The sequence below is a fragment of the Anolis carolinensis genome, chromosome 6 (genome assembly GCF_035594765.1).
Source record: "Anolis carolinensis isolate JA03-04 chromosome 6, rAnoCar3.1.pri, whole genome shotgun sequence".
Lineage (NCBI taxonomy): Eukaryota > Metazoa > Chordata > Lepidosauria > Squamata > Dactyloidae > Anolis > Anolis carolinensis.
The window spans coordinates 92,394,704-92,538,882 of NC_085846.1; the positions used below are offsets into that span (position 1 = coordinate 92,394,704).

General features: G+C 40.2%; 1 protein-coding gene across 1 annotated transcript; it reads right to left on the reverse strand.

Annotated features, from left to right (window-relative positions):
- Positions 1 to 10,863: 10,863 nt before the first annotated feature.
- Positions 10,864 to 69,787, reverse strand: col1a2 (collagen type I alpha 2 chain). The gene is made up of 50 exons (XM_008112535.3): positions 69,429 to 69,787; positions 68,171 to 68,206; positions 64,019 to 64,093; positions 63,345 to 63,401; positions 58,610 to 58,654; positions 57,206 to 57,259; positions 56,677 to 56,730; positions 56,537 to 56,590; positions 55,075 to 55,128; positions 53,903 to 53,956; positions 52,515 to 52,559; positions 52,153 to 52,206; positions 52,002 to 52,046; positions 49,029 to 49,082; positions 47,728 to 47,826; positions 47,562 to 47,606; positions 47,353 to 47,451; positions 45,755 to 45,808; positions 45,543 to 45,650; positions 43,326 to 43,379; positions 43,102 to 43,200; positions 42,058 to 42,111; positions 41,035 to 41,133; positions 39,822 to 39,875; positions 39,332 to 39,385; positions 38,512 to 38,565; positions 38,021 to 38,074; positions 37,494 to 37,538; positions 35,994 to 36,092; positions 33,732 to 33,839; positions 32,351 to 32,404; positions 31,608 to 31,661; positions 29,275 to 29,328; positions 29,109 to 29,162; positions 28,925 to 29,032; positions 27,379 to 27,432; positions 27,229 to 27,282; positions 26,113 to 26,274; positions 23,538 to 23,645; positions 20,749 to 20,856; positions 19,990 to 20,043; positions 19,774 to 19,881; positions 18,865 to 18,918; positions 18,117 to 18,224; positions 17,053 to 17,106; positions 16,818 to 16,925; positions 15,837 to 16,083; positions 13,832 to 14,022; positions 13,055 to 13,297; positions 10,864 to 11,868 (listed from the first exon to the last, which is right to left on the reverse strand). The coding sequence occupies exons 1-50, from the start codon at positions 69,507 to 69,509 to the stop codon at positions 11,722 to 11,724; spliced, it is 4,065 nt and encodes a 1,354-aa protein (XP_008110742.3). The 5' UTR covers positions 69,510 to 69,787; the 3' UTR covers positions 10,864 to 11,721.
- Between the last annotated feature and the right edge of the window lie 74,392 nt (positions 69,788 to 144,179).

Below are 144,179 nucleotides of genomic sequence, written 5' to 3' on the forward strand. Positions count from 1 at the left end.
AAAAGGCATAAAATGAGCAAAACACGCCGTGGGCAATGCTAGCAAGACCCCAAACAACTTTTAAAAGGCACCAAATGGGCAAAACGGGCTCTCATCCACACCAGTTTTGCTTGCGAAGATGGCAGGACCAAGAGGAGGGCCTTCCTAGCCGATCTTAATGTTCTAACTGGCTCATAAAGAGAGATAGTTCAGACAGGTAGGCTGGACCAGAGCTGTTCTTGGATTTATAGGCCAAAGCCAGCATTTTGAATTGTGTTCGGTAGCAGACTGACAGCCAGTGGAGCTGAAGCCACATCCGACTTAACAAGCGACTGAGGCTCCTTCCACACAGCTGAATAAAATCCCACATTATCTGCTTTGAACTTGAATATATGGCAGTGTGGACTCAGATAACCCAGTTCAAAGCAGATACTGTGGGATTTTCTGCCTTGATATTCTGGGTTATGTGACTATGGAAGGGCTCTCAGTTAAGAACGGGGCAGAGGCAACAGGAAGTGAGAGAAATCTACCCTGGAAAGGGACATTCACACCTGGAGTTATCATTGGGGAAAGGTATCTCCACTAAAGATGTCCCCAATCCTTGTTTCCACAACAAACTATTTTTTTTTCAAAATGCAGTTATCCCAGGGACAAAAGTGAGGTGAAATCTGAACAGAGGCACAGACTTCAAAACAAACGCTACAGGGATGTTCACCCTTTGCTGTCCAAATCTAAATATATATATTTTTTCATTGTCAGTGACATGCATTTTAGACAGTTTTGCAGGTAGCCCCCAGGTTCCAAACAAGGTAGATTCTGTGGGTTTGTTCTTAAGTTGAATTTATATTTAAATCAGAACAGGTACATATCATCATTGGCGATCACTCGTGTCCAAGTAGGATGGCCTTCCAAGCTTAGGGTCTTGGCGGTGTGTCCATAGGTGGGGCTCTGGAGACCTATTCTTGACCTGTATGTTCTTCAGCCATAAGGACATTGGTTTCCAGATGGAAGGTGGTCCAGGTCAGGGTTGGCTTGACAAGCCTAACATCTTTCTGTTAAGCCTCAGGCTGCAAAATGTCAGCCTGCAAATTAATAATAATAAAACATTTTATTTCCTAACCACCTCTCCTTAGGGCTCAGGACTGGATACAACATAGTTAAAACATCTAGCTAAAACAAAGAACCATAAAAATACATTGTAGACTCAAGGCTTGTCTGCACTGGACCAAAAACCTGGATTTGCTACAAATGCACCACTGGTTATCTTCATAACACACATCGGCTTCCAATGAATATATCAGCTTTGAACCAACTGCCCCACTTCACGCAAAGTCAGGGGATATTTATTTATTTATTTACTTACAGTATTTATATTCCGTCCTTCACACCCCGAAGGGAACTCAGGGCGGAGTTCACAATGTACACATACATGGCAAATATTCAATGCCATTAGACATACGACACACACAGACAAAGACACAGAGGCTATTTAACATTCCCAGCTTCCGACTTTATGAGGTTATGCTCGATTTTGACAACAGGAGGAGTTGCTGCTACTTCATCATTCACTGTGACGCCAAGTCCTTGATGGAGTACTTCCTCATCTTATGGCACGCACGCTGCTGGACATTTTTATGGTGAGTTTTCTGAGTTTACTTGAAACTTTGGAGTATCCCAAGGTTTGGTGGAATTCTGGACACCTGAATCAGGATCCAGTTTGGCCCAATCTACTGTCCAGATCAGGGATCTTCAAACTTTTTAAAGTAGAGGGCCAGTTTACGGTCCCACAGACTGTTGAGGGACCAGAATATAGTTGGAGGGGAGTGAACAAATGTTACTTGTCATGCAAGAAAACCTAAAAGAACAATATGCAATATTTAAAATGAAGAACACTTTTAACCAACATAAACTTACCAGTATTTCAATGGGAAGTACGGCCCTGCCTTTGGCTGATGAGATAGTCAAGTTAATTTTGAATGTTGTTGTGTGCCTTCAAGTTGTTTCAGACTTAGGACAACCCTAAGTCTAAACTTTAGGGCGGGACCTGGGTAAATGACCTTGGAGGGACACATCTGGTCCCCAGGCCTTAGTTTGAGGACCCCTGGTGCAGATGGACACCACCATTACTTAATCAGAGCAGGGAAAAGAGATGGATTGTGCTTGTGTTACCAAATAAAGGATACTCATCTACACTGCAAGTTCTTGCCCCAGAAAATTTGGGATTGGCACTGGTGTAGAATAGAGTGTCATTCTAGTAAAAAAAAGTCTTTAAAATTGTAGTAGCTACTCAGATCCAGGCTTCAGTCCTAGATCTGAGACACATCAACATGAGCAGCACCTAAAAAGAAGAAATGAGTTTCCTGGATTTTCAAGCAATTGTATTGTTTAAGGCAAAGTGTATAGAAGATTTAAAAACATAACCCAGTTGAGCTTTTCTTCTTTTTTTAAAGAATATTTCACTTGTACATAGAGATACATTGGGGTTTTTTTGGAAGTTGGCTAGTAAAGTTTTTTGCTTCTACTAATGCACAGTTCCCGGAGCCTAAATTAAACTGTACTTATATTTGAGGATGTAGCTGCTTTTCTTTAGGATGCTCCCTGTTCTTCGTGTTCTCTTTTCTATTCCCGGAGCTCTTGCAATTCACTGAAAAACCCACAGATGTCTCACTTAAATCAATAAAACTGATCAGTGAACACCCATACACTGAGAAGCTAGACAACTATTCCTTTGTATAAATCAAGATCCACATATCTCATGATTTCCGCTGTGAGATTTAAGTTGGTGAAAGTCAACAGCTCCTTAGTCTTTGCATTCTGCTTTTTTAAAAATCCAGCATCAGAGCTGGGAGTCATGTGACAATTTGGGCATTCTTGGAATTCAGTCCCAATTAGTCTTGACCTGTGCAACAGATGGCAAGGAATTACTTAAGTTGCGATCCAACAACATCTGGACAGCAGTTAATTTACCAGCTTTGTGGAGCCTGTTTTCATTAATAAAATTTGGGGATGGGGAGACATAATAAGTACGAAACTGCTTTTTCTCTGTGGTTGGTGTGTCTAGAGACTTATTTGGAACCTTCTAGAGCCAAGTAACTTTTGGTAGGAACCATGTCTACTTTCCCTATCTCTTCAGTATGCCAAGCTACTCCTTTTAGGGGTTTTGTTTTTAGTCCACCCGCTCAGAATGCACGGAGGTTCGGACCAGCGGGGTTTTACTGTATATCTTAAAAAATACATTTCAGCCCGAGACCATCATTGGAAATATCTGAGTTTTGCCAAGCCACATTCCAGTCTCAAGTGTCTAGCAACTGTTGCTAAAATGTTCAAGATAAGCCTCACCCTGTAGTAGCCCTTCTTTGCACCAGAGGATTCATAATTTCTTTTAAGTGGAATTCACAGCATTTAAAAGTTCTGAGCTCATAGGAGAGCTTCTACTGTCCATTGCTATAGCTCCTTCTGTCCTGGCAAGACCAACAAATGTGAAGGTGTGTGCGTGTGTTGTAAATGTTTGAATTGTTGAATTGTTGATACAGCCTTTTCTAGCTCCATAAAACAATGACCCAGGGGGATATTTTGAATTATGTTCTACTTCTGGTTAAACAATATAATTATAAGTATAAGTATGGATCTATGCCCAACATTCAATTTGTTAAATTGCAGTTCTTTGGAGGAACGTAAGTACGAACAATAGGGGAAATGAGAAATATACACTGGTTGGCATAGTATAAAAATAAAGTAAATTAAAGAAAACAGAGACCATTGTTCCCAAGGAATTTAGAATATAAATTCAGACTCACTAGGAGAAAAAGAAGAGAAGAAAGAGACAGAAAAGCATCATAGCAGGGGGAAAGGATAACGGAAAAGACTGAAAATCTAAATGAAAGCAAAAGCAGTTACACAGATTTACAGTATGAATGAACCTAGTTTTGTCTATGTACAGCATCAGTTGTTGCTACTGTCAAGGTAGTGGCTGGTTGATCAAGCTGTTAAGGACTGACTCCAATGCCAGCTTCAACCCATTGCATTAAACATGAAGAAAACAGAAAAATTTGATGGCAGAAGCTTTTGTACAATACTGTCAATTTCGTCAAATGCATGAACTAATATGATATAATTGCATGGGTAAGGATGAAGTTGAATCCTGTATGTGAGAGAGAACCTCATCACCAAATTGCCTCCAAGATGATGGTCTGTAACCAAATTAGGATTAGCCCTACACTGTTGGATCACTTGGTTCCTAGATCCAGCAGGATTTAGGACTCTAGTGATCAGTATTATCTCTACACTTCTATTCTTGAAATACAGTAGAGTCTCACTTATCCAACATAAACGGGCCGGCAGAATGTTGGATAAGCGAATATGTTGGATAATAAGGAGGGATAAAGGAAAAGCCTATTAAACATCAAATTAGGTTATGATTTTACAAATTAAGCACCAAAACATCATGTTATACAACAAATATGACAGAAAAAGTAGTTCAATACGCAGTAATGCTATGTAGTAATTACTGTATTTACGAATTTAGCACCAAAATATCACAATATATTGAAAACACTAGCTGTGCCCGGCCACGCGTTGCTGTGGCGAAGTCTGGTGGTATGGGAAATAAAGTATTGAGGAATTGGTGGTAGTTAAGGTGAAGGGTAAAGGTTTTCCCCTGACATTAAGTCCAGTCATGTCTGACTCTGGAGGTTGGTGCTCATCTCCATTTCTAAGCCGAAGAGCCGGCGTTGTCCGTAGACTCCTCTAAGGTCATGTGGGATGACTACATGGAACGGTGTTACCTTCCCGCCGGAGCAGTACCTATTGATGCACTCACATTTGCATGTTTTCGAACTTCTGGGTTGGCAGAAGCTGGAGCTAACAGTGGGGGCTCTCTCCGCTCCCCCAATTCAAACCTGTGGCCTTTCAGTCCAGAAGTTCAGCAGCTCAGTGCTTTAACACGCTGTGCCATCAGGGGGTATTATTTCCTAAAGGTTGTGAATATACAATATTTCTGATTGGTTTTTTTTGTTTGTTGGAGGCAAGTATGAATGCTACAATTAGGAAAAATGATTAGGATGTAATGGCCTTGCAGCTTTAAAGCCTGGCTGTTTCCTCCCTGAGTGAATTTTTTGTTGGGAGGTGTTAGCTGGCCCTCATTGTTTCCTGTCTGGAATTCCCTTGTTTTCAGAGTGGTGTTGTTTGCGATATTTTATGTGCTTCTACTGTCTGTGGCCCTGAGAAAACAGGATTTGCCAGACTTTGATGATGGGAATACTTTGTTGGGAGGTGTTAGCTGGCCCTGATTGTTTCCTGTCTGGAATTCCCCTGTTTATTTACTGTCCTGGTTTTAGAGATTATATTGTTCTGCATTATTCTGTCCCAGTAATTATTTCATATTAAAGAAGAATCTCACTTATCCAACATTCGCTTATACAATGTTCTGGATTATCCAACGCAGTCTGCCTTTTCATAATCAATGCTTTTGTAGTCAGTGTTTTAAATTCATTGTAATATTTTAGTGGTAAATTTGTAAATACAGTACAGTAGAGTCTCACTTATCCAACATAAACGGGCCGGCAGAACGTTGGATAAGCGAATATGTTGGATAATGAGGAATTAAGGATAACCCTATTAAACATCAAATTAAGTTATGATTTTACAAATTAAGCACCAAAACATCATGTTAGACAACAAATTTGTCAGAAAAAGTAGTTCAGTACACAGTAATGCTATATAGTAATTACTGTATTTGTGAATTTAGCACCAAAATATCACGATATATTGAAAGCATTGACTACAAAAATGCGTTGGATAATCCAGAACGTTGGATAAGCGAGTGTTGGATAAGTGAGACTCTACTGTAAATACTACATTGCATTACTGCGCATAGAACTACTTTTTCTGTCAAATTTGTTGTATAATATGATGTTTTGGTGCTTAATTTGTATAACGATTACCTAATTTGATGTTTAATTGGCTTTTCCTGAATCCCTTCTTATTATCCAACATATTCAATTATCCTGCTGGCTTGTTTACGTTGGATAAGTGAGACTCTACTGTATATTTCTAATCTTATATTATCTGCTCAGAACTGGATTATCTGAGGCCCCTTCTTCACAGCTGTATAAAATGCACACTGAAGTGGATTATATGGCAGTGTGGAGTCTAGAGAATCCAGTGCAAAGCAGATAATATAAGATTATAAATGGGTTATATAGCTGTGTTGAAGGGCCTTGAGTCTACACTGCCATATAATCCAGTGCAAATTAGATAATCTGTGGAAGAAGTCTAAGTGAGGCCTAAATCGGCCTGTCCCCTAACTGAAACCTGGCTGTCCCTTGGTTGCTAGGCAACCAAGTGGGCAGAGATTAGCCCTCTAAACTGGCAGCAATTGGATAAAAAAAATTATTGCTCTCCCTCTAATTAGGACTTTATTTTTCTTTTCTTTTTGTTGTATCAACCTTGAGGCCTGGATGATGGGCTGTGTTGTCAAATTTTGAGGTTGGGGGGCCTGTACTTTTGTTGTTTTGTGAATTGCCATGATGCCATCACTCTTTTATATATATAGATTGACTACAAAATGTGTTGGATAATCCAGAACGTTGGATAAGTGAGACTCTACTGTAGTAATGTAGGAAATCAGAAGGTGCCTATACCAGAGTTAGAACAATCCATATGGAACCTTTCCTTCAAAGGTATTTAATCCTAGGAATCTAAGTCTAGAAAAGAATTATTTGTGAATAATTTACCAGATCTGATTGTGAGGGAGATAGATGGGCTAATGTTGTATTTCTGTGTATTGTCTTGGTAATCTTTATAATACAGTAGAGTCTCGCTTATCCAGCTTTCGCTTATCCAACGCAGTCTGCCTTCTGCCCAGATCCACAGCTGTTTCTCTAGGCAGCAAGGACTGAACGGTGCTTTTACAGTGCTAAATTCGTAAATACAGTGATTACTACATAACGTTACCATGTATTCAACTGCTTTTGTTGTCGATTTGTTGTGAGACATGATGTTTTGGTACTTAATTTGTAAAATCATAACGTAGTTTGACGTTTAATAGGCTTTTCCTTAATCCCTCCTTATTATCCAACGTTTTTGCTTATCCAACATTTTGCTGACCCATTTATTATGGATAAGTGAGACTCTACTGTATTATTATCCATGTAAAAAAGGTCCAAAAACTCAGAATGGTAGTTATCTCTAAATGTATTAACACAACATTGAGGGCAATAGGCAGGTTCCTTGATTTTCAGTTGTGTTTTCATTCAGAAATAAGGGAAGATGTGGCATTCTAGCTGTAGGACTGTACTTCTAGTTACAGTTGATGATGAGGAGAAATGGGAAGTTCAATCCAGGAGCATCTGAAGGGCCACACACTCCATAACACTGCTTTAACTCAACACTTCCTTTCCAAACCAAGAGGTGGAAGTCTGTAGCCATACATTCAGAACAGTGTACTTTAAATACTGTTCTGAGGTGAGAATTTACTTTGTCAGGGATTCCCCTCCCCAAGTTTCCATTAGACTTCACAGATCAAACATGGAAACAGACACAATTTCTGGGTTTGCAATTATTGATAAAAAAAATGTCCACATCAAACTGGTACAGAATGGATTTGAAGGTGGGAAAAGGTGAAGGAACATGGAAGCAGAATTGATATATTTGTCTATCCCTGATTCTGAGTGATCTATTTCCTTTGTCATTTTCCGTCCTATTTTGTCTTGGATTGGACTGGCTATTTCAGTCCAATCCAAAAAAGCAATTGCTGCATCCTGGAGCAATGAAATAACACGCATTAAAACATTCAACACAATCTAGAAAAGGAATTAAACAGATTTAAAGGGAGTAATAGGAGAGCAATAATTTTTCTGAAGATTTCTGTCAGATTGTGGTTTCCCCAAATGCCTTGTACTGCATTCAAGTATGTATAAATGGTAGGGTTTTCTGTCTTGGTTGTTAGAAATAGAATTATTATCCCTCTCCAAAAAAATAATTGGTTGCTTATTAAATGTTATTTCTTTTATACTGTTGTTCTAAAAGGCTCATTATTCATACCTCTTAGGTTTTCTCTATTTTGACAGCGGGCGATAGAGATTCATTAATGGATGCTGTACATCAGGGTGGCAAACAGTAGGCTAAGGATCACTCCCTCCCTTTCAGGCCTTACAACCACTGAGTATAAATCTGTTGTTTATTCATTCAGTCAATCAGTTCCGACTCTACGTGACCTCATGGACCAGCTCACGTCATTGCTCCCTGTTGGCCGTATAAATATGGTGTGTTATATCAAGAAACCAGAGAGCCACTGCTCTAGAAGTTGCCAGTTAGCTATACCTTCATCTCACACTTTGCTCTTAACCGGAAAAAAAATCCCACTCTGTGGTTTGCATAATGAACATTTATTCACCTTTCAACTTTTAAATTATTGACTTTGGGCAACTTCTTCCCTCCTGTCTTTGTCCTTCAATCCCCATTGTTAATGCTGAACTTGGTTTCTCATCATCATCCCTACAAGTTTGCATTTCTGTGGCTATTCACACTCTCTGCCTATTAAGATCTGTTCCTAGGCACTTCACTCCATGCATCTGAGGAAATATGAAAGCTTATGCTATTAACTTTATTCTTCCCACCTGTTCTGCCTCCATGGTTAACTAAATGAACCGGAAGGACCCATAGCACGAAGGACAGATTGGACACTGTGTTATGTAAAACAAAATATTTTATTAACAGACAAAATTGATCTCTTTTCCTCTTGTTGCCACTATGAAGTCTCTTGTGAGGAAAGAAATCTTTGAGTCTATGCAGTTCTGGATAGATATTGCCACAGAGTATAAAGTCTTGTTATGACTGGATTCTTTGTATCTTTGAGATGACTTCAATGCAATGTTGACATGGCTTTCTCTATTGCTGTAGTCTATGGCTTTTTAATCTAATTTGAATACAGTTCCAACGTGACGTGAATTTCTGTGATCCTTTTACTTCCTGCACTTCCTTCCAGTGCCTCACCAACTGACAAATTCTAACTGACAAAAAATAACTGCCATTTCAGGCTGGCAGGAGCCAAGGCTAAGCTCCACCCCTTTAGAATCTTAAAGAGACAGGGCAGCAGGTAATGTTTTGCCTCCTCATGGCATGACACCACCTCTAAGTTTCTATAAAATCCCTTTGCATATTTATTTCTTAATGCCATGACTCCAAACATCACACCCATGATGCCATTGTATTTTGCATTGTAAAAAACATGAACAAATAGTATTGATGTCTTTCAGTGAGCTGGCCTGCTAAATCCTGTTGGCAATTTCAGGTAAATCCTGTTGCTGGCAATTTTACCTCCACCCATTCAGTCAATAGAATTGACTACTACATTAACTCATAATTTTTGCAAATTGGACTTCCTTTACACATTATTTAACAAAGGAAAACTGTTAGCTGCTAAATCAAAAACAATTTTCTTAAAGCTGTCACTACTGAAATATTACAATTAGGTAATGAATTTTGCAAATTGTGGAAAAATGTATAATCCCAGCAAAGATATTTCTGTGAAAGCCACAAGGGGAACAACCATGTGACAGATTTAGCAGGTGCATGGATCACCTGGCTCTCTCGCTCTCTCTCTATGCCTTCAAGTTGCGACCCTATGAATTTTATAGTGTTTTGTTAGGCAAGGAGTACTCAGAAATGACTTCAACAGTCCCTCCTTCTGAAATTTAGCCTACAACTCCTGGGTATTCATGAGTGGTCTCTTATCGAAGTACTAAGCAGGTCTGACCCATATTAGCCTCTATGATCAGATGGGATTTGGTTCTGTTAGTGTATTTAGGCGTGATATGGTACCTCAAAATTGACTCGAACTTGTTTGTGAGTTAAACACTATCATGAAGTTTTGCCTTGATCAAAAACAATTGCGCACTCTGGAACAAATTTTCTGGTATCATTTAAAAACTAATCTATTCTAATGAATACATTTTTAGAGAAAAAAAACATTTAGTAGGGTTCTCCTTGACTGTACCAGAATATTTTCATAGTTAATGTCATGTTTAAATTGATACTTACCTTAAAAAACGATCTATAGAGAAAGTAAACTGACTCCCCCCCCCAATTATCTCCTTAACACACTAACTTTTGAAGAGCAGGTAACTTTTGAAATGGAATGCATTTGAAGTCTAATTGTGTGATTCTTACCTGTATTCCAAGGTACAGTCCAAAGACAACCGTATACAAAAAGAACAGTATCGTTTACTCTTTTTTGTGAAAATTTAGATGGATACTTAGATCTCTCACACAGTTCTTTAAAAATGGTGTGGCCTTTCTCAATTGTGTATGTGTGATTCCAGACACCTGGTTAAAGAGATAAATGCTAAAATATTTGCGAATTGATTTTAATTTTTAAAAGACCTGAACAAACTGATGGATTTAAATGGAAAATGCTTTCTATAGAAAAATAATAAAATATCAAAATCTTGTAAAAAGAAAATTGTTTTCCCAACTTATGACAATCCTAAAGCAAACCTACCACAGGGGCTGAAAGTGCATGACAGAGTTTATTTCTGTAGAAAACCTTCTTGAGCTTTAAATAGTCTCAATCACTGTCTAGAGACAATGGCAAAATAAGCTAACAGGTTGAATATGGTGGGTTGCATCAAGTATCATAGGATAGAGGATCCCCAACCCTGATAGACTGACACTTTAATAGTAACAAAGTAGACTTAGCATATTTTGTGATCAGATGAATCTGGAAAACCAAAGTGGAGGCATGGGGGTAGTGAGATGCAATGAAGCAACCCTGAATCTTGCAACTTTTTCATATTTTAATAGGCAAGAAGGAGAGTTGGAGAGTAAACAGGTGCACAAATATCCATTGATGCACTTAAGCAAGGAACTTTACTCATTCAGCGGTTTCTTTTGGAACATTGGACATGCTTTATTTCAATTTTCACAATTTATTTAAACATCTCACATATACAAAATAGGTACAATTTGTCTTGTTTTTTGAGAAACGATGATTCCTTTTCTGCCCATTGTAGAAGATGAGAATGAGATTTTAAAGTACGAACACCTGATGTTGAAGAAGATGAGGAAGATGGGAAGGGGCAGAGTGGCGAGGAAGGGCGGAGGATGAGAAATGATCCACATGCTTAGTCTGGTAGTGAGATGGTACAGCCTGACTTTATTCAGAGACAGACTCCAAACAAACAATACAACTTAATACAGAGAAGTGGTTTTATTTCTGTTTTTTAATGAAGCTAGCACCATAAAGTTCAAGTATTGGCAATATACTCTTTTCATAATGTATTAGCAACTTTCTCTTATGCATGGGACCAAAAAGCACCTCAGATCACGTATAAGAATGTGGATCACACAGCACTTGGCTTAGAAGTGTATGAGGTAGTTCAAACCTTTGGAAGTTGTGGTTTTAAACTTCCTCTGTGGAAGATATTCAAAGGCCACAAGTGGTGCAAACTTTCAGGATTTTTTATTTGGTTTTTTGCTTTTCATGTTTTTTGGTTTTTACACAAAGGCTGACATTTTCCACAACAAGGTGACAAAATTTTGGGAAAAACAACTTCCGATTCCTTTGGGGGGCTGTATTGAATTGCATTGTGTAACGTTCCAATAAATCCTCTTTCTCTTTCGCCCAGAGTTTAAGCAAGTAGATGAACAGAAGAAATGGAAGGAGTCAGCTTTCAGTATAAAAAAGAAATGGCAAAGAGAAAATATTTTTTTTTGTTTTGGTTTAAGTTAGTTTGAGTTCATTCATTTGAAACAGACTGGGCCAACGTCCAGACGGATTTCTTGGTCAGCACCACCAATGTCCAAAGGTGCAATGTCAAGGAAGGGCAAGCGAGATGGCTTATTTGTTCTGTATTCAATAACTGTTTTGCCCCATTCGTTGGACTTTTTCTGGAAGATAGTAACAATGAATAGTGTTAGAGCAGTCTTTTAAGGAACTGAATAACTGCTGTTACCAGAGCTCAGAGTCCCAACTCACCTAAGCTTGTCAAGGTTACTTTTTTTATTTCAGCCCCCCAGATCCCCAGCTAGCATAACCAGTGACCTAGTTGGTTGGAAAATTCTGACAGCTATAGTCCAAAAAGTAATTTTTTCAGGCTCTATAGCTTACATACTTGCACTTGTGCACATTTTGCATCTCCCAATCTGCCAGAGATCTCTGTCTGTAATTTGGTCCCACAAATTTCCTCATCCTTTCTGTAGCACCATTGCCAGGCTTTTAGGACAACTGTCACAATTACCACTCATGCTCTATTGACATTTTCATTTCAGTTTGGTTTATCTGAACATTTGTTCCTCAACTTAGATAAGAGTCAATTTTGGGAGAAGTCTAAAACATCTGGAGGGCCGCAGGTTGAAGAGGCCTGTTCTAGGGGCAGCTCAATTATCATCAAGTTTGGGGGTCAAGTTGAGAAGACTCTAGGCCAAGTAAAACCAGTTATCCGGAATAAATAAAAGTTGTCCCACTTAAGGACCTTTTAATAATGGTGATTTCCCAAGGCCTATATGCTTATTGTCCATGTGTAAACTCCAACTATAATTCTATACAAAGTAGGGATATACCTACATTGTAGAATTAATGCAGTTTGACACCACTGAAACTGCCATAGTTCAGTGCTATGGAATCCTAGCCTTTTTGGTTTGGTAAGGCACCAGCACTCTTTGGAAGAGAAGGTTAAAGGCCTTCAACTCCCATAATCCACAGAATTGAGCTACGGCATAGAATTGAGCTACGGTTAAAGTGATCAAACTTCATTAATTCTACAGTGTACATGCACTGTTAGACTAACCCAGTTCAAGTGGAATGGTGTTTATTTCTGAGTAGACAGTACAGTATTGTGCTGTTAATAAGGAATGGGAAACCTTTGGGCGTCCAGATGTTGATGGAACTACTATTTCCATCATACTTCACCACTGGCTAGAGTGATAGAAAATGGAGCTCAACAACAGCTGGAGGGTCACAAGTTAGCTTGTTGTAAATTAATCTACTGTAAATTATTCATGTTCTTTCAAAGTAATTATAGCTGCATAGGAGAATCACAGATAATTTAAACAAGAGTAAGGAACTGATACTTACAGAGCAGCCATCTTCAAGAACACTGTAAGTGAACCTGCTGTTCCCTTCAGCTCGAAGTTCAACATCATTGGATCCCTGCAGTACCACTGCCTTCTTAAGGTTGCCTGTCTCATCATCCATGTAAGCAACACTGTTCTTGCAATGATAAGTGATGTTCTGGGAAGCATGGTTAGCCAATAGCCGCATGAAGGCAAGTTGAGTGGCCATGTCCTTGGTAGTCACACCTTCCTCATTGTACTCAAACTAAAAACAGAAGAGAAAGAGGAATTGTCTAGTTAAAATCACATGAATAATTTATCCCAGTACGTCAAATTGACACATATTGGTATTTGAAGGTAATGTGAAGAATAATGGTTTTCTGAATAAATAATTCAGGTTGCGTTATACATAGCTGATACTTTAGGACAAAAATTGGATTTAAATTAATCTAGATATTGTCCTATTCAAAAGTAGCCTCATTCCATATTGATTTACTAAACATTCCACAATACAGAGCAACCAGGTGAAGTTCAGATTGCACCAGGCATGTGAATCGTTTCCTAAGGGAGACAGGGTAGATTTTTTTTAAATGGCTGAATCTCTCATACACCAGAACAGGTAATGCATGATCTTCTGTAGGGATACTGTATTCGTAGTGCAATAACGTAATATAGATTAAAAATAAAAACGCTTATTTTTACAAGGTATGTTGTGTGAATTTCAAAATCATTGAAAAAAAATATGACTATTAGGAGGTTTGAACTCTTTATGAGAACATCTGCATTTTTGAATATTCACCTGAGTACCACCATTGATAGTTTCTCCAAGCCATATGGGTTTCTTCTCAGCAGAGTTTTTGGTATTGTACCAGTTCTTAGATGGGATGCTTTCTGCATTGGCATAGATGCAGGTCTCAGCAGTGGCAAAGTCACAATACACTCTGATGGCATCCAAAGTGCAACCTTGGTTAGGATCAATCCAGTAGAATCCTGCAATTTCAGAAAGTCATAAGATTACCTGTAGCTTCATATCAAGCATTCACATTGCTTCAGTCATAGGAATAGAATTAATGTATATAATGGATAGTGTGATTTGAATAATTGGTTTTAAATTGGGTTTTTAATATCTTGGGTTTTAATGTATCTGTGTATTTTATTACATGTTTATCTATGGCATCAAATTGCTGCTGACTTTTAAGGCCACTCTGAGTCCCCTTTGGGGTGAGAAGGGCGGGATATACCATATATACTCGAGTATAAGCCAACCCGAATATAAGCCGAGGCACCTAATTTTATCACAAAAAAACTGGGAAAACATTGACTCCAGTATAAGCCGAGGGTGGCAAATTTCAGAAATAAAGATATCAATAAAATTACATTAATTGAGGCATCAGTAGGTTAAATGTTTTTGAATATTTACATCAAGCTCAAATTTAAGATCAGACTTCCAACTCTGATCCAATCATTATTCTCATCTTCTTCAATGTAAATGTGCATATGTATCCTTTTAATAATAGAGTAAAATAATACATGTAATAATAATAATAATAAATACAGGAAAATAATACATGTAATAATAGAGTAAAATAATAAATGCAATAATAATAATATCAGAGTGAACTAATAAATGTATTATTAATAATAATACAAATAGAGTAAAATAAATGTAATAGTAGCAACAATAATAGAGAAAAATAATAAATGTAATAATACCAATAATAATAGGGAAAAATAATAAATGTACCATATATTCTCGAGTATAAGCTGACCCAAATATAAGCCAACCAGGATCCTCACCCGAGTATAAGCCAAGGGGGTCTTTTTCAGTCTTAAAAAAAGGACTGAAAAACTAGGCTTATACTTGAGTATATACAGTAAATACTTTAAATAAATAAATAAATAAATACGTACATAAATAAAACTTAGAACTTATAAACTCCTGAGGGGAGGGGGGTCACTTTATATTAATAAGTTATTATAATTGTTTTCATCTTTTTGATTTAAATGGCAGAAAATGAAGACTGTTGGCACACAGTTTTGATGCATATGCATGCCAGAATATATACCCCTTAAGAGTATTTTTGGGTTGCTTGTTTTACCTGTTGGATTACATGTTATTCTGGTTATGTTCTAAAGTCTAGATAATTTCATGGAAATACTGAATTTATGCCATAATTGTTCATTTTGTACAATTAGGATTATCATCTATGCATCGTTCTGTTCATCAGTCCACACTCATTGTATTTTGATAACAAGCTAATGCTTATTGTTAGTTACTTTTGACACATAGTCCATTGTGGTAAAGTGACAAAGAACTGAGCTGTTGGAAATGAGAAAGAGGAAGTTGGTCAGGAGATTTTTTTGAATAAATTAATAAATCATTATTTGTTAGGTACCTGAAATATGACATGAGCTTATTTGTTAGTCACTGTCTTGCCATCTACATGTGCTAAGTTAGCAAAACATGTCAGAGAGTTTGTTATGTAGGTAAAAATGTCTGATCCACCATCTATTTCTTTCACTTACACATCTACAGAGCTGACAGAGAAGTGAAAAGACCAGCTGGTAAATTGTCTATTTGCTTCCTTGCTTTTATGGAGTCTCAATAGGAAAAAATGGAAGATGAGGGTGTGGTCTTACTCATTCCATCGTGGGATAACTGCTATAAAGAGATGTTTGCACATATAGAATACACACACATTAACCAGAATAAATAATTGGGAACAGCACAGGGCCAGCCACTATCTTGACAATTGAAGCAAATAATGAATGAAGCCTCAGCTAAGCATCTAGCAGCAACCTACCACTGGTCCAATCAGGGTGGCTGAGTCTTAAGTCACGGCAAGTGCGAGCTGGGTTCTTTCTGGAGCCTTCAGGGGTCAGGAGGGTCTCAATTTGGTTGTTCAGGGATTTCAGAGTGGCATCAACTTCATAGTCCTTGGGTCTAAGAGAAGGCTGATCTGCCCGGTAGTATTCCATGTCATAGCCAATTTCGTAGCCACCACCATTGACACCAGGTGGGCCAGGAAGACCAGGTGACCCTGGTGGGCCCTAAAAATGTTCAAAAGGGGGAGAAATGAATAAGCATGTGTGTAAATCATGTTCTGTGTCTATGTGAACATCTTAAACCCTGGTTCTATTTAAGTTCAAGATAACAAGGACTACTGCCATTCTAGGTAACTGCAGCAGATGTAGGATGCAATGAACATATTTTTCATGAAGAAACCACTAATCAGAGACTGATTTTTTAAAATAAAAAACCTGTCTCAAGATGATTATTTTCAGGAAGAACTTAGTAAGAAAACTGTATAGCCTTTACATGATGGCTAGCTCAAATTCTTTGCCTTGTTTTTGGAAATTTTGCTTACAATGGAATACCAATATCCTCAAGCTCTTTCAATGGCCTTTATGGTGAGCAAATGTTGGATAGAGCGGAAGCTAGATGGTAGGGCTGATATGACAAATATCACATCAAATATTTACAGTGCAATCTTATGCATATTTGCTCAGAACTAAGTGAATTGAACCGTATTTATTTTGTAACAGTAAGCACATTTAGGTTTGCAGCCATAATAAGATGAGATGTACTAAAATGAAATACATTAATGCTACAGTCCAGTGAATACGAGTTCAGAGGAATTTGCTCCTATGAACACATAAGCTTATGTTGGAGTAATTGCTGCTGTATCTAAGGTGGCATATTAATAATTGTGCATAAACAATCAATGTTCATGTTAAATTTAATTGTTTCAGTTCATACTGTCAAGATCCAAACTCATACTTACAGAAGGTCCTTGGCTACCCTGGGATCCACGAACACCAGCAGGCCCAACAGGTCCAGGCAAACCATTACGACCATCTTTCCCAGCAGGACCAGAAGGACCAGCAGGACCCTAAAACAGGAGTAGGGAAAATATTCACATCTCAGAACAGTTTAATTAAAGAAAAATACAGAATGGAACAGCAGGATAGTTCAATATCCCATACAAGCAGAAAGAGCAGAAATTTAAACAGACATACCCTTGGGCCAGCAGGTCCAGTAGCACCAGGTGAACCTTGATCACCATGATGACCCTATTGAAGTAAAAGAGAAACAATAAATTTGACTTTTACCCCCCTGCTTACTTGCAGAACAATTTTCCTTGTACAATTCATGAATGCTTGGGGAGAAGTGTTATGGAGAGCTTATTTTAACCAAAAAATGCTTTTCAAAACCCACTGGTTTTAGGAGGCCCCTGACCCAAGAAACAAGTAAAATGAGGACAAAGGTACATGACTGAGTACCCTTCCCAAATTAGTAAACAACTATATCTTGGAAGTTTTGGATGAACTTCTGATTTAGCTTTGAAGTGGTCTTGAGTTATCTGCAATATGTCTGTTTTTGAACATTTAATTATGAACATTATTGTGAACTAAAAAGCCGGGGTTGGGCTAGATGGCCCATGAGGTCTCTTCCAACTTTATGATTATATGATTCTATCTCAGAAAAGATAATCACCTGAGATTTTTTTTTTGGCACCACCAATCTCATTGGAAGAATAGCCTGATCCAATACAAAGCAGCTATGTTTTAAGGCTCCTGTATCATGTATCAGTAACCTTAGGAATACTAAAATGATTACAGAAGTACATTCCCCCTACACACACACACACAATTAGGGATATATCAACATGAGAGGGATCCCAAAAAGAATCCCAAAGTGGGATCTGATAATGGAATACTGATTGATAATTTGGACAGGTATGTCTGCAGAAAACTAATAGTGGTAAGATGGAAATAAACAGGGTATTCTGGAAGTGGCCAGAGATAGCTTGTTGTCTAGAGTTCTAAACTGGAGCATTTCACGTGGAGTTTAGTTCTAGGTCAATTTTTAGTTTATTTCCATGAAATGGAAATTTATGGAGGGATCTCCTTCCCAGGATCTAGCCCATTTTGGGACCTAGGATAGATTAAACGGTACTGACATTTCTTTCCATTGCCATGAATATTCTTGTTGCCTTGTTAATATATTTCTTTTTTTACTGGATTTATTTCTTGCCTTCCTTTTAAAAAAATGGGAGTCAAGATAGCAATAATACACTTACAGCAATACCAGGAAGCCCCTGAAGTCCATTGTGTCCTTTCAACCCAGGCAGACCTCTAGGTCCCTTGTCACCAACAGTACCTTTCTCACCACGAGGTCCTTGTGGGCCCTGTGCAAGGAACCAAAAGATAAGTTAAAAGGACAAGGTTTTCAGAAAACTCAGTCCCAGGATTAGTTTCAAGCTGTTCAGAAAACAGGTCTGTCTTTGTCTTATTGATTAAGAACTGAGACTCTAAGGGATAAGGACTGTTTGAGAATTATTATAATTTTGTTTATTTCTTGGTAAAATTCCTTTGATCACACGTCTTGCTAGCAGGTGTGGACCAAACAGTTTGCAGGCCTACGTACTTCTATGATTCTATGATTCTTTATGAACTTGCATTTTAAAATGATTGTGCCTGACTTTTGCTTTCTTTTATCTCTTTTTCCACAAATACTCACAAGGTAGTCTACCAACTATATGAGGAAAAGTAGTTGCATGAAGCATTTTACCAAAATCTCAATCCCATTACAATTTCACCCAAGGGAAAAGAACACCTGCCATATTCGACATAATTGCTTGATGTTTCATTCATTCCCATTAGTAATTTCAAAATCCCAGACCATCACTATTTCTAGAAGAGCCATCCTTAATAAAAGACAGCATTTACTTATTTTATATATTTATTCATTTCACACCTTGCTCTGCTCCCAGCACAGGACACAAAGACTTGACATAAGTACAGAAGTGAAACAGAAACTAGACTTACAGCAAGACCCCTTGCACCAGCAGGGCCAGTAGAACCAACAGGACCAACAGGACCCTGAAATAAGAGCATAGCAGAGACACTACTTAATGTGTGCAATGATGACATAACTGTCTTCCTTGTCCAAAAAAGGTAACAATCTGTGAGCAGCTGGATATGCTTGTGTTAACTTTCATGTGTTTCTTCATGCTGATCAAAGTAGAGCCTTTGTTTTTTTTCCCCTTACAGATACATGTGTCCACTGTTGGAAGCATGTGCATCATACAGTGGGGGCAGAGGCATGGATGCAATAGTTTGACTTTGAGCATTGCAGAGAAAAGCATTTTTTTTGAAAGCTCAAGGTGTTTACACATGCTGTGTGTGACATGAGACCCAAAGTAGAGTTTGGAAAAGTTGCACTTTCAGACCATAATTCCTGGAATCTTCCATTTGGCATTACCAACGGACATTCTGGGATCTATAGTCCAGAAGGGTAACATTTTCCAACTCTAAGTTCAAAGCCATTCATCATAGTGAAAGAATATACATGCATTTTTTTCCTTCAGGAGTCATTGGTTGCAAATTGGGTTTTTTCCCAATGAAATCAATCTGTGTGTACAAAGCCCAGGTCACTAGCAGGGATTGATATAATAGCTTTCTCATCAAGCAGCAGTCTCTACTAGTGACACATGAAGTGTTCTGGTATCATGCATTTCCACATCGACCAAAAAAGCAGTAAGATACAGAGAATTTTCTCCTTTCTGTTACACTGATTAGTATTAATCTTCCTCTCTCCTTCTTCCCAATCCAATAAACTTATAGGCTTCAGCATTGGTACAAAAAGCTGTGCCAAACATGAGCCTCCAAGCACTGTAATCTGACTCATAGTTTACATCTGCCTTATTTTTTATAGAATAGATGAAAGTCACATACAGGTTCACCACGGCTTCCAGTTTTGCCAACAGGACCGACAGCACCATGAGGACCAGGAGCACCAAGAGCACCATGGGAGCCAGTGTTGCCAGGAGCACCACGTTCACCCTGAAAAAGAGGGGTGTGAAAGATAAATGAATGACCAAAACAAGTAGAAAGGAATAGGCTTGTGATAGACATAATCCTTTCTGCTTGTAGAAGGGCGAACAGAATTACCTTGTATCCAGGAGCACCATCACGGCCTGGAGAACCATCACTACCTGGGTTTCCCTGCAAAAAAAAAAAATCAAAAAAATCAAAATGTTCTTAATATCACTGGAGCATGCAAAGAATGTGGCTATTGAATGTAAAACTTGCCCTACCCCAATCTCCCAACCAAGGAACAGGATAGAGCCCTTTATTAAAAGCAATCTATAGTTGCTTCTATTTCCCGTCTAATAGGTTCTGCTCCAAATTTCTGTCTTCTTAAGATGCTGAACCTCAATGTGTTCAGTATCTGACTTCTTGACTCCATCATGTATTGTGGATGACTATTGATTACTAGACCAATATGAAGCTATAGATATGGGATATGAAGAAAAGAGGAAACTAAGTCATCTAGGTGTTTTTGGACTTTAGCTCCCAGAATATCTGATGGTTGGTAAAGTGACTGAGGCTGTTGTGAGCGGGTCCTAAACACTTGGAGGGCCAGAGTTTGGGAATGACTGGTCTAAGTAGTTTGTTTTCAATCCATTTATATTAGCTTATTGTTTTACGTTTTATATTCTTTTAACTTGTTTAAGTTTATTGTACTTCTAGACTGCCCTAACATCCGATGATACAGAATAGGATATGAATACTGTAATTAATAACTAGACTACTTTAACAAGGGTGACAAACAGCCTTCATCTGCAGTATTTAAGTACTGTTTAGAAAGGATATATATTAAAATACATGCTTCCCCAATTCTTCAGACCACAAATTAGTATTACTTACATCACGTCCAGCTTCACCATGGGCACCATTCACACCAGGGTTACCAATGGGACCAGATGGGCCACGAGCACCAGGTGGACCAGCAATACCAACGGGTCCATGATCACCCTGAAAAACAACAAGAGTAGGGACATGTTTAATTGCTATCCATCTATTCATTTAACCAAGTAATCACTGCATCATATATATCCACATTTAGTTAATGCCTGTGGTCTTTGTCAGCATTCCATCAGGTGATGCTTTCCAATTGTTTTAGGTTATCTATAGCTTTCACCAAACATAGCTCCTGGAATATGCCTTTGGATTGTGTGGTTTTAACTAACTTAGCTTATGAATGATATGTTTAATTATTATTCGGGGTGAGAAGGGCGGGATATAAATGCCGTAAATAAATAAACATGTGACCAAGGACGGGAAGTGTAGCACAGATCTGGAAACCTGGTCTATGCAGCTCTTGACTGATGTGTAGACAGTATATTGCGAGATGACTATTGAATATGCTTTATCTTATAGGCAAGTATTTGCACTGCCATGACTAAAGCATAAGAGGTTGAACAGCAGCACACAGAATTTCCACTTGACAAGTAATGTCAAATTCCTAACTTTGTTTCAGAGGAGGTCCCTGCCAGCATAGCACGATCACTGCACAGAAGATATGGGGAAATAAGTACTAGCTCTAATAACACAGCCCAATAAATATGGTCATAAAGGGGCAAATCATAGGATCAAGTTGTTAGTTCAAAACACATGACTCCTAAGAAGTAGTCAGGAAATCAAATTAATTCTATAAACTCATTGCCTTATAATTCAGTAAAATGTCTTGTGATACCATCAACATTTCTAAATTTCTCCAGTTCACACTTAAGTCTAAAATATGATTTACAGAATGGTTAGAATTTGCTAGAATTCATTAGCATGGATACCTTTCAGCAAAAAAGAAGGTGTGCTGCCTCAGAAAAAATATTAGAATTGTGGGAAATATGTCACACATCACTGTTATTAGGCAAACTGATCGGTTTGATGTCTTTGAGAAGACAACAGGGAGAAAGGAGGAGAAGACAGCTTTCTGGAGCAAAGGTAAGATAGTTGGGCTTGTGGAGCAAAAACAACAACAACAAGGTTTAAAAAAGCAGAAAGGAAAGAAAAAGAAGAAAAAGAGAAAAGTGAGTCTTGAAAGGGAAGGAAGTGGGAGTTATTTGTTTGTTTAACCAGAAACCTAGAGTCTAAAGCAGCCTGGGCTCTTCAGAATATCTCACCCCCATAGCCCTGTGTGGAAGGAAAGAAAAGAAAGAAAGATACAAAGGTGTACAAACTATTGAAGAGGGCATAAGATGACATCTCATCCTCCAAGATAGCTTCTCCCATCCTAAAAGTTCCCAGATGGGTTGGAATGCTAACCATTCTCAGCCAACTATGTAATCCATTATATGCAAAATTTAACTTGGAGGGATGCAACTTTTAAAGGGCAAAACCAAATCTTTTCAAGGAGAGTAATAACATGTCAACAGTAACAACCTCCTTGACATTTTCTGTAAATCAGGTGACCCGAATAAACAGACATCACCTCTAAAACCTATTTTTGTAATTTAATGCTCTCTGAGGCCTCTTCTACACTGCCATATAATCCAGATTATCAAAGCAGGTAATCCATATTATCTGCTTTGATTATATAAGTCTACACTGCCATACAATTCAGTTCAAAACAGATAATTTGGATTTTATATGGCAGTGTAGAAGGGGCCTGTGTCCTTTAGGGAGCATTTTGCTCTCGTCTCTACTCATGTATCTACAATAGACTCTAAGACTTCTAACTTGTGCTTTAAACTGAGTAGAACAACCAAACAAGAGCCACACATAGCTTCACTGAAATTGAAACTCTGAAGTGTTTCCCTTTTACTTAAAATTCTCCACATTCTCTAGGGGGACCGAGGGGAACCTTTGGCACAAATCTGCCTCCCTAGACTATTTTACAAATGGGAGGCCTTTAAAGCAGGAAGTCAACTGGATTACGATAGTTTATCTGGAATCCCTTACCTACACTTGACATACTGGAAATGTATGGGTGAAAAAAAAGTGTGAGGTAGGGTTCCCAGAATGAAAACTGGAGGCGATGGTTATTTAACGGGATTTCAGCAGTGTTGTCTGTTTCCTGGTTGCGTAGCATTCCTCTCCAGTTTTTTACCTGGTGACCCTGGGTGGTGTGGGGTGCAGTGAAGATTGTATGTGGCCCTTGGGTCATTGCTGACCTTTGTCTAAAGCAAGTGAGCAGTTTGTGGTCCTCTAAATATTGTTGGATCTTAGCTGCCCAAACATCTGCCAGCATAGCCAACAGTGAGGCATGATATTACTAAAGCTAAATAATCCTTAGCTTTGTCATTGGCTCCATAGGAGACTGCTCATTAGGGATCTCAAATTTGCTTCCAAACTTCAAGTTTGTTAATGAAAACAAAACAGACCCTGATGTAAATCTAATAAATGAATGTTTCTGTATAAAAGTTTAAATGCAAAGGTACTTTAAAATTTACTTAGTTACTGGTCCCTGCATTTTAAAGGATGCATTTTGCTACTCTACACACAAGTAAACTTTTGGCTAGTGAGAAGGGAAATTTAGTTGTCTTACCAATCTTGTCTTCAGGTACTCCATTATTATATGCAAAATGCAACTGAGTCACTTTTCCCCATGGGAAACAGGCTGGATTTCAATACATGTTGGCCTTGGTATATGCCAGTTTAATTCAAGACAGACCTATTTGTCACATAGGTGAAGATTTAGAAAATGTTATACTTACAAGTGCTCCAGCAATGCCTGGAAGACCACGTTCTCCCCTTGAGCCAGGAAGACCAAGGATACCAGGAGCTCCAAGAAGACCTTGAGGACCTGGGGTACCAGGTGGACCCTACATACAGAACAGAACAGAAAACAAATCAACATTTTCAAACAACTGTTTACCCACACAAATTTGTGTTTCCTGACTCTTTTGACAACTCATCCTATATACTCGTGTATAAGTCTAGAAATTTTAGTTTTAAAAGCCTGGGTCGACTTATCCATGGAACAATTAGTATTACGCTTGTGCACGGATTCGGTTTTGTCAGTTCCCTTTGGCCAATCCAGTTGTGAAAATGTGGGATGGGATGGGTGGGTGGGGTGCGCATGTGCATTTGGGGACCTACTCTGAATGGCTAAGACTTAAAATAATATACTTCAAAACATAGTTTTTTGCCCCCAAACATGGCTAGATTTCCCACAATACATTTTGAAAATGTGGGTCATACAGGAGTGTTTTTCTAATAAGGGGACAATGCTTGCTTCCAGTATGTTTTGTGAGAACAAGAAATGCAAAATCTTTGGAAGAAGTTGCTTGCTGTTGTTTTTTTTATTGGTAAAGATGAAAGTGTAATAGTGGGGCACTGGGCTGTGTGATGTGGAAGTGCATCTTTGCTGCAAACTGAAAACAGCTACACACCCATTTTTGGGAGGCACATGAAAACGGATCCGGGGGTCTACCGAAATTCAGCCAGCAGAAATTGATCGAGATTCAGCCAAAATGCACAAGCCTAATGAGTATGGCACTTTAACCTATAAAAAAGGAACTATCCCCTTCTCTGAGTAGAGTGGCAAAAGGCACAAACTTAGTCCATCCTAGGAGAGCTGAAAAGAAACAGTGATTCTGCTGTGACACAGCCATTGGCTGTTTGAATGTCTGAATGGGGGAAATAGCAGCAGCAATCAGGGCTGCTGATCTCTGAGATAGCATTCATGCTTTCCCCTCTCCATGGAATGACCCTTGAATTAACCACAGGTCATATCAAAATCCACACTTTTGCCCCCAAAACCCTCCCCCTGACTATTACATGAGATTGAGTTATACATGAGTATATATAATAATCTCATCCTAAAGCACAGATCTGATATACATATTTTTAATATTTAGCCATTCTGAACACAAATCAGACATTTTGTACAGTCTTATGGTCTGCTTTTGGCTTCTATTTATGTAATTTAAGTTAGGGGTTGTATGGTAATGTCTTCTTCATTGTGGAGATCCTGTCAGACAGCAGCTGTGATGAAAGACTGTTTTGATCTGATAAGGAACATGAATGAATTTTTCTTGGGTTGTATTGCTGCATCCTGCTTAATATCTCATGTAGTCAATACATCATTTTAAAATGCATTTGTCCCTTCTGATACACTTTTCAATGTAAATTGGCGTGGTAACTGAGTGTATCATCAGGGCCCTGGACTTATTAGAGAAATTGGGGGTGCATACTTCTGCAAGAACAGGTCTAAATATAATTTCAGTAACAAACCAAATCAGGTATTATAAGGCACTGAAATGAGAAATAGTGACATTTTTCATTCCAGAAAACATTTCCCAGAATATGGTATCTGTTTCTAATAAGATGTAAAGGTCACTTGGCTGGTGAACCATGCAGGCCTTATGTATCAAATGCAGGAAAAAATGAGAAAATAAATTTACTAATGCATATTACCTGCTCCGTTTTTACTCCCATTAGCATCACATTAACAGGTTTCAATATGAATCTAGTGATACCTTTTGGTAATGGCAGCAATCCTCTCCACAAATTGTCTAAATGGGATTGGTGGCCTTGTGGCTGGGAATACAGAGTTAACTGCCAAGAAACTGCTAAGATTTAGCTAATACTTTTCTGAGATCAGTTTCCACATGCCTTAGCCCGAGGCCACAATACTTTCAAAGCCTTCAATTGCATTTTCTTTTCCATTTCTTTGCAAGAGTTTCTGGGTGTGATCAACTGGGGGTATCTACTATCCAGTTCAATGAGCAATGGCTTGTGTATCATATTTCAAAATGTTATGAGAAGAAATTCCAGCACTTCCAGAGTACTATGTAAAACTTTACACCAAAGATAGGGAATGTATGATTTGCAGCATCTTCCTCGTCTCCCCAACCCTAGCTCCCTCAACATTTTTTGGCCATGTTTCAGACTTTCTTTATCTCTTTTAGATCCAGGCAAGATATTATTTAACAAGAAGGTAAACCAGAGCCAGATAATCCTGCCTCTAGATGTTACTTCTGTGCCAGCACACCAGCAAAGAAGCATCTGGACTCCATTGCACCAGGTAAGCGTCAGGGCCGTGGTGTGATCAGGGACTATTGGTGGATTTTGCCTGTCAATAACCGGGGCCAAAGGTGATTGTCCTGCTTCTATGCTGGCTGCCATCTACATGTGATAAAGGGCAATATCTGTTCAAAGTAACCCATGTGCTCAGGATAGATTTTTCTAGTTTCTGTTGATTGATATCTGTGTTTACAAGAAATCAATGAAGAAAAGTGCCTAAAAAGTGACTTTCAGTAAAGAAGAATTGTCCTGAATACTCACAGCAGCACCAGATTCTCCACTTGGGCCTTTCTCTCCACGGAAACCAGGTGGTCCTACAATACCAGCCTCACCAGTACGGCCAACTGGTCCAGTGTCACCACGTGGGCCTCTAATACCTTCTTTGCCAGCTGGGCCAGGAGGTCCAGCAGGACCAGTGATACCCTAGGAACAAAATATCTGAGTAACTGCACAGTTAAACAGCTAATTCACCACATTATGGAATAAGAATGGAGAAATATAATGGTAGGGACATTAAAGTCTTTAAAGGTTGCCTTACTTTCATATACTTGCATTATTAATGGTCTCATCATCTAACACCCATGTTTATTTGACAGCAAGTTTCATTCTGTTCAATGAAAATTACTCAACAGGTATGCATGAGATTGCTATGATAATCAAGGACATATTGCCCACACATGTGGCTAGGCACTCTTCAACTGCTCTCTTCTTCACTTGAAAGCAGTGTCAGGAGGAGACAATTTGGAATAGGGAAGCAGTGAGTGCTTCTAACATTTCCACTGTTCACCACTCTCCACCAAATTTGTTACTCCTTCCTACCTATCCTTTACCATGTACTTTTCAAAGCTAAATATGTTTACAGTGAAATTTTCAGGTAAATAATATCAACTTGTTTCTTCTGCCCAAATTGGCTTCTGCCAATGTTGTCCTGTTCAAAGAAAGCCACTGGGTATTACTGCACACACATGTGCATGGAATTCATAGCTCTATTTTTCATTAAGTACAGAGTTTGATGAGACCAATTATTACTCTATGTCTACATTCTGTCCAACAGCCCTGGTTACAATAGCTGAATGTTTCAGGAGTATGCTGGTATTGGTGGGAAAGAACCTTCTCTGCCACTTCTGATTTAAACATTAGCCAACTGTTGCCAAAGTGCCAGGGAATGGCAGATACATAGAGTAGTCCTCTGCTAAGAGGAGTTCGTAGTTGAACATAGCTAGTACTTCTAACCTAGCCTTTCATACCCAATTGCCATAAAGACAAACTTCATAATCCCACAGACAATCTTGCTGTTTGAAGGATTACAGAAGTTGCACTCAAAGACATCTGGCGCCACCAGATCAGAGAAGACAGATTCACTCTGTAACCACTTACAGCAGGGCCAGGAGGTCCAGGTCTGCCAGCATTACCAGGGAAACCAGTAGCACCCTATTGGAAAGAAATTGAAGGAGAGTTTAGAACTCACAAGACATGTCCCCATATAAAGTACATGAAAAGGTAAACAGAAGAAACACCTAGACTTACAGGTGGACCAGAATCGCCACGAGCACCAGCAGCTCCAGAAGGACCCACGGGACCCTAAATGCAGGAAAAAGCATGGAAAAGTTAAGGTAAGGGTCTAGCTAGCTGGTAATCCATAATATATTGGTAGCAGGCTTAGCCCTGACTCTAAACATACTATTTCAAAGCACTGTTGAAGATAGGTTGCTTCTTGGAAAAAACTAATGGAATCAATGTTGAACAGGTGACAAAAAGATTCTAATCAGAAACAACTTTTGGCTGGAAGACATGATCTCTTCCATTGATTTGAATTATACAGGAATAGTGAACATGTTAAAGGCCTCATGTATACTACTATTTTCTTATATAAGAGTTATAACACTAATGAGGCCCCTCCCAGAATAGCCTTCTATTACATGACTAACTATTGCAACTTTTACAACAAAAGGAAATTCTTCTATGAAAAAGGTGAACCATATACTATCAGTTATATGGGGAAAGAGTGAAGTTAATGACATATAATTAAGTAACAATGTTCAATTGTTCAATTAATACTATTACACTGTTCAGAATATCACTCTTAATTCTATGATACTGATATTTGATTATCAGTACAAGAAAAAGTAATCTTCACATCACTATGTGTCACACCATATCTAGAAAGGAATACATTTAAACAAATCCTGACATCAATTCCTTACCATCACTACTGTCTATCTGCCCACTTATCTACTCATCTAAACATACAAATGTGCGCACGCATACACACACCTCTGTGAAGAAGGAGCTGGAGATCTGATGCTGACTATGTACAGTCAGCCCTCCACATTTGCTGAGTTTAGGGTTGCAGGACCCCACGCTATATTTATTTTCTCAAGAGAGCAGTTCTCTAGGAATCTCTAGGTCCTCCCTTTGTGTTTTTATGGTCAATGTTGACAGGAAATTGACCACAAAAGTTGTGTTGGAGGCTCTAGAGATTCTCAGAGACACCAAATTAATCAAATCTGTGAATAAATCCGGAAAAGTAAAAACCCACAAGTGTGGAGAGTTGCCTGATCCACACCATTTTGCCTTTTTAGCCAGGGATATATATCCTGTTTATGTGTGGGGGGGTGGGGGAGGCAGACCATTGAGATTATAAATGCACTGAATCTAGTTCTATAGATCTCAGAAATTTATTCCTGTATGACAAGGGTGTGGAAATGCAGCCTGGCCACTCAAGTCTCTCAAAGTCTCCAGACTCCCAATTTAAAAATAATTAACTATTTTCCAGCAAAAAAAAAAAAATCAAAATGGAGCAAAATTAGGTAAAATATTGCAGTAATCTTCCATTATTCCCAACAGCCAAAACGTTAGGTGAGGTGACATCGCTTTTGATTGACTCAAGAGCATTGGTTAAGTCTGCTAGGGTTGTGTGTGAAAAGTGGTTCTGTTCCCTTTTATTTTTGTGTAAGATAACAAGATAGTCAGCAAATATGTAACTTTGCAGCCCAGCAATAGATTTAAGGACAACGTGAAATCTATCCATCAAAAGATAAGAACAGTTTCAAATTTGATTCAATTTACTTACAGCAGGGCCAGCGTTACCAACAACACCGATAGCTCCTGAAGGGCCTACATCACCTTTAGGTCCTCGTTGTCCTCTTTCACCTTTAGCACCAGGTTGACCAGCAGCACCCTTAAAAAGTCAAGGGAGCAAATTCATTACAAATCCCAAGTATTAATAATTGGAACAAGTTCTTTTTGGTACTTACAGGAGGGCCAGCGAATCCGGGAGGGCCAGCAGGGCCAACCTCACCACGTTCACCCTAAAGTGGGGAGGAGAACCAAAAACACCCAGTGAGAAAGTAGATCATTAATCTAATTGCATGACTTTAAAAAACAACAACAACCACCACCACGAGTCATTTCGCTACTTACAGGGATACCACGAGGCCCAGCAGGTCCAGCTTGACCAGAGGGACCAGCTTCACCCTAAAACAGGCAAAAAATCAGTGTTACTAAAATACAGACCAGAGACATGCATTAGGAAGGAAAAACCTTCTCTGTCATTCCTGGAAAAAGTAATTTTCCTTTTTCTGGTCACAGTAAACCTCAGTTGAAATCAACTTTTAAAACTCTGTTGTTGGAGAATAGGGATTTGCTGCTCAAATCAAATACTGTTGTAAAACAAATACTGTTGGACAGGCCAGGCCCTTGGACATGACTAAAGTTGTCTTTTAGATCTCAGCAGCCAAAGAGATTCCCAGCATGGCTACAGATAATTTAAAACACAGGTATAAATACCAAACAAAACTGCACTGAAAACCTTCAAATTTACATTGAAAATGACACAAAGCAACGATAAGAGATGGGAAGAGAGAATGGGAAAAAACAGAGAAATGAGCCCTTTATGTAACATTAAGGGCTCATTTCTCTGTTTTTTCCCATTCTCTCTTCCCATCTCTTATCATTGCTTTGTGTCATTTTCAATGTAAATTTGAAGGTTTTCAGTGCAGTTTTGTTAATAACCACTTTCTGAGCAGAACCAATGTTTCCCATCTCTGTTCAGCTCTCTAGAACTCCATTCCCATAAATCCAGAATGGATTGCAGTTCTCATAATCCCTCACCATTGGCTATGCTGGCAAGGGCTGGGGAAACCATTTCCAGGGCCACTGTTGCCTTCCCTTGAACTAGAGAAATCATCTGTCCAGTTGTGGCTTGTCAGTTGTGAATGACCTCTCAAATAAACTAAACTGGCACTAAAATAGTTAATTCTGAGGTACCCAATTAAAAATGATTTTGTTCATCAAGGCAATCTAAGGATTGTTTAGTTTCCTTTACTGCTTGTCTACAGATGTTTTACTTATTTCACTGTACTGAAAGTTGATTGCTTCTAAACAAAAGTATTCGTAATGTGTGTGTTTCCCTAGATTTTATTCCAATAAGGAGAGAAATATTAGGCTAAACAATTTTTTTAAATGAACAGGAATTGGGCTAGGTTAGTTGCACTTAGTTTCCATGTGATATTGTAGCATGTTTTCAAGACATTCAATATAGTTTGCTTTTCAGTCACTCTCCCAAGAAACAGGACAGAATAGACATATAGGTGGAGCTAGAAATGGGCCGGGTTGTAGCACATCTGGTTAACTGCCAGCAGCAACAGATCACTGCTGACCAGAAGGTGGCAAGTTGGAAGACCGATTTGGATTGAGCACTTGACCATTAACCTAGCTTACTGTCCACCTAAGCAGTTTGAAAACAGCTGAGCTGTGAGTAGAGAAATTAGGCGCTGCTTAGCAGGGAGGTATTTTATGACACCATAAAAATGCCGGGGATCAAAGAACAAGAAGGAAAATTCTATGATCAAAAAGGGCTCATCGTCATAGTGGATGGAACAACAGCACCCCCCTGTGGCCGGAATTGAGCATAATCTCCAGGCACCGAAGCTGGAAATGCTAAAATACTTTTAATCTATCTGTCTGTCTGTCTTGTATGTCTAAAAACGGCATGTTTAACGTGTGTGTGTGCATTGTGATCCACCCCGAGTCCCCTTCAGGGTGGGAAGGTGGACTATAAATACTGTAAATAAATAAATAGAAATGTTATATATTTCTACCACACTAGAAGTAATTCATTTTTAGGATATAATACAAGGAAGGATAGAATTGTGAGTCTATGTATGTATGTATACATATAAATAAATAAATAAATGGTTTGTATAATTTCTTGGGATATTGATAAATGTAAATACCAAGCAACAACATTAATGTCTTCAAGTCCTTCTGCTTGTATATAATTGGGGTATTATTCAGCTTTGTAATTTTAGCAATTTGGACTGTTAGAAAGCCTTATCTCTGCAGTGAACCTATACCACTAATTTTAATGTAACATTAGTTACATTAGGTTAGTTCAGATCTATCTCCATGTTTTTATATGTTAAATACCATATATGCTGGCCTTCATTGTGTGCTCTAGAAAGCTCACTTTTCCCTTCCCACATGATAACATTCTGTAGACACAGAAAAGCCAGTTGCATTTTGCATATAAAATGCATCTTTCTCATTGTTGCTGCCATCCAGTTTTTTTTTACCAACTGCAACCTTAAGGCAAACCTATGGCAGAAGTTTCTTGGCAAGATTTGTTCAGAAGAGGTTTGCTATTGCCTTCCTTCGAGGCTGGGAGAACATGGCTCTAGCTCTATCATACATGAACATTTTCAACCTTGCTCTAGCACAGTCCCTAGCTGGCTTCTGAAAAGAGTGGTACTTACCCTTTCGCCAGCACTTCCAGCAGGTCCAGGAGCACCAACGGCACCAGGAGCACCCTGGAGATCAAGTAGAATCACACATTTGAATCCTGTTTTATCCTCCCAGATTCAGACTATGTAGAAGAATATTTGTAAATTATGGACACTGAATGAATTCCATAAATATGGAAAGTGCATTACTACTGTGTTTGAATGTATCCAGATAAACATCTATGTAACTAGATAAGTGACCTAGTATTGTAGATATAAAAAGGGAGTTTCATCCAAGAATTTGAATGATGAAACAATGTCATATTGTGTTAAAAATGCAAGTTAATTTAGATGAGTTGGGGGAAATTTATCCTTTTTGAACCTTTTCCAGACTTTTGGTGGTGGGGGCAGAGAAAATCAACCATTTTTTCTCATTTTTATTGAAAATAAAATGCACACGTGTGAATTTTCTCTCTAAGCTTATCAGTGCACCTGGTGAAAAGTCAGGAAATCTTAATATAATTAAATTCCATGTTCATGTTTGTACTTGGTTGCAAGCTACTATTACACAACTTTAAGTGACTACTTCAAAACAGAGGGAGGGTGCATTGTGGCCTAAATATAGTTACAACCACAAGAAAACGAATGGGACCTTCAAGAAAGCCCAGAAACCACACAACACCCCACTAAATCTAGTTATTTTGCCATCCCATGCTGATTCCTAAAAGGGACTGTATGTTGCTTCCTTGGAAATAAAGCAATCTAAGCATGCTTACACGGGCACCATCTCTTCCAGTTGTTCCAGCATCTCCTCTGAAGCCTTGTGGACCCTGAAAAGAAGGAAAAACAGAATTAATCTGATCATCAGTGTCTACATATTATAGATGGGGGAGGGGAGTGCTTTACATGGCAGTGGTTCCAACACCTTTTCAGTAATGAAAAATAGAACTACATACACCTCTATACAGTACATTACACAAGATCTGGGGCAGTAGATAGTATTTAGAATTTAGAGCAACATGTGTTTTGTTTTGTTTTTTAAATCCATCTGGCTGGTTTCAACAGAAAATGAATTTTGTGGCCACATATGGGATGTGACCCTTCAAGATTTTAGAGCAGAGAAGATTGGAAGGCTGCATTAATTCTCCAGGAAACCTTGAAGGGCCAAAAATATTCTAATTAAAAATCATTTTTAACCTGGGGCCACAAAATGGGTCTCAGGACCACATGTATTTGACTCCTGCACATTATCCACCCTCCTTTAGAAGAATGGAAGGACTTGGAATCTGGTGAAATCAAAGCTTCCTTTACTTCCCTTTGTACCACCAAAATTTCCCATTTGGGGGCATTATATTAGCTCATATTACATGGGAAGAACAGACAAGATAAGTGGTTAGACTAGATGAGCCATTACACATGAAGGTCATGTTCAATCTTCATTTTGTCTAAAGGAGTCTCTAATCACCATGAATACCTACCATATCTTCCCTTGTCTGAATATACCATATGGGATAGCAAGAAGGGCACCCTTGAATAGTTTTATACATAGCTGTAAATTTTCTAGTTTAATATAGTAAAGTATATGTAGCTTGGTTTATATCAGGCTGGACGTGCAGTCCTTGGTACAGCAGCTTTCACTTACCATCATTGCTTATACTGAATAGGGCATACGAGAACTGTAAGGGTCAACTAGGGGGAAAATAGTGTCATTTATGCTCCCTTGAGCTCACTGTTAGAAAGTTGGGTGTCCATGTAACCAATTAATTAGCAAAATAAAATACAACATAGACATACATATTTCTAAGCCTGAAGCCTGAATCTCCTGATCATCAACAACTTAAGCACAGAAAATTTTCCAAAGGGGAACAATGTTTGTGCAAATGTTTAGGATTTCAGGTTAGGAAAGAGTAACGTCTTGAGTAGAGGCCCCCAAATTTGTAAATAAGTTATACTAGCTTTGGTTCAGCTAGCACAGTATTGCCTGCATTGAACAGTACCAGCTCTCTGGGGTTTTAGAGAGAGGTTTTGACTTCTCCGCACCCCAAGAGTGCTAGTAATTGAACATGGGACCTTCTTTATGCCAAGTGTGTGGCCTATAGTTTTTCGCCCCCAAAGAAGCTCTTGTGTTACCCCCTGGGTTGTCTTTTTCTGCCTTACCTTTTCACCTTTGCCTCCTGGGACACCAGCAATGCCTCTCTCTCCAGGGATTCCACTGGGACCAGAGGGACCTGCGCCACCATTTAGACCAGCGTTACCGGGTTCGCCCTAGCAGAAGAAGGAAAGTTTAAACTATGTGAAAACAAGCAGCTTAATGCACTGAACTACTATACCATCAAGTGTAAGTTAATCTCCTGAAAGGCACAGCAACATATCTGAGTACAGCTGGATATCCTGCAGCGAGTATTTCTTAGCATTGTTCATTCAAATAACCCAATTCATTGAAATAACATGGCCAATCTTGATTTCAAATTAAATTGATAATCTGTAGGACTGTCTGTTGTTGTTGTTTCTGACCTACATTTGACTAAACAAACCTATCACAGGGTCTCCGGGGGCTGAGTTTGTCATTTGTCCAAGGCCACCTACTTGGTGCCCATGGCCAAGGGGGAAATCAAACCCTGATCTCCAGAGTCATAGTCCAAAGCTCAAATCACAGCACCATGCTGGCTCTTGGGTGTCTACCAGAAGCTCACAATTCTCACTGGTTATTCAAGTGGAGAATTACATGCCTCTATTGTTCAGAATGTGAACCACTGGTAATTATAAAGGATCCATTCAAATCTTGGCAGTGCCCATGAATGTCAGAAATCATGGGCCATACATTTTCCATGCTCAAAGCTTCCAGAGTCTGAAGCTTAATTGTCTATTAATAACACTACTGCTTTTGAAAAGAGGGGCACATTTCAGATTCATCAAGGATGCACCTACACAAAATAGGATACAGTAGAGTCTCACTTATCCAACCTTCACTTATCCAACGTTCTGTATTATCCAATGCAGTCTGCCTTTTAGTAGTCAATGTTTTTGTAGTCAATGTTTTCAATACATTGCAATGTTCTGGTGCTAAATTCGTAAATACAGTCATTACTACATAACGTTACCAACTATTCAACTGTTTTTTCTGTCGATTTGTTGTAAAACATGATGTTTTGATGCTTAATTTGTGAAATCATAATGTAATTTGACATTTAATATGCTTTTCGTTATTATCCAACATTTTTGCTTATCCAACGTTCTGCTGGTCTGTTTATGTTGGATAAGTGAGACTCTACTGTATATCCATGAACAATGCAGCACAGCATCCCTTTCTAGCAATTCTATTGGATCAGTATTTTGAGGCTACAGTCCATCTCAAACTCTATTTAAGAATCCTGTCCCTTTCTAGTTTTGGACTCTGCCTCATCTCTGCCCTACAGTAAAACAGGTCAGGCTCAGTGAGCATGCATGTATATATTAGGATATCTATACTACTAGCCAGATGCAAGCATATTCAAGTATTGGTCTCCTTGAACCATCAAACTCATTGTGTGATCAGCAACAAACTTCCAGCCTTAGCTACCAAAAGGGTTGTTGTGAAGATAAAGTAAGGGGAAAGGAGAGCAATATATGCTGCCTTGGGGAAAGCCATATAGTCTGGAAAACCATATAATTCCAGAATTCCTCACAGTTGGTTTCCAAAAAAGCAACTTCCCCACATTTCTGGAATAATAGGATATAAATGTAAAGCATGCATGCCTGATCAGGCTTTCAAGTCTCCCACATTAAAAATGAAGATGGAAATTATATCGTCTTCCAGATGTTGTTGAACTGAAGTTCCCAGGATTCTTCACCACTCTTGATGAAGGGTGATGGGACTTGCCCATCAGTAAGGCTTGCTCATCCCTGTTCCAGAGCAAACTTTAAATCTAGGATGGAAATCATGTGGCTCTCCAGATATTCTTGGACTGCAACTTACAGCATTCACACCATTGGCTATGCTGACCAGGATCAATGGGAGTTGCATTCAACAGCATCTGGAAGATTCATGATTCCGAGCTCCATTTCCATTCCACATACAGATCTTCTGTTTAAATAATTGAGATGAAGCAATGCATGTGGTCTATGGGCTCTCTGTGTCACAAACACAGCTTTTCAAAACGGAACCTCTAACAACGAAGAGAGAGTAGGTTAAAATCTCAAGCCAAAAAAAGACTTCTCAGTGTTTGCTGTAACATCTGGTTTATGCATTGTTTGGGCAGCTCCCACTTCCATTTCCCACATAATGAAAGCTCTGAAGGCAGACTGAAAAATATGCAATTTGAGCATGCACTGAGGATCTGGTGTTTCAAGAAGGAACACATGGAAGTTGTTGTCATCAGCAGTACATGCATGAAGTGCCCTCCTCAGGACTTCAGGGAAACTGCAGCCGTTGTGCCTTACCTTGTTGCCATCAGGTCCTGGGGGGCCAGATGGGCCACGGTTTCCAATGGGGCCTGAAGGACCAACTGCGCCACTTTCACCTGGAGCCCCACGCTCGCCCTACAGGAAACAACATTGTTGTAAATTTATTTGGGATCCAGAGAGAGCAATTTGTTACTATGAAGAAGAACAGTATTGAATACTATTGTGAGCTCACAAAAATTCATTGTTGATGAGTGGGTGTTTTTAGGATTAAGCAGAACTTGGAAAACAATACACGTTTGCAGGAGTTAGGGGTGCAGGACCTCCTTGAACATGGAAAAACCAAAATAAAAAACACTATTTCTTTTAACTGAGAGAAGACACATCTAAGACTCTCTGGGTCCTCCAGGACAACTGGACATTGACCTACAGAGAACATAGCAATCACACCCACAAAGGTTAAAAAACAAATGTGGAGGGCCTACTGTACTTATTCCTCAGATAATGTAAATAATGCTTACGAATAGTAGATTCTGAGAACTGTAGTTACATTTCCAAGCTGTCAATTTATGGATATGCCTAGTTCAACTTCAGGAATATTACATCCAATCAAAAATCCAAAAAACAAGCAAATATTACTTTGATCTGGCTGGAAGCGCAATATATCTTATAATAGTTTTACAACCCTGTACTAATGACAGCAACTCAGAAGTCCCATTGGATACAATGGACCTAACTGCTGAACAAGTATATATATGAGAGTAATACTAATCTGATTTTATCTCCCAGCTCAAAATTGTGTCCCTCCCAGTATGATCTGCTATGGATCATGGAGGAGAATATAAACTTATACATATAAATGCCTTCTGTATGTTGCTCATGTAGACTCATAAATATAGACTGTATGCTATGTGAATATGAAAATACCACAGGTTGATTCCAGGCTTAGCCAAAATAAACCCATTGAAATAAAAAGTATTTAAATTCATCAATTTAAGCTCCTGTTCTAGGAATGATTGAATGTAGATCCAACCCACTATATACCGTATTAGATAAAAAGCTTATTACTAATTATAGCAATGCCAGTGGCATGTCAATGTTTATGTTGTTCTCTATTGTAAAAATATTTAAACCGATAGTTCAGTTTACTAAACACAGAAGTGTGCAAGAGTCTGACTACTTGAAATAACTGCTTTCACTTTATTTTATTTCTCCCTTTTCTTCGTTTCCCTTTTCTTCAAAGAAGTCCACAGTAAATATAGATTCTGGGAAAGGGCCTTTTTCTTACTATAGCTCCTACAACTCACCAGCTGATATGAGCAATGGATGGTGTATTTTGAGAGCTTTACTATATAGACTAGTAACTTTGTCAACTTGCCTTTACTACTCTAGCATTGAATCCAACCCCATAAATTAAAACAGTCTAATTGTGTTGTAACAGCTAGCATGGTACCAAAACTTGAGTTTCAGTGACAATAATGGATCCAGGTTTTCCTGGGAATAAACCACAGAAAAATATAGAAAAAAATATAAACTTACTCTTGCGCCAGCAGGACCAGGAAGACCAAAATCACCATGGAGACCCTATTAAAAAAAGAGAAAGTAATCAATTTTAACTTAAATGAGTTTTCTTAACTGTTATTCAAGAGTCTTGATAGCTATTATCTATTGACATTTTTATCCAGTGAGATAAAAAGAGCATACCATTTTAAATGACAAAAGAGCATGTAAGCAACTATAGGGAACTAACAATTTGGGGGAATAAAATCAAGTTTTGCATATTTACATATGATAATCGTATATCATTTGTGTTCAGATATTAATATTTTCACCATAGAATCAAAACCATTCTCACAGGCTTCTTTACAATTATACTTACAGTAACTACTGCAACCTGCTGTTCACCTTGGCATGTTAAGACATATATGACAGAAAGGATCTGAAGGCTATCACATGTTAAGAAAGGTAATCTAGGCCTTCTCCCCTTGGCCATACAAGACATTTGTTAATTCCGTTTGTGTGGTTCTGAAGATCATATCTTATAAATAACTTAATTTATCACTTACTCTTTCACCTGGTTTGCCAGCTTCACCAACTGGGCCTGAGGGACCTGGAAGGCCCTACATGAGAAGAAAAGAGAGGTACTAAAAAACTAATTATGATAATGTTAAATATACTTTAGATGTGAATCTATTCTTCCTACAGAAAAGCATTACTAAACGTCTTGTTCTGGATGGCAGTCTAAAGAACAGGAAGTCAATTGTGCCTTAAAAGCTGAGTTCCAGGCATCTCCAAAATTATTCTGAAGCATGGAACTAAGTCCTAGGGCTGATCACTCCACCCTTTTGTTCTACGTGAAAACTTGTCTCACTTTTACTGAAGCATTCTAACTATTAAAGTGGATTTCCTGAAATGAAAGCAAAAGACTGTGCAAAACAGCTCAGTTCTGCTGCACAACAAGCTTCACATATCTTGGATATGTCTCAATTATTTTGCTTATTACCCCCAACATCCCAACCAAGAAAAGTTACATCTGGTTTAGTATATCTCCACTTACTTGGAAGCCAGGAGGACCAGCGGGACCAGTTTCACCTTTAGAGCCAGTATTGCCCTAACCAAAAAGAGAAGGGAAAAAAGCAAGCTCTGATTAAATATAAATACACATATATGGGCACACACTCAATTCAGGAAGTTTTTAAAAAAGTTATTTTTGCACATCTCAATAAATTGAGGTTATCAAGATATGGTGTGTGCTGCTCCCTCGCCATTTCTGCCTCAGTGCAGCTACAATGAGTTTCAAATCTTTCTCCCCTCCAATTAGCTTAAAATCTTAATTTTTTTTAACTATGCTAAACCTTCACTATGATTTGTAAGGAGCAAGGAAACTTCAAACCATGGGCTAGAAAACTGCAAAGTTTCATCAACAAATCATGGTTAAATTAATCACTGATTAAGGTTCACATGGAAGAAGCTTCTAGTCTTCTGGAAGCTTGCTAGAGAGGGTAGGGGAAGGAGGGGAGCAACTGAGTCGGTTCATTTCCCTCATGACTGGTGTTGGGGGGGGGGGGGGATAAACACTGTTTACTATGACACCAGCCATTAAATATGTCTGAGCTTTAACATTTACAGAGGAGGCCTTTCTCTCTGTCCCATCACTTTTTTTATGGGGCCATGAGGGAGGGCTTTCTTGGTTCCTAGATTATGAGATGCCCTTGCAAGAGACATTAGGGTAACTCTTTTCCTGTGGCCCTTCCATTACTAAGTGTAAATGGAGAAGATAGCCTTCAAATATTTCCATTGACATTTATGAGCAACCACTCCAGAGAATAGGGTTCTCTGATTGCATCAAGGATTAACAGGGCTGATCTTGTACTTACAATGACACCAGCTGGTCCTTGAGCTCCGTTGTTTCCATCAGGTCCAGGAGCACCCTAGAAGAACAGAGATTTAGCTAAGTAAACAACGAACATTCTTCCTCTTAATTTACAGAGGCTTCCTAGGCTGCTTTTACATCTCTTGGCCCTATCAGACTTCTTGGATCCTCAGGACTTCCTTTGGTCCTCAGTCCCATTCAGGTGAACTGCTTCTCCTGGAAGCTTTCAGAAGAGGTAATGCACTGCACTATTTATTGTTTTAAAAATCTATTTTTCAAACCCATACATTGATTTTTAGTCATTTCTGGTTTTCAGTAATTTCTGGAGAGGCACATATGTGAGTCACATGGAATTCGCAAAGTGCCTGGAGGGTTCCAGTAGTAGAAATGTGCCCCCCCAAGACCTTTTATAGTTGTCCATGCTTGCTTTACACTGACTTGCAGAACTCACTCTTAGATTTCCCTAATCCAGGACATAAAGAAATGGTACATACCCGATTTCCAGTAACACCAACATGGCCTCTGTCACCAGGTTTGCCAGGCTCACCCTGTGGTCGAAGAGAAAAAAAATTAAAATAAGATACCATATTAGAAAGAACCATAGCTTCACTAAGATTATTTCACTTTGATGGTTGTATTTTCTCATTACACTCTCAGATCAGGGCTGAAGTATCAGGTGGACCAGAATATAGAAGAGGTGTGTGTGTGTGTGGGTTTTTTGTTAACCAAAAGAAAAGGTAACTTTTCAAAGCTGTGGTTTGAATGTTTGCTAAGATCCAAACTTCTTCTGGGGGTAAAGGGCACCATCAATGTGGACCCCCCCCCCCAGATCAGCTGTTCATCCTACTTATGGCTGCCTCCTATTCGTTTACCTATCATCCTCTGGTCCCGAAGGGATGAGAAAATGAGTAACAAAGACTAAGGATGTATTTCTTCCTTAAGTTTCATTCTCAAAGGAAGCAACAAGTGATTCTAGCATTTTCCTTCCCATTGTGAGAAATGTTTTTGTAAAGATTATTCACTATGCAACTTATTCTGTGAAAAAATTTCCCTGTGGTTTTTATGTGCAGAAAAAACAGCATTTCTTGCACATATGAGAACATTTCTGCAACTAAACTGTTATGCTTTGCATAAAGGAAATCCATGTGTGAATTTTGTACATATTAAGTCTCAAATTCTATGGCATGCTTCCCCTGGAAGCTGGCCACAGAGATGTGTTGGAGGATTTTAAATGTCTGGAGAGGTCTTTTCTCTAAGCTTTTTCTACGCTCTCCAAAGTAATTCTATAATGTGCTTCTACATATCATAGAAAGACATGGGAGAACATAGAGAATCATACATTTCAATACAGTTCCTGCTACCCATGCTTCACATCTCCTGATAAGCCTAGGAACATATTTCCAGAATATATGAGGGATGGAATATAATGATAAAATAAATAGATAAACTAAGCAAAAGAAGCAGCAGATGCATGGGACTGAGAGCTATCTCCTGGTGCTTCGTAATGCCATCAGCATAGTACTGAACACAGCAAGGCAAAGTCATGGGTTCTTGACATTATATCAACACTATAAGGATGTCACTGGTGTTCTTTTCTGCCAAAAGCAAGAAACATGATGATACGAACACTGGTGCTATAACCAGCTCCCTGAGTAGCCACAAGCTGTAGCCATATATGGTGACACCACAAAGCTCCTTGGCACTTACATTGGGACCTTTTGGTCCTGGGAATCCGATGTTGCCAGGTTCACCTCTTGGACCAGCTGGGCCAACTGGGCCAGGACGACCATCAGGACCAGGCAGACCCTGGGGGATAAAGAACATAGCTTTTATTATAGGTACACAGCTTCTGTGCCCGAAAATAGTCCTTCTGTTGAGAGCAGCCTGACTTTTACAATCAGTAGCCGGATCTAAGTTATGCTCCACATTTGTGAGTTTCACTTGTATGGATTGGATTAAGAGTTGATTTGATCATTATGTTTTCACAGGCAGTTGACAATAGAGTTGCACCCAAGGACCTAGAGATTCCCAGCAAGATGTTCTCCCATGTGAAAACAAATTGTAATTTTTTTATTCACTGTTTTTTCACTTTCACAAGGGTCTTGCACCCTCAACCCCAGCAAATGTGAAAAGCTAACTGAACTTCAGTATCATTCCAAAGGTGTTGGAAATCAGGCAAAAGATGCTATCAAAAGCATGTGAAATTTGGAACTTTTAAAAACAGCAGTATATATACCTAGAATCTCACCACCTCAATAATGATCAGATTCATGTTGTTATAAGCTGTAGTTCTTTAATCATTGTGTCCTATTGACACAACAGCTGTATATATAGTTTGGCTGATAAACTTCCTGTTGAAGGGGATAAAGACCTAGCAGAGACCTGTCCAGAACTACGTATGTTAACTTCTTAACAAATGGACACCTCTTTGAAGCCTGAATCAAAAGTCAAATTTCAATAAGCAATGAGGGTTAGGGGGGAAGTGGAAGTAGGTGAGAGAAACTGGGACATTTTAAAAGTAGCTGAAAAAGTGGGACTAATCAGGCTTGTTCTACCAAAGTGAGACAATTGGAGGGCACATGATAAAACAAAATTCAAATGACAAACAACACAATATGGGGGTGGCATAGGGGTGAAACTGCTGTTGAAATTACTTATGCGAGTAAATGTGCAATGTAGAAGATACATTTTCTAAAAGCCTCCCCCTAAAAAAAAAGTAGAGATACTTACAACAGAGCCTTCCTTGCCGGCTGGGCCAGGGCTTCCAGATTGACCAGGGAGACCCTAAAAAAGCAAAGAAATTTACCTTAATATGATCTTTTGGTTTATTTGAAATTGGAATGTATACTCTCCCACTCTGCCTGTCACACACAAATATTCATGAATGGATGATAAAATGGTGTGGTATTGTTTAAAAAATGTCTATACTGACTGGGAAATGTCTCAATTACAAACGAGTGAAGTTGTCTCTCAAGTAATAGTAAAATTTTATGTCTGACTGTTCTTCAATCAGAGTTAATCCCAGGTAAGTGAGTATAGGATTCCAGCCTAAATGTATAGGATGGATTAAGATTCATATTTGTAAAATGGGAATATGAATGGACTACTCAGCATGGCTGTGAAAGCTAAGGAAAGCATAGAATTTAAACCAGTTCTTGTTGCTACAAATAAACGTTATTTAAAACCATCTACATGTACATTGTTGTAACCATTGTTTGTTGCTTTGAATACCACCCATGGGAGAAAGGCGGGATAATAATAATAATAATAATAATAATAATAATAATAATAATAATAATAATAATAATATATCCATTATCTGCAATTCCGAAATCTGAAATACTCCAAAATTGTCCAGAGACAGTGATACCTTGGCCTTCCGATAGTTTAATGTACACAAACTTGATTTCATGCAGAACATTATTTAAAAACATTGTTTAAAATGACCACCAGGCTCTGCATATAAGGTGTATATGAAACATGAATGGATTCTGTGATTTAATTTGGGTCCCATCTCCAAGACATCTAATTATGTACATGAATGCAAATACAGCTATTCCAAAATCCAAACCAATATGAAATCCAGTCTGGTCCCAAATATTTTGGATAAAGGATATTCCACCTGTATTTGATTCCTTTAAATGGGCAATTGAATTCACCTATATTGAAATATATACATATATGTTTTGAGTAGGCAGATCCATGTGTTTATTTGGATGTTGCTTATAAAGTGAAATCCTCGTCATCTCTACCATCACCATCACCCATACTTACTCTTGGGCCCATGAGACCTGGTTCACCAGGGCGACCTGCATCACCATTAGGACCTTTAGCACCTGCAGCACCAGTAGCACCACGGTTGCCAGCAAGGCCCTAGAGAGAACAAATCATGGTCAATAGGTGAAATTAGCTTTCTGGCTTTTCAGTTAAACAAAAAAAAGTCAACTTGATTAAGTTGTTCTTTGTATTGAAAACAAAAGCAGTAATAAGCAGCTTACTATAGCACCAGCTCTGCCGTCAGATCCAGGAAGACCACGAGATCCAGGAACACCCTATGAAAAAAAAGAAGACAAATATGTGGTTGGAAATGAGGGGAAAAATTCAGCCAGAAGGCAAAAATACAAAGCTTGTGACTAGGACTTAAAAAAGAATGCCTGGAATTTTCTGATGCAGTGAATGTCTTTTCATTCTATGAAGGTCTTGGAGAAAGGTCTGAAACCCGATCTTCCTTCCCCTTTTATTTTATAACTTATTTTTGAATTTATGTGACCCTAGGTATCTTGGAAGAAGACGGAAAAGTTTGGTCTTTACTGGATGCTAAAGAGCACATTTTAGGACAACAGAAAGCTCCTTGTGTAGTGGAAGGTAGCCACAACACGTAAAATAAGCCTTCACCATCATCCGTATCACCTATGCTGGTCTTGTGCCATTCCTAATATCAAAGATTGAGGTGGGCAGAAGCATCCCTCATAAAAGCCAACTTGATCAGGAGGAATTCAGTTGTGCTCTACATCTTAAGACCATCAAGACAGACCCATATTTTGAAGCACTTTGGTCAGGTTTATCTCTAAATCTTTATATTTCTTGATTTTAATGGAAGATGGAAAATTATCCAGATGAGAAACAAAATGGAGCACCCCTATATTTATTAAGGAGCTGCATTTCCATAACACTACCATAAATCTCATTTTAATTTTCACTCCAATTCAGGTAGGCCCAGTGAATAAATGGCAATTTGCTCAATCATCACTGATATAATTCACTAATTGGGACTTAAAAATGGATTTAGTAAATATTATACCTTTTATATCTCAAATTAGGTAATGTAGCACCTTATCTGAGTTATAATTGAACTTGTGATGTAATCATAACTTTTAGAAAATATTATAATCTGAGTTCTGTATCCATGGGACAAAAACAATGACTTGTCACACCAATATCTTATACGACAGGGCCAATTATTATATTTTTCCATTAACGCAAACATTCCCATGGATTATCTCTGTCCCTATATAAAACCTGGGAAAACAATGTATGAATACATTGCGCATGTGAATTCCACACAGTCAAAGACTGGTAGAACACAGTAGCTCTCCACAGAGGTCACAATAGTTTCTATTTTGACTCTCAGCAGTACAGAAATTTCCATGGAAGCTAAAGTCAAAAACAATACTGTTTGGATAATCTTTTTTCCAGATCTCTGTTAGACTCTAAGTTTACGCAAGCCTCTATTAAACATTCTGTTCTTTCTAAACAACTAAAATTACACCTGTCTTAAGAAATAAGCACTAGCCATTCAATTTACTAATTCTGTACAAAAGCTAACTTTGAAAGGTCTTTTAAAAATTGGGCATTAAGGCCTTGTGGATTTATTCTTATCATTGGTGTAATTTTGTTTTAGTAACCAGTGATATCAATAGAACAATATGATTTATCTGATTTCCTTTCAGGGAATATTTTGCTGAGTTGCTGTGGACAGGTGTTTCTTTAAGATTCAAGGAAATGTGTTTTGCCAAAAGAAGTTCATGGTCCTGCTAAGTATTGTATGGGCTACCATGGCTGGTAGTGGTCACTAGTGTCAATTGGGAGAGGTCTATCTCAGCCCTTAATTGGGGCCTATTAACAGAGATCTGTTACATGGGATACTCATAGGACTATACTGTATGCAACCAGCAGGAAGTGCTTCCATCAAAGAGTTAAATGGTCCACCACGCATCTTTTCTGGCATGGGACCAGAAAACCAGGCCCCTTCCATACAGCTGAATAAAAACTCACATTTTCTGCTTTGAATTGGAATATATGGCAATGTGTACTCAGTAACTCAGTTCAAAGCAGATAATGTGGGATTTTCTGCCTTAATATTCTGGGTTATATGACTGTGTAGAAGGGCCCACATTCAAGCATAGCTAAGGTTAAATTACTCTGCACAGAAAGTTGCTTTATTCCTATTAAGTCTATTTATCAATTGAGCCAAAGCTGTCTGATCCCAGAGCTAGTAACGTTCTAGGGTCTTGGATAAAGGTCATTATTAATTAAATAATTAGATTTATATTCCATTTTTTTTCCTGGATTGGTATTCGAAGTGCTTATTTTCCATTGCCACTTCCCACAACCTGCTAAACCCTTCTGCACTCAGTGTCTGCATTCTAGTCCTTCCTTGGAAATTCCCCTGATACTTTCCACTGTCTTATTTTTACAGCATGCACAGGACTTACTCTTAAACCTGCAGGTCCAGAGGGACCAGAAGATCCTGGTTCACCGGTGGAACCTCTCTTGCCTTCTTCTCCACTTGGACCAGGATTGCCAGCTGCGCCAGCAGAACCCTGTTTGGTTGTAAAGAGAGCAGAAGAGCCTTGAGTAACAGACCATATTGAGCAGGGAAAGTAAAACAATCCCGTATTGTTTTATAATGTGTTATCATACTTACAGGCTCACCCTTGTTACCAGTTTCACCCTTGGATCCAGCAGGGCCGGGCTCACCCTAAAGGGACACAGAATAAAAGATCTCAACATTGAATACTCTAGTACTCTTGTAAGCTACAGGTTCATAAAACAGAAAAGAATACCAGCAGCAGACAGTCCTGCTTAAAACCTCAGAAATCGTCCTAACTTAGACCAGTGCTAAGTTGGTAGTGGTAGTGGGAGCCTTAAAAAAATCAACACAACCCACTTCTCAAATTTCTCTCCCAAATTTTAGCCCCTCCAGTAGTATGTCTAAAATCAGTAGCTAAAAGGTCTGGAAGAAGCATTATTAGGATCTGTCCCCACCTTTATCATTTGAGCAGTGGTCTGGATTGTGTATTCACAGTATTGGGGCAAGGAAGAGATTGGGAGGAGAAATAAGACAGCCAAAATAGCATAATACAGTGGTTCTCAACCTGTGGGTCCCCAGGTGTTTTAGCCTACAACTTCCAGAAATCCCAGCCAGTTTACTAGCTGTTAGGATTTCTGGGAGTTGAAGGCCAAAACATCTGGGGACCTACAGGTTGAGAACCACTGGTGTAATAATACGATGAACTGGGATGTTCCTAGTTCAAACCTGGTTTTAGTCTAGGGTTTCTGAGAGTGCAAACTAGAGAACTCTCTCATATTTTTAAGGGTTGGGTAAAAGGGAAAGTTTTAACAGATGTTGTTTGTTGTTTAGTTTTCTGGCTAGCAACATCTGCTGAAAAATCTTTCTCCTTCCCACACAATAATTAAAGCTGCAGGAGCCCTTGGCATTCTTCAACGGCAACCCTTCTTTAGCCATGGCTACATTACATAGGTTCAATGTTCTTCCATATGCATAATAAATGCTGGCACACTGGATTCCTGTAAGAATTACTAATAAATAAATAGGATGAAGGAAGGGGAAGGAGAAAGCAATGAAGCAGCACCTTTAAAACTATCTGATTTTAATTTATGCTTTTGTGTTATAAACCCCTTTCTTTGAATGCAGTGCAAAGGTCACGATTTGCACCCTTCTGGCTCCTATTACATTCCATTCTGTAATGAAGCCAAATATGTGGGTTTATATCCATGAAAACCCATCCAGAAGTAAAAACCAGTTAGTCTAAAAAGTGCCACATTCTTTTTCACTATCCCTTTCTACTTCCTTTTTATGCTACAAGAAACTAACACAGAATCTTCTTTGACAAATAAATGATCCTTGATCACCAGACTGATTAGAGCTGATGGGAGTTGGAGTCTAACATCTGGAGGCCACAGATGCTTTAAAGAATGTTTGGAACACCAAAGGACAACTGTGAAATGCACATTAAATAAAAAGTACTGGTAACAGTGAATGTTTGCAATGAGACATTAACTGCCTAATGGTATTGAGCAAGAGAAGATCCTTAATAGTTTCACTATATTACTCACTGCTGAACATTAATAAAGTCACATGGATGCCCAAATATGGTGGCAAATCTTTATGCCAAGGTAATGCAGGGGAAGAAAGCATCACACTGTTTAAATTGTGCCATGTTGCCTCTGTGGAAGCAAGTGTTACAAAAGGAGACATGAATTTTAGGCATCATCACTTACAGTAAGTCCTCTAGTACCGGCAGCTCCAGCAGGTCCAGAAGGCCCAGGGATACCACGAGGACCTGGCAGACCAGGAGCACCAGCGACACCAGGAAGACCCTGTCCAAAAACAAAATAAAGGAGATGCATTACAACCTTATCATTATCTCTGAAGCACCAACAGAAGCATCATTTTTGAAATGACTTTAATTAGACCTGTGGATACTTACAGCTGCACCTTTAGCACCATTGATACCATTGGCACCAGGGTTACCCTAAAAAGACAAAGCAAGGGGAATTTTATTAAGCAGCCGCAATCCATTCATTACTGACCTCCCATGTCCTCCCAGCCAAAGAGCTTTCATTTAGCAACAGTAAAGACAAAGCTTAACTTACTGGGGGGCCAACGGGACCGGAAGCACCAGGGAGTCCAGCCTCACCACGAGGACCAGCGGGACCACTTGGGCCGGTGAGACCAGCAGAACCTACTTCACCCTGTTTGAGAGAGATATTGGATAGATATAAATAAATCTTCAAAAATGAAGTATATTGTTTATTCCAGCAAATGCATATCACTCTAATTGGTCTTTAAAGACAAACACAGAAATTGTCCTAATCCATACCACAAATAAACCAGCTAATATAATGACAATGTGTAGGGATTGTAAGCAAATTGCAGCAAGTAATTCAGCAAAATAGGTTTGTGTGAGATACATCAGCCCCAACACATATTTTAAAATAAATATACATTTGGACTTAAAGCCTTTGATATACTGCAGGTTGGTAATGCAGTCTGTAGGGAACAACATCCATTGTTAAATGATCTAATGCCAATGATATGTGTCTTCCAACTAAGAAGGCAAATTACCTCTCAAATCTGGCCCACAAACATATTGCTTTATTTTGCCAGCTGATTAAAACTTCAAATAATTCATGAAAAATAATGATCATAATAATTTAATTGGAACAACAAATACTTTCCATAGTATTTTCTTTACATGCTATATATATTCCTTTGTTGTAGTGGGGCAAAAATAATTTTGTGAACCTATTGTAAGGGAAGAAGAGTTATACTTCTGCAATATTTGTCCAATGCCCTGGTTATATTGTAATTGGCTTTTCAACCTTTCATTGGACTTGTTTAAGGAAAACAAAGCTACGTACAACTCTTTGTGCAGAAAATAATCATTTCTTAAAATGGAGAAGAGATAAAAACATTTACATGAGAAAAACCGCCCTGAGAGAAAGGAGGGATATAAATAAATATATAATAAATAATCATCTATTATGGTTTCCTTTGAAGGTACATGATGTTAGTATGGTATGGAAAGAGACAATAGAGCAGCAGATACAAGCCATTAACAATAAAATTTCATTTGAAAAGACTTCAATTTGGTTTGGATTTCAATTAAAAAATGATTTCACTCCGGGTTGTAGACTAGTACCACCTGCCTTGATCAATAGCTATCCAGGAGAATCTCAGACAAGACATTTAACTTGGTGAGACTCATCTCAGATTTTTCCTTCCTAAACATGTAATACATAATTCCTCTCTAAAGCATTTATTATATGAAAGGGTCAAACTATATTCTTCAAAAGGTACAGCTCTAACATTGATTTTCTTAAAACATTACAGATTTTTTTCCTGAGCATCTGTGCTACAGGTGTTTATTGTACTAGCAAACATATACATATACCTTGGCTCCAGGAGCACCTGGGAAACCTGGAGGTCCAGCAGAACCAATGGGACCCTGTTACAAAAAGAAGAAAAATGAGGCTGCAATAAACAGAAGGAATAGACCATGTACACTTGAATTCATCACCATAGTATGGTTCAGGCATCTTCTAAAAGATAACACATGTCATTGCTTGCAAACAATGAAAACGGAAAGGTGGAAAGTTCAAAAAGGGGAAACATATTCTGATGCTGTCCTAGATGACAAAACACCCAATGGATGATGGGGGTTAAACAGAAAGGCTGGATTACTGCTGAGATTTCTCTAACTGTACAAGGAAGAAGCCCTCACTGTGGTGATGCACTGTGAAATATTGCAGGTACTTCCATATGTTGACCATGTAGCCTAGTTTAAAAAAAATTATAACCCAAAAGTTCAATCTCCAAGATACTTAGATCTCCTGAAGCATTTCAGTTGGGAAGCCTGGTTGTTGGCCATTATCTATGTGGCGTCCATTACTGGAGGAATCCCACCCATTTCCATCCTGCCAATTTGCTGGGGCTCTTGAGTGGAAGAGGCATGCTTTCTCATAAGTAATAGTCACATCGGAAACATTAGCCTCAGTGGAAACTACTGGGAGCTAGTGATACTTTTGCAACTGCTTCTACCATCTCATCTACATCATAGCAGAGAAATAATTTGATACCCCCGATTAAGCCTGAAAAATGTGTAAGATTCTGTCACTGTATGTTTCTTTCCGTATGGGTGGTCCCATCCTCAACAACCCTTGGGGCTGAAAGATTTGAGCATCTTTGTACTGCACTTCCAATACTTGCAGGCTAAGGGCCAAGTCTAATTATACAGCTATGATACAAAAGCTTTTGCTATCACTTCTGCATGTTGGCTGTTTCATGCTCTGACCAAAAGGTAGACTCATATGATGTATGAGCCACTAAGTTCAGAATAAATCTAAGGGCAATGTATTGCTGCCTGAGGGGTATTGACCCCCACCCCTTTCTTTTTCAACTTCAAGAAGAAAGTAAAACCACAATGTTTATTAAGATCTTAATTGGTTGCAATCAATTTCTAATCTTCCAGGAGGCTCCACCATTTCAAGACAATGTGATTTAGGACAAAATGCTTTAGGGGGAAATTGTTTAGAACTGAATAGCTGACCACAACAAAATAGCCGTGAGACGAGTCCTACAGGATCATAAGGTTGCCAACTAGATGACACCTATAAAAAGCTCTCCAAAAACGCATGAGAGCGGCAATCTTGAAGCAGGATGGGGACTAGAATGGGAAACATCTCATAGTTTATGATACCAGCATAACGCAACCAAGCATATAGAATTACTTTATGATAGGATACAAGCAAGAAAGGTAACAAATGAACAAGACCCTAGGCTCAAAAATGATGTAGTAAAGGTAAATGGCATTCATCCCTAGCCATGGCACTCATCCCTAGAACTCACTCTTGGAAACAATGCAAAGTCTCTGCTTTAAGAGAAATGGAATAGGATGTCCATAAATTATAGTTCAGAACTGCTTCACACATGCCTAATGTTATACATTGATTTCACATCTCTTAAGAACATTGTACATAGTTTGTATTACGCTGCCTTTTTAAATGGCCACACACAAATGTACCTGTTGTGGCCATTTCAACATTTCAGATAGTCCAAAGTGTAAAAATAGTAAACTGGATAGAATTACTTGTTAAACACCAAAGTGGAAACATGCTTTGTGATGACAAAGTGAAATCCAGTTTGGGAGACGGAGGCTAATTCAATCAATAGGACATTGACTTAATATCTCGCCTGTAATACTCAATACTGCAATACTTTCAGCTAGGGATCAATTGCATCTTTTTAGTGTCACTGTTCAGTTCAACATGACATGTGGATCTATCTTCATTCCTTTTAAAATCTGAGGTTCAAGCATAGGTGCCATTATTTATGTAGACAAAAAGGGAACCATTCATACACAGGAAGAGTGTTTCTGAAGTCTCACTCTACAGGGAATATGCCCTCTCTCAGTCCATATATATATATATATACCAATGTGCATAGACAATTAACAGCAAATGGAAAATGGAAAACCAGATGCAGGGGAAGAATGGAGTGTGATGGATGTGGTGGGGCTAAGTGAGTACTCAGGGATGCAGGCTCCACTTGTAAAACAAAAAAGATATGTGTCCCACATGGTTGAGATTGCAAGGGAAGAATGTCTCTCACTAGGAATGCATTTGTATGGAGACTTCAGAGGTCATGGGTCTAGCCCAATGGTTCTCAACTTGTGCATCCCCAGGTGTTTTGGCCTACAACTCCTAGAAAGTTTACCAGTTGTTAAGACTTCTGGGAGTTGAAGGCCAAAACATTTGTGGACCCACAGGTTGAGAACTACTAGAGCCCTTCCCAAGTTGGTCAGGAGACAATGTGGACTGGGTCAGAATTTAAGCAGAAACAGTGAAGACTTGTCCCATGGACCTTATTTGATCCCTGTTGCTATTTTTCCTTTGATGACATCCTGATGAAATCCTATCTGGTTCTGAACAAAAAATGAGAGAAGCAATCAAACTTCATTTCGTGTTTTTGAATGATGGGGAGACAGATTCTCCAGATAGTTTAACAATGATAATTTCTTTTCTCCAGACCTTTAAATTGAGGTTTCTCTTCAACCAGGATACTAATAATATCAATGCCTTCTGTGCAGTTTTACTGTGATAGCTTGAGCTACATATGCTAAGGATGTTGATATACAGCTCTAGCATTTCAGCATTAACCTGCTAGATAAGAGTTGAACAGTCTGTGGGCATTCCCTAAGAATATTTTCTGTAGCTTCTTGGCAGCTCTTTGATATGTATTTGGGAAATATGTTTGGTTTTTGAAGATTCTTTGCTTTTCAACAGACAAACAAAGGAAACAGACAATGCAGAGAAGTCAAAGGAAAGCGATAGGACTATGAAGGACAGAATAGGAAAATCAGACTTACAGCAGGACCGCTGGGACCATTGCTTCCATCACTACCACGAGCACCCTAAAATACAAACAAATCCAAGTGACAATTTTAAATTCCTGGGATACAATAAAATAATTTTAAAATGCAAATTAAAGCCAAGTTGTATAGATAAGTAACCACTTACAACTGGACCAGGAGCACCAACTCTTCCTCTTTCACCAGGGAGACCACGAGCACCCTGAAAGCAAAGCATATATATGTTATTACATGATGTAACAGGTTGTATACACAAGAATGATTTGCATCATTTCTGCCTCTTCTCACACTTTTGAACAAGGTGCAATCCTAAGCAAATTTAAGCACACAAGCTAGATAGAATTCAATGAAAAGGAGTGAACACAGAATTCTTATAGCCTATGAAATAATAAGGTACAATTTCCATCAAGAATGATATGGAAGAAACCTATTTTACTAACTAGTAAGAACTAGCCAATCTTAAGAAATGACAGTTATTTTCATTCTAGTTGCAAGGAGGAAAATACTTACAGATTGTCCAGGGGTTCCATTTTCACCAGGGGCACCGGGTTCACCCTGCAAACAACACAGATGACCTATTCAGTATATGTTTTAAGTTATTCTTTCGCTGTATGATTTTTAGGAAAAGATCAGGCAAGTGGGATGGGTCCAGGCTTCGCTTTCTAATGTTTAAGCCATGAACAAAGCAATTACAGCAAATTAACCTCCTTAAAACATGCCTAGAGAGGTCCTCTTTACTAACTAGAAGAACAATCAAATGAGTATTGGCTGCAGCCCAGAGGAAGACAGTCATATTCTCAAGTCCCATTGAAAAGCATAATATAAGATTGTTGATATTAGTTTAACCTCCACACATTTCAATGGGAATTGTTATTTGGATTGAGATCAAAATGCTTTGCTAATTGAGGGCAACTACTGAATTAGTATGTAACAATAATTGGGCAGTGGTTCTGCTAATATATAAGGGCACTGCCTAAAGCATTCTTGCTGATTTTGTCCAGGGTAGTATAAACTACATGACCAAGTGTTAAAGTGTAAACAGAGCGTCAAGAAATCTTATTAAAATGTTAGAAATTGTTTGGAAAGGTCAACTGAGTGTCACGCATATTTAAAATGTGTTTGCCATTTCCATATGACTTTAAAACAAACAAAGCATGCTTTTGGTGCATTATACATTTGTCCTAAAGGTATGAGAACTCAGCATTTAACAGAAGATACTGATCCATATGTTTAGGGTGTGTATATTGATCTCTAACCTCCATTGAATGAATGATCCAGCTACTCATCTATAATGAAAATGGAGATGTACTCCAAATGCACTTTGAAGAGCAGATGTAGTTCTGGATCTGGGTGTACATGTTAATATCTACAAAATTTGCTCTTTTCCTTGTGTTGTGCTTGTTGCTTTTTAGCCTGGACACTAAATAGTGCAGACTAAAGAAAACTAACTGGTTGCTTAAGCTGACACCAGTCTGGAGCATTATGCTGGTCTGGCCCTAGAGTAACCACGATGGTGTCCAGATGCATCTAGCCAAACCTGCTGATCAAGACTACATTGGCCCAGATGGGTGGTCACCTTGTCCTTTATGCTGCTATGGTCACTGCCCACCAGCCATGGACCACCTGGCCATTGCTTTTCAGAACTGGACACAAGTATGACCAGAAAGAAGAGGATAGAGCTACTTTCAGGGCAGAACCTCATTGTGTTACATTCATAGCATATGCTGATTTCACTAAGGAAATCATTTTTTACTGTTCAAGGTCAGAAGGGCGGGATATAAATATGACAAATAAATAAATATATATAGCGACTAGGAAATCATAGTGCTGTTATGGAGTATGTATTCTTCCTAGAATAAACCACACAAGCTGTTTATAGTACAATCAGCCATTTTTACCTTAGTACCCTGAGCACCAGGTTCTCCTTTCCGGCCATCCAAACCATTGTGTCCCTATAATGAAGAAAGAAATATTTATTGTTAAAATCTTCCCATGTGGTCTCCTCAACTGACCCCATGACCATTGTGTGGCAAAGTATCCAGTCTATTCCAAACCCACAATGGCATGCAACGTGGCTTGGTGCTATTCAGCTTTAGACTTCATCTATCAGAGCTCTATCAGCCTAAAGGATTTCATGGCCTGATAATCTACTTTTCCTTTCATACAACTGTGCATATAAATGTACACAGCACATTAGAGTACAAGATATTATATTCCTGTCCCCAAGTAGTTTGCTAGCTACTGATTTCCACATAGAATGATGAAGCAAATACTCAGAAAGAATATGTGCTTGTTTAGAAAAATGCTTATATCCTGAACCAGTGGAAAGGAATCTCTTGTATTCCAGGTCTTAAGAGTCCTGGTCAATAGGGTCAGTTCTCACGGATGATGGAAGCTATTTTGTAAGACTGTGCCACGTGTAAACAAATAATACAATCTTTAATACCACCTGTGGCAAGTGAATTTTGGGTTCTGTCTGAGGACTCTTCCAAACAGGTCCAAATCGCAAAAGGAATCGGGATTTAAAATCCTGATTCCTTTCGCGATTTAGGCCACACATAGGGTCCAAATTCCAGGTTTTCCCTGGGAATGTGGCTATATGCCCTCCCAGGTTGAAGTTGACCTGGGAGGGCATGTAGCCAGCCCTCAGCTCCCCATTTCTCCTGTAAACTTGCTAGAGGGGCTGACTACATTCTCAGCCCAGATGGAGAAAGCTTCTGACCCGTCAAAATGACACAGCAGCAGCTTTGAAGAGGGGAGGAGAAAAATCCTCCCTCTCCTCTCGAAACCTCCAAAAAACTGGGATGACAATGGGAATTGGCCCCTGGGATTGCGCAAAGGCGGTCCTGAGAGTCAACCCCTACAGGCCCAACACCTGAAAAGATCCGGTTCTTGCAGTAAGGTCCAGATTTTTTCAGGTGTTTTTAAAATCCAGAATAAATTGGTTTACTCTGGATTAATCTGACGCATCGTTTGGACAAGGTGATGCATGCACAGTGCATGCCACTGAAACAACACCTTCTCAATAGCCATGTTTTTAATTGTATTCTTGTCTCAGAGAAATGCTCACCCTTATTCCTTTGAAGCCAGGCAGGCCAGGAGTTCCAGGAAAGCCACGAGCACCCTTGGAAAAAATAAGAGTTTATTGTCAAAATAATTCATATCTACATATTGTGGGACAAAGTAGATGTGCTCAATGACTCAGAAAGAGGTGTGTTCCTTAAACTAGTAATTTGCAGGTCATACTTTTAAACAGAGCATTTTTATGGACAAGGCTGGCTTCAGCTGAGAAGTTACAATGCAAATCTAAATTCTATATCAGCTGGAATATTCATCCACACTATACATGCTTTGCCTTTTGTTTTCTCTTTTTCATCAGTTACAAAGCAAGTCTTACAGAAGTGTTAAGCTTCTAAGGCTCGGATGCCATGCTTACTCAAGATAGAAGTAGCTTTGACTAACATTAATAGGACTACCTCTTATACTGGACTGCTTGTATTAAATACATAAATGCTGTAAACAGTCAATGGACTATTACTACCAGTATGCAAGCTAAAAAAATGTTCAATAAAAATAGATTTAAAAAAACAAGTTTTTGATCTCCTCAAGTTGAATGCTTTCCAAATGTGGCCACTGACCACAACAGCTCAGACTGATGGGAGCTGCAGCCCAGCCCAACTGCTGCAGAAATTGCTCCACACATCACCTGTACCTTTGGTTGGCAATGGGATGACACATGAATTAAATTATATGAAATGTTCCTGACTTATACAGAACCAGGCTATTTGTCTACCTTCTCAGTACTGTTTTCTCAAGCTCTGGAACACAAGTCCTGGCAGTGGTGCTCAACCTGTGGGTACCAGATGTTTTGGGCGTTCAACTCCCAGAAATCCTAACAGCTGGTAAACTGGATGGGATTTCTGGGAGTTGTAGGCCAAAGACATCTGGGGACCTCAGGTTGAGAACCACTGTGCTAGAGGGAGCAAGATTGCAACTCAAGTTAGTCCTAACTTGGCACAGACAACAAAGAGAGATGATTTTAAAAATATGGTAGACTGTAGCTGCCTATCCCTGGTGTCCGTTGATTTGCAGTAAGGGATGGAGGATCCCAAAACCTGCCCATAGAGGTCCTATAAAATGATGAAAAATGAGGGGGTGGTGAGTTTGCATTCTTTTTGTTTTGAGGCCCCTCATAATATGAAGCCTTATGCAATATCTTATTTAGTTTTTACATGAATCTAGCACTACTACCAGAGTCTACCAGGCAAGGAGTCTTTCTGTACCACTTGTTTTCACCTGGTGACAGCAACTATTAAACCTGGTATATTTCTCAACATGCTCTGTTCTTGAGTTATGATCCCTTTCTTGTCTTCATTGGGGGATTCTATTTCCTATTACCAATCAAAATATCCAAAATCTCTGACAAAGTAAACAGCAGTGTACTTGTAAAACATTACATAATGCTATTAAATAGAATGTAGCAGCTGCAACAAACAACAGTGTTACCCAATTACAGAAGAGAAGGCACTCACCTGAGGTCCAGAAACACCCCTCTCACCAGATCTTCCAGGTTTCCCAGGATGACCCTATCAAAACATTAGGACAGATTAAGATGATATTTTTATTCAACAGAAAATGAATTATGTATAACCCAGTTCAAATGAATACTTACATCTTCCCCAGGCTTTCCAGGAGGACCCATTGGACCACGAGCACCTTGAGGACCCTAAGGACAAAAAAAGTAGTAATTAGTTCAGAACTATGAATGTTAAAAGCTGCCAGATATACCAAGTTACATATGAACTAGTGACTTGACTAAACTCTTTTACTTGTACCAAGCTTTGGGGATCACTTATTTATGGTTTCCGGCTTTCATAAAAGCACAGGGTCTAGATATTCACCATGCAACCCATTTCATTCTTCCCTGCAATTTTATCCATACAAAAATCAATGCAAGAGAATTGGAGAATTTTAACAAGATCATTATCTACTCCACAGTCTCCTTAGAATTTGGGAAAAGGAAGGAGATACACAACCAAGCATTGATCACTACCCTCCACCCTGCTCTATTGCAAAAAAGTTACAGACCCAAGGATCTCCGAATCTTTAAATTTTGGAAGAAGTCTTCCATGTGTGTGGGTACTTCAGAATTCCAATCATTCACATTGTTAAAACAACAACAACAACATGGCTTTACATACCGTTTGACCAGGTTCACCAGGTTCACCAGCAGGTCCTTGGTAGCCAGGAGAACCCTAAAATGGGAAGGAGAAATTGTGAATCTATTTTGAATATTGTGTGAAAAATACTCTCCTGGTAAAAAGAGTGTCTGAGGAGGAAGGTAGGCCCGCCCTTCTCAGTAAATCAGCAAGAAAAATGGTTGAGCAATATGAGGATTTCATTTAGGAAGCCCTGGAACAGACTTTCTCAAACTGATGCTCCCCAGATATTTTGAACTACTCCCTCCACTTGTACTCAAACAATAGAACGGTTAAGAACGGGATATTTACACATATGGAGGACACCAAGTTGATGGGTTAGCCTGAAATGTTAGATGGCAATGAAACCAGATATTGGAGTCCTGCATTAATCCAGAGAGACTGAGAACTCTGGGAGCAGAAGTCCAAACTTCTGAAAGAGATGGTGTTTTCAGACAGCAGAGCATCCCTGTAAAAGACCTGCATGGCTAACCCAAAGCAGGAGACAAAACATAAGGATGGTGGGAACATGTCAAGATGAAAGATACGTATATACTGTGTGCTTTACACCTTTATAGCAGGAATATTAAGGGAGAAAAATTGGGAAGAGGATAACTCTTCCCAAAGATTTTCCCTTCCCCACTATGTCTAGAAGCTGTGAAAGACACAGCAAACTAGGTCATTAACTGATGATTGTACTGGGAAGGGTGTGTGTGACAACAGCAACCAGTATAGCAGAGCTTTCCAAACTGTATGTCGTGAAGTGTTTGTGTGTTGGCTGCAGGGTGTAGGTGTGCCACGCAAACATAATGAGAAATGATAAAAATCTTGGAAATACATGTTATTATCTTACAAATACTATTTTTTTAAAATGAAATATTTTCATGACATATGTTGTGTTCCTATACATTATGTTTTTACAATTTATGTATGTGTCTCTTATGCTTTCTGGTAAAACTGAATGATTGTATCACAAAATGATGCATATCTTAAAAGTGTGTCACCAACATGATATGTTTGGAAAGCTCTGCGGTATAGAATATCTCACAAGTGTGCTGATTTGGTTACAATTTAGCCCAGTAGTTCTCAACCTGTGGGTCCCCTGATGTTTTGGCCTTCAACTCCCAGAAATTCTAACAGCTAGTAAACTGACTGGGATTTCTGGGAGTTGTAGGTCAAAACACCTGAGGACCCATAGATTGAAAACCACTGATTAACCAATGTAAACTGATTTCTTGTATCTAATGCTTTTCACATATGTATTAACAAAGTGATTCCAAGTGATGAACCATGAGGCACGGTCAGGGATCCTGTTAGTTATAATCCAACAACAAGTTTGCAAACAACTAATCTAACAGAAGCCTCTACCAATAGATTCACATTAACTTGTGATCAGAATATACTTACAGGGGGACCAGTCAATCCAGGTGGGCCTCTGGGTCCCATTATACCCTGGAAAAAAGATACAAAAAGCAAGTTAATGGAATAGTCAGAATAGAAAAAACAGATTTTCAATATGACTTATTTTGTACTCAACCACAGTAAGATAAAGGTAATGAGTCACAGTGTCAACAGTATTAAAATTCCAGTTATTGTAAATTATATTAGTTGCCTTAAAAAACAACAAACATGAAATTCAAACCCAAGACTAGGGATTCTTCTTTTGCTACTGCAAGCAGATTATTAATCACTATGTACCACTAAATTCTTACACTGGCAAACTTTTTGTTGTTGTTTAAGGCTCCTAGTTAGTAAATGCATGAATTAGAATGTACATTTTTGACTTGTCAGAAGACAGAAAAAGAACCCTTGGGCTATTTTACTGTGCAATGCTGCTTTGTTGTGTTTTTTCAAATGTTCAGGTATTAAATAGACAAATTGTGAGTCCTCAGCTGCCAAACTGTGGTGATGGGTCCCAAAGTGCTCCAAGAAGCTAGGAAGTGCAGGTTGATAGCAAAAACATTCTGGAGCTCTTTCTGACCAACATTATAGGGTGAACCTGCCCTTCTCCTCTAGTATGTGATAAAAGAGCTGTAGAATGAGAGATAAAAGCACTGTAGACCACACCTCCTCTTTATCTTGTGATTTTTGCTTCCAACATTTTTGCAGAGTCTCTGAGGAACATCAGCATATAGAAGCATGTAGAAGCATGTGAAATGCTAGACTAGGACTGAAAAAATATATTGGGTTTTGACTGAAAATTAGTTTTGATTCAAAAAATCCAATCTCTACTCAAAACATTTAGGCAACTAGTCTAGATGTATGACTTTGACAACATATATTCTGGCAACTGGCTCTGAGGTTTTAAAAATCGAAATCAAATGGACTTTTCTCTCTCTTTTATGGCTCATTCACAATTACATTGATTTCATCTTTCTGGATACAAAATATAATATTCGAAAGAGATGCCCTAAAGAGGTCCATACTCACAACAAGATGTTGTCTAGTTGTTATGATAAAGCAGCTTACTTTATAACAGTTTCAAACCAAAAACTCATTATTTCATTTGGGTATTACAGCCATTTTGATATTTTCAGTTCAGTCTTCTGACCTGGCAACCACTAACTTGCCTAAATTACTACAGTACCATCCATGACCAATTGTGGTCTCCCAGTTGTTGCTGGACAAGTCCCATTATCCCTTATGGTTGGCTGCATTCTGTAGGGTTGGTAGGAGTTGCGGTCCAAAAATGTTTGGAGGGCCACAAGTTATCCCATGAATTTGGATGATGGAGAAAGGTAAAAAACTGCACCATGATCACTCCACTCTAGGTCTGTTCATGTAACATCTTAACAACAAGATTGCACAAACATAAGTCATAGGCCTACATCTCCAACAAATGTTGTGTCTCTTGACCAAACATTTCATACTGATTTTTGATCTATGGGATCTGCTTTTTTTTTTTGCTGCATCCCCTCCCTACCTCAGCTGTTGTTGGGATTGTGGAAATTATAGACTAAAAAGCCATCCAAAGCTGTTCTTTTTACCCTGTTGTTCAGTGTTATTAGATCATCTCCATACTTAACAGGCAAGAAGGGGGCTCTGGATATTAGGGGTAGAGCTATCCGTTTGCCCCTGCCCCAGTAGCATTCCCACCCAAGTCTCACAACATCCACATGCATTTTGGATTTTAAGACAAGGTAAATCAAGGAACTACATGGAAGGAAAGCTTCTTTATTCCTCTGCAGGCATCTTCAACCACAAAAAGCCTATCTGGGAGGTTATACTTTCTTCTGAGCAGTTTTGGAAAAGGTATAGGAAACTGCTGGGGGAGTAGGGAATTACTCTAAATCAGAGTTGCATCCTAACACAACATAAGGAATTTATTAAAAGTGAACTCTAGTAACAGCAGTCCCTGGTCTCCTCACTGGCTGTTTGTGGTGGTGGTGATGTCTCTATTTTCTGGAGATACTTTCTGCTTGCAAAGTAGGATAAGAGAAACTTTCTTTTCAAGAGGTTCCTTAAGTTAACTTAGGTAAAGATATAAATAATGGAATGCAGGTAAATAGACAGAATTAGAGGGCCCAAGTAGCTCTCCAGCAGAGCTCCCCTTCCTCAAGAAACCACTGGATCACAATATGGTTTTTGCTGTTGTTGATTTCAACAGCAAACAGATTTTGCTGCCTGAAGCTAAACCAAGATAGGTTTACATGAGGTAGAAAAGCGTTTATGATAAATCTTCATGATACTGAGTTCAAAGTAAGCCCTGCACCGATACTATACCAGACAATTGGTACTGTGTAGCTTATTGATCCATTGGGGGTATGCAAGCATATAATGAAAGCAGGGATGCTATACTACATCTTGGCATGGATGTGCTGGTTTTGACGTTTCTGATTTGAGGACACCATTTTCTTATTGCAAAAGGGGAATTTTCTGCATATAGAATCTTGATAAAAATGTGGGAGTTACATGAGGATAGACGGAGATGATAGGAAGTTATAGGTAGCCATTTTATAGTTTTATGCACAACAGTTGTATTTGAATAAGGACTGGAGGCAACAAAGGGATCATAATGCTGAGGCTAATCAAAATGCCAGAAGCTACAGGTGGCTCCTTTCTTAGACAATTACAGGTGTCACACTGTCAGCCTTCAAGTGGAAGCCCTGAAGATCAAGCTATCCTGAAGTGCATGTCTGACTCCAGTATTTGGAAAGCTTTGGCCATAGCAGCCTCTAATTTACTTTTGAATAAACATGAATAAGCTTGCACAATTAGATAATTTAGATAACAAAAACATGAATAATTATTTTAGAATGCATCTGAAATGCTTGGATATACACTGTGCAAAGTGGAAATGATAGCACTGTTAGTTAGCGGGCCATCTGATGATCTTAGCTCCTAGCAATTTCCCATCTTTGTGAGTCCTCTGGAACCAGGCTTACTTTGCTGCACTGTCAAGACCTTCTCAACAATTAATATGTCAGCTTCTCAGATCTGACCTTTCTGATGTTCTTTCAGTCATTTTAGTGACTTATTTACATATATTCTTGATTTGGTATTGGGGGCTTTTGGTGGTGGTGAGAGTATGGAGGGATGAGAGTGTTGTTTTGCATTGTGATATGTGCTGAGAAAGCATTTAATTTCATTGTACAATGTAAAATTACAATAATTCTATAACACAAAAAAAAGGAAAATCAACATTAGAAATGGCCCTGAGAGACACTTCCACATTCTCTAGGGCAGTGGTTCCCATCTTGGATCTCCAGACATTGTTGGACCAATGCTCCCAGAATCCCTGATCACTTGGTCTCCTAGGAGTTACATATCAACAACCTCTGGGGACCAAAGTGTGGAATCCACTGATCTAAAAGCAATGGGATAAAGTCTGACTCATTCACATCCCTTCTTTTTGAACTTTTGAAAGTCTGTCAGATGCAAATTATTCTAATCAAAAGACACATCATATAAACATTCCTTTCTGAGCATGGCCTGGAAGTGTGAGGAGCAGAAGCAGCCTGATCATATTATCTCAATGCTTCTATAGAACATCTAAGTTAGCTTCCATTTCTATTTTTTACATTTCAAGAATATAAGCAATGTATCAATTTATATTTTTATTAGTAAATCACATCGTATTCAGTCCGAAGCAAAACATACTTGCTGAAAAATCAGTTCTATCAAAATCATATATGAACATGATTAATTTTCCAGTCAAGGGATCAAGGAAATGAATAAAAATTTAAAGAGTGCTACAATTCTAGCCATATATATATATATTGAAACATGTTCCTGTGAACCTATACAATTCATGTAAATGAGCTCACATTGAAACAGAAATGGAAATAGGCAGACTTGAAAATTCTGTCCAAGTGATTTTAATTAATTTATCCACTATTATGCAACAAATTATAATTAACTTCAACTCTATTGAATAAATGGATAGTCAGCTTGATTGCCAGAAAACCAGGCAGCTAGCCAGTTGAATTAGTGATAATTGGTTCTGTATTGCCTGAATTTTACATCCCCTTCAAAAGAGTTACCAACTACCAATCATGCCGTGTTATAACCATGCATTCTTTGAACAAGTAATGGCTCTATTACTCATTAACAGTCTTTGGGTTACAACCTACAGGCCCAGTTCCAGGCATTTTACAGGCAGGTAAGACATACAGAAGAAGAAATAGATGACTAGGCTCAGAATTTTTCACCAGCCATAGCATGGCTAATTGGATAATTAGTTTCTGGTTCATCAAATCCAACTGGGGTTCCCTCAAGTCAGCACCTCTTGAGGTGTGAATAAGGGGATACTAGATGGCTGACACATCTAAAATCCACTCAAGTTCTGAGATGAGGTCTGTACATGATCCATAAATTGTAAATGTCTTCCCAGCATGGGATTTATCAACCCATGACAAGCAGACTATGGGAGGCCTGTGCGTTGCCAGATGTCTGGCTACAGTCGGTGTTGTCAGGGAATGCCTTTGAGGCTTAAGTCTAAGCTATCATTGGCAGAAAAAGCAAGGAGGCCAAGCACATCAGGACCACCTTATAGCCTTTGACATGATGACTATTAACTCCAAAGCCTTAAAGGAACTAACCACCTGGATTTACAAATTAGCATTATAGTGCTCTGTGGGGAAGCCATAGATCTTCCAAAGGAGTCTTGACCTGTTGGCCATGCAATGAAACTTTTACTTACCATAGGTCCGGGGCCAAGATCAGCTGATTTGGATCCGTCATATTGAGCACCAAAGTTCTGTAGGAGATAAAAAAAGGGAGACATTACTATTATCATATTTATTTCCTTTAGATTTTAATATTATTTCTATACCAAGTGATTCCTGATTGTGAAAATAAGTGTGTGTGAGTGATAATCTCATTACATAATGCTCATGAGCATGAAAGATACTTTATAAAACTGTAAAAAGTATGAATCAGATTCAATTCTGATCGGGAAAATGTCTCTTTGGTGCATGGAGGTAAAGTATGCAGTAGAAATCAAGAAAAAGTAGGTAGGTGTCCCTGCTTTTTCAACAATGCACTATTTTCTTTTTCAGTTATAACCAGAACCCATACTTTTTATTCAGGGTTTATTCTCTCAACCTACTTTGTCATGTTTCCACGCCCTTCTATGTACTTGTGTGTCCATGTGCAGAAGTGTCTTTTGGCAGCCAAAAAGCATTTACAAGCTAAAAATAGGATGAGCTCCATACTTTGATGAGTAAGTTTTCAACAATCCTATGGTCCCTCACCTAAGCCAGAGACACTTGTATTAAATGCCTTTTCCTTGAACGTTTATGATCTGTTTGACATTATATGCATCATCAAATACTACAATGCAGCTCCAATAAATTAAAACTTTGGATGCCTTACTCCGCTAAGACCGGGAGGACCAGGGGGGCCTGGTGGACCATCTTCACCATCTCTGCCTGGTTCACCTGCTGGACCCTATGGGGAAAAATGTATATCATGTTAAATGTATTTTAATAACCCAAGAGCAAAACAGAAGAGGAAACCTTAAAGCAAATGTCATTCATTTGCAATCCTTAAACAATCAAAAATATCTCCATATTTTACAGCAGCTATAAGTTGGAAGTATCTGAACTCAGTGGGCTTATAATATTGGAACTTTAGGAAACAATCCTATATACACTTTCCTAGAAGCAACTCCTGAATGCAATGGGGTTTGCTCCCAAACAGATTTGAGGAGGATTGCACTATTAGAAAACTTAATATCTGTAGGAAGACTGAATTCACAATTTGAGCATAACTGACACTGGGACATAATTACATTGAGTTGTTGCAATGTGTTATTAGAGGACTGGCTTATGTGAATGAATACGAAATTTAAAAATATGGTTACAATATACAGAAATATTTCCATCAGCACAGAACATTATTTTCATATACAGGGCTTTTCTCATAGGATAGCTCTTTAGATTGTGTGGCCTCCACATATTGTTAGACTGCATATCAGGCCTATCCAGCCTAACCAGTAATGAATAGTGATAGGGAAGACCAGATATTGTTGTTTATTTCTAAGTCTTTTCCAACTTACAGTAGCTCTAAGGGGATTTCTTGGCCAGATTGTTCAGAGAGGGTTTGCTATTGCTTCTTCTGAGGCTGATAGGATATGACAAGCCCAAGGCCATGCAGTGGGTTTCCACGGCTGAGTGAGCATTAAAACCCTGGTCTCCAGGGTCATAGTCCAATGCTCAAACCACTATACCACACTGGCTCTTTCCATACAGTGGCACTGGAACACTTATGAAGGTATTGAGTGAGAATATGATAAGTATTCCAACAGCTTTTAAACTTTTTTTTGATGTAAATACATGATCTGTTTCAATGTTTTCTCTATTAAACATCTATTTATGTTATTTATGATGGAAAAAAAGTAATCCAGGGTAATCTCTATCCCGGATATCTATTTTGTTTGTGGTTGGGAATACTAACATGGTTGAAACATCATTATTCTAACTTAACTAACCAACTAAAATAATAAGTAACTAATCTGGATATCTAAACATATGGATTTCTAAGGCCAATATCTATAAGTGGAGTTGTGGCATGATACACTGTAAAATCTGTTCATAATTTTTATGATGATATAAAACTTAACTAGGCAAAAAGTCACACTAATTTCTATTAATATAATTTCAAACTTTTTCAAGTAACTGAAGACTCTGTATATGAACATAAAGCAAGCCAATTTGGATATATAGTCTCATGCCACCTTGGGACAGGATAAATCAAAGGCTCTCTTTACTAAGCAGATTTGGGGACTACAGTATCTGTGTTCCAAATGACAATTAAAAGAATTGACATTAAAATTCAAAATATATTTCAGGGGCAGGATATGTGATATATATATATATATAGAGAGAGAGATCAGCCTCAATATGTATTCTAATGGATTTGCATAGGATGAATCAGAATCATTCCTAAAACACCTCTGGATGAGCTGACATTCATGCCCTATGGCAAGCAGATCTTATCAAAGGCCAATTTCCAGACTGATACATACTAATTTCAGAGACAATATGGGTATTTTCACACCTGTAACAGCTTAGTTTGCAATTTCACACTACGTTGAGAAGATAAGATGGGACTGGCAGACTTCCTAACAAAGCATGAGATTACTGTTGTTCATGATGGAATAACACCCAGGTTATTCAGAAGCACAAAGACATCTGGGTGACTCAGAATATATTTACATATTTAGCATTATTAAAATGAGCTAATATGTTATGCCCTTTGGTTTCTTACTTTGCTGGGATGAAATGGGGGCCTGCATACCAAGGATGCATCTATGCTATAGAATTAATGGAGCTTGACATCACTTGAGCTCCCATAACTCAATGCTATGGAATTAAGGTCTTTACAAGCTCTTTAGCCTGCTCTGCCAAAGTGTGCAGGTGCCTCACCAAACTACAACTCCCACAATTCCATGGCATCAAGCTAGGGCAGTTCAAGTGGTATCAAACTGCAATAATTCTACAGTGTAGATGCACTCCAAGACAGAAATTGCATCGTACCCTTCCAAAAGCATAATTGATGGTGTGTGTATGTCTAGTCTATGTAGATGTTCAAAAACAAGTGTTGGTGGTGGCGGCAAACTTAAAGAAGACTGCAATAATCTGGATAGTGAGCTGTGTTAGGGTTAGTGAGTTATAACCTGTGGCGGGTTACACACCATGTTAAATGTTAGTCATTGGTTCGCTATTGCCTACAGCTGAGAAAACGATCATCCAGAAGTAGGCCTGGAAAGTCCAATCATTTGCAACTATAGGGATGTATCACAGTTTATGTGGAGGCTAATCTATATTTGCCATTGCATTCATAATGGACAACGATAAGCATTTCTGGCTACTTTTCATGCATGCCAATGTTACACATGTCAGCATCTTTGCCTACAGACACAAAACGTATCTATATAAACATGTTAAAAATAGAGCTTGGGAAAGCTACGTTTTTGAATCGCGAGTACCAGAACCCACCAGCTAACATGGAGATTTAGGAACTATAGTAAAAAAATGTAATTTTACCAAGCTCTGGTAATGGACTCATCTGGTGACTGCCCTCCTGATGCTTTGGCAGAAACACCAAAGAATATTGACTCTCAGATCCATGTCTGAGCATAAGTCTCCTTCCTTGTTCTCTCCTCTTAACAACCAGAAGACACTATATACATCTCAAAAACAAACAATAAAAATCCAATCATTTGTGCCAGTGGATGGGTTAAATAATTTTCCTGCTGCTGATGAGATATTTTAGCTAAGAATTGTGAGAGAATCTTGTAGGGTTTTGCTGTACAATTAAGGTTGCATTGATGTGAATGGGCAAGCAATAGGTAAGAAGACACATAAGAACTCTTTAAAACAGTGGTTCTCAAATGTTGGTCCTACAGATGTTTTGGACCATCTCCCAGAACTCTTAACTATTGGACAAGTAGGCTGGGGCTTCTGAGAGTTAACGGCCAAAATATCTGGGGATCAATGTTTGGGCACCAGTGCTTTAAACTTGGATAGTGTATTGTAGTCTCTGACTCAGTGTGTTTGTTAACATCAGTATTCTCATAGAGATGCTAAACAACTATAAGAGCAGTCTCACACTCACAATTAGTAGGATGGTTTCACAAACTATCGGAAACTTAACATCCAATTGACACCAGACCTGCCATCTCATTGTGGGAAGCCACAGGCGTTACCTATGACTTTTAAACAAGGACTAACAAAGAAGCAATCCTCTTTTGGGGTTGTTTATAGGCTGTGATGTCATGATTTTGACCACTAGGTTTATTTAATTCATTCCCAGCCTTTCTTTCTAAACTTGATCTTCCACTAATGAGATTGCAATCTATAGCTCACTGGAATAAAACTGTTTTGAGAGTGATTGCATTCTGGGTTTTAAAGCTGAAGACCGTTAGCAGCAGTCAATCGCAGATACTTCAATGGGATTTGGGAATAATAAAAAAATACGACCCTTAGCCAATAACCTTCCAATCAGTTAAATGAGTGACTTCACATAATGCTATACAGGTATTCCTGTATAGCTTTATGTGAACTTTAATTTTTCAAATTGCACACATTTTCCCAGGTAAATGTGTATGATCAAGTATCTGTTTGAGAAGACAACATAGAGAGGACATTTGGATAACTGTAACTGAATAAGCTAGAATGCCTTCTCATATGGTCAATTTTGAAATTGTCCAGACTTCATTTAGTTCCAACTGGTTTTTCCGATCAATTTCAAGAGGACTGAAGCTCAACTAATGTCATTGGGATCCAACTCAATGACTTAGGAGGTATACGTTGCTTGTCTACATTTCCTTGGGAATATCTCACTGAAATAGAACGTTCTTATATCCAAGTAGACTAGGCGTGCATAGCTCTACGCTGTTAATAGTGTAGTTCAGATCTTTTCCATCTTCTATGTTGATCATATGATCAAACCCTTTCCTGTTTATCTAAGAAAGATTTCACCGTAATGAGAAAAAAACTGATATATATCATAGCTCTTTACCCTTTCTCCTCGTGGCCCTTTGTCTCCTCTGGGGCCCTGAAAAAGAAACACAAAAAATAGAAATTGTCACAAGTCTTTTAAACATAGGCATGTATAATGTTAAGAAGAACTCTCTGTTAATGGCAATTTGATAAATAGTACCATACAGGGCTGTAGCCAAGGGGGGAGGGGTTCAACCCCCCCCCCCGCACATTTTTCAAGTTTTTAAAAAAATTTGGTTTACTCATGAATTTTAACTGATTAACCAAATCCCCATGAGTGTCCACTGAAGTTTATCGAGGGAGCCTGATTTCTAAATTATGGTGAGTTATGGAATTACTCTTCATGAGTCACTAATAAAAGTCTCACCCCCCCCCCCCCCCATTTTTTTTCTGGCTATATCCCTAGTACCATATATATCATTGTTTTTGAAACTAATCAGTTATATATACGGTAGTTCAAGAACAGCTTGAATCTATATTGACTTTTATTTAAAATATTGCTTTAGCAAAAATAAATACAAATATACTATATTGATTAGTTGCACTTTAGGTACTGTATTCATTTAATGCACATTAGTCTCCAAATTGGTTTGAAAACCTATGTCTTGCAAATATTTTGAAAGTAGATGATTCACACTGTTCTGAGACATTCTTCAGAATGTCTTCTTTCTGAGAATTAATCTTCACATTTCGTATTTATTACTATTATCCATTTTTAATTTACTTTGTTCTATATCTTGCCCTCTCTCCCTCACCGAGGGACTCATTAGAGAACGCATGGGCAAACTTCGGCCCTTTGGTGTTTTGGACTTCAACTCCCACAATTCCTAATAGCCTACCAGCTGTTAGGAATTGTGGGAGTTGAAGTCCAAAACACCTGGAGGGGTGAAGTTTTCCCATGCCTGCATTAGAGCCTGCCTTCAGCCCACTTACACCTGAATCCTAAATAAATCTAAATACCCCACTGCTTTTGATTGCAAATCTTTTCATTTCAGGCTCCATCCCACTCACAATGACTTGAAAATAAGTCACATTAAGTTATTTTAAATGTTTCAATACATGAGGATAGAGCAGACTCCTGGCATGCATAGGGTTTTAGCTGTGTTCTTAAGTAAAATCGCCTGAAATTGATGGTATCAGGTTCAGGTACTGAGCTTTGATTCTTCCTTAAAAATGTTTTATTTTTATACAAATCTATCAGGAGCTTGTCTGGGAATCATAAAAGATCCCACGATCTCTCTCTAATGCTTATATGAGAATATCTTAAAATTGCTTACCCTTCGTCCTTTCCTTGCCTGGAAAAGAATGAATATTAAGTAAGAGAGAGAAAAAAAATCAAATTGTCCATGTATCATCATGAGAGTTAAAATTAATTAAGATATTAGCTTACCAATTAGCTTAAAATATAATTATCAAGCAGGAAAACTAACATTTGTTAGCATATGCTAATTCATGCAAATAAGAGATAATTTCAGAAGTCATACCTGAAGTCATTCATGCTTTTCAGGTGAAATGATGCTTGTAAAAATGCTGTCCTGTAAAATCTAGTTAGTAATATCCAAAATGGTTGCACATGCAGGGTAACCCTTGCAGCTCTGCTACAGCCTCTGAATCTTACATTCACCTATATAGGTAACAGGGTTTTTTAATAAGGACTGCCCATCAGGAAACTAGGGGTGGATACATTTTAGGGCAGCCCCCATCATACTTAATAAGCAATAGCTTGTCCATGCACTTTTTGGGAACTAGCATTAGCAATTGACAACTCTTAGAAGAAGCATAAAGTACTGTAGTCAGCCCACTGTATCTTGTACTTCGAAAATAATAATACTGACCTCATAAACATCTGGAAAAAAGCAAAGAAAAAAACAGACAATTAATTTAACATCACAGATGTTTTTCAATTAAAGAATTCATTTTTATTAAAATGCAATTATAGGCAATGCAAATATGAAATTATAACCTTTAAAGCTAATTAAAAATTATTACTACAGCATATTGATATCAGATCTGGAAAGGATTTCCCCCTTAACCTCAAGACACTAATGGATGCATCTAATAAAATGTGCATAAAATTCAAAGCCAGGACCTATAAAACGGCCTTTAATGGAACACTGCATATACATTGGGTACTTTCCCCCCATAAACTATATTCTTCATAGTCTTGAAATAGTACTAAAGTTATTTGTTTAACAAGAATTAGACTGTCTTGGTTGAGGTATTCTTTCTGTTATGAGAATCAGTTGAATAAAACTGCTGAAAAGTTGTATCCAGGGTTTTTGGAATTCAGGAGTTAGAAGATTCACTAGCAAAGCAAATCTTTCTTTTTCAGCATTTATTCTTCTAAACTCTAGATTAGAAAGTGATTGCACACTGAATTGTTCCAGGATGAAAAAAAACCTCTCAAAATATAAATAAACCAGGTCAAAAAAGATGGCATACTAGTTCTGTACACCAAGGGTTATGGGATTGTGTTCCCAAAATACTCCCAACCCCCATGTTTTGTGATGTGGCATGGAGGAGAGATCTACTGTTCAAAGAAAAAGATGTAAAAATATATCATTCAGCAGGCCCAGAGCAGCTCCTCATATTTCAGCTGTACTATTGTATAGGGCCACTGCAATCTAATCCATCCCACATGTTGGAAATTGGAGATTCCTGCAATGAGATCAAGGCAGCATACATGGCTTGACTTGAACATGAATTTCCCAAATCTCAACCCAGCACTTCACCACTGTTTCAATCTATCTTTAATAAGCCTATACAACAGTGTAAGGTGGTGATTTAGGTGTTGGAAAAGGACTCTAGGAGACAAAGACTGGGGTCCCTGCTTGGCTTTGGGAACCACCAGGTGACTTTGTGCAAGTCGTACTCTCTCAGTCATAGATGAAGACCCCCACTGAATAAATCTTGACCCTATGATAGAGTCACCATAAGTCAGACCTGACTCGAAAACATATCACAGCGACAAAACCATAATTGCTACAATTGTTTTGTGCTGAACTAGCAACAGGATTGCTAGTTCAGGATTTCTAGTTCAGGCAAAAACGCACTGCTTGTCACTTGAAGGCTGCAGAGGTTTTATTACAGTGCAATGGGATTTTTCAGTATGGTTACTCCAGCAATTTCTTTTCCTGCCCTCTTCTCTCTGAGATGCATTTCAGAGGGAAGAAAATAAGGTAAAGATGTTTTGTCTAAGAAGCAGAGCAAACAAGTGTTACTCCTGGGTTTTCGTTCTGCGTCAGGAAGAGCTTCGGGTTTGACAACTTCATGCAAAGATGAAGGAAATCAGCACATGAACATCAGCAATGTAGTCTGATGTAGGAGGTGTTTATGCAGTGTAATGTTGTGCATGTTTGTTCAGAAGTAAATAGGATTGCACTCAATGGGCCTTAATCTTGACTGAAAGCCAGTGAGAGCTGATGCTCCAAGCTTTAGTTTGAACTTTAAAAGAACTATCCAGGGTACTAAACCTATTTGGAGAGTTAGGTCCATTAAAGGTTAGACTAAAACAGTGACCCACCACTTCTCTGATAATGCAAGCCACCAGGACTATAGCCTAAATCCATACAATAGATAACCTTTTGTTAGAAAACCTATAACTCTCTTTAATTTCTCAAATGGATGATTATTACGATTATTGTTATTATTACCTGTAGGAAATTGAGTTGTGGAAATTGTTACTTTAGTGTGCTCATACTATCTTGAATGTACTTATAATTATCTGAAGCATTGGGGGAGTAAAAAAATTAAATTCTTTTTCCTTCCAAGATGATGGGAGTATGATCAGGCATTCTTTTTGCAAATATAATATTAGTAAACCAAATTTATTTAGGGGAGGGAAGTTTATTGGTTGGGGAAACTGCCATTTTTTCTCTGGCCACTAGAGGGATAAGTAGATCTGAATTATAACTACAGCTGTACAAGATAGGAACAAAACTTATGGTGTTGAATGTGATCGCAAAGAGTACAAAAGCACTCCTAAATTATTTTGGATTACAGCTCAGTAACTAATTGTATCAGCTTTTAAGCAAATGTTGGGCTTTCCAGGTTGCTTCATTCAACCCAGTTGTCTGCCAAATACAACGTGGCAGAGTAAACTCTTTCTTATGGGTGTCATTTGGTTTAGAAGATACGGCTTGCATGGATATGCTGCATAATCCAGTATGAACACTACTACTTCCACTTGTTCAGAGTACATAAAATTTAGGATACCTGCAATATGGAAGGCCTAAATATGCAAAAGGTGCCAGATCCCACCTGATCTTGGAAGCTAAGCAAACTCAGCTCTGGCTAGTATTTGGATGGGAGACTGTCAACGGGTGCCAGGTGCTGTAGGCTATATTTCAGGGCAAGGAACTGGCAAAACAATCTGAATATTTCTTGCCAAAGAAAACCCTATGAAATTAACACAGCCACCAAAAGTTGCCAACGGGCAACTTGAAAGCTGGCTTAGCTTAACCTACTTCACTAGGTCACTGTATAGGCAAAATCACTCTGATCTTACACTGGAGTATCAGAAAAATATACACATTTATTTTCCTGGATTAACGTGGCAACAGCTGTCTAATAACCATTTCAAATTCTGCCATTCACTCCTTATCTAAATATGTACGTGTATGAATATTTTTTCAGATATTATTTAGTTGACTATCCCACTGAGTGTTGAATGACAGATGAAAATCATTCTTAATGATCTTGGGAGGAAAAGTTTGGATGCCTTCCCTACCAAAAAGAAGTTGCTAAGGCATAATATAATGCGTTGGAAGACTCCTGGAATATCCATTAGTCATTGATTTGAAAGAACAAAACATGGACAACTTTTCAAGGGATTGTAATTGTATGCAAAGTGTCCGAAGGAAATAAAGATCATGTTGAACAAGTCATCTAGAGTCGGTTCCTCGCATATGCTCTCCCTACTCTCCTTGTGTCTTTGTGTAGTTAATGAGCCACTCAATGCTCCCAATAATAAGTACTGTTTGCAAGCTTTTGGCAAAAATTGGTCCATCTGGACTCCAGACATGCAAAATCCCCTGCATTGCTGCCAATTTCCCTCTAGGGGGAGCCTTGTGAGCATCTATAACTCTCCAATTCCAGACAAAGCTCAAGTACAACGCCCTAAGAAGGGACTATTCTTGAGGATTTCAATTGTTTTCTGAATTCTTTCCAGAATATGGAGCAATTTAAAACAAAAAAGGAATATGTTCAAACTTTTCCAAGGAGACTGCATTGGGATCTTTAGCACCTCAGAGTTTCTACATATCAGAGGCATTGCAATTGATTTTCCTACAATTTAAACACTATTTTTTTATTAAGGATATTTTTGTTGCTTTCTTCTTTCTTTTAAGGGGTAAAGTATGTGGGATAGTTATAGAGCTGGATAGGGTGACAGCTTGACTTCTTTCCAAGGTTCTATATAAGGAGCCAAGGAGAAAGAAAAAAGAGGGGGAGAGTTCACGAAAGTTTTGATTACGTCTAAATTCTTTGTTTAGTCTGATGGGAGTTGGAAAAGCTTTGCTCTCCAGAAGTGTAGGGCTAGAACTCGATCATCTCATCCCAACATAGTATTTTCCCAGGGCAAATGATTATTGGAAATTGCTTCTTAGTCTAATAGAAGCTGAAAAAGCTTTGCTTTTCAGAGGTGTAGGGCTAGAACTGGATAATCTCACCCCAATTTAGTATTTCTTCTGGACAAATAGTTATTGGAAGTTACTTTTTAGTCTAATAGAAGCTGAAAAAGCTTTGTTCCTAGAGGTGTATGTCTAGAACTCGATCATCTCACCCCAACATAGTATTTCCTCAGGGCAAATGGTTATTGGAAGTTGTTTTTTAGTCTAATAGAAGCTGAAAAAGCTTTGTTCCCAGTGGTGTATGTCTAGAACTCGATCATCTCACCCCAACATAGTGTTTCCACAGGGCAAATAGTTATTGGAAGTTACTTTTTAGTCTAATAGAAGCTGAAAAAGCTTTGTTCCTAGAGGTGTATGTCTAGAACTCGATCATCTCACCCCAACATAGTATTTCCTCAGGGCAAATGGTTATTGGAAGTTGTTTTTTAGTCTAATAGAAGCTGAAAAAGCTTTGTTCCCAGTGGTGTATGTCTAGAACTCGATCATCTCACCCCAACATAGTATTTCCTCAGGGCAAATAGTTATCGGAAGTCACTTTTTAGTCTAATAGAAGCTGAAAAAGCATTGCTTTCCAGAGTTGTAGAGCTTGCACTTGATCATCTCACCCCAACATAGGGCAAATGGTTATTGGAAATTGCTTCTTGGTCTAATAGAAGCTGAAAAAACTATGCTTTTCCAGAGGTGTATGTCTAGAATTCGATCATCTCACCCCAACATAGTATTTCCTCAGGGCAAATAGTTATTGGAAGTCACTTTTTAGTCTAATAGAAGCTGAAAAAGCGTTGCTTTCCAGAGGTGTAGAGCTTGAACTTGATCATCTCGTCTCAACATAGGGCAAATGGTTATTGGAAGTTGCTTTTTCGTCTGGAAAAGTCACTTTTGGAGAACATAAACTCCCTCTGCAGGGGATTCAGGGAGCTGTGATCCAAAAAAGTAACTTTCCCAACCTCTGTTAACGAAGCATGCCAATATATATACCCTTTGCTAGGTGTTATAAAAGTTGGAAAATCTCCAGAAATGGGCAAACTGTCTCTTCAGGTGTTTTGGACTTCAACTCCCACAATTCCTGGCCTTCCTTTTTCCCCTCAGCCGCTTAAGCGGCTGAGGGGAAAAAGGAAGGCCAGGAATTGTGGGAGTTGAAGTCCAAAACACCTGAAGAGACAGTTTGCCCATGCCTGGCTTAAAGGATGCCTATATTCCACGCAAGACCAAATCCCCACTTACTTGAACCCTCTTCTCCCAGGGAAATTCAGGGCAGGAGATGCCAGGTCCCTTCTTTCCCCTTTCTCCCCCAAACAATCTAAATGGCACTTACATTGACTGGTTGCTAGCCATGACGTTACTGCGAGCAGCAACAAAATCCGTGTATCCACAAAGCTGAGCATGTCTACTGCCTCGACATGCAGACTCCTTGTGTTTCAAGAGTTCCTTGGTGGAGAGCTTAGGACCTAAGGGACGCAGGCATACAGTCGGGGGGCGGCGTGAACTCCAAACCGAGCTGCCCGGGGATGCTAAAATAATAAAGCGCCCGACGGCTCTATTTATACGGCAGGAGGTTTCCCCGCTCAGGCAGAGCCGTCGAACGCGCCGCAGCCAATGGGAGCGCGGCAAGGAGAAGGATGCTGCTGGGGGCGGGCTCAGCGTCACGTGACCACCTGTCCCAGAGAGAGAGGGGAGCAAAGGGGGGGGGAGGAGGAGGAGGAGGAGGAGGAGACCTCAAATTGGTTCCATTCTTTTTGAGGACGTGGACACTTTGAGGCTGTATAAAGGAAAATCTGACTGGCTGTCTGGATTATTATTTTCTTCCCCTCCCTCCCCCCCCCTCCCCTTTGAGTTTTTGGTGGGTGGGTCTCACACCTTGATTTATATTGTTATTTTATTTTATTTGTTAAAGGTTTGCAAGCAGGCAGCAAGGGACCAGCCACTCTCCAAGCAGGAGCTGTCCATCAAGGTGAAAGAGATAGACCAGGCATGGACAAACTTTCAAACTTGGGGGTCTCATGGGGGGCCAGAGCAGTGTGGGTGGGCCAGAAGGGAGTTTTTTTTTTTTAAAATTTATTTATTATTTCAATCATTTCTATCCCTCCCTTCTCACCCGAAGGGACTCAGGGCGGCTCACAATCCGGCAGAATTCAATGCCAATATACAATACAAAGGATTAAAACATGGGCAATTAAAACAGTTAAACAGATTGGCAATATACAATATAAAGGTAAAGGTTTCCCCTGATGTTAAGTCCAGTCGTGACCGACTCTGGGGGTTGGTGCTCATCTCCATTTCTAAGCCAAAGAGTTGTCCATAGACACCTTCAAGGTCATGTGGCTGGCATGACTGCATGGAACTCCATTACCTTCCCACCGGAGCGGTACCTATTGATCTACTCACATTTGCATGTTTTCAAACTACTAGGTTGGCAGGAGCTGGGGCTAACAGCGGGCACTCACTCCGCTCCTGGGATTTGAACCTGGCACTTTTCGTCCACAAGTTCAGCAGCTCAGCACTTTAACACACTTCGCCACTGGGGATCCGAATCAATATACAATAAAAGGTAAAGGTTTTCCCCTGACGTTAAGTCCAGTCGTGACCGATTCTGGGGGTTGGTGCTCATCTCCATTTCTAAGCCAAAGAGCTGGCGTTGTCCGTAGACACCTCCAAGGTCATGTGACCGGCATGACTGCATGGAGCGCTGTTACCTTCCTGCCAGAGCGGTACCTATTGATCTACTCACATTGGCATGTTTTCGAACTGCTAGGTTGGCAGGAGCTGGGGCTAACAGCGGGTGCTCATTCGGCTCCCGGGATTTGAACCTGGGACCTTTCGGTCTGCAAGTTCAGCAGCTCAGCGCTTTAACACACTTTGCCATCGGGGATCCGAATCAATATACAATACAAAGGATTAAAACATGGGCAATTAAAACAGTTAAACAGATTAGCAATATAAAATAAAAAAGTTTAAAACAATACAATGCAAATTACTTAAACCATCCGCAAAACCTTGTGGATGAATTGGGTTCTCCCCAAGCTCACTCCCTGCCCTTTCCTCCCCTTCCCCTTCCCTTTTGGAGGCAGAATCATAGAATCATAGAGTTCGAAGAGACCTCACGGGCCATCCAGTCCAACCTCTGCCAAAAAGCAGGAAAACCACATTCAAAGCATCCCTGACAGATGGCCATCCAGCCTCCAAAGAAGGAGCCTCTACCACACTCCGGGGCAGAGAGTCCCATTGCTGGGACAGCTCTCACAGTGAGGAAGTTCTTCCTCATGTTCAGGTGGAATCTCCTTTCCTGTAGTTTGAAACCATTATTCCGCATCCTAGTCTCCAGGGCAGCTTGTTTACACCTCCCTATGACTTCCCCTCACATATTTATACATGGCTATCATGTCTTCTCTTAGCCTTCTCTTCTGCAGGCTAAACAGGCCCAGCTCTTTAAGCCGCTCCTCATAGAGTTTGTTCTCCAGACCCTTGATCATTTAGTCGCCCTCCTCTGGACACATTCCAGCTTGTCAGCATCTCACTTCAATTAGAATTGGACTCAGAGTGATTCCACGTATAGTCTGACCAAGGCAGAATAGAGGGGTAGCATGACTTCCCTGAATCTAGACACTATACTCCTATTTATGCAAGCCAAAATCCCATTGTCTTTTTTTGCTGCCGCATGACATTGTTGGCTCATGTTTAACTTGTTGTCCACAAGGACTCCAAGATCCCTTTCACACGTACTGCTATCAAGCCAGTCACTGTAAAACTACAATTCCCAGGATTCCATAGTATTGAGCCATGGCTGTTTAAAGTGGTGTCAAACTGCATTACTTCTGCAGTGTTGATGCACCCTCTGGGCTTGGACAGAAAGCCTTCCTCCCTCGATTCCAGATTTACACACAAAGACACTGATGGTTCTTCCTGAAGTTTGTGGACCTCATTCCAGCCCTTCCACATGGGGTTGGAGGCCTGCAGAAAGAAGTTAAACAGCTCAAAGTTTCATCTTCCTCTTCCTTGCATTGCATCTCTTTGTAGCCCAAAGCAGAAACCAATACTAAAATCTCCCCAGTCTTAGTGATGGTATTCATTCACATTAAATCTAAGAAGAGCCCTTGCAGCCCAGTGCTTTTAGGCAGCCCGTTGTAGGAAAGGACTAATTGCCCTTCCATTTTTCTGTGGTGCTAGCTATTTCACTTGAAGCTTGTTGGCACCTCCTCTTTCCTCCTTTTCTTTTTTTTCTGTCAGTAAATTCCTCCTCCTCCTTCCATATGGGGAGGCAGCCCATAGAGTACTGAGCATGTGGCAACCTCAAGAGAGTTGCTGCCCTCAATGTTGATCCTTTCATCTTGAAAACAGATAGAGAGAGGAGCGGAGAGAGAGACCTGGTAATAGCTCCATTTTAGGCAAAGGTTTTCCTTTGACATTAAGCCTAGTCATGTCCGACTCTGGAGGTTGGTGCTCATCTCCATTTCTAAGCCGAAGAGCCGGCATTGTCCGTAGACACCTCCAAGGTCATGTGGCCGGCATGACTGCATGGAGTGCCGTTACCTTTCCACCAGAGAGGTACCTATTGATCTACTCACAGTTGCATGTTTTCAAACTACTAGGTTGGTGGAAACTGGGGTTAACAGCGGGAGCTCACCTTGCCCCCTGGATTTGAACCACCGACCTTTCGGTGAGCAAGTTCGGCAGCTCAGCTGTTTAACCTGATGTGCCACCGGGGGCTCCATTTTACAGATAGGGAAATGTGAGGTTGAGCCAAAAACTACTTTTTCTACTAAAGAATGAGCAAGGATCATCTCTCTAAGCCTGGAGGAATTCAGGAATTCAGTCCTGAGATCAAAAATATACAGATAATATGCCCATTCAGAGGAAGTGCAAAGCTGGACGAAAACAGCTTCTTCTCTAAGGGTTAACCGAGGATCGACTTTCTAAGCCTAGAAGAACTCATTTCTACCCAATCATGTCCATTCCTTCTTCATCTCGGAAGTGATTTCTGCATTGTGATTTTGAAAAGGTAAAGGTAAAGGTTTTCCCTGACAATAAGTCCAGTCGTGACCGACTCTGGGGGTTGGTGCTCATCTCCATTTCTAAGCTGAAGAGCCGGCATTGTCCGTAGACACCTCCAAAGTCATGTGGCTGGCATAACCCTCTCAGTTGAATTATGGTTTTAAAAAAGAGACCTTGGTGTTATTGTGTTTTCCTAACCTATGCTGACTCTATCACAGGTGTGTTTTTTTTGGGGGGGGGGGGGGGGTTGGCAAATTTGTTCTGCTCTGCATCCTCTGAGGATGAGAGACTATGCTTTGCCTGAGTGGGGATTCGAACCCTGGTCTCCAGAGTTGCAGGCCAATGCTCAAGCTGCTACATCACGCTGTTTTTTCTCCGCCGGAGCTTAATCGGTAGCAAATCCCATGGGTAGGGAAAGTGCTAGCTTCCAAGAAAGCATGCTTAGGATTGCAAGTGAATCTTGGCATCCCAAGAGTTCCTCCCCAGCTTTCCTTAGATTGGTTTGGTGTCATTCCCAGCATCAGTATCCTCTCACATTGCAAGGCCCCTAGTTTTCCCACCCCCACTCTTCCCGTGGTGGCTGACGTGGTACCATCCACTTGCCAAGCCCCCTTCCCTCTGATCAAGCAGAGGCCAGCAAGGAGTGCCTCTTCCTTCACTGGTCCCTCCCAGGACTGGATTAACCATTAAGCAAAATAAGCCTGTCCTTAAATCGTAGAAGGAAGGGGGCACCACAGAAATTTTCCATTGCCGGATTTACCTTGGACCATATGGTGCAAAATCTGCAAAGGGTGCAGCTGGACCAAGTTCCAAAAAGGGGAGCACAATAAAATACGGTGCAATTAGAAAAACATCAGTGCCAGACCTAAAGCAACCACCTTTGCTTAAGACTCGGAAAGATGAGTCTCATTTCATTCCATGACTTCCCTCTTTCCGCCCCTGAACCCCCCACCACCAAAGGGGTGGGAAATAGAGCAAGAGGAGCCCGGGGCTTGCAGTTCTTCCACGCCTCTCTCCTTCTCGCCCCCTTCCTGTTCCTTCCTTTCTTTTGGTTAGAGGCAAAGACATTCCTGTCAAGTCACATCAGCCCACAGTAACTCATTGCAGGGGAGAAGAGGAACTGTCTGGAGTTTGCCCAGTCTTACGTTTCAGGAATGTGTCCTTTGAAAAGCATTTTGAAACTGATGCAAGTGTTTCTGAGCATGAGCAAAAGTCCTGCCGCTGCTCCTGAGGAATCTAATTGCTAAGTCTTTCCCAGCTTAGAATCACAGAGTTGGAAGAAACTCCCATCTAGTCCAACCCTATGCCATGCAGGGATACACAATCAAAGCATCCCCAACTGATGGCTATCCAAAGATAGAGACTCTATCAACTTGGTGCAGCATATGCCACTCTCTCTGATGGTTCTTACCCTCAGGTGTTCTTCATGATGTTTAGGTGGAATCTTTTCCCCTACAATTTGAACCCATTGCTCCATGTCCAAGTTTCCAGAGCAGCAGAAAACAGACATGTCTTTCTTCCACAATATGGTAAAAAGGTAAAGGTTTCCCCTGACGTTAAGTCAAGTCATGTCTGACTCTGGGGGTTGGTGCTGATCTCCATTTCTAAGCCGAAGAGCCGGCGTTGTCCGTAGACACCTCTAAGGTCATGTGGCCGGCATGACTGCATGAAGCGCCGTTACCTTCCCGCCGGAGCGGTACCTATTGATCTACTCACATTTGCATGTTTTCGAACTGCTAGGTTGGCAGAAGCTGGAGCTAACAGCGGCCGCTCCTGCCGCTCCCTGGGTTTGAACCTGGGACCTTTCGGTCTGCAAGTTCAGCAGCTCAGTGCTTTAACACACTTTGTCACCGGGGCTCCACAGTATGACATCCTTACAAATATTTAAACATGCAGTGTTAAACCACTGAGTTGCTGAACTTGCTGGCCTTAAGGCTGGAGGGTTGAATCCGGGGAGCAGGGTGATCTTTTGCTATTAGCCCCAGTTTCTGCCAACCTAGCAGTTCGAAAACATGCAAATGTGAGTAGACCAATAAGTACCGCTCCAGAGGGAAGATGTGGTCATGCCGGCCACATGACCTTGGAGGTGTCTACGGACAACGCCGGCTCTTTGGCTTAGAAATGGAGATGAGCATCAACCCCCAGAGTCAGGCACAACTAGAATTAATGTCAGGAGAAAACATTTACCTTATTAATATTTGTTTGGGCAGGGGGGAGGGGGGTTTACAGTTTGACGATGCGTGCAGACCAGTAGAAGATTAGTTTTGAGATTTGTAGTTTGCAGTGAGAATTCTAAACTGCAAATCTATAGAAAATTACCATGGTGACCAAAGTAGAATCTAGTGGTATATATAGGGCCTCAAGTTTCAAATTTCACAAAGTTGCATCAAGAAAGAGTCAGCTTTTAAGAGCTTTTAAGATGCTAGATTCCCATGTAACCTTCATTGCTTTCCTTTTCTGAATTATCTTCTTTAGATGAGTCCATACTGCACAGTTACATTTGTTTGTTGTTACTTTAACTACCACATCTCCATTCTTGGCATCCCGAAGAGCTACTTAAAATTCTCTGCTAGAAGGTCGTTGTGAGCCTCCCTGAATTACGGTTCATATTAGATCCACAAAAAGCAATTTGTATTTCACACAATTTTAAAATGAATGAATTTATTGCATTTTTTTCTTTCACAAAATACTGAACTTCTATACAGCTTTTCAGCTTCCCCAACCCTTCCTCTTTTCAAACATTTTTATCAGATAGTCCTATTAATTGAGTAGTAAAGGAAATCTAATCAAATGACGCTTCAGAAAGCAATAGCATCTGAATTACCTGGTGAGAAAAAAAGCCAATCTCTGTGGCTTTTTGGACTCCACTCAACTTGCTTCCTGTGTAGTGATCTATTTGTTATCGGTCTTCTACAACATGCCCTTACCTGCCTTGCTGCTTGTGCTGCAAAAGTAGAGTCTTCATTCTCCAAAGGTTGGAAGCTGAATCCTTTAATGTATTTCTTTCAAAATATTAAAAAGGCTGCTTGGTTTTTCATTTTTTTAAGGAGACAACAGTGTTAATGGGTTTCAGTTAAAAAAAGATGAAATTTGGGGGCAGTGGAAAAATCTGATTTATTTTAGTATGGATTTTTGTGGATTTCAGTTTACTTCTTCAGATTCGAACCCCCCTCCCCCCAAAAGAGGCATCATATCATTCTGCCAGCAGCCCTCCACATTTGCAGGTTTGACTTTTGCAGATTTGATCATTCATGAATTTGATTAAAAATCCTCTTTCTAGGAATCTCTAGGTCCTCCAGTAGGATTCTATGATCTACTTTCTCTGATCAAGCTGGAGGATCTTGAGATTCCTAGAGAGAAATACCTCTCTAGTTATCTCTAGGAGATCCAATGTAATTGTGGTCGATTTCCAATGCAAGTTGACCATAGACTCATGCTGGGAGACCTAGAAATTCTTTGAATAGTGTTCACTTTCATGGGGGTATTTTGTGTCCAACCACATTAAATGCGAAAAGCAGGCTGTTGTTGAGAATTATCCTAGCTGGGAAGAACTGTTGTTTTATTTATTTATTGTAAGGAGAATTTTAATGAGGACTATGCAAAACATTGAGGTCATTTCCATAAAAACCATAATAAATTAAAACAGAGATAGGGAAGAAATACACAAGATCTACAAATGCAGAAACTCTGTCCACCATGAACTTCCTCTTTTAGTATTGCTGACCATGAGATCATATGCACTTTCCCCCTAAGTTTACTGAAATAAGTTTTAGGTAATGAACTCATAATAGATAAATCCTTTCTGAGGACTGATAGGAAAGCACTGATACATTGGAATGTATTAGAATTACATATGATCACCAGTTATAGGTTCTATATCCAATTTGGCAAGCCAAAGGTACACTAGAGAGCATCATCCTACTCTACCATTAATGATTTGTTCACATGTTGTTTTCAAATAGACCTAAAAACTCTGTAGAGCAGAAAATGTACCTAATTTTCCATATAACCTAATTATTCATCCATGCAACTGGGTGTGCTCCATTCCCTCCTGAATTCACCTTAGCTTGCCCACATGCATGTCCATACATGTGCACACATAAGCGGTTGGGCACAAAGAACATGCAAAACACATTGGCAAAGCCAACCAACAAGTATCTCATCAGGTCTCAGGAAAGGTCACATCTTGGACTATAGCTCCTACCATTTCCCAGTCAATAGGACCTCAGGGATTCTGAGACCTATAGTCCAAAAGTATTTTTCCAAGCTCTTCTTATGTCTATACAGGTGTCCCTTCACATTTGAGTTTTACTGTTTTATTTACGGATTAGGGCAAAATTTTATCTCTAGGAATCTCTAAGTCAGTGGTTTTCAACCTGTGGGTCCCCAGATGTTTTGGTCTTCAACTCCCAGAAATCCTCACAGTTGGTAAACTGGCTGGGATTTCTGGGAGTTGTAGGCCAAAACACCTGGGGACCCACAGGTTGAGAACCACTGATCTAAGTGGTCCAGTATGACATTATGTTCATGCTAAAGGGCCTGGGGGTTTCTAGAAAAAATACCTCCAATGTGATTTTATGGTCAACCTCCAGTGGAATTTGTCCACAGAGTCATACTGAAAGACCTAGAAATTCCCAAAGAACCTCATGTATAAGTGATGGGCAGGTTTGGAGATCAAAATTATGGATTTTGATGTGATCCATGTATAAGTCTGGATAGTTCAGTGGAGAGGGGAAAGTGCCGCTTCAGGGGGTCAACCACCCCCAACCACAACTACATTTTCCCTACCCTGGCATTCAAAGAGGCCAGAAGCAGCATTGCAGTAAAATAATTCATTGTTTCTTTGGGTTTATCTCAAGACAAAGCTCTTGCCTTTCATCACTTTTTTCAGAGAAGGGCATGGTTCATTTTTTGAGAAGAGTTAAAATACAGTACTTGCAATGACCCATGGATAAGTCAAATCAGGATTTGAGGATCGATTTTTGACTAAAATCGCTAGACTTACTCTTAAGTATATACAGCAAGTTTTCCTTATTTCTACATATTCTAAATATGAATAAAAATGCAGCAGGGAATGCATGTCTCAGCATGCAAGCAACTCCCTTCCCCCTTCTTTTTTGCTTTAAGTATGGGTAAATTACACTTTTTGCAGCTGCTTCCAAGTCCATAGATTCTATTGGAAAGCAGTTGATGTTGTCACATTCCAGATGATTTTTCATCCTGTGCTGTCCTAGCTGAGCTTGTATTGGCTGCGTTTCCAGACTCTCATATTTCCCTGCTCCCTCCCAGATGTTGCAGCCAACGTTAGACTGCAGCATTACCACTAATGCAAGCAAAGAGGTCTGTATTGTAATAATGGTGAGGCACCCTGACTGCTGTTGCTGTTGAAGGTGATTGTTATGTCCTGGAGAAAAGGAAAATCAGATGAGGGAACTATTGGGACACCATGGTGCTTCTATTGCACACTCTCTGACTCTTTACTGTAAATAACTTGCATATTCCAAGCAGCATCTAGATTGAGATTTTGAGCTGAGTGGCCTAAGCATAGGGGAGGATGACCATCATATTTATATGAAAAGGAAGGGAGTGGATGCAAAACTAGCTTGATGAAAGTTTGAAGGAAGGACATTTTCCATACTGCCATTTGTAAATCCAGAATGCTGAATATAAAAAAAGCAAAGGAGAAAATGTTTCTGAAAGAATTCACTAGGACTGGAAAGGAATCGCTCAGACCGACCACAAGAATTCCTGCTGCTCATAAAGTCTAACGTCAGAGCCAAAAAAACCTCCCCTTCACTGAACTGAGCAAAGCCCACTCGGAGAAATGAGGCAAACCTATATGTCTCCATTTTCAAGATGAGAACAGAAACACAAAAGAAATCTCCAAATTTAAACGGCTGCATCTCTGGATATTCTCCCTCTGATCCCACTGCTATGTTTGACCTGTTTCTGGTTCTGATTGTATGTTATTTTAAGTTAAAGGATAATGTCTGTATCTTGATGTAATTTATTACCCTTCCAAATTGTATGTTGGGATTGTATGGATAGCTTGGATGTATTTTTACAACAACTACATCAGTTTTAAGCAGCATTTGCGAACCATTGAAATGTGTAAATCTTTCTAAAAGTATGAGTCCCATATCCACAGAATTGGTATGTTGTTTCATTTAACAAGGGCTGATGAAACATGTCCTTTCTAGGTATTTTCTAGGTCCTCCAGCACAATTATGTGGTATTCTTAGGTCAGAAGATCTTCATTTCAATAAGGTTCACTTGTCTGTAGTTTTGTGTAGCCACACTAAATCTGGAATACGGAGGTCATATTGTACAATTCTTTCCAAATATGCATTTCCCCCAGACTTTCTACACCATCCATCAATAGCTGAAGGATCTGGGCATGTTTAGTTTGAAGAAGACTGAAAGATGGCATGATAGTCATCTTTAAAGATCTAAAGGGATTTCATGTAGAAGATCAAGCAAGTGCAAATCACTTCCGGCCTCATTGGTATTATTCTGTTAAACCTCACTCATTCTTAATCAGTCAGTAAAATACGAATGATATGGCAATGGCTTCAAAACACTCCTCACCGAACCAGTTCCTCATTCAGCACTATCCCAAACTCCATCAGCTGAACACAGAGGGGGTTGCTAGTCTCCATATCTTGTGAGAGCACTTCCTTTTGGGGGCTACAAAATCACATTTTGGTCAGACCTCACCTGGAATGGAGTGTCCTGTTCTGGGCATCCCAGATCAAGAAAGATATTGACAAGATGGAATGTATCCAGAGGATGAAGTCCTAGGTGGTCAAAAGTCTAGAAACCAAGCTTCATGAGGAATGACTGATGGTGTTGGGTATTTTTAGCTTAAAGAAGACTGAGAGGTGACATGATAGACATTGTTAAATATCTGAAGGGATATATGTAGAAGATGGAACAAGCTTGTTTTTTAAAGCTCCAGATATTAGGGACCTCATCACATTGAGGTCCTGAAGTCAGAAGACAGAGGTGGAATCCATGGGGCAGCGAAGGAAACCATTGCTCCACACCCCACATCATTTGCATCGCTCCCTTTCCCATCACATGAGGGAAGCCTTTGCTGCCCAGCTCCCCACCGCCCACACTGTCCCCAGCTTACTCAATAAGAACACACATAGTCACTTGTGTTCTGAATTCTTCCTCTCATCACGCTTTCAACATAGAGCTGGCACATGATGGGCTCCAACAGGCTCCAAACTGGCTCGACGTTGAGAGCGCCCTATGACAGGGCAAAAGCCCCATGTGATGAGGTCCTAGAACACAAACCAATTGATTCAAATTACAAGAAAACAGATTCCACTTAACTATTAGGAAGAACTTAATACTGTAAGTGCTGTTTGACAGTGAGCTAGACTGCCGTGAAAGGTGATTATTATGGTCCCCCTCTTTGGATATTTTTATTAAGAAAAGAAGTGGGAAAGCTATCTCTTGGGACTACTTTAATTTCCTGTTCCTGCATGGCAGGAGGGTGAACTAGACCTTGTGGTCCCCTTCAACTCCATGATTCTATGAAATTCTTTTGATTCTTTTGCTTTCAGCAGCCATGATTTAAGCACCATTCAAATCAGCACAAATGTTGAACGATGACTCTGAAGACCATGGTTCAAATCGCCCATGCAACCATGAAAACCCACCAGATGAACTTGGACAAGTCACATTAGCCTCAAAGGAAGGCAAAGACAAACCCTCAATGAACAAATCTTGACAAGGAAAAAAAACATGATAAGAGTTTGCGTTATGGTCATCATAAGTTCATCTTAGGATCACCGCAACTCAAATGCTCAACAACAACAACAACTTGAGTATGAATCTGTACAATTCATTCTTATTAGCCACTCAATTTAGAATTGTGGTACATCAGTATACAATCCAGATATGTCCCCTTAATTTCTCTGATCTTACCTTTTCAGGCTTTTTTTGACGATGTAGAGCAATGTAGACCTTCTCCTACAAAGCCCACTCTCTCTTTCTTCAACCTGAACAATCTTTGTCCATCTCACCCATCTTATGTGCCTTCCAAATAATGGCAAACAAACTGTAAAATGAATGCAAACCAATTCTCCTTCCTCTCTTCAATTGTTCTATTTCTTATTTATTTGATTTATATCTAATCTTTCTCATAATATGTAACCCAAAGCCACTAACAAATGTTCTACCTAAACTGTAACAATCAAGAACAGATCTCTATTTTTTCACTAGACGGTAACTGTGATGATTCATCCACGCTAGTTTTGGATACTAATTCCTCTTAGGAAGAGCTGCTGCTAGGTTCATAGATGCTACTGTTAGTCACGTCAGCAATTTGGAGAATGCATTGGGATGTTTATTGTGGTGTAAACCATGCATCAGCTTGATAAATACTATGCACAAACATCATTGCAAGGAGACAATTTAGTACTCATATTAGTTTGTACAATTATGATTGCTTGGAGGACAATTATCATGGCTGTATGAGTGTTGGGCTTCCTTGCATAAATTTATCACCGTGAATAAGTGTCTCTCCTTGGACTATAAAACAACTCAGTTGGACAGGTTCACTGCAAGTCTGTGAAGGGCTGGATGTCAATCTGACATTAGTGAAGGAACAGATGTGCATATAATGCTAAGCATTTACCCGGATCGTTTGCAGCCAGAACATTAAACCATCTTACATCCCCAATGCAATGAATCCTCAGGCAGTTAAAATATTGTATGATATAGTGTGCCACACCCAAGAAAAGCATGGCCAAAGCAATTATTGGGAAAATGTTGAGGAAGGTATGTAGCAGTTTCCTTCTATCTCTATGGCATATTGATTTTGAAAAGACAGACAATGAGTTGCCAACTCATTGAACATGACCAGTCCATTATTTTTCTGGATCCCATTTAAAAAGTACTTTATTTTACTTGGAGATTTCTAGGAGGAGTACCTCCTCTTCCTTCTTCATTAGAAAGTGGTTACTCTGGAGTAATGGAAGGCCATAAAAACATCCCAGAAATCTGCACTTTTACAGTAATTATTGGTTACAGTTATTAACTTCTACATAATGTTTTTGTGTGTGTGTCAGAAGTGACTTGAGAAACTGCAAGTTGCTTTTGGTGTGAGAGAATTGGTTGTCTGCAAGGACATTGCCCAGGGGACGCCCGGATGTTTCACCATCTTGTGGGAGGCTTCTCTCATGTCTATAGAAGGTGAGTGTGTTAGAAACAGATTCCTGAGAGTGAATTCAGGACACATACTTCTTTTAAAGGGTGGGCCTAACCACACAGGATATTATATTGGTATATAAGCATTTGACATTTGGGTGTTTTCATGTTAACAGAGAATAATATCAAAATATAATTGTTTGTCATCAAAGTAAATTCTGCTCCTATCAAGGAACCCCCACATCAGCAATATTCACCAAGGAAATATAAGCTGATGATTTCAGGCCGTGTCTACGCTGCCATTATAACGCAGATTGAATTGCATTATATGGTCAGTGTGCAGGAGCCCCGGTGGCGAAGTGTGTTAAAGCACTGAGCTGCTGAACTTGCAGACCGAAAGGTCACAGGTTCAAATCCCGGGAGCGGAGTGAGCGCCCACTGTTAGCTCCAGCTTCTGCCAACCTGGCAGTTCGAAAACATGCCAATGTGAGTAGATCAATAGGTACCGCTCTGGCGGGAAGGTAACGGCGCTCCATGCAGTCATGCCGGCCACATGACCTTGGAGGTGTCTAAGGACAACGCCGGCTCTTCGGCTTAGAAATGGAGATGAGCACCAACCCCCAGAGTCAGACATGACTGGACTTTAACATCAGGGGAAACCTTTACCTTTATATGGTCAGTGTAAACTCATACCGTGTTTCCCCGAAAATAAGACAGTGTCTTATATTAATTTTTGCTCCCAAAGATGTGCTAGGTCTTATTTTCAGGGGATGTCTTATTTTTCCATGAAAAAGAATTCACATTTATTGTTGAACAAAAAAATGAACATTTATTATATACTGTACAGTAGTTGTCATCACAAACCAGCATAACCAGACAAACTGTGAATCCTATCAAGAATTTCTTGTTACTACCATTATTTCCATGTCCAACTGGTATGTACATTTACCAATCCTGAATGCTCTGGTGTTCTGTTTGGCAGGCGCTGGACATGCTTCCAAACAAAAACTTTGCTAGGTCTTACTTTCGGGGGAGGCCTTATATTTAGCAATTCAGCAAAACTTCTACTAGGTCTTATTTTTCGGGGATGTCTTATTTTCGGGGAAACAGGGTATAAGCAATTTCAATGCCATTAAATTACATGTATCTACACTGACCATATAATGCAGTTCAATTTGCAATACAATAGCAGTGTAAACTGGGCCTCAGCAGGATGGGTCAAAATGTCAAATCAATGGCAAACAGTCCAAGAACCTCCTACACACAGGCTAAACATGTGCAGGCTCTCTTTCTCGCTCCTCTTTCTTGCTTCTAACAGTGAGACAGACCTCTTTTTGCAACAAGCGTGATTTCTCTTTTTCTTTGCAAGTGTGAATATTCCAAAAGTAAACCAAAGCCTGCCTGGCCTTTGCATCTATGCGCACTGGGAAACTGCCATTTTTGTGGGCTGCCTTGATAGTCTGCAGCTGGCCTGAGATGCATATTTCTTTAAAACTCCACAAACTATTTCCTGCTGTAGCCTTTTCTCTGTCTTGAATACTTTATACTCTCTCTTGGTTTGCAACTTTTTCCTACCTTAAATTCAGCAGTGATGCTACAGATGCTTGTATGTGCCACAGATATTTAACTGCCCCCCCCAAACCCAAAGATTCCCTTTTTGTTTCAACAACTGAAAGCTCTGGACCTGACTTTGTTGTTATTGCATTTTTGTCTGTTTTCCCTCATCTAAATGTTACCTTCCAGTTCATACAAATTTACAGAAAATCCTTACAAATTTCATGTTTCCAAATCTTCTAATGATTAGCGCTTTCAAGTGAGCCTTCACAATCACTTATCCATGGTTCTGGATTTCATTGTGAGGAGGACGTTTCAAAGAAAGATATGTAGATACTGATGACATTTAAAGGCTGAAAATGTGAGAGAACGGTCCTTGAAGCTGTTGCTTCACAAGGTAATTTTCTCTATTTAGTTTTTCTCTGCATGTGAGCTTTTTGCACACACATGTACTGAAATACAAAAATCTCCAAAAATGAGAAGGCTAGGGAAAGGCACGCCCTGGGGCCTGTATAATAGCTATGTAGCTTGCATTGAAAAGCCATCTGAGTCATGGATTTTAACCAAACACATTTTTAAAACTCCAAATATATCTGTGTTATTCCAAAGTCAGAACAGGATAGGCTGAAATCATGATCCTCTCCAGGATATGTCTCTAGAAGCAGCCTTTTATATAGCAAATAAAACAATCTCAGCAAGCCTTCATTTCAAACTTCTATAGTACAATGTTTGTGGTAGGTGAACTGTTTTCTCTGTAGGCTTTGCATGAGAATACTATTGTTAGCATTAGTGAAATAGGATTGGATTTTTTTTCGTACTATCTTTATTTATACCTATCTTCTTCAGAAAACTGGAACTTCAGTCAGCTTACAATTTAAAATAAGTACAGTATAACCCCCATACCATGGTTTTGTTGTCGAACCACGATGACCACCTCCCCCCACCAACTCTGCAATAAATATATTATGGTTTATTATTTTAAAAATGTTTTTTGTACTTTTGCTATTCCAAATCATCAGAGATTGGGAACGGACCAGCAGCAGCTTCACTCCCCTACCAAAGACTTTGTTATTTCTAACCCTTTAATAAATTGTATCTGCTTTTCTTTTCTTTCTGTGTACTGTATCTATTTCTTATAAATTTCTTATAGAAGAGATATAAGCCTCTTTATAAAATGTAGCAAGATGTAGCCCAGAGACCATCAGCTTTCCATAACCCTACTGAGATATTTCCATGAGAACAAGAAGGTTGGGCAAATCTCTCTGGCTATTTCCCAAGCCAAGTACTATAAGAAAAGAAATGGGTTCCCAAGGGCTTAACTGAAAGGTATCCACTATTGGAATAATAACAAGGTACTAAATATCACTTCAACCTCGTGTTTCTCTGTCATGGTCTATTCAGTTTAGCATACACTCGCTAGGCACAGATCCTTTTATCTGTGGTCCTAGTTATTATTCACTTTGGTTTCATTTACCGGTATCTTTTAAACGAGATATATATATATATATATATATATATATATATATATATATATATATATTCCCTAGGAATTTTTTGGGCTTGCCAGGTGATTTTGTGACATGCTTCCTTGGGACATTACCACAGAACACTGATGGTCTCGGGCTGTGGTGCAGGCTGGAGAGCAGCTGCAATGAATCACTGCAATGAATCACTCTGACCAGGAGGTCATGAGTTCGAGGCCTGCTCGGAGCCTATGTTTGTCTTGTCTTTGTTCTATGTTAAAAGGCATTGAATGTTTGCCTATATATGTAATGTGATCCTCCCTGAGTCCTCTTCGAGGTGAGAAGGGCGGAATATAAATGCTGCAAATAAATAAATAAATAAATGGTCTGCATACTGATTTTCCGATCACATGTAAAAACAGTGCTTCAGCAATGTTAAATCAAAAAATACGATTAGAATCCCGTGTGCAATTACTTCATTTCAGCTATGTTTTGCATAAAGATTCCAACAAATTACTGATGAAATGGGGCAAACGTCATATGATAGGACCGGTTCGGAATTGAGTTCAAAGAGTCGCAGAAACGGAGTGTATCCCAATGTGATAAGGCCCTAAGACAGCAAAATGAATTAATGGGCAGGAAGACATAAGCTAGAAAAGGCTGCAGCAGTTCACTTTTTGTCTTCTCCCCATTGAGTTAATTGTGTATAAACTACTTTTACTATTTGAACTCAGTTTGAAGCAACTGAAATAAGCTGAGGATGAAGGGGGAAAGTAAGAGGAGAATGAAACTGGGACATTTTAAATGCAGCTGAAAAAGTGGGATGGCAGAGGATTAATTGAGAAAAGAACAACCTGATCACACACACACACACACACACACACAAAACTCCTATATTAGCACATAAAAGGAATCTTGGAAACTTTATTTTGTCATTGACCTAAACTGGAAGTGGAATTGTGCATACAGACATGAGGATGGGGAGAGAGCAAAATGCAGCAAAGACTCTGAAAAGCAAGTGTGCCAGAGGGAAAGGGTGCGTGGCACCCTACTGTTTCTTTTTGGTCTCCAAGAAGGAAGATCCCATTCTGAGGTTGCGCAGCTCAGCCACGTCTACTCAGGGCAGGCTTTGGCTTCTTTCCAGTTAGTCATCTATGTGGCACTATTGCTACTGTTGCAAAAAAAGAAAAAGAAAGAAAAGAGAAAAATTCTTGTATGATTACGTTTCCTGTCTTAGCCACCAAGTATAGCCCTGCATTCTGGATCTGCTGTACATATTTGTGAACTCGCAGGAGCCTATTGCTTAAAGAGAAAGAGACCTTTTCCCCACCAGGCCAAGTATAAAATATTTGCAGCATTTGCATGAAGGTCTAATGAAGTTTGTAGACTAAATCCTTAGTGGGGGAGATGCTGGGGAATTGATCCTAGAGGAGTGCATGGATTTATTATCTCCCCACTGCCTGCTGTAGAACTTACATGTTGGGTTCAACTTTTACTTTGGTTGTGTTTTCTTCATGTACAAAAACGAACTAGCAATTTAATACATTCTAAATATATAGAACCACCACTTCATTTTTAATGGGAGGAAATAGCAAATGTATAGCCTATGAATGGTATAGCTATGAAATTATATAATTACAAACTTCTTTTTCGGAGTTCTTAAAGGCCTACAATATCATTTTGCTTTCCTGTTAAAGTTTGGATTAAAATCCAGAGTGAATTCACCATCTCTGGGCCCTTCCAAACAGTCCTATGTATATCCCAGGATCTGATCCCAGTTTATCTGGCTGTGGGGACTCATATAATCCAGTTTAAAGAAGAAAACTTGGGATCAGATCCGGGGATATAGGACCTGTCTGGAAGAGTGCTAACTTTTTCCCTCCATCAATGCTCAATGGTTGTCAATGTTTTTGTCAAAACGGAGAATACTGTGCCCAGGGTTATGCAATATTGGAAGCCACCGTAATTACTAGAATCAATGGATCTAGTGGTGCAAGAGGTTAAAACCTTGTGCTGGCAGGGCTGCTGATTTGAAGGTTGGGTTGCTGACCTGAAGGTTGCCAGTTCGAATCTGGGGAGAGCATGGATGAGCTCCCTCTGTCAGCTCCAGCTCCCATGTGGGGACATGACAGAAGCCTCCTACAAGGATGGTAAAAACATCAAACATCTGGGCGTCCCCTGGGCAACGTCCTTGCAGATGGCCAATTCTTACACACCAGAAGCGACTTGCAGTTTCTCAAGTTGCCCCTGACATGAAAAAAAATGGAATTAATGCGGTTTGGCACCACAGTCATGGCTCAATGATATGGAATTGCAGAAGCTGTAGTTTTAGAAGGTCTTCAGCTTTCTAGTGAAATCCATGCAACTTGAAAGTGCACACACTATAGGCAAATGAAGCTTTTTAAATGGATGCCAGTGGGAAGTAAAGCACAAAGCAGAAACAGATGTTAACGATCAAAGTTTGGCTGCAGACATCTATTTCTAACACATCTAGGTGGAGAGGAACCCCCTCCTTCCATTTAGCAGCGAGAAGGAGATCTTTCTTGTCTGCTCCTTTTCTCCCTTTCATTGCTTGCTGGAGTTTCTCATTTTCAGCTAAGCATTATGGGAACCAACTCTTAAGTGTTTGCAAATGTTTCTGCTGTAATCACTTCCATGAAAGATGCTAAACCAAATCTTCTTTTAAAGAAGATAAGATAAGTAACACTTCTGTCCTTAGAATTCTAACAAAGAAACCAACAGAGCAGCTATTAGAAATTCAGATTCAGGTAAAAGCTGAACCAAGGCTTGGAGGATGGAGGATCTGGAGCCAGGAGACTTTGAAGAACTGACAGCGTGGAGCAGAAACTTATTTTCAGTGCATGCTGCGGTTTTGGAACACCGACCAAGAGCAAAATGACGTTTCCAGAAAAAACAGTCTCTCGGGCCAATCTAAGCAAGATACTTAAAAGGAGCAAAGCAAAGCAAGAGCCCGTTAATAGTTCATAGCAAGAGACCATGTTTTCTTTTCCAGCCTTCTACATCAGAAAACTCTGTCTGGAGGAAGCAGAAGCAAGAGGGGGGATTGAAATAAACACTTTGCTGAGACTTCATTGGATGCGTGGAGAAGAGGGCATCTAAAACCAGATGTGCTGACCTGTCTTTATTGGGGCATTTTATTTCATATAAAAATGCCTGCACTCTTTAGTTTTCTGAATTAAAGCTGTCTTGATGTACACACCCACTCATTCCTTCTCTTTTCACTCTTGATCCTAAGCTGTTGAAGTTTGGTGTGGTTTGGTTAACCGTGTATTTGTTAAGATAAGTCCCAAAAATATATATTGGGCCCTTAATATCTGCAGGCTTTGTTTCCAGTATGGATACCAAAATCTGTGGATGCTCAAGTCTCATTAATACAGTGGTTCCCAACCTTTTTTTTTTATTACCAGGGCCCAATTGACCAAGGACCACTTTGACCACGGGCCACTGTGACCAGGGAATACTCTCCAACATTAAAACCAAAAGGATTACAAATTAGTTTTGGTCAACTTTAGATTTGGTTTGGTTATTTGGGCTGCTGATTCAGAAAATTGCCTTGGACAGACAACATCAGCTCTAGTTTCTGATACAGAACATATGCCATCTGGTATATCTGGTGGTGGCGAAATGTGTTAAAGCAATGAGCTGCTGAACTTGCACACAAAAGGTCTCAGGTTCAAATCCCGAGTGGAGTGAGTGCCCGGTGTTGCTCCAGCTTCTGCCAACCTAGCAGTTTGAAAACATGCTAATGTGAGTAGATCAATAGGTACCGCTCCGGTGCAGTCATGCCGGCCATATGACTTTGGAGGTGTCTACGGACAATGCCGGTTCTTCGGCTTAGAAATGGAGATGAGCACCAACCCCCAGAGTCAGACATGACTGGACTTAACATCAGGGGAAAACCTTTACCTTTACTTTTTACTAATCGCTATCTGCTCGCCCACAGAAAACCATATTTAATAATCTAGAGCTGATGTGGTCTATCCAATGCAATGGTCAGCTCTGCAGAAAGGAGCGGAAATAAAATAAATAAATAAATAAATAAAGAGGAAGGAGGTTAGCGGACCGGATTTTTGTTCTTGCGGCCCGCGGGTTGGGAACCACTGCATTAATACAATGATGTGGTAAAATGGTGTTCCTTGTATTAAAATGGCAAAATCAAGGTTTGCTTTGGGAATTTGTTTTAATATTTTCAAGCCATGGATGGTTGAATTGGTGGGTACAGAATCGTTGGATACAGAGGGTCAACTGTATTTCTGTTTATTATACTGTAATCTCACTCTTTCTCAGTGGACCTTAGGCAGCCTTTGAAACCATCCCCATAGGCAGGAATTATAGCCTGGATCCGTAACCACTACTCTAAATTATATTTGTCCAACTTTTAACATGAGTTACTGTTATGTGCATTATAACAGTATTTCATAAATAAATTGCGCATTAGAGTATACCAATATCTTCTATGGAAATGCTCATACCTTCTAACTATCCTGAATTTGCAGGGACAATTCTGATTAATCCTGTGTTGTCCCTCTTTTCCAGCTGCTTTTAAAGTGTTTTCCTCTCCTCACATTTCCCCCTTTGTTTTCTGATTACTTCAATTGCTGCAATGAAAGTTCAGTGTGTTTTTTGAACCCAATTAACACAGAAAGAAGAGGAGAGGGTGACATCTTGTTCTTCCCAAAAGGTTCACATAAAAGAAAATTAGTTGCTGCAAATTAGTTTGTGCATACTTGCTCAGTAATACCTTTCACTATGATCTAATACACCTGAAAGGTGCCAAACTGATAAAAGCTGGCAAACCTCAGCTGAAGTATATAAATAGGAAAATAGAGTCCCACCTCCCCTCCCTGCACACACATCCACTCTCTGAGCTGCTGCTCAGCCATATAAGTATTTGTCACATGGTATATCTGGAATTTGAGACCTTTTTTCATTAACCTAGAAACAGCTGCCAACTGAATGCTGTGGTCTGAAAGGAAAGCTTTAACTATAAACAAAACCATATGGAAAGAATGATCGCATCATGGTCTGCCTTTGCTTTCTCCCTTCAAAACTGGAGGATGTGCTTCATTTTGCAGCCACAGAAGTTTTGCTATTATTCTTCTGATGCCACAAAATAATAAGGGGTTACCCAGGCAGGAGTAAGGTGGGTTCTTTGTAAGGTAAGAAATGATATAGCAATATAATAATACTGAGACACTAGGCTTGATCGATCCACGAAAAATTTGATTCTAAACTCGTTTCAAAACTAGAGGGGGGCAGCTTTTCGTTTCTGATGGTATTTCCGAATTTGGCCCCCCAAAAAATTCGAAATTAACGAAAATTCGTTATTTTCTAAATTAATTCGTTAATGGCGGACGCGCATGCGCAATTCCCAAAAACAGCACAGAGGGAGAGGACTTTACAGGACTCTCCCACCCTCATTTTTTGAGTGATCTTCTTCCAACTTGGTACAGTGGTAGAACACATTTAACACTGATAGCTCACCAAAATTTGGAACGTTTCCCTTATCCTCTGATTTTTGGTGAATTTTCATAGCTTTTATAATAAACCATTTTTTAATAATTGCAGAAATCTGTTCCTGGTTTGAAAGTCTTATTTCCTGTTAAATTGGGTTGTCTTTACTGTGAAAGTCATTGTTCTACTTCAGAAACTTTGTTTTTGTGGCTGAAACTTTGTTAAATTGGTGTGTGTGTGATATATACTGTGTATATATATATATAGTCCCTGCATAATGTGTGTGTGTGTGTGTGTGTGTGTGTATAGGTAAAGGTAAAGGTATCCCTTGACGTTAAGTTCAGTCATGTCTGACTCGGGGGTTGGTGCTCATCTCCATTTCTAAGCCCAAGAGCCAGTGTTGTCCATAGACACCTCCAAGGTCATGTGGCCGGCATGACTACATGGAGTGCCATTACCTTCCCGCCACAGCGGTACCTATTGATCTACTCACATTGGCATGTTTTCAAGCTGCTAGGTTGGCAGAAGCTGGAGCTAACAGCGGGCACTCACTCTGCTCCCGGGATTTGAACCTGGGACCTTTCGGTCTGCAAGTTCAGCAGCTCAGTGCTTTAACACACTTCGCCATCGGGGCTCATGTATATATAATATACATACACATACACACAATGTGGAGAATATGTGGAAAGGTAGATAGATAAGTTGGGAGCCACAGCGAAGGCACCTTCCTGGGAGCAAGGTCTAATAATAATAATAATAATAATAATAATAATAATAATAATAATAATAATAATAATAAATCCCTTACAATATCCAAGATGGCTCACTGCTACAGAATCTTGGGAGGTTTAGTTTGATATGGTACCATTATTGGCAGAGAAAGCTAAGCTGTAGGAGTTGAAATCCAATCATTTATCCTCCCTATAGAATCAATTTTATATGCATTTTTAGCTACAGAAAAGTTAAAATCAGGACAGTAAAAGAACAACACCCAGAAAATGGGAATTCCAGACAGGAAACAATCAGGGCCAGCTAATACCTCCCAACAAAGGATTCCCCCAGGTAGGAAGCAGCCAGGCTTTGAAGCTGCAAGGCTATTCAATGCTAATCAAGGTGACCAATTGCAACATTCACACTTGCCTCCCACAGACAAGAGTTCTTTCTCCCACCCTGGACCTTCCACAGATATATAAACCCCACTTGCCTAGCTTCGCACAGACGTCAAAACCTCTGAGTATCAGGCCTGAGCTGAGGCGAGGCGGCGGCGGCCATTTCCCCCCTCCGTCTTCCTCCTCCTCCTCGGCCTCCTTCCCCCTCGCCCCCTCCCATTGGCTGAGCCCGTGACGCCCCTTTTGCTGAGGGGCAAAAGGAAAGGGCCTGAATGGTGGGAGTTTGGGTGATTTGCAAAAGCTTTTTTTTCCTAACGAAAAAAACGACGACATAACGAAAAACGGCCTCTCGCGATTCGAAACCGCGATATCCAGACGTGTGGACAACCAATGCCGTATATTGCTTCAAAACAAACGAAAATAACGAATTAATAACGGTTAACGGGGAAAACGAATTATTTGAGCAAGCCTATGAGACACCATTAAAGCATTGGAGTTGCATTAGATTTTTTTCTCCCAGCCTGTTTTGCATTGTTTATTAGCTATATTTATTTGTCACTTTGTCACTAATACATTCAAGGCAACATCTATGGCACGCTTCCTTCCTGTTTTATCTTCAACAATCCCGTGAAGGAGTTCACATTGTGAGACAATATGGGAGTCCAAGGCCACCTTGATAATTTCATGCCTGAGTAGAGATTGAGGTCCGTCTTATTTCAATTATGGATTGCGGAATAGTATCTGCTGTCTGATGGCTCAGTGTGTTAAAGTGCTGAGCTGCTGAACTTGCAGGCCGAAAGGTCCCAGGTTCAAATCCGGAGAGCAGAGGGAGCACCCACTGTTAGCTCCAGCATCTGCTAACCTAGCAGTTCGAAAACATGCCAATGTGAGTAGATCAATAGGTACCGCTCCGGCGGGAAGGTAACAGCGTTCCATACAGTCATGCAGGCCACATGACCTTGGAGGTGTCTACAGACAATGCCGGCTCTTCGGCTTAGAAATGGAGATGAGCACCAACCTCCAGAGTCGGACACAACTGGACTTAACATCAGGGGAAACCTTTTCCTTTTTCTTTTACTATCTGCTGTCACACCTAAAGTGACAGGATAGTTCAGTGAAATGCAGGACAGATATACTCTCCAAAATTTCAGAGGTGGAAACCAGGACATGTGTGGCCAAGTAATGTGAGAGAGTGTTCAAAAAGGTAAAAGTTATTAATGAGGAAAAACACACAAGCTAGGAAGGGTAAGGCTCTACTCCCTCCTCTCCTCTTCTCCCTGAGAAATTCATTGAATGTGAATTACATTTGTACTTTGAACTTGGCTTGCAGCAAGGAGAGAAAACTGGGACATCTTAGAAGCTGCAGAAACAGAAGGATGAAGAGAAAATTATTTGGGAATGTCTCTGCCAAATGGGGACAGTTGGAGGGTATGGACAGGTTGTATGCCCTACAGACTTCTGCTGTCCAACAGAGGGTAAGGTTTATGATCTACCATTTGTCATTGGCGGAACTGGTTCACTTTGCCTAATGGCAGGGCTATTAGGTCATAATAAATTAGAAATGACCTGAAGGTACACAACATCAGCAATAAATCTCACTGAAAACAACGGGTCATACTTCTGTATGAAAATACATAAGATTGTGCTGTCAATACAGTTGTTTGTCCACATTTGCAGTTTTGACTTTGGAAGATTTGATTATTCACATATTTGATTAAAAAATATTATCTCTAGGAATCTCTAAGCTGTCCAATGTGATCCTATGGTCAATGTTTTCCAGTGATGCTGGAAGACCAAGAGATTTCTAAAAAGGAATCTCTAGGTCCTCCCATGTGTTCAGAAGTGTTCGGGTTCCAGGAGAAGTTGATCATAGAGATGTGCTGGAAGATCTAGAAGATCTAAAGGGGTGTTCTTTCATGTAAAAAAAAAAGTCTTTATTTGCATTTTTTCACTTTCATGGGGTCCTGTTCCAATTTGGAATGGCCCTGGATTACGACTTTGCATTATGTGATTTTAATAATTGATGTAACTGTTTTTATATGTTTTAATTCTCTTTTTTAAAAATTTAGATGTTTTACCAATTGGATGTTTTTAAGGCATTGAATTGTTGCCGATATGTGAGGCCACTCTGAGTCCCCCTTGAGGTTGAGAAGGACAGGGTACAAATGTGGCAAATACATAAATAAAGTTCTAGAGAGACTTATTTTGCACATTATAATGGAAAAAAATTGACCCCTGTATGATTCCACAGCAAGCTGGTTTCAGGAAAGGCAAAAGCTTCACAAGTTCTGATCCAGACTCAGCACATAAAGGATGGTTTTGAAAGACAGCAGATTAAAGGAGCTGTCTTCATAGACCTGTCAGCAGGATATGACACTGTAAATCATCACCTTCTCCTGAGAAAAAATTATAATATCACAAAGGATTACCCCCTCACCCATTTCATAGGAAATCTGCTGCAAAACAGGAGCTTTTTTGTTGAATTCCAGGGTCAGAGAAGCAGATGGCAAAACAGAAGAATGGCCCGCCTCAGGGGAGCATGCTTGCTTTATCAATGTCTAACATTTACACAAACGATCAGCCACTGCCAGAAAGGACAGAGAATTTCGTTTATGGCGATGATCATGCCATCACCGCTCAAGCAAGGAGCTTTGAAATGGTTGAACAGAAGCTCTCTGAAGCTTTAGGTGCTCTTACTGCCTATTACAGGGAAAGCCAGCTGATTCCTAATCCATCTAAAATGCAGACATATGCTTTTCATCTTAAGAACAGACAAGCATCTCAATCTCTGAGGATTACCTGGGAAGGAATCCCACTGGAGCATTGCAGCACACCAAAATACTTGGGAGTTACCCTGGACCGTGCTCTGACTTATAAGAAACACTGCTTAAATATCGAGCAAAAAGTGGCTGCTAGAAATAATATCATATGAAAACTGACTGGCACAACCTGGGAATCACAATCAGATACAGTGAAGACATCTGCCCTTGCCCTTTGCCTACTCTGTTGCTGAATACGCATGCCCAATGTGGAATATATCTCGCCATGTTAAAACAGTAGATGTAGCTCTTAATGAGACAAGCTGCATTATCACACCCTAAACCACTGGAGAAATTATACTGTTTAGCCAGTATTGCACCACCTGGTACCTGCCAGAAGTAGCAGCCAGTAATGAAAGGACCAAGGCATTGATATCTCCGGCCCATCCTCTGTTCAGATATCAGACAGTATGGCAATGACTTAAATCAAGAAACCACAGACCACTTACTGCAATGCAGTCTGAGCCCTGCCACATGCACAATGGAGGATCTTCTCACAGTGACACCAAAGGCACCCCAAGTGGCCAATTTCCAGTTAAAGATAATCTAGTATAATGTCAAGTTTTTACTTTATTTGTGTGTTTTAAAACTATATCCCCAATTCGCTTCTAACATGATAAATAATATAGTGTTTGAATATATGGAGGTAAGTAAATACCACACAGTCTATGGCTTTCCAAAGAAAACAGTACCAGCTTGAGTAAGTGGTTTACATGACAGGACTTTCAAAGCAGGTACTCATTTACCATGAAGCCAACTGGCATGGGCCTGTGGGATAGTCATTAAAAAGTCAAATATTGATGTAACAAAATTATACTTCCTCGGGTATGGCATCGAGACCCTGCTGTTCTCATCCGGAAATGAAAATGGTCATTAATATAAGTTTGTACTTACTAGAAAACAAACTTTTGCACCTCCTGCTTAGTTTTGTGAGGCATTTCAGGAATAACGGATCTTGAAGAGAGCAATATATACAATATCATCAATATCTTTGGTAAGTAGGATGGGAAATTCCTTTTTCTCGGTAGGGGATAACATTTTCCTTTCTCAGTGATATTTTGAGATATCTTGCCAAGCAAATGGCTAATGACTGTGAGATTTTTCAACATTTTGAGGCTTTTTTATGGGGGAAAATGGTTTGCTCAAAAACGGAGAGATTTGGGGCAAAGGCCACTTGATTTTTGCAGAAGACACAATTCTTCTAGTAATGAAAAAAATAATTGCTTTTTAAATGCGAGGTTATTCATTTTTTAAAATAGAAAGCTGACCTTCCATCAATTAAAAAGGTCACTATTTGCTTCAAGCCAGTTTGTAGAACTGTTGCAGCCAGAAGACTATTCATTACAGAATTCAGAAAAGTTGCTTCCTTGGACTATAACTCCAATGCTTTGTGGGAGCTATAATGCAAAAGGGTATTTTCCCCCAAAGTCTGGCTCTTTGTAGGTCCTCTTTCTGAGTCACCTCCTCATTTCACATTGCTTTTGTCCTTTTGTGTATGTTTATGGAGGTTGTATTGCATGCCTTTAATTTGAATGAAGTATATCTTAAAAAAATTAGGGAAGCAACATTAATTCATTTCTAGGCTCTGAGAGACAGCTCAGCCTGTAGAAGAGTCATCTTGCATTATTTTAAAACATTCACATTACAGAGATTCCAAGTTCTGCTGACGTGGCATTCCTTATTCCAAGCCTTGGTTCTTTCTTTTTCTAGCTCATCCAACTGAAGGCATTCTTCCTACCTTCGCCTCTTCTTTTTCCAAGCTGGATTTCTACACACGTGGCAGCTGACTCTACTTTTGCCACAAAGCAGAAATACTCCCTGCACTTATTTTGTGCAATGTGGGATGGTTTTGAATGGATGCAACAAAATATTGGCTTGTTGCTCAGAGATGCAGACCACCCTAAGCATCTTTCACAGTGTTTAAGAGACTTTATAAATAAGGAATGACTTATGATTCAAAACAATATAAATTGCAGTTCTGTCCTACTGTCATTTCAATGTTTTAGAAATCATCATCCATGCTTCCCATGGAATTGTATATATTTCGTTGTTGTGGTTGTCTTCTTACACTTTTGTTAATTCGTAGTTTCCCCCAAAGCTGTCAATTCTTTAAGTCAGTGGTTCTCAACCTGTGGGTCCCCAGATGTTTTGACCTTCAACTCCCAGAAATCCTAGCAGCTGGTAAACTGGCTGGGATTTCTGGGAGTTGTAGGCCAAAACACCTGGGCCCACAGGTTAGAAACCACTGCTTTAAGTACAGATGGATATTGCTATTTTGACTATACAGTCATCCCTCCACATTTGCAAGTTTAACATCTGTGGATTCGATTATCTGAAGATTTGAATAATATGTTTTTTTCTCTCTAGGAATTTCTAGGTCCTTCAATATAACTCTATGGTCAACATCCACCAAAGTTGACCACAAAGTCACACTGGAGAACCTAGGGATGCCCAGAGAGGTGTTCTCTCAAATAAAAAATAAAATAAAAAATTGCAGTTTTTCTACTTTCACGGGGGTCCTGCACCCAAAACACACAGAAATGGAGGGTCTACTCTATAGAAGTACTTTGAAAATAGAGGCAATGATATATTATACCATTTATCCAAGAACTGGACTTTTTCACACTACAATAATGCCAATTTTACTCTCATTTATTTCCATTTTATTTATTTATAGAGAATCTATAGCCCACCTTTCAGCCAAAAAGTTTCCCAAAGTGGCTTATACATCATTAATTTAATCATTTCCTACTCTCAGGCTTATAATCTCAGGATAGTGTATATGGGGACAAGGAGATGGCAGTTTGGGAGGGAACTAAGAGTGCATCTATAATGTAGAATTAATGCAGTTTAATATCACTTTAACTACACTGGCTCTGTGCTATGGTATCCTGGGAGTTGTAGTTTTACAACATATTCAATTTTCCCTGCCAAAGAGTAATGGTTTTTCATCTAACTGCAACTTCCAGGATTCCACAGCATTGAGCCATTGCAGTTAAAATGGTGTCAAAGTGCATTAATTCTAGAGTGTAGATGCAGCCAAGGGTTCCTGGGATTTGTAGTCCAGTAAATCACTACCGCTTTCTAGCTGAGAATTCTTCCTGAACTTCACTACTCATTGTCCTACAAGAACTTATGCCACTTCATATTATTCCACCTGCAACAGAAAAACCTATCCATGTCTATTCAGAAGTAAGTGCCATTAATTCCAGTGTAGCATCCTCCTAGGTTAGTGTGTATAGCATTACAGCAGTGTTTCTCAACCTGTGGGATCCCAGGTGTTTTGGTCTACAACTCCCAGAAATCCCAGCTGTTAGGATTTCTGGGAGTTGAAGGCCAAAACATCTGGGGACCCACAGGTTGAGAAATACTGCATTACAGCCTTAAGCATCAACTCACTGTCTGCATGGGGAAAATCTCTCTCAAAAGAGACTTTTAATTTTGTGGGACTTATGATTGTATGCCTTATCCCGTGGAACGCCCTTTCCCCTTGAAAAGGAATTTTATGACTTCTGTTCCACGTCATCATCAGAAGCTCAAATCTAGGGAAGAATTTTGCCAAGAGCCAGTTTTTCCCTGCGGTTCCTCTTGCTTCTCCAGGTCTTCCAACAAACCACTTGCATCTTACACATAGACAGATATTTTGCCAAGTATTTTCCCCCTCCTTCCCTGGGAGAAGAGAAAAGATTGCATTCGTAGATCTACTTTGGTCAGAAACTTGGTGCTGGTTTTTTTTTTAAAGCCTTTGATTTTGATACCCAAATGTTAGCCAAGTAGAATAAGCACCAAATCACATCAGCAGATGAGCTCACTAAGGAATGGAAATAATGTGAGCCACAAAATGGTACAAAAGATCCACTTCTAAGGAGGTCTACATGAGATCTAGAGTTTGGATCCACCAGTGCTTTTACTTCCAAGTAAAAATGTTGCAAATCTGGATGTAACTCTACAAAGTAGCTGCATCTCCTGACTTTTTAAAACTTATGAGGAAAAAGACTCAAAATGAAGAGAACTAACTTTAATGAACAGCAAGTGTAGTATTAGTAGAAGGATGGGTGGTTTTATGTTTTCTTTGCTATAAAATACTGTATGTGGCAGTCTTCATTTTTAAAATCTAAGCTGTGCAGTTGAAGTCCTCATCTGGAAAACATATGCAGATTTAGATAGCGAAAAGTCAAGGGATTGGATGCATTTGCTCACACTAAGATAAAAAAGAATTTCATACAGGAACTCTGCCAGATTAGAATAGCATATTTTGCTGTCTTACATGTCAAGAAGATGGAAATCAGACTGTATATTAAGGGATGACAGACCAGCAAATGCTTGAGTATTGAATTCAGCAGTTTCTCTAAGCTCTCTGCGCTAACAGAATCAAGAACAATCTGGTTTTATAAAGTGGGCAAACTTGAAATTCAATGAGTTTGTCATTTAAAAGGCTAATCAAGATGGAGAATATGTTTTGCTAAACTGCATATATATATATATATATATATATATATATATATATATATATATATATATATAAATACACAATTATTTCTAAGGCTTTTTTTCATGTCTGGAGCAACTTGAGAAATTGCAAGTCATTTCTGGTGTGAGAGAATTGGCCGTCTGCAAGGACATTGCCCAGGGGACACCCAAATGGTTTGTGTTTATTTATTTATTTATTTACAGCATTTATATTCCGCCCTTCTCACCCTGAAGGGGACTCAGGGCAGATCACATTACACATATAGGCAAACATTCAATGCCTTTTAACATAGGACAAAGACAAACAACATAGCTCCGAGCAGGCCTCGAACTCATGACCTCCTGGTCAGAGTGATTCATTGCAGTTAATTGCAGCTGGTTTGCTCTCCCGTCTGCGCCACAGCCCCGGGATGTTTTTACCATCCTTGTGGGAGGCTTCTCTCATGTCCCTGCATGGAGCTGGAGCTGATAGAGGGAGCTCATCTGTGTTCTCTCCGGGTTGGATTCGAACTGGCAACCTTCAAGTCAGCAATCCAACCTTCAAGTCAGCAGTCCTGCCAGCACAAGGGTTTAACCCACTGCGTCACCGGGGGCTCCATTTCTACGACTGATCTTTAGACATTTGTAAGCTTTAAGTGAATATGTTTGGGATAGTGTGAAAGAACATTACTTTCTATTATTTTGTAAATATTTTGTTTCTATAAAATTAGGATGATTTCAACTAAAATTCGCAATTGATAGACTTTTCAGACTGGGCTGTTACAAGTCAGGATGTGCAAATCAGTTCTGTTTTCATTTTGAATTTTAGGTTCTTCTGTCCTGATCGTTCTCTTTTCAGGAAGATTCCGGAAGATTGGGAATGAGGCCATTTGGATTCATAATTCAGAACCCTGAGTTCCGGAGAATCTCCCCAAAAACAGAAGCAGGGGAAGACACATGAGATTCGAAAAGAAAACAAGACAAAACCATAACAGATTCTGTGCCATTTCGCACACCCTTAATTACAAGTTTTGTTAATTTGGTTGTCCTTGTTTCTACTTCTATTCCCTAAATAGGGGAACAATTTTCAGTTGTTATTAGAAACAATTCTATACAAATTTTGGCTGTATCTACACTGCCATATAATGCTGTTTGAACTGCATTATATGCTCAGTGTAGATCCATGTAATGCACTCAATGCAATTCAAACTGCATTATTAATGGTCTACGCTGATCATATAACGCAATCCAAATGTCATTACATGGTCGTGTCTATTCAGCCTTCCTTGGGAATAATTCCTATTAAACTAAATGAAGCTTATTTATGAGTGGCCACATTAAGTACTGCATATTTTTCAGGACTAAATAATCAAATATTTCTTTTTCATAGAATGGACAATCAAGGGGGAAAAAATCCTGTCGCTGTTTCTTGACCCTCTTCTGGACTGAACAAAGAATTGAATCTCTACAAACATTAAATTCTTAACGTTCCCTTGAAAGCTCTCTTCCCCCTTCCCAAAAAACCTTGGATCCAAAATTTCCACCTTTTCACAAACCAACGAAAGGAATTGGTCGTATCATTCCAGTGTCAGAGTCGTGGGAGGAGTGAGCTATTTTCTAGGCTATGGCAGGGAGACAGAGGAATAGTTTCCACTAATATCTTGGACTCTTATACTAGAAAACCTGAAATTAAGAAAGCAACAATTTGAAGGAGTTGACTTAAACATTCAGAAAAGGACATGTGCTGGACAATACCATTCCCAGGACTATACCGGAATAAGTTTGCACATGAGGGAATTGCATGTTTAAAAGCACTACCTCATCAAGCCCTGAAAAGATCTGAGCAGATATCAATACAACGTCAGGGAAAACCTATCAAAATAACCATAAACCAAGTCAATACTCCAACTACAGATGAAGAAGATGAGATGGAAAGCTTCTATGCTTGAGTCTATGAAATAATTGATCACACACAAAAGGAGAACTTCTAGATCAGGGGTCCCCAAACTAAGGCCCGGGGGCCGGATGCGGCCCTCCAAGGTCATTTACCTGGCCCCCGCCCTCAGTTTTATAATATAATATTTTTATATAATTTTAATAATATAATATATTGTATATACATATAATATTGATAATAATATTATAATGTTATACAATATAATATTAATATTAATACCATATAATAATATTAATTATATGTTATATATTACATATAATATTACAGTATAGTGGTATCGTTCAATATAGTAATATATAATGCTAATATTGTGCTATGCTAATAATATAATATATTGTATGTAAATACAGCTGCTCTGAGTCCCCTTCAGGGTGAGAAGGGCGGGATATAAATGTAATAAATAAATGTAGTAAATGAATAAATAAATAATTTTAGACTTAGGCTCGCCCAAAGTCTGAAATGACTTGAAGGCACACAACAACAACAATCCTAATTCACTTGACTATCTCATTGGCCAGAAGCAGGCCCACACTTCCCATTAAAATCCTGATAGGTTTATGCTGGTTACAATTGTTTTCATTTTTAAATATTGTATTGTTCTTTCATTGTTGTTGTTTTGCACTACAAATAAGACATGTGCAGTGTGCATAGGAATTTGTCCGTATTTTTTTCCCCAAATGATAATTCGGCCCCTCCACAGTCTGAAGGATTATGGACCGGCCCTCTGCTTTAAAAGTTTGAGGACCCCTGTTCTAGATGATCATAGGTGATGGGGATGCAAAGGTAGGAGCACAATCAATGATTTCAGGGGGAAAAAACTGGCCTAGGATCAAGAAATAAAGTTTGATTGAAGTTTTCCAGACCAGTATTTTCTTGCCTCAAACAAATTCTTCTGGCAACCAAAGAGGTGACTGCATACATGAATATCACTTTATGACTAAGGAGCCCCCGGTGACACAATGGGTTAAACCCTTGCACCGGCAGGACTGCTTGACTTGAAGATTGGGTTGCTGACCTGAAGGTTGCCGGTTTGAATCCAGGGAGTGCGCAGATGAGCTCCCTCTGTCAGCTCCAGCTCCCCATGCGGGGACATGAGAGAAGCCTCCCACAAGGATGGCAGAAACATCAAACATCCCGACGTCCCCTGAGCAACGTCCTTGCAGATGGCCAATTCTCTCACACCAGAAGCAACTTGCAGTTTCTCAAGTTGTTTTTGACACACACACACACACACACACACAAAAACACGGATGGCTAATATAGAAATCAAATACAGTTTGTCCTCAATTTTTTAGGATTACAGGGTCTCCATGAAAGTGGAAAAATAGTAGAGATACACCGTATTTCATCAAATCTAAGGTGCCATTTAATGTAAGTCCCTTAAATGGGGAAAAAAACAGTGTAATATAGGGTATGATAAGCTACGGCTAGAATTTGAGGTAAGTGCCTGTTACAGAAATGCATGGCAGATGCCTCTACTTTAGATATATAAGGGTGAGTCTACACTGGTTGATACGAGGACCAGTTTAAAGCAAATTTGTTATCTTTATTGGACTCTTTGCGTACTTACTAGAATGTAACTGAATTGGACTTATATCTAAGTAAAGCTGCATAAGTCTGGTCTGTGAAGAACAAATTCTGTATAATATTCTTTTTTTAAACTGCCTCCACTGCCACAAAACCATCGCAAATACTAAGAAAGAAGCTGGGAGCCATTTTATTCCTCCAGCTCATCACATACTTATATAACCAAAGTCATGTCTGTTTTGTGTTAGAAGAGAGAAGGCGGCACAAAGTTCTTTTTTTAAAAAAAGGCTTAAAGATCCCAAATTTGTCTGGAACTGCAGCCAAAAGAACAGCATAAAAGGAATGCAACTGGCAGTTGTGAAGGAAAACTAGCGATGGACAATGATTAAAACAAGATGGAATTTCTCCTTCTAAAACGGCAGCACTTGAGCCAATCAAGCGCTGCTTTAAAAAAGGAAGAAATAAATAAAGAGGATTCAGCTGATGAATATGCAAGAAATAATGTATTCATTTTCATTTATTGCTCCCAAAATAATTTCAGCTACCTGCATACCCCACTACCCTTCTCTCAGTCCTGGATAAGAAACAGCCCAGGCTTCATACTTGTTCTCCTTTTGTCTTCTGTCTTTTCCAGCTAATTTCTTAGGAGTTCCCAACTGTTATTGGCCAACACTGGGCAAAATAATCCACAGGATTTCTCTGTATATCTCAGAAGTTAACATTTAGTTTTTACAGAAAAGTAACAGTGATTCAACATAATATTCATGAGAAAGTTTTGAATGAAATTTTATTTTTATGGGGTTGTTGTATGTTTCCCGGGCTGTATGGCCATGTTCTAGAAGTATTCTCTCCTGACGTTTCACCCACATCTATGGCAGGCATCCTCAGAGGTTGTCTTCCATAGATGTGGGTGAAACGTCAGGAGAGAATACTTCTAGAACATGGCCATACAGCCTGGAAAACATACAACAACCCTGTGATCCCAGCCATGAAAGCCTTTGACAACACATTTATTTTTATGTATATTTAATTGTGTGTAATTTTATTTTAACATTTCTATGTTGTAGATTTTAAATTGCATTTTTAAATGGTGTTGTCAAACATCAGACCCTCAACATTATGAATTATGAGCCTCATCTCAATTGGAACATATTTATTTATTTAATTTATAGACCGCTTTTCTCACCCTGGGGGGACTCAAAGTGGTGTACAGCATTACACGTGGCAAAGATTCAATGCCTCACATCCATATAAACATATAAAAATTATACATCTAGAATGATCACATATGTTCATAAATGATATCATTAAAATAACTATATATGCTAACAACATAATGATAAAACATTAAAACATTAAGCATTAAGACATGAAGACATTGCATAGATCCCATGATGTTCTTAAGCTGCTTGCGTATTGGTGTTATTTGTCAAATGCCTTCCTAAATGCCAGGAGGGAGGGGGCAGATCTAATAACACTGGGGAGGAAGTTCCACAGCTGAGGTGCCAATGCCAAGAAGACCCTGTCACTCATCCCCACCAAATGCACCTGCGAATGCGGCAGGACCAAGAGCAGGACTTCCCTGGCTGATCTTAACGCTCTAACTGGTTCATAAAAGGAGATGTGTTCGGACAGGTAAGCTGGACTGGAACTGTTTAGGGCTTTATAGGCTAAAGCCAGCACATTGAATTGTGCTCGGTAGCAAATTGGCAGCTGGTGGAGCTGATGCAACAGAGGGGTTGTGTGCTCCCCGTGCTCCGCTCCAGTAAGGAACCTGGCTGACGCCTGTTGGACTAATTGAAGCTTCCAAACAGTCTTCAAAGGCAACCCCACGTAGAGAGCGCTCCTATAGTCTATACAAGATGTAATGACAGCGTTGACCACCGTGGCCAAGTCTGAGTTCCCAAAGTACGGGTGCAACTGGAGCACAGTTTTTAATTGTGTAAAAGCTCTCCTGGTGACTGTCAAAACTTGGGGTTCCAGGCTCAGCAATGAATCCAGGAGAACTCCCAAGTTGCAAATCTGTGCCTTCAGGGGGAGTGTAACCTCATTCAGCACAGGTTGTAACCCTATGCCCTGTTTGGCCTTACAACTGACCAGGAGGACCTCTGTCTTGTCTGGACTTAATTTCAATTTGTTTGCCCTCATTCAGACCATCACAGTTGCCAAGCATCGGTTCAGGACCTGAACAGCCTCCTTATAGCAAGCCTTATTGCCTTCTCCATTTGTCCTGTGGTAACCTTCATGTTACCCCGGTGACAAAGTGTGTTAAAGCACTGAGCTGCTGAACATGCAGACTGGGTGATTGCTGGGCATGGGCCAAGATGTCCACTGCATGTTACTGCCTAGAGAAACCTCTCTGGGCTGCAACATGCAGAGAGCTTCTCAGCTCGCCAGGTGCTCGCTGGGAGGGGCAAGAGGCCCAATGCACGTTGCAACGCAGCTGGCTTCTCCATGCGCTGGGCAACCGACGGGAGGGTCACAGACCTTTTCCATCAGGCACAGCATCCAGCCTGCACCGGCTACATCTTGCCGGTGCAAGCGCCTGGTGCATGGAGAGGCTCGATGTGCATTGCATCAGTCTCAGAGGGCACAGAGTATGGCAAGTTTGTTTTACAGTAATTACTACATAACGTTACCATGTATTGAACTGCCTTTACTGTCAATTTGTTGTAAAACATGATGTTTTGAGGCTTAATTTGTAAAATCATAACGAAATCTGATGTGTAATAGACTTTTCCTTAATTCCTCCTTATTATCCAACATATTTGCTTATCCAATGTTCTGCCGGCCCATTTATGTTGGATAAGCGAGACTCTACTGTACTTCAGACTGGGCTCCTGGAAAGTAGCCCTGAACCACCTATGTTGATTGAGCACTTCTTCTGTGGCACATGAACAATGCAAGGGAGCCTAGGAAAAAAATTCCAGGCTGCACAGGAAATTGTGGGCTCCTAATGTCCTCAGTGCTGCCCCACACCAACTATGTTGTCGGTGGGTGGGGGGGCATCTTTCCATAAAGTATACCAATTGCAATTGCAATGCCTATTGTGTGCACTAGATTATTTTGTCTTCGGTATCAACGATGGATATTATATTCATTAGCCAGATATTTTCTGGATCTCCTTTGGTACAAAAGCTTATCTGAAAGGGCTGGTTGTTTTCTCTTGTTCTTGCATGTTTGTAAGTATCTAGGGGCAAGAGACTGGTGCAGCACTTCCTTCATTTTATAAAGGGTGCTGTAGTATTTAAAAGAGTCTTTAAGGTGCCAAAAACAATTAGTCGTATGTGTGTGCATGCTTGTGTACATACTCAATTCCTAGGATTACATCAGCAGCCACTATTTATCTTCAATGGAGACCATTTTTTGAAATTAAATTCACTTTCTCTCTTTGATCTTTAACTCCCATCATTCCTTTACTACCTTCTGTCAATTAGAGCAAATCCTTTTCCTTCCTTGACCTCTGCTGCACACTCTAAAAACCCAAGAGAAGGGTACTTATTTCTTTGGGATGCACCTAAAGGTATGTTCTTCAGAATATACTTCATAAATGCCACAACCTGCCAGTTTGGGCTCTTGGACTTCCTATTCCCATTTCCACCCTACCATCTGTGAACTAGGCTTCCATTTTCAGATTTCCCGAGACTCTTCCAAAGATCATGCAATTCCTTTAATTATGGTTGGAAGTATAGGCGCACACGCATTCCATGAAACCGGCCATTACCTTCCAACGTGTGATTAGAGAATGAAATACAGAGGCCTGCTTCATTTGTCCAGAACCACAAAAAGCAAGTTGACAAACGGGGATGCTCAATATAGATCAATGAAAGTTGAACTCTCTCTCTCTCTCTCTCTCTCTCTCTCTCTCTCTCTCTCTCTCTCTCTCTCCCCCCCCCCCCCCTTAGTACTGCTTTAGTACTGCTGGTCTTAAAAGTTCTGGGACACATTTAAGGCAATCAAATAAGCGGTCAGTGGAATTGTTCACATTGGCATGGAATTATTGTACAATCAAAAGGCAAAATCTGAAAATCTGAAAAGCAGGAAATCTTGATAAATGAGCCTTGAAGGGGGCTAGAGCTTCTCATGTAATACTGTGATTATGTTTAAATGCTCAACTAATTATTAAATACTCAGATTTCTAACATCTTGAGTGATTTAACAGCCTTTCAGGGCAAATAAAGCTCGGCTAAAGCTGGGGTCGGGCTGTGGCGCAGGCTGGAGAGCAGCTGCAATGAATCACTGCAATGAATCACTCTGACCAGGAGGTCATGAGTTCGAGGCCCACTCGGAGCCTATGTTTGTCTGTCTTTGTTCTATGTTAAAAAGGCATTGAATGTTTGCCTATATGTGTAATGTGATCCGCCCTGAGTCCCCTTCGGGGTGAGAAGGGCGGAATATAAATGCTGTAAATAAATAAATAAATAATAAATAAATAAATAAAGCTCATCTCCACAGCCTGCTCCAGTATCTATCTATGTTTCTTAAGTATAGCAACCAGAATCGGAAATGTTATTCCAGAAGAGCTCTTACCCATCACTTCCCATGATTTGGATGAATGCAGCTGGAAAAATATTCAGTCCTTTTGCAGGTATATTCCAATGCTTATAAATACACTAGATAGATTTTTATGGACCATGTTTAGTAGAACTTTCTTCACAGCTGTAAAATAATGCAGCTCATCACTTACTTCTGTTTCAGGGCTACCATGAATTGGAACCAACTTGAACGTGCTCAGCAAGAGCAGTCAGAAAGCCATAATGAATTCTGAAAGTGGCCGTGGAGGGAAGGTGATGTGGCTGAGAGGAATAACAGTCATTTAAGATGAAAAAAAAACATGCTGTAAATTCTGAATTCTAAATAAAGCTTTTCTAAATGATATACTCAGCATCCCAATGAAGAGGCAGACCGCTGGTGCCAGCCCTACAATGCTATGAATAGCAATTACCATAACCATAAAGTGACAGTATGCTAAATTGTAGTGTTTGCCTTGCCATATGTCCAGGGCATGTTTGAGTAAAGAGGTAGACGTTTCTCAGACATTGTTGTCTGAGTAGGGGAGGAGATCCAATGCCTGGTCTTAGTGCTGGTTATTACCAGTTTCATCTAGAAAACCTGGTTGCACAGAAGATGTGGGCAATGAAACATAGTGAGATATGTCATGAACATTTGTGACACAAGTGTCAACTGGGTTCTGTCATGCTGCTTCTTTCTGCATCAGTGGTTCTCAACCTGTGGGTCCCCAGATGTTTTGACCTTCAACTCCCAGAAATCCTAACAGCTGGTAAACTGGTTGGGATTTTTGGGAGTTGTAGGCCAAAACACCTGAGGACCCACAGGTTGAGAACCACTGTGCTACATCATGGCGAAATGGTTTGAATGTTGGATTAGGACACTGAGACACCAGGCTTTGCATTCTTTCTCACTCATGATCTTGGGCAACTTGCACTCTCTCAACCTCAGAGGACAGCAAAGGCAATCCCCCTCTGAACAAATTGTCATAAGAAAATACCATGACAGGTTTACTTTAGAGCTGCCCAAAATAAAAAAGGATTTGAAGGCATACAACAAAAGTAACAATACATTCAGTATGTCTACAACTTTTTAGTAAGTAAGTGGAGTTTTACTATAGAGATCTACACAGATGCAATAATTTACATGAAATTGGAGGCCAGTAAGTTAGTAGCTAAAAATCCTACTTTACATTCAAAAAGTTCCACGTTCACTCTTTGATCACTCCAATATAAAAAGACATAAAATTGCACCTGACATGAGAGAAGCCTCCCATAGGATGGTAAAACATTTGGGCATCCCCTGGGCAACGTCCTTGCAGACAGCCAATTCTCTCACACCAGAAGTGACTTGCAGTTTCTCAAGTATCTCCTGACTTATCAGACTCAAAGGTAGCATTGAACAAATCTTCTTCTGTATATGCATCCAGATATTGCTAGTTTTGTATGTAGACAGAAGACAACATGTTTAAGGTTGGCTCTAGAAGAAAGAGATTTGTTGGGGGAAGGGGGGAGAGAAAAGGAATAGGTTAAATAAACCAGAGGACCAAATGCAAAAGGTGGGGAAAAGCAAGAGAGTGGGAGAGAGCAGAGTAATAGAGAAAACAGACAAAGACACTGCGAGGGAGAGAGGAAGGGAAGGAATAAAGTTGAGAGGCCAGTATTGGGGAGGATAGCGCTTTTGAACAGTTGGTGAAGTCATCTCAGTTTGGAGGCCATTCAGTATATAGGGAGCTGCCTTATACTCTGTCAGATGGTTTGCCTAGCAGGACATTGCCCTCAAACACTGGCAATACACTTGTAGCCTTTAGACATGCAACATCAGCACTACTTATTTGTCCAGTTAGAAGTTTTCTCCAATTTCGGCATGATCCGACTGGTGGAGCATTCCTTATCCAGAATTTCAAAATCTAAAATTGTCCACATGAGTGGTTGGGGTAGTGACATGTTTGCATTCTGGATTGTTCAATATTCACAACCTTGGTTTCTAGCACACAATTATTTAAACTACACTTCGTTGCTTATTTGTTCAGTCACTTCTGACTCTTCATGACCTCATGGACCAGCCCACTCCAGAGCTCCCTGCCAGCCATTGCCATCCCCAGCTCCTTCAAGGTCAAGCCAGTCACTTCAAGGATCCCATCCACCCATCTTGCCCTTGGTCGGCCCCTCTTCCTTTTTTCTTCCATTTTCCCCAGTAAACTACAGTACTATGTAAAAAATTACCTTCAGGCTACAGATATAAGGCGCATGCGAAACATTCATGTTGAGGCTTGGACCCCACCTCCAAGATATCTCATTATGTACATATATACAGTAGAGTCTCACTTATCCAAGCCTTGCTTATCCAAGCTTCTGGATTATCCAAGCCATTTTTGTAGTCAATGTTTTCAATATATCATGATATTTTGGTGTTAAATTCATAAATACAGTAATTACAACTTAACATTACTGCGTATTGAACTACTTTTTCTGTCTAATTTGTTGTTTAACATGTTGTTTTGGCGCTTAATTTGTAAAATCATAACCTAATTTGATGTTTAATAGGCTTTTCCTTAATCCCTCCTTATTATCCAAGATATTCGCTTATCCAAGCTTCTGCTGGCCCATTTAGCTTGGATAAGTGAGACTCTACTGTACAAGTATTCCAAAATCTGAAACATGTCTGGTCCCCAGCATTTTGGATAAGGGATACTCAATCTTCATTATGATTATAACAACTGATGATGATGATGATGATAGTGTATTAAAAACAAATTGACTTTGACTTATTTTAAAATAATAATGTATAGTCATAATATAAAGCAGTACCTTCAACTGGGCATTCTTGATGTATGCATCTCACGTTAGCCCCAGCCAGCAGGAATGGAAGTAATGGAAGTCTAATACACTCAGAAGACACCCGGTTGAGGAAGCTAATATATAGGATCCCATATGTAGGGCATTTTCTTCAACCTGACTTTCAGCCTCAACAAATGGAGGATTCAGGGTTTTCAGTACAGCTGTCTCTTATCAACAAAATACTGTAAGGACAGCATGCATGTACAAATATCAGTCCCTACTGATGGGGTGTCTTTATATGAATAAGGGTCATTCCAGACATGGCAAAAACCTGGAAGGAGGTAGGTTAAAATAACCCGCTTCCTCCAAGGTTTCTGTCCCCACCCTCAACACAAACCCCAGGCTTTCCTTTGAGGGATTACTAGGTTGACCCAAGATGTCATCCAGAACCCCATCCCCCCCCCCCCCCCCGCCAAATATGGGAAAAAATCCTCAGCTCCTGGAAATATCCGGACCTTAGCTTACCAAATGTTTAATTAAATTGCTTTTACCTGAGGTATCATTTGGACACCTAAGGTAAAAACGAGACAGGTCCTACATTTTGGGCCTGTTTGGAGTGGCCCTAATTCTACTCTTCCCAATGGATCTTCCCTTCTATGTGATGTCCTATTTGCCTCCACAAAGTTCAAGTGAAGTCTATGACTTAAAAGGAAAGCTGTGAAGGAACTGGAGGAGATCCTGGAGAGCCAAGATATATCACTGAATACCAAAGCCAGGATAATCCATGCTATGATGTTCCTGTTTTCTATGAAGGGTTGTAAAAGTTGAGCTGTGAAGAAAGTGACAGGAAGAGAATCAACCCATTTGATTTGTGTTGGAAGAGAGTTCTACAAATACCACAGATTGCCAAAATGATGAATAAATGATTCAAAGTGCAAATCAAGTTTGGACCCTATTGAGAAGCCAAAATGTCTTAATTGGAGCTATTATATTTTGGACGTATCATGAGATGGCATGACTCATTGGAAAAAAATTCAATCTTAGAAAATTGGACAGCAATAGTAGTAGAAGAATACCATATCACAGGTTTATAGATTCAGCCAGAAGCTACAACCCTGAGTCTGCAGTATTTGGCAAATACATATTCTCTGCAGTAGGAATCCCATCTAACTAAAGGCAATGTGTGCGTACGCTCACAAACATGCCTTCAGGTCCCCTATTAACTTACGATGACCCCATGAAGTTCATGGGTTTTCTTAGGCAAGGAGTACTCAGAAGTGGTGTGACCAGTTCTTTCCCCTCAGATACACTTGCCTTGATTTCTGATATGAAATGACATGTGATTATACTGTTGGGGCAGTTGGCTCTTCTTCCCTGATTACAGTGATTTTTCTAGTGATAATAACTGCAATTACAGTGTTTACATAATAAAATAAAAACAGTAATGTTCAGTTACCATTAGCACTTTTATGTTAATGTGCATGAAGTACACATTGTAAAACAGTACCATTAGTAGTCATATTTAGATTCAGAAAACATAGAAAAGAATTAGCATTCCCTATTACAATCATATCCATGGAAACTTTGATATCTCACTATAGAATGTTGACTTCTCAAATCAAATACACAACAGCCTAGAATATGCACAACAGTACATAGCTGTATGACAATAGAACCAATTGACCTACCTATATTTGTTTCAGCTTGTCCAGTGTTGATGGATAACTTTCAATTTGTGCAGCCTGAGGACATGGACAGGATCCTCAGAGAGGTGAGAGCTACCACAAGTATTCCAGATCCTTGCCATTCCTGGCTGACCAAACAGGCCAGAGGGGGACTGGCAGACTGGGTGTAGGTGGTAGTTAATGCCTCCTTGGAACAAGGCAAAGTTCCAACTTGCTGAAAGGAGGCCATTGTGAGACCTATATTTAAAAAGCCATCCCTGAATCCCTCTTTATTGGACAATTATTGGCCTGTGTCCAACCTCTCTTTCTGATTAAAGTCTTGGCACATGTGGGGGACTCCCAACTCCAGGGATTTCTGGATGATACGAATTATCTAGATCCATTTCAATTTGGTTTCAGGCCTGGCTATAGAACAGACAGCTTTGGCCACCTTGGTGGATGACCTAAGCATAAATCTAGACAGGGGGAGCGTATTCCTGTTGGTTCTCCTGGACCTCTCAGCAGCTTTCAATACCATTGAACATGTTATCCTTTTGGGCCATATCACTGGGATGGAACTGAGAGACATGGTCTTTCCTAGAGGGCTGTACCCAAAAGATAGTGCTGGGAGACTACTGTTTGAACCCTTGGCTGTTGAGCTGTGGGATTCCTTAGGATTTCATTTTGTCCCCCATCCTGTTTAACATAGTCATGAAACTGCTGGGAGAGGTGATCCGGAGTTTTGGAGTTCGGTGCCACCTATATGCAGATGACACCCAGCTCTACTACTCCTTTCCACCTAAAGCCAAGGAAGATGTCATGACCCTAAACCAGTGTCTGCCATCAGTAATGGACTATATGAGGACAAACAAATTGAAACTTAATCCAGACATGGTAGAGGTACTCTTGGTCAGTTGGAAGGCAGACCAGGGAATAGGGATCCAGCCTGTGTTGGATGGGGTCATTCCCCCTGAAGACATGGATTTGCAGTTTGGGACTTCTCCTGGACTCAGCGCTGAACCTGGAGGTCCAGGTATTGGAGGTAGTCAGGAAGGCCTTTGCACAATTAAAACTTGTACGCCAGCTGTGCCTGTTCCTTGGGAAGCCAGATCTGCCCACGGTGGTACACGCCTTAGTTACATTTCATTTGGATTACTGTAATGCACTCTATGTGGGGCTGCCTCTGAAGAGTGCTCGGAAACTTCAGTTGTAGAGCTGCAGCCAGGCTGTCAACTGGAACTAGCTACATGGAGTGGTCAACCACCTGTTGAAGCAGCTCCACTAGCTGTCAGTCTGTTTCTGAGCACAATTTAAAGTGCTGGTTTGGACCTTTAAAGTCCTAGATCAGTGATGCTCAACCTGTGGGTCTCCAGGTGTTTTGGCCTACAACTTCCAGAAATCCCAGCCAGTTTACCAGCTGTTAGAATTTCTGGGAATTGAAGACCAAAACATTTGGGGTTCCACAGGTTGAGAACTACTGCCCTAGATGGTTCAGGTCCAGGCTATTTGGCTGACCACATCCCCTTGTATGAAGCTGCCCGGGCCCTGAGATCTTGAGAAGAGGCCCTTTTCTCGGCCCCACCCCCATCTCAAGCTTGGTTGGTGAGAACAAGAGAGCGGGCCTTCTTGGTAGTTGCTCCATGACTCTGGAGATCCATGCCCTGGAAATCCAGAATGACCCCTTCCCTGCTGTTCTTCCAGTGAGGCTAAAACCTTTTTATTCACACAGACCTTTAAGAGATCTGGTTGGGGGTGTGCCTTTATGGTTTTAAACTGAATTGTTTTTAATATTGATTATGTTTAATACTGTTTTGATATTTGTATATTTTGGGTTGTATTGTAATGCTTTTAATTGTAAGCCACTTTGAGTCTCTGTGTGGAGAGAAAAAGAGGGATATCAATAAACATATCAACAACAACAACAACAACAACAACAGGATACAGCATATGGTCTTTATTGATAGTCTCCCATTCAAATACAAACCAGGTTTGACCCTGCTTAGCTTTCAAGATCAGACAGGATCTGGTATTTAGATCAAGGACCCATAAACTGACTTGCATGTCCTGGGTTGCAAACACATTTGCATCTTGATGTTTTTGTAGATCCCATGAATGTCTCATGGACTTTCTGAAACTGTAAAGATGTTCCTGCAATTTTGATGTAAAAAGAGACTCAGCCACGTAGACTCAGTCAGGAGAGTTGGGAGGGAGACTGGATTTAAACTAGATCTGTTGGCTGGAGTACAGTTCACAGCCCTTTTAAGGAAAGGAAATGCTGTCAAGTTTGTACTGGAAGGGTTGGTGTCCTCTTTCTGTTTTTGTAAAGAAAGGAGGAGGGTTTAAAAGCATAGAATGACAAATATTGCAAGCAAACTGCTCACATCCACTGAATCTGTGCGATTTGATTACAATATTCTGTTCACACCACATATCCCCCCTTCTTCCCATGCCATAGAGCTCTTATTGCTAAATTCTTCTGACTGCCTCTCTCTCTACACAATAATTCCTAACCACATTTTTCCTTTGCCTCTGAAAAAAGCATTTCTCTTTGCCATTTTTCACTCCTCCCATTCCACTCCTCCCCCATGCTCCGTTATAGCTGACCCACATAGATTTAACAGACCATATTTTTGGCTTTGCTAGTTTCCCGGATGCTGCCATAAGGTTTTGATTAAGACACCTTTTCTGAACTTAAGGAGACAGAACAGAACAGAAGGAGGTAGCTTTCAAAGGTTTAAAGTGACAATGATGAGGATACTAACACATGAATGAAACTTGCAATTCTATCTAAATTAAAATGGTAGTATATTTGTCGTTCTGGGGTATGAAACCTAATAAGGGTTGACAACTCTTTTGAATGTGGAAGACAACTTTGCCAATGGACAACTGAAGGCATATCTGTTTCTTTTATTTTATGGTAAGGATCATATTTCTCTCAGCTCCTTCTCTCGGCTCCCACCCTATAGTGGCCATAGTCAGCTATGACTACACTTGGAGCCAAAGGTGGGTAAGATTAGAACTACAGTACATTTCATTGGAGTTTGTAATATTGAAACACACACTCTCACTGTGCCATCACTACCCTTTTTTTCTATTAGCCAATTGAAACGTGACCCAAAGGCCACAGCTTCGCGATTCCTGATTTCTGGGAGCAGATGACCTTTTGTTCAAAATCTCAACTCATGCTGGTCAACCTTCAATGGTCTCATTTGTCTGCATTATATATAGAAGACTAAGCATGTGATTGAGAGTCATGCAGACAATACAATTGGAAGAGTGGGGGCTTCACCAACAACCATCATTTCATCCATTTCTCAACTACCAGTGCTCTAGATGTTGTTGGACTCCAACTCCAAGAAGCTCTGCTAGCATGGTCAATGGTCAAGGATTCTGAGAACTGAAGTCTCAAGAATCTCTCCTTTAGATTGTATCTACACGGTAGAATTAATGCAGTTTGATACCACTTGGTTCAATGCTATAGAAACCTGGGAGTTACAGTTTTACAATATGTGTTGTCTTCTCAGTCTCCTCTACCAAAGAGTGTTGGTGCCTCACCAAACTACAGATCCAGGAGTTGCATAGCATTGAGCCATGGCAATTAATGGGATGTTAGACTGTAATAATTCTACAGTGTAGATGCACCCCTTGTGCATTCAGCAGTAGTTCTCTCTAGCAAATGATTTATGTAATAGTCTCCAATGGGAAGGAGGGTGCACCCCACCTGTGCATACATCTTTGTTTCATTTTCTCTAGGAACCAAGAGCAGCTATATCAACCCTCTACCATCTCTCCCCATTGATGACTAGCAAGAGAGATCTTTTCTGGGGTCCTACAGGCCAAGGTTGGACCTGGAATACCGAGGAAGGGTATTAAACTACACTTGCTTGATGTTAGATCTCTGCCTGGGAATTCTTAATTCTTAACAATTAAGTTTATTATTTTTTAAAAACTTAGATTTGTATTCAATTTCCCCTCAAAGTTGCTCTGAGGAAATATTCATGGCCCTCCTTCCTTTGACTGTACTCACAACATCACAGAAAGAAAGAGGGGAGGGGTAGAGAAGGAGGCGGGAGGGAGGGAGGGAGGGAGGGAGAGAGAGAGAGAGAGAGTTAGAAAGTTTCATGGCAACACAGGGCTTTGAACTTGGGAATGTATCTGCGCTACAGAGTTATAGAAGTTTCGTACCACTTTAACTGCCGTAGGTGTCTTCTATGGGGATCCTGGATTCTTAAGTTTGCTTAGGTACTTAAAATCCTTTGTGTACACTCTCTTAAACCAGAGCACAAGAGCTCTTATCAAACTACAGATCCTAGGATTCTATAGGATGGTGTTGTGGCAGTTAAAGCGATTTTGAATCACTACAATTTTGTGGTGTGGATACAGTTTTGGCCTCTCCGATCATAGCATTATACTCTCACCATTACATTGCATTGTCTAATCCCCAACATCTTTGTGAGACATTTTTAACTCTCTTTTTATCCCAGAACCTCATTTTGGTCAGTCAAACCACTCAGTATTATAGGGTGTATCCAACTTCTGTCGAAGCCTCAAGCCAATTGTTTTTAGAGCAAGTTTCCAAAGGAGACTGCTTTGCTTTCCTTTCGGAGACTGAGAATGCCACGTCAATCTCTGGTTTTAAAGGCTGAGAAAAACCACTCTCCTTGCTTTTGCAGTTCTTGATGTGGTTCTGGGTGGTAACTTCCTAGTGGAGGTCCTTCCCCCCCTTTATTCCTACAGCAGTTCCATAGTTGCACTTTTCTCCAGAAGAAACATTCTTTTGGAAAGCAAAAACTGAATCACAGGAACCACCTAGTGTTCTTTTTACTGTACTTTCCCCACACAAAAAAAGATACAAACAACTTGCAGAATGGAGTTTTCCCTGTGCTTGTTTCAGAGAATCCTTCAAGGGCTTGTCTTAAAGCTTACGTTGAGTGAGATGTCTCTCTTGGATGTCTACATGATGTCCAGGCCCCATCTGCACATACAGATCATTTAATGCAGTTCTACACCAGTGGATTACACAAACCACAAAACACTCATGCACATTAAGGGCTTTCTTTTGTGTGAGCTTGTGGTCTGACTTCCACAGTTTGAATCTAGCTTTGAACTGCATTAAATGGTCAGTGTAAACAGTACCCCCAAGGACTTACTATCCTTATTCCTGAGTAAGGGTAAAGGTAAAGTTTTCCCCTGACATTAAGCTTAGTTGTGTCCGACTCTGGGGGTTGGTGCTCATCTCCGTTTCTAAGCCGAAGAGCTGGCATTGTCCGTAGACATCTCCAACGTCATGTGGCCGGCATGACTGCATGGAGCACCGTTACCTTCCTGCCAGAGTGGTACTTATTAATGCACTCACATTTTCATGTTTTCGAACTGCTAGGTTGGCAGAAGCTGGTGCTAACAGCGGGAGCTCACCCGGCTCCCCAGATTCGAACCGCCGACCTTTCAGTCAGCAAATTCAGCAGCTCAGCGGTTTAACAGTTGCATCACCAGGGGCTCCTAAGTAAACTGGGTTAATTTTATTAAGTCTCATGCTAATTAAAGTTGGGGAATACTCCAGAATTTGTGCAAAATTCCAGAGCAGCCCCACAATTTGGGCATGTTGTGGACAAATGCAGACCTGTCTGCTGTCCACATGGGTTGCCGCCGCCATTGTCTTCTTGTGGGTGCCCTGTACCAACATCAGCAGAGGTGCCCTTCTTGTCCCTGGTCACATGGACATCGTTGCTAATATCAGCACAGGGCACCCATAAAAGGCTTTGCAGCCATCCAGCAGTGGTGAAATGGGAGGTAAGATGGCAGTCTTACTGGGTTGAATTGATTACACCCAGATGTCTGTGTAGATTCCAGTCTGTTGCCATGGATGAATGCCCCAGTTGTCATGCCCTTGCAGGAATCTACTACCTACTTGTGTAATAACCTCATTTCAATATAATCTGAGAATTATGTTGTTGGGTGACATCTCTACAGCCAAGCAGTGGATGAGGACATGTTCTCCTTGGTACCATATCTTTCTAAGCTCGGATAGGGAAATGTGGTTCCATCTACACAGGCCTAAAGACCATGCTTTTTTCCAGATTAGCCTGAGGTGTCCCAATGATGCCTCAACCTAATCTGATTTAACCGGCAAAGATCCAGACCTTTCAATCAGGTCCAAATCTTTGCAAGTGTGGGAGGTGTGGAGACTGCTCCTGAGATCGATATGTATGATCTCTGCTCAAACAGTCCACAGAAGAGGAATGGCAATGCCATCGTCCCCTCTCTTGTCCCCTTTTCTACCTTTAAACAATACAAAATTTGAATTACCAACACTGGAGGCTTCAAAATGCTCTGTTGCACCTGGAAATGACACATTGGAGCTTTTGAGAAGAGAGGGGAAATTTTGTCTCGAAAGCTCCATTGTGTCATTTCCAAGCACAATGGAGCACTTTAAGCCTCCAGCATTGGTAGTGTTCTTGTTTTATATTGTTAAAAGGTAAAAAAAAAGGGGGGGTGCAAGGAAGGGCAGGGATCCAGTGGCCATATTCCACCCCCTCCTGTGCCAATGCTGGTTTGGCATGGGAGGGAATGTGGCCATCCCACCCCACCTTGCCAAAATCTTATAATTTGAGACCTCAGTGTGGTCTAAATCCCGAAATGAACCAGAATTTTAAATGCCAATTTCTCTTGGGATTTAGGCCTGTCTGGAAGGGTCCTGAGTCTCTGGGAAAGTTTCGGTTCTCCACTTACCCTACTGCAACTAAGCCCTTTATATGAATCAATCTCCAAGCCCTCTCAGAAAGAGGCTGATGATTTATAACACAAATGTCCTAAGATGTTTCTTTTAATCCAAATGCAGCTGATGATTTTTTTTCCTGAATTTTCACCATGCAGGAACATGCACATGTTGTAAAGAAAGGGGAAATCAGATCGGTCTAAATGTAAACAGTGAGCCTCCAAGGCAAATTGCTTTGGTTTGATTTTTCTCAGGCTGGATCTACACTGCCCTATATCCCAGGATCTGATCTCAGATTATCTGCTTTGAACTGGATTATATGAGTCTACACTGCCAGATAATCTGGGATAATAAAATAGTCCGGGATCGGATCCTGGGATATAGGGCAGTGTACATCCAGCCTCAATCTCATATCATATTCTCATAAAATGGATCTAGACACGGTTCGTTCTGGGAATTTAGACTGTTTGCATATTTCTTTAGTGCAGGTTTGTCTTACTAGTTGTTTAGTTCTTTTGTTGTAGATTGAATCCTTCCCACTGTAAACAGTTGTTATTATTAGGATTCTGGGTAACAGTGTAATTGCTTTCCATTCCACATGGTGTCTATATTGCCAAAGATAAGAAAGAATGCAGTTCTTACATTTTGCCTTATCAAACGAGGAATGGTGATTAGGAATCAAATTATATGTTTTACACCCACAGACTTTGTATAGTCCTGTTGCCATTTGCCATTTCCTAAATGTGATGCATATATGGAATACCTATATATTTTGTCATGTAATCTTGGGGATGGGAACAAAACCACATGGTGTTCTATATATTCTTGGACTGAAACTCCCATCAGTAAAGGCAGAGAAATGCTGGGAGTTGTAATATGAAATATATCAGGAGGGTTTCATGATTCCTACCCCATGCATTAATCTGTATAAAATATACAGAGGCTCAAAGCTATTATTTTAGATGTTTTGGTCTATTCCTTTAAGTAGTTTTTATCTAGTGACAAAAGAAAACAATGGCATCAGAAAAACCTCCCCAAATAGGCTAAAAGAGAGAAAATTGGGTCCTTCCACACAGCCATATAACCCAGAATATCAAGGCAGATAATCTACAATATCTGCTTTGAACTGGGTTATCTGAGTCCACACTGCCATATATTCCAGTTCAATGTGGATTTTATATAGCTGTGTGAAGAGGGCCCTTGTCTCCAGCAGCTTCACTTCAGAAGGTGAAGGAAGCAGAAATAATACAAATTACGCTCTAACTTGCCTGCTTCCAGCTCCTGCGACTTGTCAGCCACTTGCTTCAGGTAACACCACTGTTTGCTACAGTAATTGTAGTGTGTCAAGATGCCATTGAAACAACATTCACATCTCTTTCCGCTAATTGACACCATTCCAACCGTGGTTAATTTCATTACAGAACTTCTTTGAATAGCCATTTCTGACCATTTGATAGGATGTAAAAATTATATAGGACTGTGATTTAAAAAAATCCTTTCCAATATTTTTAGCTCTTTTAATGTATTTTTGGTGCTGGGTATGAAAAACCCAATAAACATGTTGTACCATGTACTGCTCTGTCATAAATTTAACATTTTTATCAAGACACTGATGTTCTCGTGCAATTCCTTTTAGTGTTTTCTAATGGATTTCTGCATTTTATGTCAGTGAATTAAAGTGTTTTGAAAGCCTATTAGAAAGCATTAACCCCTTTCTTACTGAGTAGTCTTTACTCCACAAAGAAAATTTAGTGTCACTAAAATAATTATCTGTAAAAAAAATGGTGCAGTGTTTCAGAAATAAAAATATATCTGAAGTTAATTGTAACCGTAAATATCCAATGCTAATTTACTTCTTAAACCTTGTAATGCACATGAGCTGCAGTCAGAGCTGCTCTCTTTACTTGTAATAAATCATGGGGTTTCATCTGCATGTTGTAGAAACATGCAATAACATCCTGTGGAAACTTACTAGTAGCACTTGGGGTACAAACCCAAAATTAAGAAGAACATCAGCCCTGGCCTTGTCTTACTCAACTGCTGAGTATGCCTGCCCTGTTTGGTACAAATCTGTCTGTGTGAAGCAGGTGAATATAGCACTGAACGAAACAGAATAATCATAGGATGTCTCAAACCTACACCTGTTGATAGACTCTATAACAGTGGTTCTCAACCTATGGGTCTCCAGATGTTTTGGCCTTCAACTCCTAGAATTCCTAACAGCTGGTAAACCGACTGGGAATTCTGGGAGTTGTAAGCCAATAATAATAATAATAATTTTATTCTTATATCCCGCCCCATCTCCCCGGAGGGACTCGGGGCGGCTTACATGGGGCCATGCCCAGACACGACAGCACAAATCAGATAAAACATTAAACCGAGCAGTAAAACTTCAACATGATTAAAAACAGTCATAAAAGTCAATATACACAATAATATTAAAATCCCGATTTGGGTCAAAAGATCCAGGCCAAGGTGCAAAGCAATATCAAGTTATCAGGGAGGGATAATTATGCAGCAGGTGTAATACTTAAAGTGCTGAATGAATCCTAAAAACAATCCAGAGGGTCTACTGCTTAATAGGTAAATAACATGATCCCACAAGGATCAGTCAACGAAGGCCTTCTGGAATAGCCAAGTTTTCAGGCTCTTCCTGAATGAGAGTAGGGTAGGGGCCTGCCTAATCTCCCTGGGGAGCGAGTTCCACAGCTGGGGGGCCACGGCGGAGAAGGCCCTCTCCCTCGTCCCCACCAACCGCAACTGCGAAGTTGGTGGAAGCGAGAGGAGGGCCTCCCCCGACGAGCGAAGAGGTTGTGCGGGTTCATAGGGGGAAATGCGGTCTCGAAGGTAGGTGGGTCCCAAACCGTTAAGGGCTTTGTAGGTGATAACCTGCACCTTGAATTGGGCTCGGAAAATAAATGGCAGCCAGTGGAGCTCTTTAAACAGCGGCGTTGAGCGCGTCCTGTAATCTGCCCCAGTTAGAAACCTGGCTGCCGATCGTTGTACTAGTTGTAGTTTCCGAGCCGTCTTCAAAGGCAGCCCCACGTAGAGCGCATTGCAGTAATCCAGTCTAGAGGTAACTAAGGCGTGGACCACCATGGACAGATCTGACTTCTCGAGGTATGGTCGCAGCTGGCGCACAAGTTTTAGTTGTGCAAAGGCCCTCCCAGCCACGGCCGACACCTGGGCCTCAAGTGTCAGCGCAGAGTCCAGGAGGACCCCCAAGCTGCGGACCTGCGCCTTCAGGGGGAGTGCAACCCCGTCAAGCACAGGTTGCCACCCAATACCCCGATCAGACGTACGACTGACCTGGAGGACCTCTGTCTTGTCAGGATTGAGCCTCAGCTTGTTCGCCCTCATCCAGGCCAATACAGCGGCCAGACACTGGTCCAGTATCCGAGGGGCTTCCTTGGAATTAGGTGGAAAGGAGTAGTAGAGTTGGGTGTCATCCGCGTAGAGATGGCACCGCACTCCAAAACTCCGGATGACCTCACCCAGAGGTTTCATGTAGATATTAAAAAGCATGGGGGACAAAATGGAACCTTGCGGGACCCCACAGGTCAATGGCCAGGGGTCCGAGCAGGTGTCCCCCAGCTTCACCAACTGGGAACGGCCCTCTAGGAAGGACTGGAGCCACTGCAGAACAGTACCCCCAAGGCCCATCCCGGAGAGACGTCCCAGAAGGATACCATGGTCGATGGTATCGAAAGCCGCTGAGATGTCCAAGAGAACCAGCAGGGTCACACTCCCCCTGTCCAGCTCTCTGCGGAGGTCATCCACCAAGGCGACCAAAGCCGTCTCGGTACTGTAGCCAGGTCTGAAACCAGACTGCGATTGGTCCAGAAAATCCGTATCTTCCAAGAATCCCTGGAGCTGGGAAGCAACCACCCGCTCCAAGACCTTGCCCAAGAATGGAAGGTTAGAGATTGGTCTGTAGTTACTGAGGTTAGCCGGATCCAAGGAGGCTTTCTTCAAAACAGGCCTCACCACAGCTTGTTTTAGGCCAGATGGAAATATGCCCTGCTCCAAAGAGGCATTGATTATTCTCACAAACCAATCAACTAGCCCTCCACTGGCTTGTTTTAAGAGCCAAGATGGGCAAGGGTCAAGGGCACAGGTGGTCGCCCTCACCGCTCCAAGAATCTTGTCCACATCATCAGGCTGCACAAGCCGAAACGAATCCCACAAGATCGAACAGACAGATGCCTCGGTTACCTCACCTGGCAATGCATCAAGGCCGGCGTCTAAGTCAGAACGAATCTGAGCGACTTTGTCTGCAAAATGGTGAGCGAACTTGCTACACCGAGTTGACGAGATGTCGGGTGCTCCCCCAACCTGAGGAGGGTGGAGGAGCTCCCCAACAACTCGAAACAACTCTGAAGATCTATTTGTTGCAGACGCGATGCGGGCAGTCGAGAAAACTTTCCTGGCTGCCCGCAATGCTGCGGAATAGGCCCTAATAGCGGCTCTAGACCGTGCTCGGTCAGATACGTCACGAGTTGTCCGCCAGCGGCACTCTAGTCTCCTTCTTGCACGTTTCATCTCCGCCAGCTCCCCAGTAAACCAGGGAGCTGGGGCAACTCCACGCAGCAAGAGGGGACGCTCAGGAGCGATCGTGTCTATTGCCCTGGACAACTCGCCATTATAACGAGTGACCAGGGCATCGACAGGATCGTCAGCTTCCATGGTAGACAGATCCCCAAGAGACCTCAGGAATCTCTCAGGATCCATAAGTCTCCTGGGGCGGACCATCTTAATTGGTCCACCACCCCTGTGGAGGTTGGAAGAGACGGTTAGTCTTAAACTGATCAGATAGTGGTCGGACCATGACAATGGAAGAATAATTTGCTCTTCCACTCCGACCAAACCGTCGCCCGCAACAAAAACCAGGTCGAGTGTATGTCCAGCTTGATGAGTGGGACCCGATATTATTTGGGACAGACCCATGGTCGTCATGGCGGCCATGAATTCCTGAGCTGCACCTGTCAAGGTGGTCTCAGTGTGAATGTTGAAGTCGCCCAGCACCAACAGGCGCTGGGAACCCAACACCACGCTAGAAACCACCTCTGCTAGCTCAGGCAGGGAGACTGCTGTGTCGCGGGGTGGACGGTACACCAGCAGGATCCCCAAACTGTCCCGGGTACCCACCTTCAAGTGGAGACACTCAAACCCAGCAGATTGCGGAACGGCGCATCTGACCAGGGCGATGGACTGCCGAAAGACCACCGCAACCCCACCTCCCCGCCCTCCTGGCCTGGCCTGCTGATGCACCCCGAAACCCGGAGGACAAAGCTGGGTAAGACTAACCCCACCCAGATCATCCAACCAGGTTTCGGTGATGCAGGCCAGATCCGCATGTTCATCCATGATTAGATCCTGGATAATAGATGATTTACCTTTGACGGATCTGGCATTAAACAGCAGGACCTTCAGCCGGGAGGGGCTACCATGGAGGCTACCACACCTATCCTTCTCCAGGGTCGCAAGAACCCTGTTGCGCTTCTCCCTGGAAATGCGTTGACGGCAATTCCTCCTCCTCCCCCACATGACCTCGATGGAGCCACCCCCCGCCTGTTCCCCACCCCCCAAGGAGTCTGGCTCAATTGGAGCATCCTTAAGAGAATCTAGTCAGCTCCCTGGATCCAAAAGGTTACTAGACACACCATCTAACTTTACTTCAAAAGAAGGGGATAAATGGGGCCTACTGGAAAAACGTAGTGAGGTTGAAGAGGGTGAAAGTTGCTGGTCTGGTACGGAAAATGATTGGGCCAGAGTCTCTAATTGAGACTTTTCTAAAGGGGGGAGCCTACGCTGAGGACTACACATCCTATTATCTTTGGGCCTAACAGATGGTTGAGTGTGTAAAGATAGGTTGGCCACCAAAGGGCGAATCACGGGGTCCACAAATACTCTTCTAATGGTAATGCCCCATGAGAGCAGCCGGAACCTAAGGGCCCATAATTCCTCTGTTATAGACTTATCCTCAAAAGTGAAGATAAGGCGTAAAGAGCGATCATATGATTGATAGCCCTTATGGAGCCAAGTGATCATCTTTATCTTGACTGTCGTCAGGCTCCTTGAAAGAAAACACCTGGGAACCCACAGGTTGAGAACCACTGCTCTATAAGCTAGCTGGCATTGCCCCCCTGATGTGCGATGGGAAGTTGCTGCCAACTGTGAGAGAAATAAGGCTGAACACTGTGAAACCACCCACTGCATGGCTATCAGTCTCCTCCCAGTAGACTCAAATCAAGGAAAAGTCTCATGAGAACCACCACTCTTCTTAATGTCCCCCTAGCAACAGCAAGAGCATCCCTTTGGGCAGCTAAGCCAGGAAATCCCAAATGGATGCCCCCCATGAGGGTTTTCCTCCAGGGCAAACTGAGAATTGGCAACTTGGAAGTCACTGAACAGACTCAGAAGTGGAGTTGGCAGATCAAAAGACTATCTGGAAAAATGGCACTACCTAGAAGAATTGTCTACCTTGTGCAACTGGAACAGAACAAACAACTCTGCATCTGTATGCCTGACCACAATGGCCTGCCTCATGCACAGAGTAAGAACTGTTTAAAGCTACAGACAATGCAGTGGCTGTTGCCCGTTTTTGGTCTACAATTATTTAGCCGATTGTGTTCCCTCTATTTTATCAGTTTTATATTTGCTTATTTATGCAATGCTTTTGACACAAAATAAAATAAAATCTGCATGTTTTTATTATCTTTTTAATATATTTACTGATTATGTTAAACATCAAGAAAACCAAGATTATGGCAACCAGATGGATTGATAACTGGAAAATAGAGGGAGAAAACGTGGAGGTAGTAACCAACTTTGTATTTCTAGATGCGGAGATTACTGCAGATGCAGACTGCAGCCAAGAAATCAGAAGACGTTTACTTCTTGGGAGGAGAGCAATGACCTATCTCGATAAAATAGTGAAGAGTATCACACTGGCAAAAAAGGTCTGCATAGTTAAAGCAATGGTATTCCCCGTAGTAACCTATGGATGCGAGAGCTGGACCATAAGGAAGGCTGAGCGAAGAAAGATAGATTATTTTGAACTGTGGTGTTGGAGGAAAATTTGAGAGTGCCTTGGACCGCAAGTAGATCAAACCAGTCCATCCTCCAGGAAATAATGCCCGGCTTCTCACTGGAGGGAAGGATATTAAAGGCAAAGATGAAGTACTTTGGCCACATCATGAGAAGACAGGAAAGCTCGGAGAAGAGAATGATGCTGGGGAAAATGGAAGGAAAAAGGAAGAGGGGCCGACCAAGGGCAAGATGGATGGATGGTATCCTTGAAGGATCTGGGGATGGCAATGGCCGACAGGAAGCCCTGTCATGGGATGATCCATGAAGTCACACAGAGTTAGAAGCGACTGAACGAATAAGCTACAAATTGATTTTGTCAGTATATGTATGGGAATTACAATTTATGAGTAAGATTATTACAAAACATTAATAAGGATTCTATATCATCTGGAATGGGAGGAAGTCCATGAGTTACCATACTGAATGACACCAACCATGGGCACCACTGCCTAGTGCTATTTCTCTTCCTCTCCTCCGCAAAAATGAAGGGCAGAATCTCTCATTCAAACCTAAAGCTGCAAAATCAGCAATACCCATATAAGGTTCCCAGCCCACATAAACAAAATATATACAGTACAGGGAAAACACAAAAGTTACGAAATGGAAGGGTAGCACACTCTAGTGGCAGAAAGAACAATCAGTTTATTGCCATCACAATGTTTTTTAAATATATAAATTGCTGGATTTATTGAGATCTCCTTTCTGGTACATACATCTTGGAGTATTTCATCCTGACATTCCAGGTAACAATTACTGCAGTTTTCCTGCTACTGGGGTGGAAAATAAATATTTTTGTACAATGTTCTCTTAATATTTGAGCATCTCAAAGTATTCCAGATGATTTGTTTGTGCAGAAAAACACACAGGTAGATTTTGCATTAAAAACGGGTGTAAAACACCACATGTTTTCTGCATGGAAAGTGTGTTTTTCTGCAAAAAACAAAATCATATTTTTCTGCATAGAAAAATCCTCCAGAACTGCTGGATGTTTGAATAGAAGAAGAAAACTGCTTTAAAGTCTTGCTGTTCTTTAGTTTTTCTGAAAGGTTGTCAGGAAACCCATTTTTCAACAGGAAAATATAATAGGGGATATTTTTCCCATCACTACTGACCACCATGCTAACCAGTACTAACCTTTTTATAGCTGTAGTGTGTGTTCAGGTACATGTGAGGCATTGAGTTTGCATTTTTCTACTGATTTCTATGCAAATCATATATGGGTGGTATGTTTCAGGTTTCATATGTAGCTTCAAGTACAGATATTTCTGTGTTGTCGAAGGCTTTCATGGCCGGAATCACAGGGTTGTTGTGTGTTTTCTGGGCTGTATTCTCTCCTGATGTTTTGCCCACATCTATGGCAGGCATCCTCAGAGGTTGTGAGGTATAATGTCAGGAGAGAATACTTCTGGAACATGGCCATACAGCCCGGAAAACACACAACAACCCACATATATTTTTGGTCATATGACTTTTCCAGTGCTAATAATTCAGCCTATCCAGGAACTTGTATGGGTTTCTGACTTAAGATCCTCTCCTGTTTGGAGTGCGCATATTCTGAACCTCGACTCAGAACTATGTTGCATGAGAGAAGCAAGCCAGCATTGAAGCTGGACTGTCACCTTTGGAAATGCTCAGTACTGTTTACATCTAGATGAGCAAATACACACTGCAGCCTATGTGTGCAAGAAAGAATGTCCTCAATTTTACATCTGGAAAATGGGGATATGAGCAATCAGCTTCTCAATATAATTACCAAGACAGGACTAAGAAGTTAAACAGTTCCCAATCTCCCATAAATACTGATCTCACCATGATAAATACTAAACACAATTAATAAAGGGAAGGATACAGGATATCTTTCAATCTAATTTTCTCAAGTGAAAAGTTCTCTTATGATTTAATTATTAAACTTTGCTACTTAAAACAAATGTGGATCTTTAGATGGCAAGTTAGGTCCCTGCATCATTATATCCGTTGGGAATCTGTTCATTAATAGGTAAGAATTGTAGCCTCTCATTTTGCCCTAGGAGAAGAAGAAAAAAACAATTTGGGCTATCTGTACTTAACATTCACAACACACATATCTTCATGATTTTTTAAAAAGTTATTCATGTTTCAAAAAGCCAGGCAAGTTAATTGCACACTTTAGGCAGGAACATCCTTGAAAGTACCAATTAAACAGACATCGTTCTTCTTCTCCAAGGTTATGTTATGAGGTGTGCTATGGTAGATTGATTTTAGCTGACTGAATAGTTTCAATGTTTTTAAAAAATATTCTGCAGAGGCTTAGAGCATTAAATCATAACCTCTTGCTTCGTAGGTCCCCAGTGTGACCACAGAGCTCGCATTAAAATTCAAGAGTACATATTTAATAAACTTGTGCGGGTCATCTACTCATTAATTCTGGGAATCGCCACTGAATGGAAGAGCATGCCCCACTGCAGCAAAGGGCAGAAACTTATGATAATGAAGGACTAGCATCACCTGCTATGGAGTGTCATTGTCTGACTCTCTTTTAACAAAGTCATCTCTGCTATTTGTCACTTAATCAATGTATGTTTGGAAAGTATGGGATCCCTGTTTATAATTTTCTTCTGGGATTGCTGCATGTTCTACTGAGTCTTCCCACTGAAACCAGAAGAACTCAAAAGGTCTTGTCTGGAAGTGCCCTTATAGAACTTGAATGGATTTTAATCCTGGACATGCTTAAAATTTTATATAATGTGATTTTATTTTGCAATGGTACCTGTTTTATATGAATTGTTGTTTTGTATATTGTTTTATGTGAATTGTTGTTTTTACATTGTTTTTAGGCATTGAATTTTTGCCTATTTATTGTAAGCCACTGTCACGCCCTGGCTGCAGAGCACTAGAACCAACACACGGAGGCCAATAACAGTCTAATATCTTTATTAAAGAAATGAGTAATTAGGATAAAAACAGTTAGAAAATAAAGTTCATCAATAGACCTTTCAGAGAAGGTCAAATATAGTCCAGAAATATATTGTCCAGTATATAATATTAGAGTTCAAAGTTATAATCCAAAACCGAAACACACTCAACTTCCAAGCAGTTTGAGTGGGGAAACGTCCAAGATTTTACTATAGTTCAAAGTAAGTCCAAGGCAGGAAACTGAAGACAAGACTGGATATTTGGCACAAGATACAAGGCTGGGAACACAATGACACGGGTCAAGAACACGACAAGGCAAGGCATGATGAAACTGGAGTTAGCGGACTCAAAACGCAGTCCACACTTGGCTGGAACCGAAGTTAATCCTTGAACTGACTTGTTGACTCTGCGCAGGCTAGCCCGTGCAGGAAACTTTTAAAGAACTTCAAATCTTTCTACAAACAGGTGTCCAGTGCTTCTTTTCCCAAGGGAAAAGAACTGAAACACATCCTCATCCAGATGCGTTCCTCCCTGAAAACTCTCAGGAGAAACGAGCTAATTAGCACTCTGTCTGGCTGCTAATCTCGCGCTTTTCCTTGTTTGTGCTTTCTCTGAGCGACTAGTTTCAAAAAACTCCCTTCTCGCGAAAGGGGGAGAAGCGCTGGGAATAACTTGTTCAAGGTCCGTTTTAAGGAGCTCTTGGCAAGAATTGTCAACAAAAGGCATCTGGAATGGCACAGTCTCTTGCTGAGACGGCAGATATTCCATGTCTTCATCACCATGATCCATAATGGCGCTAGGGTCAGGACTCAGAGGCCCATGGGGCATCACAGCCGCTTTGAGTCCCCTCGGGGAGAAAAGCGGGGTAAAAGTGATGTAAATAAATAAAATAAATAAATTGTGAGACTGAGGGTGCTTCTAGACAGGCCCAAAATGCAGGACCTGTCTTGGTTTTTCCTAAGGCATCCAAATGATGCCTCAGGTAGAACCGAAATAATCCAGAGAAAACTGGGATTAATAAAACACCTGGAAAGATCCAGACCTTAAACTAAGGATTGGATCTTTCTAGGTGAGGGCTCTGTGGGGATTGACTCCCATGACTGTGTCCACGGTCTCTGTCAAGGAGCTGCAGCCATTGCTTCCAAGAATAGTCAGCAGCAGTTCAAGGTCATCACAGAGACAGTACATACACAAAGGAAATTCCAAGCATCCAGTCTAAGGGTCAAAAGCTCACCAACTACGCAATACACAAAGTCCAGGGTCATCCAAAGAGTAGCAGGCACCGAGTGCAGCCCAAGAGTCCAATCAGAGGTCAAATACACAAGAAGCTCACCAACTGTCCAAGACTCAAGATCACCAGCTGGAAAATCCACCATGGCTAGTTTCCAGCAAGGTAGTGTTGCAAACGCCCAACTTTTATACTGCCTCTGAAAAAGTCCTACAGCTGGTCATTCTTCTTTTGGGACAACCTTTTTCACCTGCACAACTGGTGAAACCCTGAGTTGTAACTGAGCAGGGAGTGCTAAGTCCTGCTCTTCCCCCCTACTCATTCTGCTCATACTCATCTGCTTCTGCAGAGCCCGACTCCTGCTCAGCAGTAGCACTAATGTCAGGCTGTTTCACCATGGGCTCAACCTCTGCCAGTCCCGGGGCTCAATCACAACAGTGATCTTGGCTCTTTGGGCTCTAAGAGTCCTCCACAGCAATCCCTCCTCTCCCCCCCCCCCCAACACCTCCCGATACATCATTTTTGAGTGACAGAAGAGCTCTCTGGAGGGGAGAAGGCCCCTCAAGTTTTTTGGGGGGGGGGGCATGGGGAGCTGGGAGCTGGCTCCATGCCCTCCCATGTCAACCTGTGGTCATCCCAGGAGGGCATGTAGCCACCCCACCAGGGAAATCCCGAGGATTGAGTTGGTTGTGTGGCACAGGAGGGTTTAAATAACCCTGTTTCTCCCAGGATTAGGGCCTGTCTGAAAGGGTCCTGAGTGCGAGAAATTGTTGTACCAGCTTTTGTAGAGTTAGGCTGCATCTACAGTGTATAATTAAGGCAGTTTAACACAATGAAGGCAGTTTGACACAATTAAGGCAGTTTGACACAACAGTGAACTGCCATGGAGCACTGCTATAGAATCATGGGAGCTGTTGTTTTACAAAGTCTTTAGCCTTCTCTGCTAAGGCTCACCCAATTACAACTCCAAGGATTATAAGCCTTCTGGTTATTTCCAATTTATGGCAACCCAAAAGTGGAACTTGACATGGTGTGATTTCTTGGAATGATTTGTTCAGAGGGAGTTTGCCCTCCTTAAATCCAGAGAAAACGTCATTCACCCAGTGGGTTTCCTATAGCTGAGCAGGGACTTGGACCCTTTCCTCCAGAATCATAGTCCAATGGTCAGTTCACTAAATTATGCTGGACCCCACTTGCTTTCACTTATCACATCCTATATCTAGTCACGGTTGCATAAGTTGGATAAGGCATGAGGCTTTCTTAAACTGGATCTATATTGTTCTATATACCAGGATCTGATCCCAGATTTTCTGCTTTGAACTGGATTATATGAGTCTACACTGCCAGATAATCTAGGATAAGAAGATAATTTGGGATCAGATCCTGGAATATAGGGTAGTGTAGATCCTGCCTTAGAAGTATATAATGTTTGCTAAATGTGGGCCAATTGAAACCATTTTACACCTGAAGTGGAAAAGATACCTCCTCTATGGCACCTGTGGAAACTATTTGGGCTCCCAGATGAATCTTACTACTTTCATAGGGATGGCATAGCCTTCTTCACTTTGTCAATTTAAGAGGGCAGAATAGATTGTAGGGCCTGTTATCCAAAAGAAGGGAACAGAAAATGGCCAGAAAAAAGAACGAAGGCATAATGCAGTATCAAAAAATCTTCCTCCATATTCATATCCTTCCTGGAAACAACAAAAGCAACTTCTGTGAACAGGATGATCAATATAAGTGTGTTTTGGAGAGGCACTTTAGCTCAGTTAAAGCTAAAACTAATACATACAATGGGGGGAGCTGTATGGGTCATAATTGTTACCAGTACTTTGACATTCTTTTTTCACCCGATACCCAGCACTAAAATACATGCACATGTAATTATAATGATTTTTCTTTTCCTTGTGGACAGATATAGCCCTGCTGGATGGTTCTAGAGCTTCTTCAAAAGACCGGAATATTTCTAAAAGCTGCTTCATGTAAACTGATGCTGAATACAATCTTAACAAAGCACCCAACTGGCACGACTTTGACAGAAGTGAATGGGAGCACTGCAGAGCCTTTGTGCTACTCCCATCTCTATGAGTGTATTTGTTGAAGAAAAGTTTTGGTGCTCTTTATCCACTATAATGTCTTGCTCAAATGATTCGATGCAAGTGCTAGATGATTAAACTGATAGGATTTCTTGGCACTTAAACAAGCACAATAGCTGAACATTAAGGAAGGCTAACACTCACTTCACATAAAGTGATCATAAAAGGCAGGCCTCTTGAAACTGCATCTTCAATAGTGGCTGATAAGTGTGTTGAACGGATATTTCAAGCTAGCTTTCTCTTAAGTCATAAAAAAATGTTATTTCGGTCTCAAGTCCCATTAATGTAGAACTTTGCAAGCTTTGGTAAGTTTCTGTTTTTTTTAAGGAGTAAACCAAATTCTTCACTAGTATATCCAATGGACACAGCTCTTCCAGTCATGTCGATATGACAACAATGCGCTTCCATCTAAGGTCAGTTTGACGCCGTGGCTTAAGGCTATTGAATATGGGAGTTGTGGTTTTATAAGTTCTTTAGCCTTCTCTACCCAAGTGTACTGGTACGTCACCAAACAACAACTCCCATAACATTGAGCAATGGCGATTAAAGTGGTGTCAAACTGCATTGATTCTATAGAGTAGATGCAAACTCAGTTGGAAAATTTCAGATTTGTGAGTATTTTGGATTTCAGAATTCTGGATAAGTGATGACCATTCTGCATTTTAGAATACCAATAGAACTGTCAATTTGCAACATTCTGCGTGAATAAAGGAAGTTTCTTTTCATGTCAGGAGCAACTTGAGAAACTACAAGTCACTTCTGGTGTAAGAGAATTGGCCATATGCAAGGATGTTGCCCAGAGGATGCTCGGATGTTTTACCATCCTGTGGGAGGTTTCTCTCATGTCTCCGCATGGGAAGCTAGAGCTGACAGATGGGAGCTCACCCCACTCCCTGGATTTGAACTGCTAACTTTTCGGTCAGTAGTCCTGCCAGCACAAGGGTTTAACCCATTGCGTCACCAGAGAATAAAGGAAGATTAGCGAGTGCATTCCTGTAAGCTGCCCTCTTGCTATGCTAAATTTTCTTTGCATGTCTCTATCCCCAACCTAGACAAATAACTCCCATTATCCCCTCCCATGTTCTACTTGTAGTCTAACACCTGTGGAGGTTAACTGTTTGGGGAAGGTATTTCACAATCCCCCCCCCCCCCCAGTGAGACCTGCATTGTATGTTTCATTTCCTTAATGTATCAATAGGTGGCACCATTGAACTTAGTTGTAAGGATGTTAAGAAGGAAAAAAACTTTTTTTGTGTGTACAAATGTGTTAATATGCTAATATTGCTCAAATAATAATAATTAAAAAACAACTTTGTAATCTCAGCATTCCTACATTTACTGAACCAGTATTTTAAGTATGTGATTAAACAATAGTAGAATGGCCAAATGTTTTCAGAAGTTGTCTATAACTTCTTTGAAGTTGGAAAAAGCAAATAAAACAAAATTTAAACAAACTCACTGAGTGTATGCGCACTCGGAGAGTGAAAGAGGTTGATATTTCCGCTTCTCTATACTCAGGATGAAGAGAGAAAGGCGGTAATAGGAATGACTGCTGGTTGGAAGCATTAGCAGTCAAGCAGGCACAATAGCAATGGATAGTGTGACTCAGGATGTAACATTAATGCCGTTTGGCACCATTTTAACTGCCACAGTCATATGCTATGAAAGCATGTGATTTATAATTTGGTGAGGCACCATCACTCTTTGGCAGAGAAAGTTAAAGGGCCGATAAACTGCATTAATTTTACAGTGTAGATGCTCTCTAAGAGAGACTTTGGGCACATCCAGACAGGCCCAAAAACTGAGACCTGTCTTGGTTTTACTGGAGGTGTCCGAACAGATTTTCCTAGTTTGTTCCAAATTAATTAAACATCTGGTAAGATCCCGATCTTATGGTAAGAGCTGGGTCTTACAGGTATGGGCTTTGTGTGGATTGGGCTCAAGGACCACGTCATGCAATCCCTGGGCCCTATCCACACAGCTATCTCAGTTTTTCAGGCTCCAGGACCCCAAATAATAAAATTACCTGGCCAACATTAGGTTCCTCCTTACACTCTCCTGGCATGAGAAAATGATTTGCCAGGAGACCGAGGGGGACCTGAGGAGGAATTTTCCTCCTCTCCCCCTCCCCCCAGTCTCCTCGTGCATCATTTCCTCACACCCTCCTGGCATGAAGAGGAACATAATGGCAGCCAGGTAAGTTTTTATTTACTTTTTAGGGGTATATTTGGGAGGATTTGGAGTGGCTGCAAGCCATCCCAATTGTAATTGGGATGGCCTGTAGCCACCTCTCAAGAAAGCCTGGGGATTTGGGACCAGTGTCGGGTCTCAAATTTGCACCAAAGTGGGTTTTTAAAACTTGTTTGGCACATATTTGGGGCCTGTCTGGAAGCGCCCTTTGTGAATCTGCTTGAGGCTAAAGGGGTTGTCAGCAGAAACAGTGGATACTGAGTCTGTGCCTTGTGAGCCTCCACTAAACCAAAAAGGCCAGGACAGTAGATGAAACTCACTGAGGAAGATGATGACTTGGGTATGCAGATGTACCTGTGACTGACTGTGTCCAGTTCTGAAGAAGACAACGGTGAGGAGCACAGAAGACAAAAGAAGATAATGCCAGATATCCAGAGGCTCGGTTCCCAATTCAAAAGGCTGATTTCTTCATCACTGCTTAGCCATGTCTTCCATGGGAATCGTAAGCCTCTGGATACATCTGGTCAGGTAAACAGTATGAGACACAAATCAGATGATAAATGGATTATCTGTCTTTCACTAATCAGGAGCTTCTGTTAATAGAGTGAACTGGGTGAATGGGTGCCTTCACAATAAATTTGATTTAACTTTATACAATATCAATTCATACAACATTCACCAAAATATCATACAGTACATTTATTTAAGGGTTTGGTTTTATAAAGTACTAGCTTGGGGACCCGGCGATTTGAGAATGGTATTATTTGTCTTTTAATGTTATGTATTCTGTTTGGAGTGAGTGAACTATAATTCCCAGAATTGTGGGTGAATCCTCCCGAAACCCTGCCAGTATTCTAAGTTGGCCATTTTGGGCGTGTGTACCAGGTGTGGTGCAGTATTCTCTGGATGGGGGTGAACTACTGTAATTTCCAGATTCCCGGAGCAATTGCCCCGAAATATCTATCAGTATCCACAGCAGGCAATATTCAGTCTGTGTGCCAAGTTTGGTCTAGATTCGTCATTGGCTGGATTCAGTGGTCTTTGGATGGAGGTGAACTACAACTCCCAAAATCAAGGCCCCTTCCCACAAATACCTGCAGTATGCTCAGTAGGTCATGGGGGTGCTCTGTGTGAAGTGTGGTCCTAGTGCATTGTCGGTGGGGGTCAGTGTTTATCTGGCTGCAGGTGAACTATAACTCCCTGTTTCCCAAACTTGTGCAATATGTTGTATTGGTTATGGGGCTCTGTGTGCCAAGTGTGATGCTCATTCATTGCAGGTGAACTATAAATTCCAGTACCTACTACTCCTTAACTTACAGTCCAGTTCCGCTCCAAACCCACTAATAGTCAAATCTGGGCATATCGGGTCTGCATGGCAAGTTTGGCCGAGAGCCATCATTATTTGGGTTCACAGCATTCTGGGTGTAGATGAACTACAACTCCTCTATATTCCCCAGTAGGAGTGACTGTGCTCTGACTTGATGCAGGGTGAACTGCAACTTCCACCATGTGGAGTCAATCCCTAAACTCCTCCAGTAAGTTTAGTTGCAGCTCAGTTCTGCTGTGTTTGTTATGCAGAGAGATTGGATAGGAAAGGGCAGTGGGCGGGGCCATGCAAATTCCATAGCAGCGGAGAACCCAGGGATGCCTCCCTGTGGTGGAATTAAAAGCAAAATCTAGGATGAAATGGTCCCCAAATGAAAGCATTCCTTGGTTGGTGGGCTGTAGTGTTTGGGAAGGACATTGGCAGGGGCTGGGCTGCATGTTCATGGCGCTTGCTGTAACTGCAATGTCAGTGGAAAAGAGTGACTTGCTAGATTCTTAACCCTGGGAAGTATAGCCTGTTTGTGGAGGCCAGAGGCTATCTATGTGAGCAAACAACCGTGCCACATACAGGTTTTCGCTTTTATTATGGATTTAGATTAGATTTAGATAGGGTACAGTTGCTGCTGGGTCCTTCTGCAGCTTCTGATCTCTCCGCAACAGCAAGACTTTTGTGAAGCAGAAAAGAGGAAAAAGAAAAAATATATAAATTCATGTGCATTTCCCCACAGGTCTGATTTAATTTGGGATGACTTGATAAACAAGGACAAAGCATTTCTTCCATCATGTATTAGGTTTTAATTGCTTCCAAAGTGTTTTTGAGTTTCATTATTGATTTTAGCTGCATTGTGATTCCATTTCTGTTGGAAACCACCTTGGGCCTCATATCAGGAGCTGCTTTTGGGGGAAATCATGACATAAATCAAATAAATAGTATAAATAGAACAAATAAAGTAAATAAAAATAAAGTTGGCAGGCAAATGCAACTTGGCACTCTTTATTCTGTGACTTGCTCTATTATATTTGGCTACTGTAAAATGTAATTGCATTTCATTTCTGAAGAATTTAACCAAAATTGGAAATTTCTTCATATTTGAAACAGAAAGAATTTGAAGGTTTTTAAAGTGAAAAATATCGATTGTTATAAAAGCAAAACACATTTTTCTATCCTTATTTATTCCTGGCAAGTCAGCTGCTTAAAACGTATTGTTATAGCACTGATACATCAATGGTTGAATATAGGTGGGCAGGACTGAAATTCATTTGAAGATTAAAGCATTCACTTTCTTCGACTGAAACATCATCCTTTTATTGGTCACATAATAGTTATAATATCATAGAAGAATAAATTGAGTAGTTGAATACCTATGGCTGTGACACTACATATTACAGAGGCAAGGAAATTAGAAAGTATTGAGGTGTCAGTATGAAGAAGAATTGGCTGAATGCACATGAGGCATATTAAAATGAAGAAAAGATGAAGAAGATAACAGGAAGAAGATGAAATGAAGCATAACCTCCATTATCTATTTACTGGTATTTATTGGCTTGGTTGATGTCTATATTATACTATCTGTTATCTACTGAGAGGTGTGGAAACTGGTGGAAGGCTTGATGACTTTACATTGGGGAATTTCAGCTTCTGGTCCTTCAGGAATTCTGAACTTCCATTCCCAGGAGCCAAAGTCAGTATAGTCAAAGGTCATGGTTTGTAAGAGTGTGGTGGACCAATGGTTGAGAACTTCTATAGATAAGTGGGAGATTGGTCATAGCACGTTGCAGTAGTGGCAGGGTGTAGACGTAACTCTTGAATTTGAAGGCTTTCTTCTGCTATGTTTGAAACTTGACTGTAAGCCAGAAGGAATTCTTGCTAGCTGTTGAAAATAAAGTTACGTTACTGGCAAGACATGAAGGAAATTCAGATACAAGTTGTCCTACAGAAATCTCCTCTGTGTCAGGCACTGGGTTTACACTGCCAAACAATGCAGTTTGAATTGTGTTATATTGTCAGTGTAGATACATATAATGTGGTTTGAACTGCATTATATGGGTCAACTTCATGCAAGAGGTTGACCATAAAGTCATACTGGAGAACCTAGAGATTCCTAGAAAGATGTTCTCTCAGATAAAAAAGTACCTTTATTCATGGTTTTTCACTCCTGTGCCCCTAACTTTAGCAAATATGGATGACTGAGACCCCTTCTACACTGCCATATAAAATCCAGATTATTTGCTTGAACTGGATTATGGCAGCGTAGACTCATATAATCCAGTTCAAAACCGATAATGTGGATTATCTGCTTTGATAATCTGGATTATATGGCAGTGTAGAAGGGGCCAGAGTGCATTTCTCATAAGTATTCCTAGGGAAAGCGCTCTCCGAAGCATCCATGAAACTTTAGACTAAATAAAATATGTTCATCTTGTTGTTTTTACTTGGGTTTTTACACCACACTTCTCAGATTCCAGGTAGATCAGGGGATTCTGGTAGCTATAGTCAGAAAAAAGGGAACTTTCTTAGACTCCGCTTCAAATGATGGAAAGTTCTGTATCTCACGCAGCCTTCTTACTACCATTTCCTCGTCAGGTTGCTCAAAAACACCTATTTTTTTTATCACGGCAGGTTTTATTATTAAAAAGTGATCTCTGGTCTTGCAAACACAATATGTTCTCTCTCTCTAATTTTTATGGATTCCCCCTCCCCCGCTTTCTTTGCAATAGTAAGAAACCTTATCCAACCTCCATTATAACTTTCTGCATTTCACATAGAGTTGCTAGGAAACCTGTGAATAGTAAACCATTTAATACACATGCACAATACATTTCTCATGTAATCTTACAAAAAAAAAAACCCACCAGACCGCTATTATTTAAACTGTTAAGTTTTACACAATTCTCTAAGAAAGAAGGGACTTGCTCACCGAAATGGCTCTATCTGCTTAAACAGAGATGCAAAATTGGTGCTATTATTACAAGTTATATTGTACAAGCTTCCTTCCTCTGCCTTCTCTGTAGTTTAAATAGGCCCATCAGTAATCCACTTGGACGGAGAGAAGGAAGAACTAAGTATGATAGTGAAAACTGAGATGAATCATAGAAAATTAGAGTTGAATAGAACCACAAGGGCCATCTAGTCCAACTCCCAGCTGCGGAGAATTACACAACTAAAGCACTCCTGAAAGATTGCCTATCCAAACTCTCTTTTGGAATCCCCCCTCCCGCTCCCAAAAGATAGAGCATCTAACACCTTCTAAGCCGCTTCACACCAGAAGTGACTTACAATTTCTCAAGTTGCTCCTGACACGAAAAAAACCCTCTAAGACAGCTGACAGGAATGATCTCTCCACACCTAAGCCAATTTTCAAGTGGCAAAGTTGGAATCTTTCTACTAATGCCAGGCCGGGA

What these genes read in the sequence shown, in the direction of transcription:
- col1a2 (XM_008112535.3), bottom strand. Translation starts at nt 69,509, where the DNA reads ATGATGATACATGGACAATTTGATTTTTTTTCTCTCTCTTACTTAATA. An exon ending in AGGCAAGGAAAGGACGAAGG is followed by an intron (nt 68,207 to 69,428) that starts GTAAGCAATTTT and finishes TTTCTTTTTCAG; the next exon opens with GGCCCCAGAGGAGACAAAGG. An exon ending in AAGGACCAGCTGGTGTCATT is followed by an intron (nt 38,566 to 39,331) that starts GTAAGTACAAGA and finishes CTTTTTGGTTAG; the next exon opens with GGCAATACTGGCTCTAAAGG.